At 49.1% G+C, this 121,373-nt stretch overlaps 1 protein-coding gene across 5 annotated transcripts; it reads right to left on the reverse strand.

The window, feature by feature from the left end:
• Positions 1 to 10,132: 10,132 nt before the first annotated feature.
• TET3 (tet methylcytosine dioxygenase 3) lies at positions 10,133 to 102,580 on the reverse strand. Of its 5 annotated transcripts, XM_032410663.1 has the most exons (12): positions 102,504 to 102,580; positions 100,128 to 100,844; positions 85,770 to 85,826; positions 49,844 to 51,977; positions 33,463 to 33,553; positions 27,117 to 27,210; positions 22,104 to 22,312; positions 20,628 to 20,778; positions 17,986 to 18,075; positions 17,359 to 17,496; positions 12,595 to 12,931; positions 10,133 to 12,075 (listed from the first exon to the last, which is right to left on the reverse strand). In XM_032410663.1, exons 2-12 carry the CDS (start codon positions 100,428 to 100,430, stop codon positions 10,298 to 10,300), a joined length of 5,382 nt encoding a protein of 1,793 aa, XP_032266554.1. In that variant the 5' UTR covers positions 100,431 to 100,844; positions 102,504 to 102,580; the 3' UTR covers positions 10,133 to 10,297. The 5 variants fall into 5 exon arrangements, with proteins under 5 accessions (XP_032266554.1, XP_032266557.1, XP_032266556.1 ...); XM_032410666.1 differs by lacking the exons at positions 100,128 to 100,844; positions 102,504 to 102,580 and adding an exon at positions 89,801 to 90,164; XM_032410665.1 differs by lacking the exons at positions 100,128 to 100,844; positions 102,504 to 102,580 and adding an exon at positions 86,792 to 86,867.
• Between the last annotated feature and the right edge of the window lie 18,793 nt (positions 102,581 to 121,373).

Genomic DNA, 121,373 nt, shown 5'->3' on the forward strand with positions numbered 1-121,373 from the left:
ATCCCAGGACCCTGAGATCATGACCTGAGCCGAAGGCAGATGCTTAACCAACTGAGCCACCCAGGCATCCCAAGATTTATTTATTTTTAGAGAGAGAGCGCATTAGCAGGGGGAAAGGGAGAGGGAGAGAATCTCAAGCAGACGTCCCCCTGAGCATGGATCCCAAGGCAGGGCTCAATCTCATGACTCTGAGATCATAAACTGAGCCGAAACCAGGAGTGGGGCATGCAACCAACTGAGCCACCCAGGTGCCCCTGTTTTATTTTAATTCCAATAAACATACAGCATTAAATTAGTTTCAAGTGTACAGTATAGTGATTCAGCAATTCTATGCATTACTCTGTGCTTATCAAGATAAATGTACTCTTAATCCCCTTCACCTATTTCAGCCATTCCTGCCCTCCTGCTCCCCCCATGGTAGACATCTCTTTGTTCTCTGTGGTTAAGAGTCATTTTGTTTTTGGCTTGTCTCTTTTTTATTCCTTTGTTTGTTTCTTGAATTTCACATATGAATGAAATCATATGGTATTTGTCTTTGTCTGATTTAATTTGCTTAGTATTATACTCTCTATATCTATCCCTGGTGTTGCAAATGACAAGATTTAATTCTTTTTAATGGCTGAATAATATTCCTGTGTGTGTATGTGTGTGTGTGTGTGTGTGTATGTGTGTGTGTAAAGAAGATCTGAGATATATATCAGATATATATTGTACAATTTCTTTATCCATTCTTCTATTGATGGACACTTAATCTACTTCTGTAATTTGGCTATTGTAAAAAATGCTGCAATAAACATTGTGGTGCCTGTATCCTTTCAGATTAGTGTTTTCCTTTTCTTTGGGTAAATACTCAGTAGTATGATTACTGGATTATATGGTAATTCTATTATTAATTTTTTGAGGAACCTCCATACTGTCTTCTACAGTGGCTGTCCCTGTTTGCATTCCCACCAACAGTGCACAAGGGTTCCTTTTTCTCCACATCCTTGTCAACACTTGTTTCTTGTGTTTTTTATTTTATCCATTCTGACAGGTATGAATGAGGTGATATCTCATTGTGGTTTTGATTTGCATTTCCCTGATGATAAATGATGAGCATCCGTTCATGTGTCTGTTGACCATCTGGATGTCTTCTTTGCAGATATGTCTGTTCATGTCTTCTGCCCATTCTTAATTGGATTATTTGTTTTCTTGGTGTTGAGTTGTATCAGTTCTTTGTCTGTTTTGGATACTAACCCCTTATGGGATATGTCATTTACAAATATCTTCTTCCATTCAGTAGGTTGTCTTTTTGTTTTGTCGATTGTTTCTTCTGTTGTCCGGAGGCTCTTTATTTTGATGTAGTTTGTTTTGCTTTTATTTCCCTTGCCTCAGGAGACCCATCTAGAAAAATGTTGCTATGGCCAATGTCAGAGAAATTACCACCTGTGGTCTCTTCTAGGATTTTTTTTTTTTTTTGGTTTCAGGTCTCGCATTTAGGTCCTTAATCCATTTTGAGTTTATTTTTGTGTATGGTGTAAGAAAGTGGTGGTCTGGTTTCATTCTTTTGCACGTAGCTGTCCAGTTTTCGCAACACCATTTGTTGAAGAGACTGCCTTTTTCCCACTATATATTCCTTTCTCCTTTATCAAAGGTTAATTGACCATGTAATTATGAGTTTATTTCTAGGTTTTCTATTCTATTCCATTGATTTATGGGTCCGTTTTTGTGCCAGTACCATACTGTTTTGATTACTGCCACTTTGTAATATAACTTCAAATCTGGGATTGCTATTCCTCCCGTTTTGTTTTTCTTTTTCAAGATTGCTTTGGTTATTCAGGGTCTTTTGTGGTCCCACACAAATTTTAGGATCGTTTGTTCTAGATCTGTGAAAAATGCTGTTGGTATTTTGATAGGGATTGCATTAAATCTGAAAATTGCTCTGGATAGTATAGACATTTTAACACTGTTTGTTCTCCCAGTCCATGAGCATGGAATATCTTTCCATTTCTTTGCATCATCTTCAGTTTCTCTCCTCAGTGTTTTATAATTTTCAAAGTATAGGTCTTTCACCTCCTTGGTTAAGTTTATTCCTAGGTACTTTATTGTTTTTGGTGCAATTGTAAATGGGATTGTTTTCTTATTTTCTCTTTCTGCTGCTCATTATTAGTGTATAGGAATGCAGCAGATTTCTGTACACTGTTTTTGTATCCCGTGACTTTACTGAATTCATTTATCAGTTCTATAGTTTTTTGATGGAGTCTTTAGGGTTTTCTAAATAGAGCATCATGTCATCTGTAAACAGTGAAAGTTTTACTTCTTCCTTACCAATTTGGATGCCTTTTATTTATGTTGTCTGATTGCTTGTGGCTAGGACTTCTAGTACTATGTTGAATAAAAATGGTGAGAGTGAACATCCTTGTCTTGTTTCTGACCTTAGGGGGAGAAGCTCTGGGTTTTTCACCATTGAGTATGATGTTTGCTGTGGGTTTGTCATATATGGCCTTTATTATGTTGAGGCATATTCCCTCTAGACCTACTTTGCAGAGGGCTTTTATCATGAATGGATGTTGTACTTTATCAAATGCTTTTTCAGCATTTGTTGAAATGATCTTATGGTTTTTATCCTTTTATTTTTTTTTAAGGTTTTATTTATTTGAGCGAGAGCACAAAGGGAAAATGAGAGGGAGAAGCAGACCCCCCGCTGAGCAGAGAGCCCAACGTGGGGCTTGGTCCCAGGACCTTGAGATCATGACCTGAACTGAAGGCAGACACTTAACTGAGTCACCCAGGAGCCCCTATCCTTTCTTTTATTGATGTGATGTATCATGTTGATTGTTTTGCAAATATTGAACAAACCTTGCATCCTGGGGGTAAATCCCACTTGATCGTGGTGTATACTTTTTTAAATGTATTGTTGGATTTGGTTTCCTAATATTTGGTGATGGTTTTTACATCTATATTCATGAGATATTGGCTTGTGTGTTTTTTTTGGTAGTGTCTATCTGGTGTTGGTATCAGGGTAATGCTGGCCTCATAGAATGAATTTGGAAGTTTTCATTCCTCTTCCATTTTTTTAAGAATAGTTTGAGGGGCGCCTGGGTGGCTCAGTCGTTAAGCGTCTGCCTTCGGCTCAGGTCATGATCCCGGGGTCCTGGGATCGAGCCCCGCATCGGGCTCCCTGCTCAGCCGGGAACCTGCTTCTCCCTCTCCCACTCCCCTTGCTTGTGTTCCCTCTCTCGCTGTGTCTCTCTGTCAAATAAATAAAAAATAAAATCTTAAAAAAAAAAATAGTTTGAGAAGAGTAAGTATTAACTCTTCTTTAAATGTTTGGTAGAATTCTCCTATGAAGCCATCTGGTCCTGGACTTTTGTTTGTTGGGAGTTTTTTGATTACTGATTCAATTTCATTTTTGGTAATTGCTCTGTTCAAATCTTCTATTTCTTCTTTAGTTTTGATAGGTTATATGTTTCCTGGAATTTACCCATTTCTTCTAAGTTGTCCAAATTGTTGGCATATGTTTTCATAATATTCTGTTACAAGTATATTTCTGTGATGTTGGTTGTTATTTCTCCTCTTTCACTAGTGATTTTGAGTCTTTTTTTAAATGAGTCTGGCTAGAGCTTTATCAATCTTGTTGATCTTTTCAAAGAATCAGCTCCTGGTTTCATTGATCTGTTCCTTTTGTTTGTTTCTACATAATTTCTTTCTGCTCTAATCTCTTATTTCCTTCCTTCTGCTGGTTTTGGGTTTTGTTTCTTTTTTTTTAGCTCCTTGATTTGTAAGGTTAGTTAGAGATTTTTGTTTCTTAAGGTAGGACTGTATTGCTATCAACTTCCCTCTTAGAACCACGTTTGCTGCAGCAGGCCTGGCAATCTGAATTATGGGAATGCTCCCCTCCCCAAGGTCTAGGGCTCCATATTTGGTCCTTCCTACTACACCTGGTATTCAGGTAATCAGAATGAAGATACATTCAGACGTTCTTTAGCAAATATTCCATCAGAAGTGAAAAATCTTAATCGTGGGGGGGTGTGTGTCTCCAAATTGAATGAAAAAAACGGGATAATAAGACAAAAGGGGGGGGAAGCAGAAACATAGATGAGAAAAAGGCCGTCTCCGTTTTGCCCCTGCATATGCAGCTCTAAAAGCTGATGGCCTTTGAACATTATGCAGGTGGCAGGAGGAGACCAGGCCAGGCTCTACTGTTGCTGTTAGGGCTTCAGTGGTGCGTCTACACGTACAGTGGGAGGGCGGGGTTATAGGGAACCTTAAATACCACAATCTGGGCCTGGCTTGGGGTGGGGGGGCAGGGGGGAAAAAAGGACCCACTCTGAATTTGAGTGCAAAAAATAAATATAAAATTTATTAAAACACCCACAATATTTTAAAGATACCAGGAGTAATACAGTTCACAAACCCAGTTGTTTGTGTAAATTATAATAAAATACAAATCAAAAAAGGATACATACTTGCAATTTCTAGGCACCCTAAATTAAATTTACTGAAACACTGGGGGAGAAGGGAGGGTAAGGAGGGGTAGCTCAGGAGGCAAACCAATAAAGTGGGAGGAAAAAATATTAACAAAAAGTTAAAAATTATACAAAATAAAATTATCAGCATAAATTTACTGTACTAAGAATATCTACAGTTTAATAATACACATCCTATTGCCTTGAGACATTGCAAAAATCTACCATTCATCCATCAACCCCAGATAAACTTCATTTCAAGTAGCCACAGTTACAAAGTCAAGACGGAATATTCAAGTATGGTTGTTAAGTTCACCTCCATTGGAAGCCAAGTAACCAAACAGGAATTCAAAGAGAGAAGAAATAAAACACATCAAAAAGCTACAGGGGTTCTAGATTAATTCTAATGCGTTAATATGCCACAGTATGACCTGCCCTTATTTCTTTTATAATTAGAATATGCGAAAAAGAAATGACATCACTCCTGTTTTTCTCCTCCTTTTTCCCCTCGAAAGAAAGAAAAAAAAAAAAGGTACTGGAATCAAGAAAATTTGGATGTTCAAATGAGCCCAATGGTATTTTTTTTTAATTCCCATGTGAATAGTGATGAGTTTTCCCTGAATGACGACGGGTAGTCAAAATGAGAAGAGCGCAAATGATACCGCTACAAAAAGCATCCCTGATATCAGAATAGAAGCGAATGAGGAAGTAGGCCAAATCACTCACTGATCCTTAGGCAGAAAGCAACTTCAGACCTCGCATTTCTGTGCTGCAGTCTCTGCTCAGGGGAGAAGCCTATTGCTTGGCTCTGTGGGAAGGGCCGGGAGCGCCAAGACAGGGTCTCAAGTGGAAACACTCTATGCACGCGTGGGTGTGGGGCTGGATAACCTACGCTGGGATACGCACCTCCCAACATTTTGGTCCAGGGTATGTCGAAGCTGGCCGTGTGCTATAGCAGATGCCGCTGGCTAATAAAGTAGGTTTTGAGGAAGTCATTTCAAATGACAGCAACGATGCCTGAAAAAGCTCAATGAGATGGGCATAGGAGATTCACATTTTATCCGAAAGCAAAACTTACAAAGAAAATAAAGTCAACCACACTCCTTCCTTTAGATGTTCTGCCATGATTAACTGCTGAAGAGTGAAAAATAAAATGACCCCAGAATCGTCAAGGTCAAGTCAGTCATCAGATGGACAACCTGCAGGTATCAGACCCTCATGGAATCTACTTTACTGAAGTTGTCACAATGTCCTGTTTTTGAGGTATTTAAAAAAAATTATTGTGACAGTGGATGACACAAAATGGAGCTTCCTGTTACGTTTCTCAAACATTAACTTTTGTGGACCCAAGAGGAAATGTAGAGTAGCACCAACTAAAAAGCAGCCTCAGTGGCATCAAGCGAGCAAAGCAAGCTCCTTCCTTCAGTTGGAACATGAGGAGGGACCGGCAGGAGCAACGCTGGGGCAAGGGCTGTGAGGAGCAAAGGAATGAGCCTGCTGCCCACCGCGGCCCTGGCCAGTGCCAGGGGAGGACCGAGGTCCAAGAGGAATGCCTTTGAGACCCTCAGAGGTGCCTACTTGGCACCCTGGGCTGCAGGAGGAAAACATGAGTCCTTGGCTACAAGAATGCCTGCCATGTTGGAAGGGGCAGGAGTACCAGACTCCCCTTCCTTTCTCATCAGGCCCGAGAGGACAGATGAGTCACCAGAGCACCTGCCAAGCCAGGCCGGCCCACTCCCGTCATGGTTAGGGAGCTAGCTGCCTTCAGAACTTGCCTTTCTGTGTTCGGCCACCAAGGGAAGAAGAATAAAACAAAACAGAAAAACTGCTCAGAGCAGGTTTTAGCACGGTAAACAGAGGTCTAAGGAGACAGCACCAAACGGGGGATGGGGGGAAGCCAAGAGAGACTGGAGCCCACCTTGTTTTTGGTTGGTTGTGGTTTCAGAACCTTGATAGCACCTCAGCAGGTCAGGATCAGGGACAGTCACATTGAAACACCATAGCACCATTTTATTTAGACTATTTCAATTCATAAAAATGCTTCCTAGTCCATAAAACACACTTCAGTAACAAAAGGAAAGAGATTGGTTGAGGCACGTCAGGGATATCACTTAAATATTCCACCAGCATCCCCTTGGTTTTGAGATCTGGCGGTGGTTCCACGTCACAAAGTCTGGCTGGATTTCTCTCCGTGAAATCAGGTTACCATCTCCTCCTCCTCAAGCATCCTCACACATCTAGCGCTGTTTGGTACAAAGCACTTGAGCTCTGCTCCTTTCCTGGCTTTAGCACTTTAAAAACCCCTTGCTCTGTAAACTACCGTTTCCAAAAGAGGCTGGCGGAAGGACCAAGACGGGGCAGGGTATGATCTCTTTCCACGCGCACCACGGCCACCCCGGCAAGCGGGCCAGCAGTAACCACGAAGCCGGCGTGTGGGAAACTTAGGCCCTGGCAAAAAAAAAAAAAAAAACCCAAAAACAAAACCCGAACGACAACAGAAACAACAAAACCTCAAAATCCATGAAACAACTTTAGTCAAGATTTCTGATGATGGGTTCTTGAGCTAGCACCAGTTATTTTGTGAGAACCTGCCACAAAGCGATTATTTTAAAAAATCTCTTAGCACAGAACTTTGCAAGCACTTCCCTTGCATGCAAAAGGCAGGGGAAACCAAACAAAGGGAGAACCAGACATTCGCACTGCATGTGGATGGCTGTGGACAGGGCACGCTGGGGAGAGGGCTCCAGGACTCCACCGTTTCTCCTTGCTATAATATTACTCTAAAACTTGGTCATGCTGTTAGGTTCTTTAGTTGCAATGGCTTTATTTTTCTTCTCATGATAAAAATGTCTGTTAATCATCTTTAGGACTTAAAAAATGATAGTACCAGTAAAAAATAAAAATTTGATTTTTCTCTTTAAGAAACCTTCAGCAGCAAGGGGGGGCAATAAGGAGCTGTGCATAGTTACTTTTTAAATCTACGTCTAAAGCATGCTAATTTTAATGACTGAGATTTGAGGTAGGTTATACATGTAGTGTGTAAAAATCAGCATGGACTCGAGCATGGCAACAGCACCACCTAATTTCTGAAACACCATTCTGAGGGGAATGGGAACATCCAATGGAGACTGCCTCTTGACTCACCTCTCAGCAGCCTATATGCGAGTCGAGAAAGTTACGGACCAAAGGCTGTTGGGGCTGCCGGGACAGACATCACATGCTTTGAGCTTGTTATTGGTTTCTCCTTTCATCTAATGGCTTTTGCTACCAAAGGGTGACGAGGGGAAGAGTATATTTAACAGACATCAGGAAGATTCACACATGCCAAGTATCCGAATCACCTGGGTTACACTCGGGACCTTCCAAACCAACAGCCAACCTGGGGTTTTCCCGGGTCATACAGACGGTCACATTCTCCAAATGTTTCGTAAAATATTGTATTTCTTGCTTAAGATCATTTAAAATGAAGTTTTCAAGGCACCCCCGCATCTACCTAAGCACGGAGTCAAATGAGACCTGCATAAAAGTACTGATGCGATAAGCAAAATAGCATTTAAAGGACCCAACTTTTCCTCAAAACTAGAAAATTAGCATGCTTATTAAAGACTCTGCTTCCTTTAGCTTGTCAAACTGAAGGTCAGAGGTTTTCCTATAAATCTGAGTTCTGAATAATTCTAAATCCTGATAAGCTCTTGGGTATTTATTTCAAAAGCAATAATATTTCATTTTTGTCCTGTAAAATAAATGCAACTTTACAGAATATGGTAAAAGTGAAGGATAGACAAAGCACGTTAAATATTGAGCTACTATTTACAATTTCTCCCACAATTACATGTTAAAACATACTTTTTTTTTTTTCAAGTTGCTGTTTAAATCTAGGCAAAAGTGCTTAAAAAAATCTTTCACTATGTACAGTTAAAACCAGACCACATAAATGCTCAGGACATCTTACAGCGACTCTCCGCCAGTGCTCCTGACCGGTTACGGCAGACACCCAGCGGGTCGGTTCTCAGCTCTTACACAAGGCACCTGGAAGCTCAGGAACTTGCCTTTAGCATCGTCATCTGATTGTTAAACTCGTTTTACGAAGACCCACATCTGAATAAAACTGCTCAATAAATATCTGACATGTATCTCAGGGCTTGGTTGTCACTCACTGTGTGGCCATATTCCCCTCTATGTGCCCTGCTGAAGCCTCCCACTCACCACACACATCCACACGGGCAACCTGATGGAAATGTCACTCACACCACGGGAAAAACAAACACGCCAGGAAGTCTGACTTGCTGTTCACGACTGTTGCTTCTACGAGTCAGGCCCAACTGCTCTCCACAATGTTGCAAAAATGAAGCACCACATTCTCATTTCGAAGAACTGAACGAATGCACCAGATTTTTAGAATGGGCAAGTTAAAGTGGGGGGAAGGGGAAAGGAGAAGATGATCAACTAGAGAAATGGCACCAATTAGGGAGGGAAATCATAGCTACCTGCTGAAAACGTTGGACTCCTGCATTTTAAGATTGCTGAGTGCGAGCCCACCCCCACCCGGGATAGCATGGAGGGGGTGGGCTTGGGTGGTGAGGCCTGCACCATTGTCCAATGTGGAAATCCAGGAAGAGAGATGCGTTAACTGCTGTTACACTGGTGTGCTGAGCTCCCACAGGACGCGACCCGCCCCAGGGTCGAGGAAGTCCCAGCACGATACTACAGCACCAGGCTCTGCACAGCGCCGAGCGACGGGGCGACACTGGCTTTTCACAGCTTGGGTTCAACTTCTTGTTTTTAGAGATACAGTAGCCCTTTTTCAATATCAGCATAAGCTTTGGGGCATTTTTTAAAAAATAAACTGCCACTAAGACAAATTCCTTCAGCCCAGTATTCATTGGTTTGTCAACCCGGTGGAAATGGCTCCTAAGAGCCTCTCAACTCCAGCTCCATCAAGGAGGTGCTGCCTAGGGAACCGTGACATCATGTGACTTGATCGATAACGGACAGAGAGGATTCAGTGTGGAGACTAGCAAGTTTGAAGCTGTCTACTTCCAACCTGGTTTCTGGGGGAAATCTACGCCAGCATCTCTGTTGCCTGGCCTGGGGGTGCACCTGCCTCCCCGGTCCCCGACTCCAAGCCGGTGACTGGAAAAGGGACCCCAGATGTTTTTCTACAGAGTCTCCCATCCTACTGGAGAGGACAGAAGCTGTCCTGAGGGCTCCCTCCCCTGAAGGGAAGGCGTATCTGTCAGAAGGGATGGACCAGGGCGGCTACAGTCTGCACTTGGCTCATGAGGGGCAGATGGCTGAGAGAACCTTGCCAGCTCCCAAGACGGCCAGGCTCGCTGGGCCCAGCAAGACTGGGCAGGAATGAGCGCTTTTGGCCTTTCCTGCCGCTCCTTTACCATTACTATTGTCGCTTTTTAAAAAACCCAATAAATACACATTTTTAAATGGAATTTAAAACTACTCCTTTGTGAAAGGACACTATAAACTTTCTTTCCATTATTGTGATATACAAGGATAGAGTTTTAAAAACAAGAGGAAATAAAAGCCCCCCCGACAAGGGGGGGGGGGGAGAAAAAAACCAACGTGGAGATATAAATATTAAGATCACGAAAAAAATCACCCGACAGCCGTAGTTTCTTCTTCAAAGTGCTGGGGAAGTGGGGGGGGGGGGAGGGGCGGGGCGGGTCAGTTCTGAGGTTTGGACCATAAATACATATATATGCACATCTATATATGTATATATAGATAAAAAGACTTCTGCACCCCCAACCCGCCCCCAGGCGTGAGGGCAAAAGCACCACAGAAGCAGCTCGGGCCGGGCCCGACGCTGAGGTACGCTGGCTCCCTGGCACCTAGATCCAGCGGCTGTAGGGGCCGGTGACCTTCGTGTAGGCGTAGGAGGACACGGTGACTGCTGAGTCTGTGGGTATGGCCAGCGCCTGCCGAGTGGGGACGAGCCCCTTCTTCTCCTTATGCTGGGGCTCGGCCACCATGGCACCCCCCCATTTGCGCTTCTTCCCATAGAGCTTGGCCTCCTGCTGGCCCAGGCCCAGCCGGGCGGCCTCTTCCTGTCGCGCCCGGGCCCTCTCCGCCAGTTGCTTCATCTTGGCCTCCCAGAGGGCCAGCCCGTGATTGGGCTGGTTGAGGTTCTTGTGCTGGTAGAAGACCAGCGAGATGCGGGTGGGGTGGCAGCGGTTGGGTTTCTTGAGGGGTGTGGTGGCATGCAGCTCCCGCCGGGCGCACTCGATGAGGATTGAGCCGTGAGCGGGGGCCACGGCCACGCCGCCGATGTTCTCGTCCAGGAAGTTGTGTTCACTGTCAGACCAGAGCTCCTCCTCCTCCTCCGCCCCACCACTCTTCTCCTCCTTCACCGCCCCCTTGTCGGGGGTGTCCTCGGCAGTCCCCTCCTCCAGGCTGAAGGGATCCCACAGCTTTTCCTCTGACTTCAGGGCCCCAAAGAGCTTCTCGCTGGAGCCCAGGGGCATGCTGAAGGACTGCCAGGCTTTGTCCAGCTGGCTTGCCCCCGGGGTTGGAAGCCGTCCCTCCTCTCCTTTCAGGGGGCTCCACAACTTGTCTTGGAACCCAGGACCGCTTTTCAGGGCAGAGTTGAAATCCCCGGCCCCAATCCCCCACGGCTTCTCAGTCAGGCTGGGCCCGGCCAAGGCCGAGGTGGTGTTCCCAAACTTGCAGGGGCTCCACGGTTTGCCTCGAAGCCGCCCTCCAGGCTGGGGGGCTGGCTGCTGCCCCTCACCAGGGAACAGCCCCCACTGGCCGTCCGAGAAGTGGGAAGGGGTCAGGCAGCTGGCCCCATAAGAACTGAGCTTGTCGGGGATGATGGCAGGGCTCTCCCCAGGATGGAACACACCCCAGCTGCCACCCACACTGTTAGTCCTCTTGGGGGACATGCTTGGGCCTCCTGAGTACTGCCCCCATAGGTGATTGGGTCCCCCATTCTGAGAAGCCTCGGGCAAAGGTGTTTTGCCCATCTTACCAGGGTCTCTGGGTATAGACTCAGCCTGGACAAGTGGGTCTAGTGGCTCTTGCTTGATGGATCTGTTGTAGCAGTTGGAGCTCGGTGCAAAGGGAGAGGGGTCCCTGGATGCTGGGTGGATCTGGGGAGCCTTGGGAAGCAGATACTCCTTGGGGCCTGGATAAGCAGGCTGCTGGTGGTGAGGAGTGGGGTGGTGGGTGTCCGTGGGAACAGCCTGGCCAGGCAGCTCGGCAAACTCAGCACCACCGTAGGCCGGGCTCAGGCTGCTGTGCAGAGCGTGGAGGTCTGGCTTCTTCTCAAAACTGCTGCCGCCGCCACCGTGTCCCCAGGTGCCAGGCCCCAGGAACTGTGAGGGGAAGACGGGGCTGCTGGATGGAAAGCCATAGTAGCCGAACGACGGAAGAGCGTACTTGGAGTGGAAGCCGTTGACGGAGGTCAGGCCGGGCTGTGCATAGTAGGAGTGGTAGGAGTACACGCTATTCATGCTGTAGGGGTCGGACGGCCGGCAGTTGCCCAGCACCGAGTAGCTCTCCACCACCGCGTTGCTGCTGTACTTGAAGGAGCTGAAGTGGTTCTGTGGCTCCACTTTGAGGGAGGGCTTCAGGCCTTGCTGGGGCAATCCACCCTTCAGAGCCAGGCCTGGGGAAGACAGGAGGCAAGACCAAGAAGGAGCAGAGAGAACCACAGCCCACAGGGGCCCAGAGCAAGAGGACTGGGCCTGGAACCTCCCTCTTCCCCTAAGGGGTTCCCAGCCCCACGGAAGCCCCGGGAGGAGCCCCCTGCAGCACTCCTCCTCCTCCCTTCCCTGGCGAACCCCACGGGTCCTCACGGGCTCAGGCGACGGGAGAGCGGCCCACGCGCCCCTGCAGACCATGCGCCTGAGGCCCTGGCACACTGTGCGGACGCTCAGGCAAGCTGGAGGAGAAGCCCAGCTCCTCTGTGGGAAGAGGGGACCCCCCAGCTCTGGTGTCCTAGGGCTGCCGCGGATACTGCGCTGACTGAAAGCTAAGATAATGTGGGGTTCAGAGGGCTGAGGGAGGCCCCAGGACTCTGGTCTGGAGTTCCATCTCGGGGCAGGGAGGGAGCTGTCCAGGGCCACAACCCCCTCCACCCCCACCCGACGGGGCCAGCTCTGGCGGGCACCCTCTCCCCACACACCTGGGTCGGTGGTGACACCGGCCAGCTCGAGAGCCTCCTGTTTGATCTTCTCGGGAGTGCTCAGCTTCTCCTTCTGAATCTTCTTCTTCTCCGCCGCCGCCTTTCTGGCTTCCAGCTGCCGCTGACGGCACGACTTGGCAGGCTCAGGCAGGCGCCGGACCTCGCGGGGGAAGGCGGTGAGCACCTGGATGGCCCCGCTGCCCACCTTGGCGTTCTGGCTCTCCTCACTGCCGAACTCGTCCGTGTTGGCCATCTTGTACAGGGGGAGCACGTGTAGCTGCTCGTCCTCGGGGACCTTGCCCACGCAGCGATTGTCTTCCTTGGTCAGCGTGCAGACCTGCCCCACGCAGAGAGGGGGTGCACGGGGTTGGGGGCGCCGAGCGCTGGGGCAAGGGGCTGGACATCCACAGACAAGACCTCCCCCCTCCGCACACAGTCCCAACACCAGCCAGCCACTCTTTCTAGAGTGTCCAAAAGCACGTTCTCCCTGGTTCACAGAGTAACAGTATCATCAGCATTTAGAATTTGCTCTATAGCTTTCAAAGCACATCCATTCACTTTGTCCCGTGCGACCCTTAGGGGGCTGGGAGGGGGCTGGGAGGGGGCCCGGTCGGGACTGGCAGCCATGCTCTGCCCTCCAGCGGGGCATTCTTGTCATTACGCCTCATCACCTCATCGAGCCTCAGACCCCACACCCTTATCCTCCACGCCCTGAACACGCAGCCTCCTTGTGCTCTTAAAATACCTTGTATTAAAAACTACATGTGCTGCTTATAGAAAATTTAGGCCAGCACAAAGGAAATAATAATTATCTCCATAATCCCACCATCTAGAAATAATCACTATAAACATGTTGATCATATTTGCATACACACATACCCAAACTCGCTTTTTGATAATGAAATAGGATCGCATTATGCATGTAACTTTATAATAACTTCTTTTTAAACACAGTATGAGTATTTTCTTATGCATTATTCTCCCCCAATGTGATTTAAAAACTTGCATCATATTATTCTACTGTATCAATGTATTCTTTTAAACCGTCATCACCATTAAAACTTGTTGCCAATTTTTTCCTATCATAAACAATACTTTTATACTTTCAGCTAGATTTTCTAAGATACATAATTCCTTAGAAGAAACTCTGTGAAGTAAAGGGCTACATGTTGCCAAACTGCCCTCCAAAATGATTCTCCTCAGTGTTTCACTCATACTGACAGAAGGGGAGTTTCCATTTTCCTACACTTTTGCTTGTAATTTTGCCATTCACTTCTGAAAAACATTTTGCTCATTATCGAAATGTATCTCACTGTTGGTCTGCAATTCTCTGATTACTAATGAGGTTTGATTTTTTTTTTTTTTTTCCCCTCTCAAGTTTACTCTTTACTCTTGTGTTGACTAGATTTTATTTTCTGTGTTCTTGATGTTTTGGCATTTGGGACCTTGACCCTGGAGGGGCTGTCCTTCCCCAAAGACTAGCTAATGCCTAGAGATAGCAAATGACCTCCTTTGGGTGCACTCTGATATACAAACCAACCAATCAAGAGCCCACACAGCCAACTCTCTCTTTTACCAAACTCTTGCACACTGAGCCAATATTCCCACTGCCCTATATCACCCAGGGCCAGGGAAGACAACTGCGGACCACCCCTATGGCCCAGAGCCCCCAGAAACTATCCAAACTCTCCAATCCTCAGCTTACTCAGCTTTCTACTTTGCCTTGCCCACTCCTTTCCACAGAATCTCCAATAAAGGCTCTGGGCCACACTCTCCCCTCTCCCCTCTCCCCCCTGCCTCCTGACCAATCCCAGTGCTTCCGCGTGGCCCAGCATGTGCTCCTGAAGGCTGAGGACAAACTTCTGTCCTCTTGACACTCATGTCTGTGTCTTTTTGTCTTATCAGACTTGAGTAAAACAAAGCCTGGGTATATTTTAATACCACTCTCTGTCTTCCTTTTTTCGTGACTTTTATGCCTTTTGCCCATTTTTATATTGGATTATCCATTTTAATCATTCATATAAAATAATCTTTGTGAAGATTATTCCCTTTGTCACTTGTTATAAATACTGTTTTCCAGTTTGGACTGGACTTTGTTTTGATCGTAGTGTTTTATTATTGAACAGAAACGGTTCATTTTTATGAAGTCAGCTGTGTTCATCTTCCCCTCTATAGCTTCTCCTTTGGTGTCATGCTCTACCAAGTATGTTTCTTCCCAGCGTATGTGTGGCTCTTCAGACTTAATCTGCTCTGACCAGACCCCCACATACCTTTTGGGTTGGACTGACCACAGCCCTGCTTCCAATCATTCCCTAAAACCCAATGTGATAGATAAAACAGCAAAGAATGAGAGATGACAGAAGTGGTGTTTCTCTCCCTAACACAGATAACTTACCAACGTCAACAGATGTGGTTATCCTTTTTTTTTTTTAAGGACATAAAGGATAGTCACAAAGATAAAATTTAAATGGGTAAGAAATATAGAAAAAGATGTTCAACGTCTCTCATAATAAAAGAAACAAATTGCAATGAGATCGTTATGTTTGCCACTCAGGCAGGTGAAGACTCAAGAAATTGAGAACGCCCTATGTTGCAAGTAAGCAGCACTCTAAGCCTCTAAATGTCCTTACCCTGGGATCTCAAGGAGATTATTCCACCACTGCACTGAGATGTGATAAGGCTGGACCCTCCCTCTGGTTTCTGGAGGGGGAGGCTGGACACACTCACTGTCCATACAGAGCGGGACAGTCAAACGACGGCAGAGGCATCCATGCAGCCTGACCACATGCTCAAGTAAGCCTACATCCGGGGACACAGAAGCTGTCCATCACGTAGTCTTGAGAAAGGCAGGGCACGGAGCAGCACATACACATAATGTGATCACGTTTGTGTAAAACATATATAGCTGTTCGCACGCACACATACAATCAGGTGCCCGAAAGGACAGTCATCCCAATGCTAACACTGGTTATGTCTATGAGATTTCACGCAATTTTTACTTTATACTTTCTTATATTCTTTACTTTTTTAAATAGTTTTTTAATTAGAAAAAATACTGTTCATTTTGAAAAAAGTTTGCTTTTTTTCACTCCAAACTCTACAAGCTCTGGGACTGGAATAACCTCACTGTGCTCCTATCTCCTGCTGTCTCCTCCTCCTTCCCTGACCCTCTCCTACATCCTGGAGTTCCCTCCCTTTCTCTCTGTTTCAGCTAGAAACCCTCACAGTGCAGTGTGGACAGGCGCCTGCCCCACCTTGCTTCGAGCCTTGGACATAAGGAAGGAGGACAAGGCAGAGAAATAAAATCTCAGGGCTGGTCCATCAATCCCTGTGTCAGACCCAAGCTACACCCAGACTCTGGGAGCCCCCTTTCAAATGAATCGCCAGGGCCTCTGCCTCTTCCATAGTTCCTCGGGGAGCCCTGCCTGCCCAGGACCCAGTTAAAAAGCAAAGAAGAGAGCTGGCATCATCCCTTCGAGGGGGTCCCCACTCAAGGCCAAACCTCCCCTCTTCTCCAACTGTACTCATTCCTCCGGTGACTGCATCCGGCCTTGTGGCTGTAACTGGGAGCCAAAGGCTCTCCAGATACCCCCCTCCCCTGCCTGCTCTGCGTGTCCACCTGGACATCTAGCAGGCCTCTCAAAACAGTTTCCCCCCAAACTGGCCTTCTCTGCTAGTCTACAGCTCAGCACATCACCCCAACACTTGCCCTGGTGCTCAAGCAAAACAACTTGGGTGGTTCTCTTGTCCTTCCCTCTCCTAGCCTGTATCTGTCCATCAGCAACCCTCCTTAGCTATACCTTCAAAATCACCCCAAGTCATCCAATTACCCCCCTCCCCACCCTCCCTCCTGCCCCAGCCCCATCACCTCTAGCCTGGACATTGTCCCAGCCTTCCAAGTGGCCTCCTCCTCCAGTTCTCTCCCATCCACCCCCTCCCCCCACCTCCACATACTTATTCTCCATCTGCAGGAGCAAGAGGGTGCTTCTGACTTCATAAATGAGATCCTACTACTCTAGGCTGAAGAGCCCTCCAGGGCTTCCCATCACACTTGGAGCAGAGCCCACAGCCTCGCCTGCCTTCCAGGCTCCCTGGGACCTGATCCCTGCCTGCCTCCGAGCCTTTGTGGGTGCTGGTCCTTCTGCCTGGAGCGCTCCACCCCCAGACATTCAATCCTTTACTCTCTCGCTTCATTCATGTCTCAGCTCAGCTGCCCCTTCTCAGAAAGGCCTCTCTGCCCACGGCGTTTCAAACAGCATCTGCTCTCACTTTCCCCCTTCCCCGACTCCATTTCCATCGCTACCAGATATGAATTGTGACTCCATTTCCATCGCTACCAGATATGAATTGTATCACATACTTGGACAGGACTTGGTCCATTTTATTCCCCAAGATCTAGACCAGCACCTGGGGCAAAATAAACATTTGCTCAATGGGTGAATCAAGAGATTGTTTGGATTTAAATCCAAGTGTTCACGGAGACCTGGAACCGTCTTTAGGTAACTGAGGGCCTCCAGGTGTCCAAGAGACTGCACTCTGCAGCATCCACCTGAGACACAGAGACAAGGCCGACCTGGCCCAAGCATTCTGGTCCGTGCATTTCTCAGAGAAGTGAGCAGGAGCAGTCTGGCAGGGCACCTCCCAGAGATCTGAGACTCTTGTCTCCAGGTCCCTCCCTACTCTGAGCCCACCTGTCTGCACAAACCAGTCCCCCTCCCAGGATCATCCCACAGGGGGCACTGTGACAGGCCCAGGGTTCCTTACCACGGTGCACCCGTTGTAGAGGTTATGCTGGTCCTTGTGGGCGTGGGCACAGAAGTCCATGCAGGCCGTGACCCCCGAGAAGGGCCGCCCTTCCTTCAGCCCCAGGCGGCAGTCAATCGCTATTTCCTCATTGGTCACCTGTGTGGACGGCCAAGGACAACTGCTTGTGTGACCTGAGGTCAGTGGCCTGGATTCTGCACTGGGGAGGTTAAGGACCACGGCTGCCTTGTGCATGGGCTGCAGAAGGTAGGCTTTCTGGCTGAAGCCTCTGTAGGAATGACTTCCTTCTGGGTTATCTCAAGTCCCTCTCACCTCATCTGGAAGATGCAGGGGTGACAGGACAGAGAAACTCGAGCCTCCCCCGGAGAAGCCAGACCAGAGGAGGTGGGAGATTACTAGGGGGGAGAGGCATGAAAGCAAGGGATAGAGGGCAGATAGTCTGGGAAGCAGTTAGCTCAGTGTAAAGAAAGGATCTTATTCAAGACCTACATCATTACTCTCTCTCTAGCTGAGCTTTTCCCATATGGAGCACAATGGGAGGAGCTCAGTCTCCCACTTCCTGACTTCAGGGAGCACGGGCAGAGATGTGGATGACATGTGGGCAGAGAAAGGCCCAAGACCCCTTACCTGGTTCTGATAGGCCTGGGGGGCCAGCCTCTTGTACAGGGGAGCGACTTCGGTGGCCAGGTCCTGGAAACTCTTCCGGAGCACTTCTTCCTGTGGAGAGAAGAGCAGTCACACGTATCCAGAGCATCCCCACCTGGCAAACTCTATACGCTGGAAGTTAACCTCCATCCTAGAACCATTGCAGGGCTGCTGGGAAGGTAGGAAGTAAGGTGCCATCAGGTGTCTTTACAGAGTTCCCTCTGGGAGGGGCATGGTACCATGTGCGTTTTAAAGTTGGAGACATGGAAGCTCGGGAAAAGTCTCGGCCTGAAGGCCCAGCCACCTGGACTGCTCAGCTACTGCTCTTCCAGGCTCTAGCTCAGTGCCGCTCACAACCCATACCGCAGGTTGTTGGTTTTAAGTGCTCAGCATCCTAGGGCAGAAGGGTGGTGTGGTAGGCATGTGAAAACAGGAGCAACACGTGTGGCTTTTTCTTCCAGTGTTACAGAGGAAGATGGAGAGGAGAGGGGTGGTGAAGGTCTGTGCTGGGAACTCCCCAGACCCGCACCATCGTATGTGGTAGTCACGAGCCACGTGCTGCTATTGAAATTTATATGAATTTTAATTAAAATGAATTCAGTCCCCCTGTTTTCCTAGTGACGTTTCAAATGCTTGGTGGTTCCGTGTGGCTCCCGTGCTGTGTTTTTACAGAGAACACCTGCCTGCTCACAGAAGGCCCACTGGCCAGTGCGCACCACTCAGAGCAGCACCCCAGCCACATTTGGTCAGGGTTTCAGGTAGCCACAGCCTGGCCCTCGGCGGTGGCAAGTAGAGCCGGCCGGGGTGGGACCGGGGGCCTCCTAGAAGGCCTTGAGCACAGACATGAAGAGTTTACACAGAAGAAAGAGGAAGACGACGGAAAAGAAAAAGAACCAAGCTTATAGAAGCAGAAATGTTAGATCGCGGCCAATGGCTCAGCTGTCCGTCCAGTCGGGCAGCTACCCCCAATCTCTGGCTGCAGTCCAAAGGCTGCCACCGACACAGTGGGCCCAAGGCCAGCACAGCACAGGGGTGAGGCTCGTGAGCTCTGGGGGAACCCAGGCCTGACTTCACCATTACTGCCATATGGCCTTGGGCAAGCCACTTGCCTCCTCCGTAAAGTGAGTAGCAGTAATGCCCAGAGCCTGGGGTATCATGAGCCTGGCTGAGAAGCACACCTGTGAGGCGCTGGCCCGAGTGCTCAGCCCTACGTAAGTTCATGGGAATGCTGGCTGAGGGAACAGGGCGAGTAAGTGACAGAAACTAAAGCAGTGCATTTTCACTCCTGGTAATTCTTACTTCCTGGGGCCCTGGGGCTCCTCTCTTATTGAAATAGCTGCATTCGCTGCTTCCAGGGGAGGGCAGATGCCACCATAAATAAAAGTCCAGTGTCAAATCACACTATTAGACTAGCTTGTGCAATAGTCTAAAAGCCAGACTTTGGGGGTGCCTGGGTGGCTCAGTCGGGCGTCTGACTCTTGATTTTAGCTTGGATCGTGATCTGGGGGTTGTGGGATTGAGCCACGCTCAGCGGGGAGCCTGCTTCTCCTCCCTCTGCTCTCGTTCTTTCTCCCACTCCTGCACTTTCTCTCTCTCTCATTCATAAATAAATAAATAAAATCTTAAAAAAATAAAAGCCAAGCTTTGAGGGAAAAAGTGTTCTGCATTTGAAAATGCTTCCTTTTACTTCTGAAAAGCAGGGCTGAGAACTCTGAGAAGTTTATTATATGTACAGTAGAAAAACATAGGCCCAAGGGGAGTCCCCAAGCCCCGTGGAAAAGGGGGAAACCCTCGGGACAAGGAGCTTAAGGAGATGTGGAAGGTAGAGCCAGGGACCAAGATGTTGCCTAGACCCCCACAAAAGGACCCAGTACCCTACCTCACAGGAGCTCAGGCAGGAGGGAGGGGGGAGGCTGAAGGGGAAATGATGGGGAGCCCAGACAGACCTGTACCTTCTCTGCATTTGGAACTCAGGGGGGAGCCCACCTCTCCGGATGGCCTTCACAAGCAGGACAACAGAGGGGAAGGGGCAAGGCAGAAGGCAGCCTGACCTGACGAGGAGGCTACCGCAAGGCCATACTATGTGGACAGCAGGCCAGTGCCTAAGGGCCAGGCCAGGCTCCCGGGAGGAGATAGCAAGGGCCTGGACAGGTGGACAACCTCACAAAGAGGTGACCTGGCAGCCAGGCAAGACGAGGGCCACTTTGGGAAGTCTAAACTTGCCCCAGAAAATGGCCCACGGCCTCAAGGCTCCTCTTCCTGCTAAACCTCCCAGCCCCTGAAAGACGTCTTGGGAAGAATGAAGGGAAGAAATGACCTATGAAGGAGGTCACATTCTGATGAGGAATTTGAACATTTACCATAAAGAGACTGTTTTAAAGCTGGAAGAGTCTGAGGTACCTGTCATTGATTACGTTTTTAACTCCCCACACCCCTTCACACCACACCCCACATACCTTACTTCACAGCAAGATAAGGTCAGTTAAAAAAAAATAAAGCAAGTTGCATTTTCCGCACAGCTGAGTCTCACGCGTGCTAATCCACCCTCCCCGCTGGACTATGAAAGGCATTAGGTGGAAGGGGACGAGCGGGAGGGCCCCGCTGCTCTGTGGAGCTCTGCTCACCTCCTTGGGATTGTCCCCTGCAAGGCGGAACTTGCGCGGCGTCTTGCTGCGAGCGTATTTGCAGCCGTTGAAGTACATGCTCCAGGAGCACCCGAAGGAGAAGGAGGCACCGCAGGTGCTGGGGTCTTTGCCTTGGCACGCGCAGGTCCGGCTGCAACACACGCCACATGGTAGGCATGCAGACACAGTTTTTGGTTCGGAGATCTTCCTCCCTCTCCAGGGGGAGGTCCTGCTGAGGCCTCGTATCCATGGCCTCCCAGTGACTGGGACCACATCCTTCCCTGCCTTCAACTCCTTTCCCAAATGTCCTGGGGTGGAGAATCAGCTCCCACCCCTGAGCCTGAAGGTCTAAGAATCTGTTGTTGGGAGAAGCTCATGGGTTGTTTGAGGTAAGTGGGAAGAATCTAATCAAAACCCCAGTAAGGTTTATCCTCTGCCTTAACTCTAATATCATGACAGCTTCCGAGACATTCGACACACACAGGGACGTATCGGAACACGCCCGCTTCCTTCAGGCCCAGGTGCTTCAGGCCTTTAAACAAATAAACACAGACATATAATCATAACTCAACAACTAATAAAATCTGGAAACAATCCAGAGGCCCCTCAGCTGGGGCATGGATAACGAGCGGTGATGCATCCAGCAGCGGCATACTACTCAGCAGCAACAAGGAGTGAGCTACTAGCCCACAAGCACAGGTGAAGCTCAGAAACACTGTGCTCAAGGAAAGAAGCCAGACCCAAAAGGCTACACTCGGTCTGGTTCCATTTATAGAACATTCTTGAAAAGGCAAACCTATGGGGACATGAAGCACGACAGGTGGTTGCCAAGGGCAGAAGGAAGGACTTGCTTCTAAAGGGGTGCGGGGGAACTGGGGGCAACGATGGAACCGTTCTGTATCTTGATGGTGGTGGTGGTGGCTACAGGACTGTAAACATTTGTCCCTCTTCAAACTTGTACACCTGAAACTACTACGCTGTGTGTTAACTGGAATTTAAATAAAAGCTTAAAAAAAACCCAAACTCTTCAAACCATATACCTAAAAGGATGAATTTTTACTTTTTTTTTTTTTTTTTTTTAGTAAAAATACCTTAATTTAAAAAATGGGAAGAGACCGTAGAAGGGCAGGTTTCATGACTACCACTGACACCTTACACTTGCGGGACACTCACATACTTTTTCACAGTTTCTCCACCATTTAGAGCCCCAGAGCCCACGTGAGGTTCAACAACAGCGAAGCCAAGGCAAGGCAAGAGACCCTCTCCCGCCAGCACCGGAAGAACCCAGGTCAGGATTGTGGGGCAGCTGCTTTCATCACAGTCCTGACTGCAGGACAGACAGGCCCCAGTGGAGGGGGGGGCAGAGTTCCCTGCATCTGCTGCCCAAGGCCCTGCCGATGGCCACCTGGCCCAGCCGCCCCCACCCTTGCACGTGGAGACCACCCCCCACCCCACAACCCCCCGCTCCCCACGTACTCATCGTTGAGGCCACATCTCCGGCTGGTGGGGTTCCCGTACTTCCGGAGGGTGTCGGTGAGCTCTTGGTAGAGGGTGTCTCCGAGGCTGCGGGGGATACCCTCCCAGGCCAGGATGAGGATGACAATCACCGCATTCTGGCAGTGGTGGCCCGCCCGGTGCCGCACCAGGCACAGCAGCTTCTCCTCCAGCGTGTGCCTGCGGATCACCTGCAAGGATGCGGGGCGGGGTGGCCACTGTTCACTGTCAGAGCCTGGACCCCACGCTCCTCTGCCTGGGACGCCACACCCCCCTCACCTCTGCCGACCAGACCAGGGGGTGCAGGTCTTTAGGGCAGTGTCGACAGCAATCATACAGACTAAGAGACCGTTATCATTAGGGAATAATGAACGCAAACGTTATTTTTTTAAGAGCAAAATAAAAAACAATTACTACAAAATCTAAGTTATTGATGAGCTGCACAGGCTTAGCACTAAATATAGAGAGATAAAATTGTGAGCCAAAATATATTGAGATTTTTTTTTTTTATGTAGTCCTAAAATATTTGCAGAGAAAATGCTGCTTATCTGTATGATTTTAGTTACAAAGCAAGGGCTTTGGTGCTGTGGAAGTTTTTGGCAGTTTCTCAAAACATGTCATTACCATATGACCAGGCAGTGCCAGTCCCAGGAATATACCCAAGGGGACCGAGAGCAGGGCCCGGGACAGGGGTTTGTACACTCGTGTTCAGAGTATCATGATTCACAGCAGCAAAACAGCGGAAACAACCCAAGTGTCCATCAACAGATACGGATCAACAAAATGTGGCCTCTCCATACAGTGGAGCAGTCGTCAACCTTAAAAAGGAAGGAACATCGGACACATGGCGACAACATGGATGAACCCAGAGAACATCATGTTAAGTGAGATAAGCCAGACACTAAAGAACAAATACCGTATAGGATCCCGCTTACAAAGAGTGCCTGGAACAGTTGGATTCACAGAGACAGCAAGGATGGTGGCTGCCAGGGGCTTGGGGGGGGGGCAGAGAACGGGGTACAGAGTTTCTGGATTCTAAAAGTTTTGAAAATAGAGAGTGTGGTGATGGCTGCATAAGAATGTGAATGTAGTTGGTACCACTGTGCACTTAAAAATGGTTAAAATGGCTAATTTTAGGTTATGTATAATTCAACACAATTTTTAAAAATTAGTAATATACCCCAAACCAGTGAGCTGTATACTTTGAATGGATGAATTGTATGGTATATGAATTGTATCTCAATAAAGCTCTTGAAGAACACAAAAAGCAAGGGCCTGGGGCTCCGCGCTGCATGGCTCCTCAGCCAGGCTCTCCCCCAACCCCACTCTCACTCACTCCCAGAACTCTGACCTGGCTCCCAAAAGGATATGGCACGGCGAAGGGCCCGGGAGCTGGGGGATGAGGTGGCTGACCTCCTCTAAGAACCCCAACTAATTCTGGGAGCTGATGAGGGCCCATGAAGAGGGGAAGGAGGAGGGCAGACTGGGAAGGGCTTTGAGGGGACAAGGACTCAAGGTGGGGGTTCCACAGAGGAGTCTACACAAGGGGCTTTCCTAAGTAGCTTCCTGCTCTAGAAGGGGAGCAGGTGGTTGGGGGTGGGGGAGAGTGACAGGGAGACCACTAACATAACACAAGCAAAAGTGGATAAAGTGCTGAACTAGGGCAGTGGGGAATGACACGGGAAAAGGAATGCATTCAGACACACTGAGGAGAAAGGTGGCTTTGGGACCATCTGACTAGGGGCTGAGGGAGAGGAGAAAGTCTTAAATGGATTTCCACTTTTGTGGCAGGGGAGAGTGGGTAGGTTGTGGGTTGTTTCGTGGCGAGTTAACTGGGAACGTGCCGGGGCTGAGAGTGGCCAGTTCTCGTAGACCCCAGTAGCCTGGGTCTGGGGGTCAGGAGGTGCCTGGGCTGCGGACACACTCGGTCCTGAGTATGTCAGTGCAGGGAGACATCCAAAGAGGCAGCCAGCCAGGCAGGACAAATAAGGAGAGTGGGCCAGCCGGACAACTGGGGAGCGGTGTGGACCATGGCCATGTGAAAAAAGCACTTGCCCCTTCAAAAGAAATAAGCCAGGCCTCCTCTCCATCAGCCACTGCCTGGGGAGAATTTCAGCCTCGTACAGCCACCTCTCCCCATTTTAACAAGAAAACAGAGATCCAGACTTTACATGCAACCTCTCCCTTTAAAGAGTTGAGCATCTAATTCAACGTTTTAAACCATGGTAAAACATACAGGACATAAAATTGACCTCGGTGGCCATCGTTCAGTGTAAAGTTCAGTGGCTAAGTACGCAGCCGCCACCAGAACTCCGTCCGCCTCTACGACGTCCTCTCGTCCCAAACAGAAACTCTGTACCCATGGAACACTCTCTCCCCTCTCTCCTGCCCCAGCCCATGGTGACAACCACTCTACTTGCTGACCCTCCGAGGAGTGTGACTACGCGCAGAACCTCATACACGTGGAATCACGCGGAACTTGTCCTTTTGGGACTGGCTTAGTTCACTTAGTGTAACAGCCTCAAGGTTCATCCATGTTGCAGCAGGTGTCAGAATTTCCTTCAAAAATTTAAGGGGCACCTTGCATGCTAAACAAAACACATCTCTGGCCCACGAGTTCCTACTTTGAGCCAACCTAGGGAAGCATCGGTGACATCATTATTTTTTAAATTTTTTTTTTTTGGGGGGGGAAGTAACCTATGACCACGTCACTAAGTCATGCCGTGAGAGGACTTGCTGTGTGACTGCCCGGCCTCCGCAGACTGAGCCGGCCGTACCGTGAGCAGCTGTGCATGGCCCAGGTACTGGTAAGACAGCAGTCCCTAGGGGCGCCTGGTGGCTCAGTCGTTAAGCGTCTGCCTTCGGCTCAGGTCATGGTCCCGGGGTCCTGGGATCGAGCCCCGTGTCGGGCTCCCTGCTCCGCGGGGAGTCTGCTTCTCTCTCTGCCTGCCGCTCTCCCTGCTTGTGTGTGCGTGCACTCTTTTTCTCTCTCTGACAAATAAATAAATAACACTCTTAAACACACACACACACACAAGACAGCAGTCCTGTCACCGGAGTTTCTGAGGCACCACTGTCAATGTCTGCTCAGCGCACAGGGCAGGGCACTGGCTCATGGCGCCCACGTGTGATGTGTGTTCAGAGCACGCAAACATTTGCCAGTCCAAGCGGACATTGAGGCCACATCCTTTTGGTTTCCCAAGTGGCAAACACATAAACACGACCAGCACAAGCAGACAGCTCTCTGTGGCCACACCCTCACAGGCCTATGGCTACACTCAAAAAAACCGTTAGAAAACTAACTAAAGTGGAGCTCCCTACCCGCACTATGAAGGAAGCCAGCAGGACTGAACGCACAAAATGCAAACGTGAAGGGCCCATGGAAGGGCAGGAGGACACCAACACCTGAGCATGCCAACACCAATGGCTCACCAGCCACCACAGAACCACAGACAGCCCGCTCAGATTCTGCGCAGGAACTCCCTGGTCACTGTACCCAACAGAAGCCCAAATCTGTCTTCCCGCAGCTCCCACTCTTGGTACTAAGTTTTGAGCCCTGGGTTTCCCCACGGGGTCTGTTCCACTGTGCCCTCAACGGGCCTTCAAATACCTGCCTTCTGCCCCCGGTCATCGGTACAGGCGGGCCCAAGCAGCATCTCCATGGGTCATAGTTCTACCGAAAGCCCACTTTTGCTGTCCTTGGTGTTTGCTTCTGGCGTGTCTCCATTTACACTGAGCCTTAGGAATGAGACCTGGGTCACTCCCTTAACTCCCACGCCTGGCGACTTCCATACCCTGTGCAGGCCACCTTGAAACTGACAATTACCAGTGGGCTCCCTGGGCCATCCCACTGCTTTCTTAGATCCTTCCCTCAACACACATTTACTAGGTACCCATGTGAGCCTCAACTCTGTCCCCAAGGTCCTGGCCAGTCAAGCCCCGAATTTGTCAGGCACACTACTTTTAGATGAACGTACTGGTTAGGGGTTCTGGCGGTAAGCAAAGACATGAACCTGGTTGGAAAGGAAAACCCAGGCTCTAGACATAAGACCAGAGGGGCCGGTGGGCAGGGAGCACCACGGGAAGTGTCCTCCACCACAGGCAGCTACATGCTGCCACTTGCCCGTAGCCATGCTGCCACCAAGAACAATCTGCCCTTCTTCGCATTTATGGGTCGCCTCTCCGTGGAGGGGGGCAGGGAAAGGGGACACCTGTCCCTTTGCCAACTTCCAGGGAGGTGTGGATGAGCTCTACCACCAAAACAGATAGGGTATTTGGTGGCTGTGTAGGCAAACCAGAGACGTCCACTGCACTAAGGGAGATGGCTAGAAAAGAACACCACACAACTCAGCACCACCCCTCTTCAAAATTTTAAGCTCACGGCTACCTGATGACCCCATGGCTGCTCTCAAGGACAGATTCTGCAGTGATGCTAAAGATCTCCTGGAGGACTAGAAAGGCAAGGTCAGAAAACTGTGTGTGTGGGGGGGGGTGGGGGAGTGGGGGTCTCCGTCACTGCCGTTCCCCCTGCTGAGACACTCAGGCTGCCTCACAGGCAACAGCGGCTCAGAAGTCACGCAGATGTACGACTGTCCCCGACCCTGCCTGGAGGCCTAGTTCTTCTGGACGGGAGATGGGAACGCCAGTAGCACGTGCAGGGGCAGAGGAGTTAAATGGTCCACAGTGGGGCCCAGCCTGGAGTGAGGGGACATCTCTATGCCTCCCCTCAACCACGTCCCTGAGCCACGGGGAGAGTATGAACTAAGCATATGGACTAGAGCATGTCTGAGGCCAGCCCAGGATTCCAGGGGCTGGCGTTTAAACAAAACGAGGACAGATAGATCAGGCTGGGGGAAAATGACCTTAACCGAGCGCAGGTGCCGGCTCCAAAGTTCCCCTGGACAGGAAGCGTGTCTACTTGCTCTACACAGCCCTGGCCTGGCCTGTGGCGAGGGCAGCAAGGCACAGCCCTAGCCGCAGGGGCTCGACACTCACCCACTTGGCGATGGGACAGCCGCGCGAGCTCTTGCCCTCCTTCCCAGTGTAGATGACCTTCTCGATCCGGATGGCTTTGCCCTTCTCTCCGTACCTGGAGACGGAGACAGAAGCCACCATCAGCACAGTGGAGCCCAGAGGAGAGCAGCTTATGGTAAGAAGGCAAGCCTCAGTGTGCTTCAGCGTGGGTTTTGTTACCGTGGGGTCGACAGAGAAGGAGAAGAGTTTAAATGTTTGTTGTGTGCTGAGAGCCTCTGGAGATGCAGCCGCCACGTACGGGTTCCCAGGGCCTCTGGCCCATCTGGCCCAGCTCTGTCCCAGGGCAGAGGGGGCCGTCAAGCACAGCGTCCCTGAGGATTACCTCCGAGCCTCCAGGAGGGTGCTCAAGCCAGCGGCTAAACATGGGCCTTGGTACCCAGTCCTGTTAGTTGAGTCACTCTGAGAGTTGGTGATTTGTAAATTCAGTAGGCAGAAGAAGGTGAACAGGGAAAGCCTTGTTTTCTTTCCACAATCCCCAGCGGACATCTGAGCATGAGGAGGACAGACAGCTGAGGCGGGGGAAGGGGCCCTCCCGAGCCCCAGCTGTGGTCGTGCCACAGCCCCGGACAGCACGCACATCCCGCACGCACATCCCGCACACACGCTTGTCCTGGTCTGCGCGCGCGCGCACACGCAAGGATCCCGAGGCCATCTCCTCCAGAGGTGATGAAACCACGGTCCCCGGAGCTGAGCGGCCCAGAGCAAGGCCACACAACTCCGGTGCCACGGGCAACGGCAACTGCAGTGCCGGCCGGCCACTTTCTGCCTACAGGACCGTAGCCACGTGACTGAACTTCTCTAGGCCTCCATTTCCTAACCTGTAAAATGGACTTTGAAAGTCCAAGTCTTAGATTTGGAAAGAGAACAAAAAAGATCGTCCCCAGGGGGTGCACGGTTTCAGGTGCTTTGAAGTTCTTGGCACGAGGGAAGGGCTCACTGAATATTAATTCTCAACAACGTAAGTAGCCATCTGACTGAACCGTCTTATTTGTAATAGCTTTTTAGTTTCGGGCACGAAGTCCTATCATCTGCAAGCAGGGTCCGTTGTCACCTCCTCCTGTCCACTCCTCACGCCCCGTTTCAGGCTCCTGTCTCTCTGTACCAGCCAGGGCTCCGGAAGTGCCAACAGGCACCTTTCCTTATTTCTTGTCTCCACTAACATGCTGCCGACTCTTCATCACTGAGTGTGAAGCCAGCTGACTTCGGGAAAGAGACAGAGACTGCCTTACTTTGAAGGCACTTACTAAGGGTCTCCTGTTCTAAGGATTTTTAATCAAGAATTATTACTTTTATCAAAAGCACTTCTAGCATCAAAGGACATAGATGCCTGAATGTTTTTTTTTTTCCTTTCATCAACTGATACGGTGCGGTATTTTAACAGACTGTCTAAATCAAACTATCCTTGTATTTCTGTAATGAATCCGAGTTGGCCATGCCCTATTATTTTTAATATACTATTTAATAGAGAGCAATGTTATCATGCCTGCTCCAGTTTACATATTCTCTACACACGCACACACACAGTTACACATACAGGTATCCCTCACTTTTCAGAAGTTCATGTTATACCACTTTGCTCTTACGAACACGTACATCAGCCCCTAGTTTTTGGTAACTGGAAGAAATCCAAAGAGAATTTCGCTTTTACAAAGAAAGGCAAAAAGCGAAAATTGCGTTCAGCGTTTGTTTCGCAATGAGCCATTATGGAGGCAGCGCGAGGCCCGAGCACCGGGGCAAGAGTGGCCCCATTGAGCTCCTTCCCCAGGAAATCCACTCAACATCCCAGTACCCAGTTGCCAGAGCTCTGAACTGTGTCTGTGAGCATCTATGCTTTGTCTTGATTTATTCTGTGCATCCATTAGCCAGATGTGTCTTAAGGTATCAGAAAAGCCTAAAAGAGGTTATTTTGGGGGGGTCCAGGAATGCTCAAACATTTTTCCATATAAGTTAAAGGTAACTGCTTCTTCACTTTACTGCCATTTTTGGTTTAGGAAAGTTTTCCAAGGGATGCTCTACTTCTGGATAGTGAGGGAGACCTGTATTCTTTATCTCATCTGCTCCGCTTCCAGGATTCTCTACACCTCTGAAATAACTGTACAAATACACCAAGACTTAGGAACAAGATAGTCATTGTTGCATCAACTGAAAAATTAGAAACAACTTCAATATCCAGTATAGGACTGGCTAAATAAAATATAATAAATTTCCATATAATGGAAAACCATGTAGCCATCAAAAAGGATTTGATATAATTATATGCACTAACATGGAAGAAATTAAAGCGATGGGGGGGGAAGCAGCTGCAAACAGTAATCCCATTTGGTTTAAAATTTATATACATATGTATAGCTATAAATGCTTAGAAAAAACTGAAGGGTAAGCATGTTTCTTCTGGATAATTGCTGGAGAGCTTTATTCATTCTTAGCTTTTTAAAGAAAGACTTTTATAGACAGGTTCTATTTTTGTAATTGGGAAAGAAAACAAATTATTTTTTAAAATACTGATGTACAGTTTCTTTGAGCTCATGGAGATCTTGAGTGAAACAGAGAAAGGGTTTCTGAGAATTAGCACGTGAAAATTCTATGGCTATGTGAGTCCCTTATAGAATGTGTTTGGGGACAGGACTCTGGGGAGTTGACATGGTATGGCCTGGCTCCAGAGGAAAAGACCAGATAGTGCCGCTTTTGTTCAGTTCCTGGAAAACTTTCAATTTCACAAACATTTATCAGGAAGTGGCCCCCAAGTGCAAAGCCTGGGTACTTGATGTGTCCTGGGGTCGCTGTGGGAAGAACAGCCCGAGGTGTCCATGCTGCTCTCACTGAAACAGACGGGATATCATGTTCCCCACAGGAGGGTGAGCTGAGGACACTGACGCGAGCTTTCTGACCAGTACCTTCCCCACCATCCCGCCCGTGTGAGAAACACTTCCTGCACTGAACTGAATATTCAAGAGCAAATAAAAGGGCCAAGCACTGTCTGAACAGCTAGACCTTTTTTTTTTTTTTTTTTAAATCAGAACTATGTCTGTGCTTAAAGACAACCAATCAACTCTGGATTTGGCTCTTTTTTTCTTAAATGTCTCACTCGATGGCCTATCCTTAAGATGATATTCTAGAACGTCTAGATGATGTTCATCCCCGTAGACAGATGAACTCCTAGACCCTAAGCAAAGTCTGAAAGGATAGGCTGAAACCTTATTCTGAGGGATAACTTGATCATCTTAGCAAGTGGTTCTCAAAGGGTGGTGCTGAGACCAGCATCACCTGGGAACTCGGGAGGAATGCAGACTCTCGGGTCCCATCCCAGACCTGCTGGGTCAGGAACTCTGGGGTGGGGCCAGGGATCTGTGCTTTCACGAGTCCTCCGGAAGACTATGAAGCATGCTCAAGTTTGAGAACCACTGATCTAAAGTTGGACTTCTTTGGGGTTACCTTTATCACACAATAATGAGACTAGTTCCCCTAAACTCAGAGGCTTTGCCAGCAAGTCCTGGTTCTCTGTTTTTCAGATAAACATTGAATGAACTCCTAGGCTACACAGAATCCCCTTCCAGTTAGAGGACACGGGGCTCTGCAGCACACCCTTCTCAGATATAAGGTTGAACTACTGACTACAATTACCTATGTCAATGGGGACCTGGGTTCCCCACGTGTGGAACCCATAAATAAATTGGGAAAATATTTTAGGATTTGGTTTTGACCTCCCCCTCCTTTTTCCAAATCTTTACCAGAGAAGCTAAAAGCACCAACGTCTCCTTGATTTCAGTTCGCTTCCCCTTCCTGACTTTGGCCAACTTCTGGTGGTAGAGTGGTCCTGCAGAGAGAGGGTCGGGGGAGAGGTCTAGGGAAAGAGACAGCCTGGACCATTCACAAACTAGACCCCCAGCCTGGTGGTGTTCACTGATCATTCATTCCTCTCCTTGTTCCACAAGAAAACTTTTTTAAAAAGAGGTCTATAAGATAAAAATAACAGGTGATGAAATCAGAGTAAAGGGGGAAAAGATGCACATCATGTTGGTATGCAAAATGCAAGCAGTAGGGTCTTGTGTGTATTCTGAGAGATGGGCCTAGAAAATTTCATTGTATGAGAAATCCAGCAAACTAATGAAGACTCCTTTGGGTCATATCAAAAGGACTCAGAAGTGAACCTGACTAGGTTCCCATGGGCCAAAGATGAGAAATTACATTCCTCCTAATAGGGGTACACAAATCTGGCTCTAAGCTTACCAGCAGCTAACGAAGATGGAAACGCAATCTGTTACATAATTTACAAGGTCCTTAAGATAAAAATAAACCAGCTGCTGAGGAAAAACACAAGTATTCCTGGTCTTGACAGGAATTCCTCCCTTGGATCAGTTTCTGAAGAATCTACAGTTGGCTGTTATTTTTAAAGCAATGAGGGAAAAAAAAAAAGGACAAATCTCAACTTTATCACTATCTCCTAATCCTTGTTTCAAAACACACTCTTCTGTAACTAAAAGTTATTTAGAGAGCTGTCTAGAAATTTTGTAAAATTGTTACCAAGAAACAAACACAAACAAAAACTGTCCCAGATCAATGTGCACATTGGACTCCCCTGCAGCCCTCAACCTGCAAACAATAATGTCAAGATTTCCTACAAGAAAAAAAAAATCACTGGCCAAAATGCTGGCTGCCCCAACCTTGGCGCTGCAACGCATATGTGTGTCGGCCCATGCAGGCGGTGCATGTACAAAACACACCCTGTCTTAAACGTTTCGTTCTCATGGACTCGGAGGTACCCTTTCAATCAGACTCAAATGTGCAGATCGGGTCTTTGATCAAATGCTTTTCTGATGGGCTACTTTGAATATAAATGTTTCCAGATGGTACAGGACAATTAAGAGTCATTACAGGAGATCACAGTCCTCCATCCATCTTACCATTTATTTATTCAGGGATGCCATTACAGTTTTTCAGTTCAAAATCACGTTCCCTGCTACATTAATGACAGGATTCTTTTGGCTCCCCTGATCAGACAAAATATGGTTCCCAAATCTGTGGGAACTCTGAGCCACTCAGCCTTCCACACATCTGTATGTATATGTACACACAAACATATTTGTCTACATAATCTTTGCCTTTACTATTAAAATACTAATGCTTGTTATAAAATTTCCACCAGTACATATGTGTTTGAGATAGACCCCCGGATGTGGTCCTTCCCTGTAAGCACTAAGTGCTTTCCAGACATCGATTCAGCTTCTCTTCATTATTCTCCTACAACACACGTGTACTTCTATCATCTCCATTTTGCAGATACAAAAACCGAGTCACAGAGAAGTAGAGCAACTTACACAAGGACTCAGCAGGAAGGGGCAGGGCCAGGATTAGACCTTGAAGTCTAGCTCCAGTGTCCACATGCTCTCAATCACCAAGCTATTTTACCCTTCTGTACACTGGAACTCGTGGCATTTAATATCTGCTGTGGACACGTACGTAGATTTTAAAGTCTCTATCTATACAAACTGCTTAAAAAAACAAAACAGGGCTGTTAAGGAAAAACCCTGTAGTCTTGAGTTTGAATTCTAAGTGTCAATGTAACCTCCGATGTATCTGATCACTAATCAATAACCAAAAATAAAAATCCGACCCATACATCTTAGCTCTTTCTACTGAAATGGCCTAGAAGTCACGGGCAAACCTAGTACCACAGTTTGTTTCCTAAATACTTCTTCCCCCAATAGAAAGGACCTGGACTTCTTGGGTAAATGCAGAATGCGCGCCCCAAGCATAATGCCGTACGAGGAATCGAGAAAGCTATCAAAGACTCCTGGGACAGCGTCAGAACGACTCAGGACACAACCTGAATAGACACCCACTGGCCAACGAGGAGATACTCTATTCCGCCTAGCGGAGGCACAAAATACCACCTATGAAGTCATTTTGAAAAAAAGAAAGAAAAAAAATTATCCGATTCCCATGACGTCTTTAGCTCTAGCTGCGAATTTATAGGCCATAGCGAGGGCAGAAGGACACAGTGAACGATACTGTAGAAAAGCCAGCAGCAAAATTCAGACCTCGGGAAACACTATGGGACACAGAGTCATTTCACCACATTTCATCAATAAAAAAATAGTTCAAGAGAGAGAGAAGAGCAGGGGAGGGGAAGACAGAGAGGGCAGACCTACGGAGAGAGAGAAACCCGTAGTCAACCTTCCACAGTCTGGGTATCATGACCTCCTTCCTGTACATCATCCGGTACGAGGCAATGACAATGAGAGGCGCTTCAATGCCATGCTCTCTTAACAACTGCCCACCTCTGCTTGGACACCTGGGCGTCACTCACCGCTCCTCCATGAGCTCCCGGATAGAGGCTACCGTGGGGCCAGATCCCAGGTGAGTATAATACGGACCTTCATCTTTCTCCACTATTTGTTCTGCAGAAACACAGAGTAAACATTATTTGGAGGCATCGGTTCATCAACATCAATTTAGAAAGGCAAACCACCAATAGGAACATTAATGGGCACATTACAAAACAGGAAATTCAAATGGCTAATAAACATGTGAAAATGTGTTCAACTCCTTCAGGAATCAGGAAATGCAAATTAAAATCACAGTGCAACACCATGGCACACCGGGCAGACTGGCAAAAACTGAAGAATCTGGTAAGATCAAGTGTTGTCAAGATTGCGGTAGAACCACTTTGGAATTCAGTTTACCACTGCACGCGTTCTAGACCGGGGTAGGCAAACCACTCTACTCCTAGGGATATACACAAAAGAATAAAAAATAACGACTCACTCAGATACTTGTAGGCCAATTTCACAGCAGCATTATTCACAAGAACCAAAGGGTGAAAACAACACAAATGTCCATCAACAGATGGACAAAATGTGGGGTAGCCGCACGATGGAATATTACCCAACCATAAAAAGGAATGAGGTTCTGACACCTGCTACAATGTGGATGAGCCTGGGAAAAATGATGCTGGGTGAAAGGAGCCAGACACAAAAGAATAACCATTGCATGATTCCATTTAGACGAGATGCCTAGAACAGGCAAATTCCTAGAGATAAAAATTAAACTAGAAGGTACCAGGGCTAGCAGGAGAGGAGAAAGGGGACTTACTGGGTACTGCCCTTCCGTGGGGTTGGGGGGGGGGGATGAAAACGTTTTGGAAATGGGTAGTGGGGATTGGTTGCATGATGTTATGAGTGTAGTTAATGCCACTAAATTGTACAGTTAAAAATGGTGAAAATGGCAAATGCTATATTATATATATTTTACCACAATTTAAACAAAAAAAAAGGGAGGGAAGTACTGACATGTGGTACAATGCGGATGAACCTCAAAACCAGGATGCGTGAAAGGAGCCAGACACAAACCATCGCGTACTGTGCGGTCCCACTCGCGGGAAATACCCAGAATGGTGAGAACGCAGACTGACAGCTGCCAGACGCTGGGTAACTGCTGAACGAGTACGGGGTTTTGTTCTGGGGCGAAGAGCACGTTTTGGAACCGGACAGAGGTGGTGGTTGTGCACTGTAAATGTACTAAATGCCACCACTCAAGTGCTTACTTTCCAATGGTTAATTTTATGTTATAGGACGTTTGCTGCATTTTTTTTTTTTACAAAAGGAACAAATTATTGATGCACACAACCTGGATGAATTTTAAATGAATTTTTCTCAGGGAAAGAAAGGAGACCCAAATGACTATGTAATAGTAGCTTTGGAAAACAGTTTTGACTGGCTATTATATAAGGCTGAAAACAAAAAGAACTTTACACGAATACTGTAGTGGAGCTTGTTTTATGTCTAAAGAAATGTGACAACTAAGTGCAATGTGGTATCCCGCACTGGTCCTAGAACAGAAAAAGGGCATTAGTGGAAACACTGATGAATTCCAAAGTCTGCAGTTCATAGTATTGTACCAACATTAATGTCTGATTTTTAAATGCTCCGTAACCATGTAAGATGTTTACATTAGGGGCAGCTTGATAAAGGGTATACAGACACTCTCTGTTCCAATTTTGCAACTCTTCTATAAATGTAAAATCATCTCAACATTAAAAGCTTTAAAAAAATAAAGAACTAGGCAGCGGGCCCTACTTTGCTGATTCTGTCCTAGAAGAAACCTTTGTTACATGCATCAAAACACATGTTCAAAGATTTTCATAGTAACCTTGTTTTCAATAGTCAAAACTGGAAACCTATAACCCAGCAACAGTGGGATGGATAAAGTGCAGCACAGTCGTATGATAGGATCTATCTAGCAGTGAGAACTGACAACCTTCCACAACATGGTTGAACACCACAACATCACAGTAAAGGAAAGAAGCATAGCAAAGAACAAATACAATAAGATTACATTTAAGTAATATTAAAAAAAAAAATAGGCTCCACTAAACTATACTGTTTAAAGACACATGCAGAGGTGGTAAAAATTACTAGGTTGAAATATGAAATTGCAGACATTCAATGGCTTTTTACCTACAAACAATGGTGATTTTGTATGGTCCAATCTTATGATAAAGAAAAACAAGAAAATCATTGTCACAAGTCAAGAGAGTGGTTGCCTCTGGGGGATGGAAGAGGAATGTGAATGGGACGGGTGCACAGGGGACTTCTGAGGAGCTGGAAATGGCCTATTTCTTGATCTAGGTTGTGGTTACCCAGGCATTCATTTTATAAATTTTCATTGAGTTGTATGTGAATGTTTTGCGTACTTTCCCCATATATATATAAGTCACAATTCTTTAAATGTAAAAACACTGTCATACCTCTTTTATACAGAACATTATGCTCAGCTTTATGGGGGTGAATTCAAGATAGGATAATATCTGATTGCTGCCTTTTAAAAGTTTATGGTCTACCTGGGTAGATAAGATCCACACATAAGAAGATACCTAATGGCATTTCAAATCAATGGGGAAAGATTAATTTTTCAATGCATGGTGTTGAGACAACGGGGGAAAAGTCTGATCCATACTTAATACCTTACCCCCAAATGTATTCCAAAGAGTTGGAAGATTTAAATACAAAAAAAGTTAAACTATACAAGTTCTGAGAGAAAAAAAATGGGAGAGTTTCAAAAATATTCATAAAAAGGGAAATCTTCTCTAAGTATAACATGAAATTCTAAAGCCCCCCGCACATACATACAAATCCTGATAAATTTAACTAAAAAAAAAAATTTATAGTAATAACTATCAAAAGACAAATAACACACTGGGGAGAAATATCTGGAATTCACACCAGACAAGAGGCTAATTTCCTTAAAATATCAAGAGCTCCTATAGCTAAATAAGGTCAATAATTCAAGAGAAAAATTTAAAAAGGATAAAAAGGATAATGCAAATGGCTCAAACATCTGTAAAGCTACAATAAGGTACAGTTTTCCCTTTCGGAGGAGTCACCATCAATGTCCTGTGTTGGTGAGGGTATAGGAAAACAGGCAGTATGGAAAGTAATTTAGCAATATGTTAAAATTACAAATGCACATGAGTCCATTTGACTCAGCAATTTCAAAGAATTTCAAATCTTATAAGAATTCATTTCTGGAAATTTGGATATGTGAAAATGATATATATATACAAGAACACTCACTGCATCATTTGGAATGGCAAAATATCAGAAACCTCAATGTCCATCACGATTCATTATGTATTCTAAAGACACTATGGCACATCCATATAATGAAATGCTAAGCAGTATCAAAAGGAATCAGGTAGCTCCAGATTTACTGACAAAAAATGACCTCCAAGATATTTTAAGTGGGGAAAAAAAAGCAAATTTCAATATCACATGTATAATACACTGTAGTCCGTGTATACGTGCAATCACACATACAGTAGTGTACATACGTCACACACACACTACAGGCGAGCAAAACGGTGTCTGGGTCACTGCCGACCCTGAGAATAAGAGCAAGTTTGTGAAAATGAGTTCAGTTGTGTTCCTGGCTTTAACAACAAACAAGAAGGGGTGCCTGTGTGGCTCAGTCGCTTAAGCATCCGGCTCTTGATTTTGGCTCAGGTCACGATCTCAGGGTCGTGAGATTGAGCCCCGTGTCTGGCTCCACATGGGGTGTGGAACCTGCTTAAGATTCTCCCTCTCCCTCTGTACCCCTCCCATTTCTCTCAAAATAAAATAAAATAAATAAAATAAAATAAAATAAAATAAAAAACAAACAAGAAAGGGTCTGCAGAGCTTTCAGGCCACTATGAAGCTGGGGAGGTCCCGACCAGGCTGAGGATGTTGATCTCACTGAACTCCCAGCCCTCTGACATTTCCCTGAAGCCCCTCAATAAAAGGTTTGCAATGGTGTGTTGCAGTTCAGCCGATGAACTGACGGGACGTGCCTGCCTCTTTTGGCTTCTGCTCCTGGAGGCTCTTCATCCCCCACTAATGTCCGGGGTCAGGCTCTTGCCTGAATTATGGGCATGATCTCACTGATCTCAGCCCTCCTAGGTTATCCTACCCAATTCCACCAGTTTATACACCCCTCCCCAAAAATCTGATCACACCACTTCGCACTGATGACCCCACATCAGACCAGAGAAAGAACCCAAATTCCGGGGCAGAGTCCACAAGGCCCCTGTGGAGCCCCCCCTGCACATGTCCCAGCCCCGTACGCGGCAGTGGCCAGCACAGCTCCTGTCACACAACCGGGCAAGCCCTCCGTGACTTCACACGGGCTTCCTCACTGACAACACTGCCTTCCCTCGTTCCGCTCTTTGGAAAAGCTCCTCTCTTAAGGTCTAGTTTAAATGGCACCTCTTCTCTGAAACGCCAGTGCACTTCTCAGGTCCACTTTCCCTCCGGATCCCCAGAGCACCTTGCAGACAACAGAAACATCAAGGCATGGATCACAGCACGCTTTTATTGTTAGCATGGCACAGCAGAAAGAACACGGAGTTTGCAGAGCCCTGGGGAACTGCGATGAGTTACCTTCCCAGCCTCCAATCCTCATGCCTTCCTGCGCAAACTACACACAGGGCTCCGTGCAGTCCTTGGCGCATCATACGAACTCAATAGGCAGCTGCTGTCCAGCCTCTGCCAAACAAACTGTGTGACTGTGGCCAAGTTACACAACCCTTACGAGCCTTAAAAGCAGTTAAAACAATGTTTCTACCTTACAGAATTGTTGAGGATGAGATGGGATGTCACCTAGCACCGTTCTCAACCTATCAATTGCTTAAATGTTTCATGAATGAATGAATATTTTCAACTGAAGGATTAAAAATGACTTGCTCCAAATATACACTATTTTGAACATAACACAGAGGGGATTGCAGAAAGAAGCATATGGAGTGGGGGTGGGAGGGAGGGGAGACCAGGGGAGGCTAGGGAAAGAAAATGTAAGAATGTGGGTGTTGGAAGTAGTGGTCTGAAAGCTCTTTATAGGCGCTGGGAGACTACATGGTATATAGAAAATAGAATACAAGAAGATGCCAGAACTTCTGGGCTCTATTCCAGCTTCTATTGTCTGGAGAAAAGTCAAAGTAATGGATTGACTGCAGGATCTTCCACTGGAACTGGAACATAATGTAGCTTTTAGTGACTACCTTCTGCCCCCAATCAGAAAAAGCTCAAAACTTACCCAGTTAAAGGCAGAGAAAGGAGATTTTCAAGGAGAAGATGCAAACCAAATCTTGGCCACTTCACCCCAGCAGCTAGGAAAAAAGATACAGATCCAAAACCACGCCAGGCTCCACAATGGACAGTCAGGTTTCTTGGGGAAGGCCGCTAAAACCAAAGGCAGACGGAGCTCCGAGAGCCAAACAAAAGCAAAGTCATTCTTTCCCTTTTGGCAGTTTACAAGGCAGCCTAAAGAGTCCTTCAGAAGCATTGTTTCCTTTAACTACATCCCTTTTCCTGATTCTACACCTATAAAAACATGTAAGATAGATAGATTTAAAATAATAGAGATTGATCCCTTTCCTTGATTATATGTCTGTATCCAGGAGAAGATATTCTATGGAACAAAATTAAACTTACAACCAAGTATGCTCAGTTATAAAACTAGTATACATTTACAAATTTAATTATTCTCATGTATATGTTTATATGTCCATAAGGTTATGTATCTCATATATATTTACATAGACGTGAGAAAATACATCTCATTATATATACATACACACACATACATATTTATATGTGTGTATACATGTGTACATGTATATATACACGTGTGTGTATACATACGTGTGTTTGTGTGTGTGTGTGTGTGTGTATCTTCTCTGTAGCAATGGGTTTGTACTTGGTTATGGTGCCAGACAAGTGACAATACTTTGCAAGGCTGGGGTAATGTTCTATAGAATGCAGTACATACTGTGAATCAGCGAGCAATACATGCTTCTGTTTTTTCGTAGTAAAATAGGGTTTATTAACCCTTTTTGGTGCTGTTTAATGCTATTCATCTTAAATTCAGTATGTGAGTTTACCCTATTTACATTTATTGCCATAACATATGTATGGTCTTCTGTCATTTTAGGACATGTTTTCCATGCTGTGTCTTTGTTTTTTTTCTTTCCTGTCTTTTGTTACAGGTTTTATATTTTCTTTTACTCCCCACCCCCCATCCCTGGTAATTTAGAAAAATCTATAGTATGTCTTTAGTAATGCTCATTGTACTTTTGCAGATAAAGAAGTTAGCACCCTTACAATTTCTCCCACCTCCTCCTTCACCTTGTCTCCTGCTTTTTGTGGGTATCCTCGTGAACATATTTTTTCCTCTCTGTTATCAAAGAGATATTTGATATAAAATCTCAAATATAAGTATATAAATTACTCTTGTTTTAGAAAAACAATTATCACAGTTATTTAAATGCAAACTTCACATTTGAATACATTTAGCATTCACTACCAGTCCCATCATATATATAACTTCCCCAATCCATTACTTATCTGATTCATCGCTAGAAAATTTGAGTTCTTGTATATTTGGAAATGTTTTAATGAAGCTTTTACATGTGAATGGCAACATAACTGGGTACAGAATTCTCAGGTCAAACTTCTAATATTCCGAGAACTGCAATACACATATCCAACAACAACAACAAAATCATATCCACCATAAATAAAGAACCCTTGCCAATCAGTAAGAAAAAGACAAACACACAGAGAAATGGGCAAATGGCTTGAATGGGCCCTCTATAGAAAAGTATGAACAGGTATGAAAAGGTGCTCAACCTCGTCAGTCATGAGGGAAATGCAAATTAAAGCCATGATGAGATACACCTGCCGCACCTACCACAACGGTAGGAAGACCGTTGATCCTATTTCCTGGTGAGGACGTGGAGCACCGCTGGTAGGAGTTTAAACTGTCACAACCACTTTGGAAAACGAATAGTAACAACTTAAGCTGAAATGTAAATATGTAAATCTATACATCCATGTTCCGAGAGACATATAGAAGAATATCTTCTATCGGCATGATTCATAATAACCCCCAGATTGGAAACAATCCAAACGATTACCAATGGTCAAATGGATAAACTGTGGTATATTCATAAAACAGAACACTATGTAGCAATGAGAATGAAGAAACTACAGGTACTGCTGCACACACACAGATGAACCTCACAAACACAACGCAGAACAAAAGAAGTCAGAATATAAAGGAACACATACGTATTTATGATAGGATACATATGCAATTCAGGCAAACGGATCAGTGTGGTTAGAAGTTAGAAAAGTAGTTACGTTAGGACAGGGGTTGGCAAACCTTCTATGTGAAGGGCCACATGGCATTTAAGGCTTTGCAAGGCATGTAGTCTCTGCGACGAGTACTCATCTTTGCTGATGTGGTGAAATGCAGCCACGGATAATACATAAACAAATGAGCATGGCTATGTTCCATGAAAACTTATGGACACTGAAATTTGGACTTCATCTAATCTCCATTGAGTCATGAAACCTTATTCTTCTTTTGATTTTTGGGGGGGACCATTTTACAACATAAAGATTGTTTTTAGCTCATAGATGAGAGCCAGATTTGGTCTGCAGGCTACAGTGCGCTTTAGCGACTCAGGTGTAGGTGAGCGGGCGTGGGGCTCCTGAGCGGCTGGAAAAGCTCTGTTTCTTGATTTAGATGTGGTTACAAAAGGATGTGACCTCTGTAAAACTTACTGAGCTGTACACTTCAGGTATATATACCTTCCTATATGTCTTTCAGTTAAAAGAATGTTTTTTAAAAGTATTTTTTTAAGTTTAAAAAAAATGAGCACAGGGGCGCCTGGGTGGCTCAGATGGTTGGGCGTCTGTCTTCGGCTCAGGTCATGATCCCAGGGTCCTGGGATCGAGCCCCATATCGGGCTCCTGGCTCAGCGGTGAGCCTGCTTCTCCCTCTCCCTCTGCCTCTGCCTCTCCCCCTGCTCATGCTCTCTGTGTCTCAAATGAATAAAATCTTTAAAAAAAAATTATAAAAAAAATGAATACGTGTGACTTAATTTTTCGGTTAATATATTTGTAGGTGATTCTTCATCCTTGAAATTCAGTAAGTTGGTTGGGATCATGATTGATCCATTTTTATTCATTTTCTTTCATTTCAGAAAAGTTTTCTATCCTTTGACTCTTGCCTTTGCTCAGTTTGTTCCAGGCTCTTCCCCAGTGAATGTTGCCAGCATCCCTGACAGTGAGTTTGCATCCAGGACCCCTCCTCCCGCCTCTCTTCGGGTCCCCTTATCTCCCCACTCTGGCTAGGACCATTTCTGTTTTCTTTTCCTGTTTTGCAGTGACCTCCAAGTCCCTCTTCCTCACTGATTTGCTTTTCCTGTAACTCCGATGCCGCCTCTTCCAGCTTCTGGTGCAGCTGTGTGTGCTTTGTGCAATGGCATGCTTCTGGAATTTAATCTGCACCTCGTGTGGCTTCTTTGTAACTTTATTCTAGCACCTCATCTTTCATTTCCTGTTTCAAAGGGAACCTTTTTTTTCCCCCACCTTCCTTGACAGCACCTATCAGTTCTTCAAATTTTCGTTTTTTTCTAATGTAAATTTTCATTCTAAATGTTGGACATCAATCCCTCTACTTTCCCCACAGAATCTGAATGGGTTGCATGTTGGATTCTTTATTAATTAATCTTTCCACGGAAAAGTTTATCTCTAGGGTTTCTACCCTCTGGTACTACATGTTGGACTGGACAACCCTGTGTTGTAATGTCCTGTGTATCACTGGAAATTAAGCTGAAGAACTGGATGGTGGAGAGGTTTCAACTATTAGTTCAAAAGTTCAGCAGCCTGAAGGGGGATGGGAGGAATTGGGGCTGGCTGTGGACTGTTACAACTAGGAAATTTCATCTTCAGGCATTGTCTGTCTGGGCCAACACCTCTAAATACGGATGTATGTTTGTGTGTTGAGGGTTGGGTTATGCTCTGTCCTGATGCTAGGATTTTGGTTTATTTCCTCATATGGGAGTGAGCTGGTCACTCTGATAAGTTAACATCAAGTTAAAATAAAGCCCCACAGATTGCAGGATTTTTGTTTGGTGGTTCAGCAAATATTTCTCTGTGCACAATGGCCTTTGTCTGGTGCTGCTGGCCCTCGGCTACAAAGCTGGCTCCTAGGATATGGTTTCCAGGCCCTCAGGCCAACCGTCCTCACCCTATACCTCACCCCCATCAGAAACTGGAATAGGGAGGGAAAGGGGGCCTGTCTGCATTCCCCACTTTCCAGAGAGCATGCAGCCCATCTCTCCAAGCTTCAGTGTCCCTCTGAGAGTCCACTATTGTTTCTCCCCACACTGCGATCTGTATACCCCATATCATCCTTTATTTTAATTCAACTGATCTTAAGCTAGTAGACAGCCCCTGGCATTCATGGTTTAAGAATGGGGCTATTTCCAAACTTAAGCAGATGAATTTTCTCTTCTGTTTGGTTGTTGTTCCCTTCACCAGGCTTCAGGAAAGGGTTCTTTTGCTATCTTGCTATTAAGTCACTGATTCTCCTGTTAGTCCCCGGTGGGGTGTGTCTTCCTCCTCTACAGAGGTAAAGTGACAGAGCAAGGGAATGGCTCAACTCTCCTTGAAGAAAAATCTGTTTTATGTCTCGCTTTGAGCAGCTGGAGCAGACAGAAGTGATTTTTTTCCCCCTAAAATAAGCTCTGGGGCAGAGCTCAGGAGAGAAAAATCCAATTTTTGAGAAAATGCTGGTTATGTGGCTCTAGGTGCTTTTCTTTGCCCTGTGCACTTAATTTTATGCTCATTAAGATAGAAAAATATGCTCTGTTCTACTTCTGCACTAGGCTAGGGAAAGAATAAAATGTATCCTTCCTGCTATCAGCAAGAGATACTAAACACAAGAAACTACTCATGACTGCCTAAGGGCAAGAAGGATCCTTAATTTCTAAGTGAACCTCCCATCTTCCCCCCCCCCCCTCTCTACACAGAGACTAAGGCACCCACACTTTCCCAGTGGGAAATATGATGACCAGCGGAAGACATGGGAGCACAAGCTGAGGCATTTCTCCTCGTTATGACATTGACAGAGACGATTGATAACTGGGATAATTAATGCATAGGTGTCAAGATCACACTAAGGTTTTATGTACCATACCTTCTTTGTCCAAACAATCCTATATAAATGCCTCAGTTTCCTGGTATCATTTCCGTGGACTTCAAGCTGAACAGCTTAAGCTTATATAACTAATTAGACTCTATTTCCATGACAGTCAATCACCAATTGCTAGCTCATTGCCTCCTGGCAGTCACAAATCCACACAGTGGGTAGGTAGATGGTTGGGCCCTACCCTGGATTAGGTGTAGATTAGATGAGTTTTTTTAAAACTAAAATCACAGGTCAGCTGCTTGTGAGTCCATGGGCAGCATGCCAGGCCTGCTGGTAGTAGACACAAATACCTTTATAACATAGGCACACTCACTGAGGACAAAGATTAAAGGGAAGGAGATCGTGCCTAAACTCATCCGACATCTTTGTAGAGTTGGAGGCAGAATAAGGTTGACCAGCTAACCAAAAAAAATATGAAGCGCACTTACCAGAGTGCTCAGCACCAGTCTAAATGTTTTAGAAATACAACATTCAGTCCCTGGGGTTTAATCGACAAGACTAGTGCACATATAATAACAAACCGTGTGAGACAAAGAAGAATCCAGCATTAAATCCGGACCCTTCTTCAGAACTGGGCTCTCAGCCTTCCCAACGTCCCAAACTCTCTGCTGGTTCTTTAGCCTTCCCACATCTCTTCCACACCCTCCTTCACAGTCTCCTGTTTGAGACCCTCTAAATGCTAGTATGCTCCCTTCTCGGGCCTCTTCTCGATCTACATGTTCAGCCTGGGGGAATGATCATAACTGAAACATCAACTACCATCATTTTGCTCTAGAACCCCCAACTCACAGACCCACCTGGATGCACACCTTCAGGTCCAACAGATATCTCAAAAGTTGGATGTCCAAACTTGCTCCCTTCCCAGGATTCTGAATCTAGGTGAATGGCACTACTGTCCACCCGGTCACCCAACCTGGAACCTCAGGAGCCACCTGACATGCTTCTTCCTTTATTCCTACAGCCAACAGTTAGTTCTTTTTCCTAATCTTTCTCTTATCCATCCACTTCTCTCCTTCCTCCCACTCAATGGGGTCATTCTCTGAGTTTAGGCACCCATTATTTCTCGCCTGAACCATGCCTGAGCTTGCAAACTGGCTTCTCTGCCTTCAATATCGTCCCCGTCTCCCCTGAAGCTCCCCTCTCTGGCCACTCCCAATCTTTCATCCAATACACCAGTCACACCAGAACTACTTGCATGTCTGGGGGCGCCTGGGTGGCTCAGTCGTTAAGCGGCTGCCTTCGGCTCAGGTCATGATCCCAGGGTCCTGGGATCGAGTCCCACATCGGGCTCCCTGCTCGGCAGGAAGCCTGCTTCTCCCTCTCCCACTCCCCCTGCTTGTGTTCCCTCTCGTGCTGTGTCTCTCTCTGTCAAATAAATAAAATCTTTAAAAAAAAAAAAAAAAAAAAAGAACTACTTGCATGTCTCCATGTTTTCTCACCTCTATGTCTTCATGTGGTTTTTCATGTATTTTTCATCTCCATAATCTTCATGTCATTTTGCCTGGAACACTCTATCTTCTTCCTATTAATCCATTAAACTTCTCACCTCAAACATCACCTCCTCCAGGAACTTCTGATACCCTCCCCAGAGTCAGATTCCCCACCTTTATGCTGGGATCCAAATATTCCATTGTCTAAAGAAAATATTTAAAACACATGAAGTTCCTCTTCATCTCAAACTGAATGAGAGGCGGGGGTGGGGGGGGGATACCTTCTCATAAAAACTACAGGAAATAGACTTCCCATGATTGTAAACAGAGGTAAGTCTCTGTGTCCCCCATTCAGAATTGTGGTCCGGACTGAAGTTACCCAGTGGACACTGCTACCGGCCACATTTGCTGGACAACACCTCTCTCACCCAGACTTTCACCATGCTCCAGGCAAAAGTACATGTTTTTTTCTTATACTGGCCTCTGGCTACTTCTTTAAGGCAAATGATCAACTGGATAAAAATACGTCATCTCTATGAAGGTGCCTCCTAAAATCTGTCTCTTCATCTGCTTTTCTTATGGTTTAATGTCCACAGCTGCCTGTGGGATGCTCCTCACAGACAGGGGGACAAGACTCAAAAGTTAACACAAACCTGTTTCCTTAACGATAAAGGGATGAGCAGATGACCTCCAAGGACGCTTTCCCACTAAAATGTCATCTGAACTCATTCTCTGTCCTAAACTGGCTCACTTGTGAATCTCCCCATTTCTAGGAATAGATAAAATACATAGAAGGCCTAGTCATAGCAGCTCACTGTCCAGTCTCTGACAATGGTATTACAGGACGGTTAAGGGGATCTCTAATGTGTGCCGCAAAATATTAGAAATATATCAATACTCTCTTCCTCCAATAATCTAAAATAAAACTTCCACTTGCGTTAAGTTTTCCCAAACCTGTACATATCATACTACCTTTTGGAGAAAGGCATTTCCTTTCATGTCTTCTAAATTTATTTCTTTGAAGCTTCAAGAGGTGCCTTTAATTCCAGGATTTCAAGATTTGGAGAATAAGTCCATATGAATGCCACCCATACCTTCAGAAACTCATAAGTCTTTATACAAGAGAAAAACAGTGCTCTTGGTGTACGGGTTTTTGGTTCCTCCGTGAAGCCCATATTGGCCAAAACTGCTGATTTGGCAAAAGTCACCATATTGAATATTAAGTTTCTTTTGCTATGCTATAAAACCTTTTTATGCTTTTATAAAGTTGTTTATTATTAGCGCATAATGGCATCTCCAAATCTCACTGTCACTTCAATGGAAAATTCTTCCTTAAACTGACCTGCAATCTGCACCTCTCTACCTGCCACTGTTGAGAGGGTGAGTTTCTGGAACATGAGACGGTCCCCATCTGACATTAATCCCAGAGTGAGCAGCCTTTACTCCTAACCCTTGTCCTGAGCCCGAGTTCACGGAGACAAATTCTGCCATACTGACTGATGGAAGCAACTGTCCAGAGGTGGGATCTGCAGATACTTCTGGAAAACAGGATGGCTCTCCCTAAAACAAACCCCAGCACCTCAAGAAGCTGTTGCCATGTGAATCCCTTCTTCCTTGGCCCTCTTCACTCTTAATACCACTGTTTTACTTAGGACTCCTTTCTCAACAATTTCAATCACAGTATCGTGTGCTGGTTAAGGGTCCAACTGCCTAGATTCAAATCTCACTTCTACGGTGTGCTAGATGTATGACCTGGGTAAATTACTGAATCTAGGTTTGCTTCCTTCATCATTAAGATGGAACTCCTGATAGTACTCCCCTCATGTAGATGTTATGAGGATTAAATGAGTTGGTAACTGTAGCGTACTTGGCACAGTGCCTGGAGCAGAGCAAGTGTTTCATAAATATTATTATTACTATGATTACAATTCTTCTTCTTCTTTTTCTTCTTCTTCTTCTCAATAGCTCCCTAACCAGTCTTCTGCCGCAAGGTCATCACCCTTCACCCATTTGTCTTCCAGGCTACTTCCAGGATACACTTTCAAAACATTTCTTGATTATAAAATACGTATTTCATTACAGGAAGTTCAGAAAACATATAAGAGAAAAGTCACCCACTGACCAGAGAGACAACCACTATTGACATATTTCCTTCCAGTCTTTTCCTTCCTTCCTTTCTTCCCTTCCTTCCCCTCCCCCTTTCTTTCTCTCCTTTCCTCTCCTTTCCTTCCCTTCCTTCCTTTCCTTCTGTAACATAGCTGAGATGATCATTTATGTACTGCTTGTGTCTACTGTCTCCCACTAAGCATGTCCCCATAAGTTAACATTTAACCACACGAGGTAGGGTCGGTTTGAATTCTCTGTTTAGGACCGGATACAGAGAAAACACAAACTGGAGCAATAAAGGACTGGCCCTTCCCTGGCTGAGGCGCACACTTCCCTGCTGCCGGGTTTGTGTGACGCCCACACTCCCCTGCCCGCTCCTCTCCTCTCCTCGCTAGTCCTCTCCGGGGGAATGCAGAGCGCTGAGGGCCCGGGCTGCCGGCCTCACCCCTGCCAGCTGGCCCCTGCTGCCACGAAGACGGCGCGCGTGCTCTTGGGGTTCACTGCTGTTTCAACACCCAGCTTGGAACAAGAGTTTCCAAAAGAAAACATTGCCCTCGGTAATGACAACCAGGCCTGGGGGTTCAGAGCACTCTTACCGTCCAGCCACATCCACGTGACCACACAGGGACTTGGGTGACACCTGCCGGAGGGCCGACTGAGTATCTTGTGGCTTCAGATGCCGCTTGGAGCGCACTGCAAGGTCCTTCAGAGATGAGCCATGTCTCCTAATTTTTATCCTTTACAGTACTTAATACAGAGCTGGTAATCAATAAATGACTGATGAATAAAGTAATAGCCAACACTTTTCTTCCTTTTTAATACGTATGTTTTTACTTCTTTCTCTTGCCTTACTGCACTCAATACGCGTCGGCACTGCCAGCACTCTTGGGGTGCTTACTGTGTGCTAGACACCAGTCTAAGGGCTGTACCCATGCTAGCTAATTTATTCCCTCCAACAGCCCTGGTGAGGGGATGTCATTATCATTTTCATTTTATGCATGAGGAAGTGATGGAATTAGAACTCAAATTTTAAAAACTAGTTTGATCAAATATCACCTCCAAATAGTTGAATTCAACAACTAAAATATTTAGTAAGGACCAACTATGGCCTAAGCACTATGTAAGGTTAGGTCTTACACTGCAGGGAGGAGAAATACCTGACAGTGTACTAAACACAAGGCAGATGGGACAGATTCATACTAATGCAAGGAGGGAAAGGGGCAAAGGGAAGGGCCCACTTCCTATGATCGGAACAAGCTTCTCCAAAATGCTGAGAAATAAGGAGGCCCTCAATGTCATCTCATTATTAAGATCCAAGAATGAACAGGGTTAGCCCTCAAAGGGAACCACAATCCCAGAACATGTCTGGGAGCATTTGGCAGGACCCTGCACCTCTGTTCACCCCCAGACAGAAACACTGGGGCCAACGTTTCCTTGTTCCCCAAGTGATTCCTTGTCTGGAGTACAGGAGTCTGGGGTAGCTGGAATGAGCGGGACAGCCCAGCTCCTCCTCACTGCAAGGACGCAGCATCCCAACGAATCACACCATTGACCCGACATTAATTTAACAAGCAGAGAACACAGCTTTTTTGTAAGGCCTGGTTTGTGTATCCTAAAATCGCAAGAATTTCAACATGCTCCTCACTAGCATCAATGTGCTTTCTGAGCAACACGTGAAACACGTCTTTAATGGAACACACCATACACAGCAGAGAACCACAGCTCTAGAGGAGACCTGGGGCTTCCCAACGCTTCAGTGACCTCCCAAGACAGGAGCCCCCAGGCGCAGTCCTCGCAGCCTTGCTCCTGATTATTCACAGGACGGCAAGGCTCCTCCGCTCTCTTACCCACACCACAGCCTCAGCCACGGCCTGGACGCCAACTGTGTCCAAACCCACAACTCAGAGCTCCAGGCTCTCGGCCCGTTCTCGGGGACCAGCACCACCCAGGCAGAGACCCCGGGCTGTCCGTACCCCATATGTCCTCCCAAGAGGTCCCTCCGCCCGCCCGCTCTCTCAGTCAGGCCTGCGCTCCTTCTTGCCTGGCTCATGACACCTTTCTTACAGGTTTCCCCACCACCAGCCAGAAAAGTCTTTCAGAAGCACAAGGTGACAGATCATTCCTTGCTTTACAACTCTCAGAGCTCACTTATACCGATAAGATCAAGTCAAACTCTTGACCCCAACTTGTTGGGCCCCTGCAAGATCTGGCCCCCGCCTGCCCCCCAGGCCACCTTGGGTTCATACCCACATGCACTCCACCCCTTCTGCTCCCCCTAGACCAAGAGCAGTCCAAATAAGCCCTGCCCTCTCACAGCCACCCAGCTCAGGCCTCAACACCAGAACCATCTGGCACAGGCAGGCCTCCACGGGCCTTCACCTCCCTGTGTGTGACAAAGCACCAGCGCCTACCTCCACCGACGTGCTACACACCACGTAGCATCACTATCTGCTTCCTTCGCGGGCTCTTCCACTAGCTTGTGAGAACTTTTCAGTGTCCCCAGGCCCCCCGGGGGGGGGGCGTTGGCACACAGTAAATGTTTGCCAGACAAGAGACTGAGCCTAGACACCCAAGCCCACCAGGCCTCCGCTTTCCCTGACCCCTGGGCGGACTTACCAACACAATCGCAGGTGGGGAACTCGGCCTGGGCTCTCTTTGCAGGTGTGTCCAGCAGACTCTTGGTGGGTGTGTCCAGGTACTTAAGAGGTGACTCCAGGAAGCCACTGAGGGTGGGTGTGAGGGGGTTCTCGGCCTTGGTGGGTGTGGCCTCCTGGCCCCCCTCCTCTGAATGGAAGCAGGTGGTTGAGAGCACAGTCACAGCCCCCGAAGACTCAATCTTGATTTGCTTGGGGGAGCGGGTAGAAAAAGGGCTCTCGGGGGCTGGGAGACACGTTGGCTGGTTCTCGGGGTCCTGAATGGGCACAGATGGGGGGCCAGGAAGCCCAAAGCTATCCCCAAATTCAGCTTCAAACTGCCGGATGAGCTCTTCTAGCTTGTCATCGGCAGGGGGAAGAGGGCCGGCGGAGCCCGGCTGCAGGGTCGCCATGGGGCTAGGGGATCTCATTTCCTGAGTAGGGGGCAGCAGGCTGTCCCCAGAGGGACTAGGTGCAAATAGCGCAAGAGAAGGTTCTGGGGGCGGGGGGACAGCAGAGCCCTGTGAGGCGGGGACGGGGGCAGGTGGAGGTGCCTGTGCATCCTCAGAGGCTGGGGACCTCCGCCCTTCCAGGACGATCTGCCGCAGAGGCAGGAAGAGAGGCTGCGTTTCCCGTGGCCTGGACTTCTTGATCTGGATGGGCTTCCGGACGCTGGGCTTGAACCCAGGAGCGGCCTTCTCGGTTCCCGCGGGACCTCCAGCTGGTGTCAGGGGCTTCTTCTTCTTCTCCTTGGGTGGTCTGTCCGGAGGCCGTGGGGCAGGTGAGCTTGGTGGGGCCCACCAGCCCGGAGCAGGAGGCTCCGTGGGAGCGGGGAAGGCGGCATCGTGGGCCTGGTCCAGGAAGAGACTGCGCTTATGGTGAAGGTGCTGCTGCAGGGCGGTCTGGGCCTTCTGGTGGGTGTCGGGCTCTGCGGATGGTGCGGGAGCCTCCCTCTGGAGCATGGGGGATGGGGACGGGGCTGGGGAGGAAGAGGGCGCCTCCACCTTGACCTTGGGCTTGGTGGGCAGGGCCTCGGGCCGCTTGAATACTGACTGGATGTAATCACTGGCACTGCCCAATAGCTGCTCCAGTTCGGCCATGGGGTCAGGGCTCGGGCGGGGCATGGGCCAAGAGCTCCGGGGAGTTGCTGGTGGGGTGTCGGTGCCCCAGGCTTCAGGAAACTCTGTTCTAGGAGTTGCTGGCGGGAAGGCAGGGCCATCAGGAGCAAAGGACGCATGCTCTTCAGCCGGGACCACAGGCCACGAGGGGGCCCGGAGGTAGGACTGGGCAGACCGGAAAGGGGCAGGAGGGGACAAGGCCTCGGGAAGGGGGCAAGAAGCCTGGGAGGTGGAGTGGGAAGGCTGAGGGAGGGCAGAGGAGAGCTGTGTGAGGGCCTCGATGGCGATGGCCGTCTGCAGGCTGATGTTCTTTTCCTTGGCGATGCTCAGGGCACTCTGGGACAGAGGCAGGCCCTCGGGGGGAGGTATCTGGGGGACCTCAGAGCTGAGAACTGGCCGGGTGCTTGGCGCTGGGAGGCCAGCCTCAGCAGAAGGCAGAGTCCCTGGGAGCCTGGGCCGCTCCTCCCTGCCGTCCACGACCACAGACTTGATCTTCCCCTCCAGCCACTCGAGGTAGTCAGGGCACTCCGGGCCATCGCAGTTGCAGTTGGGTGGCTTCATGCCATGCCGAGCGAGGGCCAGGGCCGTCTGCAGCGTGTCCAGGTCTTCGCTGCCAGCAGAGCAGCCCTCGGGCCCTGACCGGGCTCCCCTGCTGTTGTTCCCAGCCTCGCGACTCATCTCACGGTTGAAGGTTTCATAGAGCCGGGTGCTAAGGGCCCCGTAAGAGGACACGGCTTCGGCCACAGCCGAAAAGGCCACCAGATCGTGGGCATCTTCCAGGCGAGCAGTGTGAGCTGGGCCCGGGGCACCGTCCCAGTTGGGCTTCTGGTCTACTCGCCAAGGACCCCCAGCCCCCAGCAGACTGGGTCCAGCGGGTTCTCTAGCACCATTGACCGGCGCCCCTGAGGCGCTTAGCTGCCGTGAGTCCCCATGGTACACTGGCCCTGAGTCCATCTGACCTGGAACAGGTCCATCAACTGGGCTGAGCTCTGAGCCTGTCTGAAGAAAGAAAGAGAGAAAAAAGGAAAAAGATGAGCCATGATAGTAGAGAAGCACTGTCCTGCTTCACACCACGCAGATGCATACCTAAACCCTGCATTTCTTGCACACTCTGCCCTGACACAGCTCGAGCCTGAACTCATCTTCATCTTCAGGTCTCCTTGCCCAGCTAGCTGCACCAACAGAAAGGAAAGGCAGATCGTTAAGATGTCCTAATCCAGAATTCTGAATGTTCTCAGATCCTTTTAGAGCCTAAGATCGATCATACGGACGAGGCTCCCCAGACACCAAGCATTTATTAAGGACTCACAAAAAAGATCTTTAACTCGCAATGACCAAAGTGACACCGGGACCATGCTGATTTTGGTGTTTGTCGGGAGAAAGCTAACCAAACACCCCAAGAAGCAATATGCCGTTAAGTGTGTGGTATATGTGGAGGGGGCGAGCAGCTTTGAGGGACATATGCAGCCTGGACCAGAGGTCAGCCAGAGCTCTTCAGTGGGAAGGAACCCACAGTTTTTTTCTCTGCCTGTTACTGTCCTCACTTAAGCCCTGGCCGAGCTCTGAGAGCTGGTGACAAGATGACATTCCCACTCCCAGCCCCAGCCAGGCTGGAGAGAAACCCTGATGATCGGACACCACGTGCGTTCAGCCCCCTGCCGAGCCAGTCATGCCAGTCACAAGCAAGCTGCTAGTTGGACCAAGATCCAGGCCTCTTCTCAAGCCCAAGAACCACCACTATACACCTGATGTCCAGCAAAGCACACAGATGGGGGAGGGCAAAAAAAGGAAGGAGCCAGGGCGTTCAGCCCAGCAAGTTAAAAACTAATACGAAGATGCGAAATTCAGTTTGCAGAATTCATCCCTCTAGAAAGGAAAGCTCTTCCTTACAGTAGACTGCCAACAAAAAAATATAGAAGGGACAATAGATTTGGAAAGTCATCAGTGGATGCCACAACTAGGAGGTGAAAGCTTAATGGGGCACAGGATATAGACATGGTCTCAAAATATCTCCTCGAAAATCACCGAGTTAAAACAGCAAAGAGAAATCTGGCAGATACCACCTGAACCAAATGATCAGAGTACTCCTCATCACCAATACTGTGGCCAACATCATGAGACTCTTGATATGATACACTGAGGATATAACATCACTCACACAGAACTCCAGCCAAAATGTACAACCCAAATGTAATTATGAGGAAACATCAGATAAACCCAAACTGGAGGGCATGTTAGAAAGCACCTGGATTGTTGTCTTCAAAAATTTCAAAGACAAGAAAGACAAACATCTCTGCAAACATCTTGGGCTTACTGAAGAGACAAGACAGAGAAATGCACGTTCATGCGTTAGATCACGGACTGGGGACAACAGCTGGAAGGTACACCATGGGACATCTGATGCAATTTGAATATGGACGCGGATAAGATCACACTGTGTCAATCTCAGTCTTCTTGGCTTGAATCATTTTACTCTGATTATGTAAAAGAATGTCTTTGTCCTCAGGACACACACACACACACACACACACACGCACACACACACACTGAAGTATTCAGGATAAAGGAACATAGTATTTCTAATTTAACCTCAAGTGGTTCAGAAAAATATGATATGCATATAAAAAATATACATACAGAGAGAAAATGATAAAGCAAATAAAGCAAAATGTGAACAATTTTAGTATGTGGGAGTCCCAAGTACTCTTTTTGTAACTTTTCTATAAGGTGTAGCATAGAGTGGATTAAACAGATGGTTAAATTGATACTAGTCCCCAGACTGTGGAAGGTGCCCATCATGCATGGGCTCCAAAGCAGCGGTGGGAAGGTGGGATTTGGGATCAGCCCAGTGGAAGGTGAGCAGAGACCCTAGCCTAGGGTTCCCACCTCATCTTCATCGCTGCCCCATTCTGGCCACAAAGGACCCTTGTGCTTTTCCAACATGCTTTTCTGAGCTTTGCACATGCAGTGCTCACTGCCTGGGATGCCCTTCCCAGCCTCTGTGGGGCCACCTTGGCTTATCCTTCAAGTACCAGCTCAATGGCACCTCCTCCCTGACCTGGCTGGCAGACTGCCCTGTGGCTCCTGTCCCCTGGGCTCCTGCAGCACCTTGTACATGCCTTAGCAGCACTTTCCACAGGCCCCTGCTATCATTCAAGCAGCTGCCTCCCCGAGCAGATGGGAGCTTCTTCATGACAAGGTCCGTATCTTAACCGCTTCGGCGTCTCCTGCCCACAGCTGCTGCACGAACACTCTCTCAGCCCGGTGAAAGGCCTCCCATCCCCCACCGGCCACAGACGAGGCTGCCTTTCCCTGACTGTCTCTCCGAACGTGGAACTAGGAACGAAACCTTTCCTCTAGGAATGTGGTTGATCACCCAGTCGTCCCTTCCTTCCTTCTCAGAAACCTAAACCACGGTGACAGCAAAGGCAACGAAGTCTGAAGTGGCCAAATTTTACATGCTTATGTGTAAAAGACAGAAGGAGCATGCATAACCCTGAAGAAACATGAGGGAGTAGCGTGGATTTACAAAAACAGTGTCAGGAAGACTAATGCTGCGGGAGCTGAGGCTTCCCCAAAATGGTCAAGACAACTAAAAGGATTTAAAAAGTTATTTTTGGTTTGTGAACAAGAACAAGGAAGGGCTAGGCTGGCGCTTGGGCCTCTGAGTTCCCTGGGAAAGAAAATGCTCTTTAGACCAAAAAGAGAAGAAAGGGAAGAGTGGACACAAAAACGAGGGAAGTGAAGCCAGGATGGGTGCGGGGAGATTTTAAGAAATGCTAAATTCCAGTTTCTCGGCCAGGGGATCCCACTGATGCATTCCTCAACATGTGCCAGGGATCCTGGAAGAAAAACGCCATCCAGAGAAGGTGCCACCAGCAAGAAAAGAGCAAGCATCATTCCCAACTCTGGTGCACCGAGCAAGACCAGCCCCAGTAAGATTCCTGAGAGGGTAACTAAAGGAACCACAAGGAGCCAGGTTCAACAAAGGCCATCAACCCATCAACATCCAACTAACCTCACTGTTTTGTGTCGTATGGTTTTTGGACCAGGAGACTGGGAGACGTCCTGTCTGATAGATCACAAACTCAAGGGCTGTAAGCCAAATCAGCCACAGATCTGTTTTGTTTGGCCTACATAGTGTTAGATTCTTGTTTGTCTTGCCAATATTAAAAAACCAAATTTTACATGAAACCGAGATTGTCTTGAAGGTCCACACTTCTACCTGGCTGACGAGCCGTGGCTACTGCTCGGGCCTGTCCCCAGCCTCACCATTCCATGCTGCTTTCTTGACACCAAGGCCAGGGGTCAGAGATTACTTATTAATTGCCTGAATTAGTTATCACTTCATTCATTTGTGTCACTTGCCAAGCCCTTGTAGGCATTTGCATTTGCGACTTGGGCTATGGATGTTTACGTTTCCTAAGGCCTGCCATGACCCCTTTGAGGGCCAGCAGTAGAGAATTACAGGCCAGGCAGGCTGGCTCACCACTGGCAGAATGACCATGCTCAAACTCAAGTGGTGTAGCAACCCGGGTGCGGGGAAGGGAGGAGTTTTTTTTTTTAAACGAATTTTTTATTTATTCATTTGAGACAGAGAGATACAGAGAGAGAGAGAGAGAGAGAGAGAGCAGGAGCAGTGCGGAGAGGCAGCGTAAGAGGGAGAAGCAGACTCCTTGCTGAGCAGGGAGCCCAACATGGGGCTCGATCCCAAGACCTGGAGATCATGACCTGGGCCAAAGGCAGACGCTTAACCATCTGAGCCATCCAGGCGCCCCTGGGGGGGGGGGGGTCTTTAGTGGTCTGCCATAGGGCTCTGTCCTCAGAATTGTCCTGTTATTATTTACCAATAATGATAGACAAGGCACACTTATTAAATAGGCAGATGTTGAAAATAAGAGGGATAAAGCCATGTTGAATGAAAGGACCAGGTGCCAAAAGGTCAACAGCTGGAGAGAAAAAAATCTAACAAGATAAATAGGGTCTTATACCTAGTCCCCAAACCATATATGTGCAAATCAAAGATGGCAGTAGTGCACATAAAAATGTCTTAGGGATCAGGAGAGGTGAAAGACTAGCTGATGATACACACAATATGATGATCTGGCAGCTTCAAAGGGTCCTATAACCCAGGGTTTTTTGCAACTTCTTTACTATAATCCACAGTAAGAAATATATCTTACAACATGATCCGTTATGTATTTATATATATGACAAGTTGGCAAAATACTATTTCCCCTTACTAGATACACAAATCCCTCCCTCCCTCTGTTTCTTGTAAGTTGCAACTTTGTAAGCTGATTTCATAGTCTGCTAACGGGTCCCAAGCCATAGCTGGACACACACACAGCCATGACCTGACTGGAACAGGACCCGTAGCACAGGCAGCGACGGCCCCTCTCTGCCCAGACAGACCATACCTGAACCCGGGCTTCCCTCGGGGCTGCCCCTGAGGGGACACAGAGCAAGCAAGACAGTGCAAAACCATAGAGGAACAGGTCCCTTTAGGTTCTGAAGAAGACAAAACTCGTGAAAGTCTTTACACACCTGAAGTTTGTCAGTCTGGCACAGAATTAGACTCGTTTCAAGGGATGGAATTGGAAAATGGGTAAAGCTTTAGAGAGGGACACGTGGGCTCAATTTAGGGAAGACTTTTAACACTTAGAAATGCTAACGCACCAACCCTTGTCCCCCTAAAAAGCAGGAGGCAGCAAGTTCTTACGAAGGGAGACTTTGAAAAAGGAACAAGGTAGGGGCGCCTGGGTGGCTCAGTCGTTAAGTGTCTGCCTTCAGCTCAGGTCATGATCCCAGGGTCCTAGGATCGAGCCCCGCATCGGGCTCCCTGCTCGGTGGGAAGCCTGCTTCTCCCTCTCCCACTCCCCCTGCCTGTGTTCCCTCTCTCACTGTGTCTCTCTCTGTCAAATAAATAAATAAAATCTTTAAAAAAAAAAAAAAAAAAGAAAGAAAAAGGAACAAGGTAGTTATCAGGTGATTACTGGCAATGCTACAGGATGGAGGCTAGTTGAGGGAGGCCCTTTCAAAGTCTCAGTTCAGAAATGCCCCAGCTCTAAACCCCTCCATGCCATCTCCCTCAATCCTCGATCCCCTCTGGGCTCCAGCAAATGCCATCCAAGGATGTTCCCCAATGTTTGCATTTTGTCTGGACCTCTCAGCTGACCTCCAGCTAGCTCCACCCCCAGGGACACGCTACAAGCCCACTGAGGAGCAGGGTGTCTCAAACAGACGTGAAGTCCCCTCCCCACCTGCAACAGCCCCCTTTCCAATTTCCTATTCTGGACAGCGTTCTTACACTCGCCAATGTTCCCGACCCCAGCATCACCTGTGTTCTTCCAATGCGCCTGACTACCAGACCCAAACAGGTGACCCCAAACAATTCTAGATGAGAACACCTCTGCTCTATCTCCTCCCTCTCCATGCCTGCCCCCCTAATTTGAGTCTTGGTGTGTGTGCACACTTTCTAATTGTCAATTTGCCAAGGGCTTCTTCAAGCAACTCCATGTGCCCCCAGCCCCACCCCACCCACTACCTCTGTTGATGATGCCTCACCTTCCCTCAAGGCTCCCAGCACCACTTCATAACTCCTCCTCCCATTCCACCCACGCTCAGCCTCCAGAATTGAAGAATGTCATTTGCACACACAAAGTGCTTAGCGCGTGTGGCAGACTATATTATACCCCTCCATCCCACATGTACTTCTCCCATGGAGAGGTGGGGTCTATGCTCCCTCTCCTGAACCTGGCTGGGCTTGGGAGAGTGATGGAAGTGACCCTACATGGCTTTCAAAGCTGAACATTCTTGGGGCTCAGCCACCATGCTGTGAGGAAGCCCAGACTACATACAAAAGCCACATGTAGGTGTCTGAGCTGACATTCCCAATGGAAGTCCCAGCCAACAGCTGCCATCACCTGCCCAATGTGTGTGTGAAAGAGCCCTTCAAGGATTCAAGCCCAGTGGTCGAGTTACCTCCAGGTTTTGAGCCTCCCCAGCTGAGGCCCTAAACATCAAGGCCCAGAGAAAAGTGTCCCATGCTGTGTCCTTCCTGACTTCTGAATCCAAAGGCTCCATGAGCATAATAAAATGACTGCTTTATGCCACTAAATTTTGGGGTGGCATAAAGACCAGACTCTATTTCAGGAACATCAAGACGTTAATAAAAGAAAAGAGACAGACTATAAACAAATGCCCTAAAGCCTATCAGTGCTGTGAAAGCAGTCTACACAAGGGCGTAGGGTGAGGGTCATTTCTATTTGGGCAGGTGGACATGTGTGTCAAGAAAGATCTCACTTTGGGGTGCCTGGCTGGCTCAGTTGGTAGAGCAAGAGACTCTTCATCTCGTGAGGTCGAGTCCCACATTGGGGTAGTTTACTTAACAAAACAAAACAAAACAAGTCTCACTTCAAAGTAACCTTGGGGACAAGGCTTGAAAGATGGGCAGGTATTTGGGAGGGGGGAGGGGTGGAGGAATTCCAGATGGAGGGAGGAGCATATGCAAAAGCATCCAATCATGAGAAGGCGTGGAGGCCCAGGGAAAGGTAAGCTGTTGAGCACGGCTTGAGTATAAAGTATGGGAGGACAGGTGTGTGGCTCACAGCATGAACAAAACGGAGCAGATTTACCTTTTAGGAGGGGCAATCAGGTGTCCCTGTAGAATTCAGACTGCAGACTACAAGGCTGGTGGCCTAAAGACCAGTTAGGAGACGGATGTCCAAATCAGTGATAAGGGCCTGAACTAAGGCAACAGCCGAGAGATGAGAATGAGCCATGGTTATGGAAGCAGATGATTAAATGTAGGGGCTGAGACAAGAAACGGAATCAACTGCCTCCTGATAAAGTCCTCCCTCACCAGACCTGCTGACCACAGGGTCTGAGCCAGATCCTACAGTCACCACACACAGCCCCCTTCTGGTGGGGGATCTTTTCCTGTGAGTATGACCAACTACACTGTAAGCTCCTACACTAAAGCTTCCATCACACCTTCAGGACCTAGCAGCAAGTACTCAGTATATGTTCAAAAAGATCTGCTGCTTCTTCCTCCCAGGACCTGGCTGGTACCCGCCTCTTCAGCCCTGTCCCTGGAGAGCAGGGCCCGAGAAATTCTGGGCAGAGCTGGTGGCTGCTACTCTGCTCTGGCCCCGTCACAAAGCATGCGCCGCAGAGGTCTGCAAGGCTGCCGGCGCCATGGCGAATACCTCTGCCATACGTGACTGGAGAACCTCACAACTGATCCCCAGATCAGCCTGCCCCGAATGCCCCCTCCATGCACAGGCTCACCGAAAGTGGGTCCCTTTTTACAGCCACTTTCCAGGTACAAAACCGCACCTTGGCCTCACTGGGATCCACACTCCCAACCTTACCCAGTCGGTTCCCTGCCTCATAGTGTCACCAGGAAGGCTCTGACCCATCCCAGGCTGAGCCTTGTCCAAGCTGGGGGTGCTCTCCCCTCAATGGGGGGCCAACAGGGGCTTGTTACTGGAAGACAGGCAGAGTAAATGCCCTTCTCGGATCCAAGCAGAGACTCCATGTCTCACCCCACTTCATGAAGAGCTGACACGTGCATACAGCACACCAATCCCAGTCATGATTCTCACCCTAAGGGGACTCCAGGTCTTCCTCTGAGGGTCCAGGAACCTCTAATGGGATTGGTCCCTGCACCCTGCCTGCTCAGGACTCCCAAGGTCCCACGCATCTCTTCTTCTACAGCCAACTCCCTTCTTCTGCTCCCACTCCCCCACAGCTGGGGTATTCAACAACAGCAGTCCACCCTCCCCACCTGAGGGGCTCCAGAGAAGTGTGGAACTCCACCACCAAACATCTCATTTTTGTCTAGAACACAGGGAGCGGGGCAGAAAAGACACCAGATTTCCCAAGTCCTTCCTGGCTCTCAGAGTATCAGCACACTGAAACCAAATCAGCAATCCCCTATCAAAGGGAGACAGAAGGAAGGAGGTTAAAGACTACTATCTTGAGAGATCAAAGTCCTCGCTGGCCACACCGTCTTAGGGCCTCTAGGAAAGGGGAAGTCAGAAGAGGCAGAGTCCAGGGGGCTGTTCTGCGGACCGGTCACCATGTTGGAAGAAACGTGTCTGGGAAGGTGTTTCCAGCCAGGACGGATGAGTCTGCAGTCAACCTCCACTGAAGGCCAGTGGCTGGGAGGCAGGGCTGGTCGAGGGTGCATCCTCTACAGTGGAATCTCCAAGAATGAATTCTTCTGGGATTCCAAGATAGTAGCGGCTGCTCCCCACCGAGCTGGCCAGCAGATCCCACCCAGCGCTTTCCCAGCAGCCCGCACCAGCAGCTCAGCTCCTCTGCCCTCCAGCAGCTGTTCCAGGGGTTGGACCTCCCAGCTAAGCCCTTCCCCCCCAGTCCTAGAGAGCAGCTGCCAAGTCCTTCCTCCCCTCCCCCTCCCCCAACTGATGGCCCCACCGCCTCTCAACACAGGGGCTGTATTTATGGCACCTTCTGTCTAGAGGTGATCAATTATTCATCTCTTAAGAGGATTCTCCTCTCCTGGGATTTACTGATGAAACAAATCTGTGAGAGGGGAAAGAGACTCTTAGGGGAGCCCTTTCAGGGGATGTGCTCATTTGCCTGCATGTGTCTGAGTGTGGGGGTGTGTACGCTGGCTAGCCCTGTCCCAGGTCTACACTCTGCACACCCACGCTCTCTGCAGACAGCAAATCCTGGGGGGCTATGTCTAAGTTCTAGAGACTGTCATGTATTGGCGAAGAGCGTTCTTGTGTGAGGTGGGGGGAGGTAGCGGCTCTTGTGGTTAGTATGTACATATCAATAAAACACTTTAAAATCTAATTTTTTTTCTACTACAAATTGGATACAGATGTAGCAGATCTCTCAATGGCTGGGGTGATGCTTGGGAAAAAGCTGAATTAGACCCAATGACCTCAGGGAATTCCTGAGGTCACCATATCTGGCAGAAGCACAGGGCTGTGACTGTTCATGCCTTCTGACCCAACAGTAACCGATGTGGTTTCAAGGAAGAAAGGAAAAGAAGAGGAACTAGGAAAAGTCTAGTAACTTTGATGGAACACTCCTAGAGTATCATGCTAATAACTGCACACTCACTTATCTCCTCCAATCATCATAAACTCCTACAGGGTAGAGATATACCTCCACAGATGAGGACCCTGAACACAGAGAGGCTAAGTAACTTTCCCAGGATCACACAGCAATCCAGAAGAGCACAGTGATTTTTAACCATTAAGTATTCCTAATCTCACTTCAGGAAATGTAAACAAAATAAATAAGACAACATAAGAAATTAAAAAGTTACATGTGCTAAAGATTTCCCCTGAAGCATTAATAATAAAGAATTCAAATAACCTAAGTGCCCCAACAATAGGGAAATGGTTTTAAAATGTTATGTTGGTTTTTCTTCATGAAAAGAAAATGGGAATAAACATATGAAAAAGTACTCAACTTCTTAAGAAAATGGGGAATAAACATATGAAAAAATACTCAACTTCTTAGTAATCAGAGAAATACAAAATAAGATCACCGTGAGATTTCTTTTTATATCCACTATATATAATTTAAGAGCAAGAATGTTTAGTTCGATTCTCCTGGTATACACTAGAGCAAAATCATCAATGTTCAATTGTTCCTGGTCTAACTGGCTATTTTTGAAATAAGTACTGGTATGATGTCCATAGCATATATTGTTGCTTCTCTTATGAATACTTGTCTCAGGCCTTTTCTTCCATGGGCAACCTTTCCTTGGAAAATAAAGCATATAAATATGCATTCTTTCATTCTAAGTGTTATTTTGTACATGTATTAACATACCTCTTTATTTTACTCATGGTATAGCAGGACGCTAAGATATCATTTGAAATACAATCTTGGTTAACTGGATTCTAGCTTACTCTATTTATTTTAATAACTTAATTTTAATAAAACGAACAAGATCTCAAAATGAAGAAAAAAAGAATGTTTAGCTCATATCCTGCCCTTACCACTTACTAGTTGTGTGGCCTTGCACAAGTTAGTTAACCTCTCTGTGTCTCATTTCTTTATCTGTAAATCTGGGGTTAAAAATTAACCTCTCTGTGCTTCTGTTTCCTCATCTGTATATCCGGGGTTAATAATAGTACCTAACCTCACAAGGTTGTCATGATTAAACAAATTAACATATGAAGAACACTTTTAATAGTACCAGGTACACAGTAAGGGGTGAAAACTTTAGTTTCATACCAAGTGCTGGTGGAGGTTAGCAGGAATTTTTTTCTCATATACCATTGGTAGAGGGCAAAACAGAAGAAATATTTTTGAAAGGTGTGTGGTGCTTTCTTTTAATGTTAAACATACATTTACCCTATGGTCTTGCAATTCCACTCCCAGAGAAACTCTGCAAATGTGCATGAGATATGTACACAAATGTTCACTGCAGCATTACTCATAAAAGCCAAATCGTGGAAATATTCTAAGTGCCCACCAACCACAGAGGGACAATGGAATATTATATATCAGTGCAAACAAATGAACCACAGGAACACAAACAAATCTCAGACTAAACTGAGCTAAAAAAAAAAAAAAAAAAAAAGCAAGCCTTGAAAGTCTACCAATTCAAAAAAGATCAAAAAATAAAATTAAATGTACTGTAAAAGATTTAACTAAATGTAAGTAATTAAAACTTTTTTTCTTTAAAGCAAGGGAATGATAAACACAAAATTCAAGGGAGTGGTAACCTCTGGAGGTGAAGAAAGGGTATAGGGTTAGGGGAAACACCCAGATAATTTCAATGATATTGGCCATGTTCTAATTTTTATCTTGGGTAGGTACTTCACGTGTGCATTATCATGCTTTATCTGTTTAATGTACATAAAACACTAGGTCAAATATGCATTTCAAATAATACATAAGAAAAATTACAATACATACTACTTTATCAGTAGATGTATAACTGCTTAAAATGATAAAATGTCTTAAACGAAAAAAGAAACTCAAGAATGTACTCATAAATAGATGCTTTCTGAGGGTTTTTATGACAGGGGAAGTGTTTATACACTATTTGAAGTGGAGAAAAGAAACAAGATTAAAAATATTGCCCAATTTAAGAATTCAATTCCATCCACAACACACGCTTGTACACACAAAACACCAAAGGAAAATATGCAGAAATGTTAACAATGCTCATCTCGGGGTGGTACAGAATGGGAATATTTCCTTGTTCCTAGTCTCCAGACTTCATTGTAGGCATCAGATTTTTACTTAAGGGGAAGGTGTAAGAACATGGTACAGACAACACACCTGAAACTTTGCATACACTATGCAGGCCTCGGAACAAGACTAGACGGGGAGCTTCCCGGAGAGGAATTTGTGGGTGAAGTTTCTTTTTGCTATTTCTGTTGCTGGAGAGTTGTTTGTGTTACCCATCCCCCCAACACACACACACACACACACACACACACACACACACGGAGAGAGTAGGAAAAATCCTACGAGATGAGCGGCACTGTGGGAGGGGGAGGGGTTAGACAGGGTTTGGTTGAAGTGGGGTGCAGAGGCTGAAGTTCCCCACCCAGTAAAAGTTCTCTACGGCTCGCTGTGCTCCCACCCGAAGTCCAAGGTAAAGCCCTGCAAGGCGCACGGTGCGGAAGCCGCCTCTCCCGGCAGCGCGATCCTCCCCCCTCCCGTCCCCCCAGCGACCCCGGCAGGCAGCCGGAGGGGGTGCGCGCTGGTGGCGTGGTGGGGAGCCTAGGCCGGGCGCCGTCTCCTGATCTTCGGCCAAGGCGGCCAGCTCTCCCGACGGAAGCCCCCGCCTCGAGCAGCCGGTGGCGGCCGGCCGGGGTCAGCCGGGAGGAAACTGAGCCGCCTGGCCAAAGGCGCAGCAGCTGCCTCGAAGCCGCCAGCGCACGAGAACCAGGTCAGGACGCAGAGGCGGCTCCTTGGCCAGACAGCAAGACACACACACGCGCACACACACACACACACACACACGCACGAAAGCGCGCGCGCGCACCCCTCCAGCAGCCGCTGGGGCCATCGCCCGAGCCACGCAGTGCACGTCCCGAAGAGCCCCCATCACCCCCCAGCGAGGCCGGGCACTCCCACGGCTCCACCCACCCGACTGCCCACACCCGCTTCTCACCACCCACCTCCCACCCCCGAGTCTGACCGTGAAGCAAATGAGAAAGCAAACCCGCCACCACCGCAGCCCACTGAGCACCACCCCTGACCAATGGCCCCACGCACGTTCCCTAAAGGTGCCCAAAGCCCACAAAACCTCCTGGCCCCTCGGGAGGGCCAGAGGACAACCCTGAGGAGGAGAGCAGCTAACAGTTTTGAGAGGCCGGGGCGAAATCCTGGATTAAACAAGCAATGTCATGTTCAAATGTAACCTTTTCGAGTCTTCCAACATCCATTTTAGTGGATGGGCAAATAAATGAGGGACAGTTAACCAGACTCCAAGGCTCAACACTGGTGAGTGGCAAAAGCCAATGGAACATGGGAGGGGAGTGTGGATGCCCACGGCCTCCCAGCGGCCAAGCTTCTCATCTTTTGGAGAATGAGCTCCCACACGTGCAGGCGAGTCTCACAAACCATGGATTTCAGCCTCTCCCTTGGACGCCCGTCAGGTGAGTTTACCCCCGTCCCTTCCTCCTTTCTCAAGGACTCAAGAGGACTTACCCTTTTTTTCATTCAAAGAAATGAATCTTTAAGCCAGCACCCAAAAATCTGGAGGAAAAGTAATTTGTGGCAGAGGGGCCTCCAACATCAGTCATAAGACTGACTTCACACCGTGGGCTAGGAACTGGAAATGGGGGAGAAACTGCCATTTGGGAAGCCTGGTGACAGGAAATTAGGGAGTGCGAATAAATCGAATAAATTCTATTTATCCTAAACTCCTAGGGAAAAAAACAATCACACATCTCAGTATAGTCTCATTATCCACAGGCACTACTGGTCTGTTAGCCCAGATAACTGAAAGATGCCAGTATCTGGGTTCTTGTACATGTTCATCCGGAAGTCCTATCTGCAGTGTTAGAGAAAAGGGCATAGAAACCCTGGCCCTCCGCATCCGTGATCTGCTCTCTGAGGATCAGGGGTGATGAGGAAGACCGTGGGAGTCCTCCTCCCTCTGGCCTTCCTGTGGCACACCCCCACTTACTTCCCTCCCAGTTTCTGTGACGCTGCTAGATCTTGGTCCTCCATTCTCCATTTCCTCCTTTATCCCCTCAACAGAGCTACTCTCCACCCTTCCACCCTCTGTTCTCCTGGAAACCTCCCCTCCGCCTAAGGCTCCACAGCTCAGCCTACACCAATAACCCTAAAGCTTCCTTTTTCCTGGACTGTTCCTCAAGCTCCCAGCCTGCTCTCCAACTCCAAGAAACATTTCTACCTGGATGCAATGTAAGCTCAACACATTTAAAACCTAACTTGGTGGGCAGGTTGCAGGGGGAGGGGGCACCCAGCTGGCTCCGTCTGAAGAGCATGTGACTCTTGATCTTGGGGTCTTGAGTGAGAGCTCCGCATTGGATGTAGAGATTACTTAAAAATAAAGTCATAAAAAAAAAAAAAACTAACAGCACCTGTCCCCTTTTTCCCAGCAACTCCTACTCTGAATACTGATTTTTAAAAATTCATGTGAAAAGTTATTCTCCTGGATATCCTGGCTCAAACCTCCCATCACCTTTGATGTCATCCCCTTTATGCTTCCATATGCAAGCAGACCCTAGTCCTGTCAACGGCTCCTCCTGACAGTAGTTCAGATATGCCTTCTTTCCATTTTGTCCTCACTTCTCTCTTGGGATAACTGCAGTACAAGGCTCCTTGAGTGGCCAGCACACCTCTGCCTTCACCCCAGCCCACACTGTCAGTCATATTCAATCCACTGAGCCTTGAACCCACGGCCCCCAGCTCCCAGGCCAGCATGCCTAATTCACTACTTCAATCTTTTCTTTTGGCTCAAATGGTAAAAATAAGCAAGTAAGTAGGTAGGTAGGTAGGTAGGTAGGTAGACCGATACATGTATCAAAGGCAATATAGATCCTGCCATCTTGCTCCGAGGAACTTAGGTTTATAAATTGGCATTTTTTTCAAAAAATCTTTTCTACACATTAGTGAAAACTGAAAACTCTGGATGAGGGGAACAGTTGGGTAAATTATACTACAACTCATCGGAATATTAGATAGTCCTCAAAAACCATAAATTATGAATGCCAAGGAAATATGTTTGATAAAATGAGCAGTAGAAACAGCAGAATACCATGCTGTATGAAAGTCATGACTACAAATACATAAAACAATGCAGGCAAAGGACAAAAGATGGAAGCTAGTTTTTTTAAAAAGCAGGTTCTAGCTAGAGTGGCCCCCTAGAATACTAAAATCTCACCTAATGATGCTATCAGCACATCATAACCATCATGCCTTTCATATGTAGCGTACATATGTATGTACAGGTATGCTTCCAGCAAACATGTATTGAGAACTTACTACATGAATGTTACTTTTAGGCACTGGGGAGGCCACAGTGAATGAGCAATCTCTGCCTCACGAGCAAAGACTTTACTACAGATGTTTGGATTCATCCTAGATCTCATTCAAAGGAAAGTTCCTTTCGGACAGACCCATACCACTATCTCTAAAATGTGTACGGCAGCATAAATCTATGTTATAGACTCTGTGGCTTTGAGAATGTGATGAAAGCAATGAAAACTGATATTAATTACGAGTTTATCTCTGAGTGAAGCTGCCTTTGTGCAGCTACTGATAGAATTATCCCAGGCACACTAAAAGTCATTACAGAGCCAAGGAAAACTCTGGTGGATGACCCAAAAGAATAAAGCAAGGTCCTAAGAATAGAATGACAAGAAAGGCAAAGAAGAGTTTCCATAGGAGAGGCCGCGAGAGATGGAAGAACAGGAGGCTCTCTCCCTGCGAAGTGGAAAATAAAGAAGTAAAAACAAGGAGCTTCCACTTCCCAGAGAGGACTACAGTTTACATGTGGTGCCTTTTCTCCCCCACGCAATATGCATATAGTTTATAAAACTGGGGTCACTGAGTATATTCGGGGTTTTTTTTTTTTTAAAGACTTTTTAATTTTATTTATTTGAGGGAGGGAGAGAGAGAGCATAAGCTGGGGGAAAGGCAGGGGGAGAGAGAGAAGCAGGCCCCCCGCTGAGCAAGGAGCCCACTGTGGGGCTCCATCCCAGGACCCTGGGATCATGACCTGAGTTGAAGGCAGACGCCTAACTGACTGAGCGGCCCAGGCACCCCTATTCGGGGTTTTTAAATGCTCATTTCTTCCCTGACTGTATCCTAGGTATTTTCCCATAGTGTTTCCCATACACTTTACATGGGTGAATAGTATGTGATGTGAATTACATTGCAATAAAATTGTAATTTAAAAAAATCCTTTAGAGAAAACCTGTATCTCCATCTGTGTAAGAAGCTTTAGGACAAAAGCAGAAACAAGAGAACATAGCTGCGCGGGGCGCCTGGGTGGCTCAGTCGTTAAGCGTCTGCCTTCGGCTCAGGTCATGATCCCAGGGTCCTGGGATCGAGCCCCGCATCAGGCTCCCTGCTCAGCAGGAAGCCTGCTTCTCCCTCTCCCACTCCTCCTGCTTGTGTTCCCTCTCTCACTGTGTCTCTCTCTATCAAATAAATAAAATCTTTAATAAATTAAATAAATACATACATACATACATAAAGGAGACTAAGAAACCTGAGCAATGAATATGTGTAACTTGGTGGGGTTTTTTTTCCCCTTCCAAAATGGGTTGTGACAATGGGCAAAATCTGAATAACACCTGTACATTAATAATGTTAGTGTTCGTGAAGTCTATAGATCAGGTTTGTAGCAATATTGTATGTATGTTAATTTTCCAAGTTTGGTCGTGGCCCTGTAGTTATTTACGTGATTTTAGAAAATCCACACTCAGGGCACCTGGCTGGCTCAGTCAGTAGAGCATGCGACTCTTGATGTCGGGGCTGTAAGTTCAAGCCCCACATTGGGTGTAGAGATTACTTAAAAGATAAAATCTTTAAAAATTTTTAAAAAAGAGAAAATTCACACTCAAGTGGTTAGAAGGAAAAGGCATGTCTGCTACTTACTTTCAAATGGTTCAAATAAAAATTAGAAAAAGAAAACAAAGCACATGTAGTAAAATGTTAACATTTGGAAATCTGAGTGAAGAGAATTCCTTGTACTATTCTTGCAAATTTTCTGAAACTCTGAAAGTATGCCAAAAATAAAATAGTTTTTAAAAGAATTATGTTACTAGATGATTGCTAAGACTCTCCTAGTCTCTGTAAGAAGATAACATTCTCCACATTTTACAGAAAAGGAACAGGAAACAGGAAGAGGACAGCTCCTCGGCAGCAGCAGGAGGGCTCTGGAACTCAGGGTCTCTGACTCAAGTCCTCCCTCCACCCAGACCCCAGATCTTCCAAACAGCAAGGGACAGTGAGCCCCAGACACCACCCCAGATACCGGACAAGAACCTCAGAGCAGAAGGCAAGAAAGAAAGGGGCCACCTGGACAGTGTCCGGGAGGTTGTCAGGAGAAATGGAAAGCTTCAGAAAACAGACCACCCTGTTCTCCTCTTCCCAAGTCCCCTTCCCTCCACATGCACAGGGCACAGATGGTTTCTCTCCTGCACACCCCAGAGGCTAACCAGAAGCTTCAGCAACACGCGTGCATGAACTCCACCAGAACACGCAGCCCCACAAGGAACAAAGAACACAGCCTAGACACACAGTACAGCCCTGGGAGGGCAGCCTTCAGCCCTCTCTGACCAAAAGGAACACGACATCTGGAAATCCTAAGTCAGTCTCCCAAATAACTCTAGGGTCAAGGGGGAAAATAGAAATCAAAATCACAACTACATTTATTTCCAATTTATGTATGCTACTTGTCCGTGTCAGGGTAAGTATGTACTTGAAATATCATTAATATGTAAACTGATTTGAGTATAAAAATAGAGTTGTTTCTGTGGAAAAAAGTCACACTTAACAGATTTGAAGTGTGGAGTAATGTCCATATGAAAATAATAGCTATTAACAGAGGAAAAATTCTTTTATATTCTTCTAAAGCTGCTTCTATAAATACTTTTAACTAAATATGAAGGAAAATAAATTAAGTCTCCATCCAAGAAGCTGGAAAATAAAATACTTTAAAAATGTAGGAAAGGGATGCCTGGCTGGCTCAGTCGGAGGAACATGTGACTCTTGATCTCAGGGTTGTGAGTTCAAGCCCCATGTGGGGTGTAGAGATGACTTAAATAAAACTTTTTAAAAAAATAAAAAGTAAATAAAAATGTAGGAAAAAGGAATCAGTAAAGACAGAAATAGTTGATTAGAAAACAAAATGTAGTGGTATTTATAATTGGATTCTAAGAGATGGCTCTCCAAAAGACCAATAGAATAAACAAACTTCTGGCAAGGCTGATCATTTGAAAAAGAAAAACATAAATAAACAATATTAGAAATGTGAAAAGGAATATAACTATTATCAGTGAATAAGGCATGAAGTGCATTACTAAAACTTTGAAAATATTAACGAAAGGACAATTTTCTAGGAAGGGGTAGAAATATTAAAAATATCAATCACTAGACAAGCAGAAATGTATCAGAGAACTACCCTCCCCCCAAAAAGGGCACCAGGCCCAAAAGTTATTACATTATTTTTCTAGCTCATAAAAATGATTGGTTTTATTCTTTTATTTAATTCTCCCAGATCCCTATGAGGTAAGCACTATCTCTCTGTTTCACAGACAAGGAATCCAAGGGCTCAGAGGGGCTCAAGCAGTGTCTCTAAGTCACCCAGCCACACGTGGCCAACCTGGGACTCAGTCCTACAGCCTGACATTTCTGGGGTGAGGCCCAGAGAATTCTGTATTCCAAAATGCTCAAGTACTTCTGTGATCAGCCAGGGTTAGAAACTTCTGGGCCCTTGATACTTAAAGTCTGGTCCCATAACCAGCAGCAGCAGCATCACCTGAGAGCTTGTGAGGAATGCAGAATCTCAGGCCCCACCCCAGACCTGCTGAATCAGAAAATGCATCGTAAAAAGATCCCCAGGTGATGTGGATGAACATTAAAATATTCTGGTCTGTCCTGTACCTATCTGCCCCATCTCCTTCAATTCCTTTTAAAATTTGCAAAAGCAGTGCCTGTTCTGTCTAGTACAACCAAAACAAATGAACCGATGAACTGGAATGAGATTTGATCACATAACCATGTACAAAAAAAGTGTAGCAAAATAAAACATTAAAAAATTAAAAGAAATTTGTAATATTTATCAAGGTCTGATAAAGAATACCCCTAATATATGAACCTTTTACAAATTCATAAAAACACACAAATAGGCAAAGGAAATAAAAATATATTCACACAGAAGTACAGATCCAACTAAACATAGCAATAAGAGATTTGCAAATCAAATGTTACGCCAATTTTTATACCAATTAAAAATAAAGATTTTATAATAAATATATATTATTTTGTTGATAATCGGGGGAAAATCAATAAAGACATTTAACATGAAAAAAACCCATATATATATATATATATATATATATATATATATATATATATATATGAATGATTGTTCTAGAAAGACCCAAATATTTAACAAGAGTTCTAAAGTGGTGAAATTCTAGATGTTTTATTCTATGTGCTTATGTGAACTTCCTAGTTTTTCAGCAATGAATTTGCATTCTTTGTAACAGACAACAACAAAAAAGTTTTTAACTATCTCCAGGTTTGACCTTATCTGAAATTTAACAGCTTTGATGCTTAGTCTCTCCTGGATTTTCAAAAGCCCTCGCATAATATTTGGCCTTTCCACAAATCACAGTCTTAAAGGCATGTCCTTTCAATCCTCGTCAAAAGTACTGGAGCCCCAAATAAACAGAGCCCCTTTACCTTACTCTGCAGCCTGGCAGTTCTCAAACTCCAGCTGGCACAGGAATCACCTGGAGGAAGCTGGCTGCAGATGCAGACCCCCAGGTCCTACCCTCAGAGATCAACTCTGTGTGGCTACAGAGGGGATCTGGAACCAGGTGGTCCCCGAACTACCTTTTGAGAAGCCTCCACCCCACCGATAACCCTATGGGAGTGAGAGTCAGTGCAGAAAAAGGGAAGTCTTGACTGGTTTAGAAACTGGGTGAACTGGGGGTCTTACAGGTTGGCAGGGGGACAGCCGTCTGTTTCTACCCACCCCCCACTACGTGCACGTGCAGGCTCAACCAGTCAGTGGTCAGTGCTTCTGCTCTTTAAAGAGGGCAACAGGTGGGCAGGGGAGGCAGGGGTAGGAAAAGGCTTTCTCCAACAGGGGAGCTGAAGTCCCGAGCAGCCCTGTGTCCTAGCCTCCCTGCCAGAATGCGCTCTGCTCCAGGAGAAGGCATTTGGAAGCGCTCCGAAGGTTCATGGAGGTCCATCTGTCAGAGTTTCTGCTCGGCACCTTGAGAGGGTAGCTCCTCCAGAGCGGGCAGAGATGCAGCGCGGCTGCCACCAGGGGCCCAAGGACTTGGTCTGGTACTGGCGGGGCCCACGGGGATGTCCTTCGGCCCTGGGGCTGTTCCCCTCCCCCAGGTGGGCAGGGGCAGAGGGAGTACGGTGCGGGTGGGGTAGGGATCCAGAGCAGAACTTCCCCTCCCTCCTCGACCTCTTGGTTCCCAGGGGACTTGGATACACTAGCAGAGGAGCGGGAGAAAGCCCTCGCGTCTGCTATGCCACCTGAACGTGAAAGCGGAGAAGGAGCACAGACCGCCAGCTCAATGAGAACTGTTCACTGCTGCTGCAAATACAACCTGGTGACACACTGAAACAGATGCGGGACGACCTCACGGTGACTGGGAAGCGGATCCCAGCCCACCTCTAACCCAAGCCAAGTTGACCCCTCTCCCCACCTTCTTTTCAGGGAGGGCAAAAGGCAGGCATCTGGCCCCTGCTTAACAGCAGCAGGGGTTCCCACATCTCCCAGGGAAGCGTCGGTGGGGGGTCTTGTTCATGGGTCCCAGCAGACACAGCCTTCCTAGGCAGGCAGGCAGCTCCAACTCCATCCCAGCTCTTGGGGCAGCAGAGACCGGGAACCTGCAGTTATGGGGCGAGGGGCAGGGGGGCAGGACAGAGGGGCTTGCACTGGACAGCTCCATCGAGAACTAGTGCCTCCCGATCCCCAATTACAAGTTTAAAATGCAGGGGCACCTGGGTGGCTCAGTTGGTTAAGCGCCCAACTCTCGATCTCAGCTCAGGTCTTGATCTCGGGGTCATGAGTTCAAGCCCCGAGCTGGGCTCCACACTGGGCATGGAGCCTACTTAGAAAATAAATAAATAAAAATAAAATGCAAACACAACAGGGAGGATTAGCGCGTTGATAGGCTCTACCTAAGAAGACACTTGTGGGAGTCTTAGACTCCGGAGAATAGCCAGGCAACGAACAAAGATGCTGCCTCAAGAAAGGAAACCGGGCACACAGAAGTGGAACCAATTTCGCCAGTGGCCTTTGTAAGCTCTACTTCCAGCCTCCATGAATCCTCATCCCCAAAGAGCAGCTGCAGGTAAGTTTGTGTTTTAGGCCACCTTCAGGTGTCTGGGAACTGAGAAGGCAACGCTCCCTACTAGTTAGTACTAATGAGAGTTAATGACAAGTGGGCTGTTAGTCCCCAGGTAATGACAGGGTGTGGGTTCACAGGGCTCCTCCCGGATGTCTGCCTGTGGGAAAACAGCCCAGGACCTTCTTTCTACGGTGGGGATCAGGCCAGTGCCCCATGTCTGTTATCCGGCTCACAGCCTCCAGGCTCGCAGCCAGGCCTGCTTTAGATTCTGCTCCTCAGACTGGCCTAGGCTGTCACACTTTGAGGAGGTGAAGCTCATTGTCTCTCTCATCAGGTGGATTCTACAGCATTTATTAAAAGGATTTACTGCATGCCGGGCCTTGTGCCAGCTACTGGGAAACGAAATGGAGTACGAGGAGCAAGCACCTCCCCATAGGAACTCATACCAGGCCCTAAAGTACTGCTGTGGAAGTGCAGACTTCATGCACAGGGATGAGGGAAGGAGGGGCTGCTGGGGCCTAGTGCCAGGGACAAAACCCAGAGCATTTCCAATACACCTGCAGGAACAGGTTAAAGAGTGTAACACAAGGGCGCCTGGCTGGCTCAGTCAGGGGAGCGCATGACTCTTGATCTTGGGGGTTGTGAGTTTGAGCCCCAAGTTGGGTGTCGAGATTACTTAAGTAAATAAAACTTAAAAAAAGTGTAACAGAAAAAGATCCCATTCACCGCAGTAATAACAAGACCTACAACATCTTAGAAATGAACCTAATGAGAAATGTGTAAGAGCCAAAACTTTAAAACTCTGGTGGACACACAAAGAAGACTAGAAGAGATGGAAAGATATACTTCCCATTTCCTGGATAGGAAGACTCCCTGTAAAGCTCTCATTCTCCCCCAAATAATCTATAAATTCCATGTGATTCCAATTGAAAAATCACAATATTTTTCACAGAATTTGACAAGTTGTTTATAAGCTTATTTGGAAAAGGAAATATAAAAGAAAAGCCAAAAAAAAAAAAAAAAGTGGAAAAAATGAGTTTTGGGTTTTTTTAACCCAACTGTTATATAAAAACTGCTGTAATTAAAACAATAAAGTACTGGGGCGCCTGGGTGGCTCAGCTGGTTAAGCTTCTGCCTTCAGCTCAGGTCATGATCCCAGGGTCCTGGGATTGAGCCCCGTGTAAGGCTCCCTGCTCAGTGGGGAGTCCTCTTCTCCCTCAGCCCCTCCCCCCACCATGCTCCGTGCACATTCTCTCTCTCTCAAATAAATAAAATCTTAAAAAGAAAACCATAAAATACTGACACAGAATCAGACAATTCAATGGAACTGAAGAGAGGCTCTAGGATGCCCATGAATATGTATTTATAAAATGCTTAAGGTAGAATTATAAACCATTTGGGAAACTATAAATAGTTGATAAACAGACTGGAAATAATAGGCTTTCTATCCAGGAAAAACTCAATCCCTATCAAATCGTATACAAATATAAATCTTGAACAAATAGCCAAAAAATATATGTACAAATATGTCAATTACCACATCATTTATAATTACACAAAAATTGGAACTGTACATGTCCATCAATGGGAATCAGTTTAATTACAATAAACCTATAAAATGCAAGACTCTATAGCCCTTAAAAGGCTAAGACAGATGTGCTGACATGGAAAGATGCCCTCAACACATTAATGAGCAAATCAAAGAATACCCAAAATAAAGGATTGTACAAACACATTACTGCAGGAAAAGTAAGTTCATATACTCACTTTAAAGTCTGCAAAGAGGGGCGCCTGGGTGGCACAGTCGCTGGGGTCCTGGGATCGAGCCCCGCATCGGACTCCCTGCTCAGCAGGAAGCCTGCTTCTCCCTCTCCCACTCCCCCTGCTTGTGTTCCCTCTCTCGCTGTGTCTCTCTGTCAAATAAATAAATAAAATCTTTAAAAAAAAAGTACATGCATGCGTGTGTGTATGTGTGAATATTAAAAAAAAAAAAAGTCTGCAAAGATATGTATAAATTGGTAATAGAGATTACACCAGGATGGAGAAGAAATAGCAATTTTCAGTTTCTAATTTATATACTTTTATATTTTTTGAGTTCGTGAAATGGGCATGTATTATTTTTATTTTTATTTAAAGTCCAAAAATGTATTGCCCATTTGGGGAAAAGAAAGAATAATATTGCTAGTGGTTTCTAGGTTGAACTCAAAATCCACCATCTCTCTGTCCCTGGCCTTTACTACTGCTCTCCATGGAGTCAAGGTAAAGGGTAAGAAAATCTATCCCCCGATGTGCAGCACCTTCTCCCTCCAGTGTGACCCCTGGGCCAAATAATTTCTCTGCTGGCTTCAACAAGTTCAGGCTGGAATGCAGAGGGCTCCCCACCACACCAGACTCTGCTGGACCTGCAGAGGGGAAACTGTGCCTTCCCCGTTGGGATCATTGTTGCCCTATACCCTGAGTTCTGGGGGAATAAAGAAATGGATTTGCAGGGGAGCACTGGAGACTGTCTCCCAGAGATGCCCATGCTGTTTTTCCTGGTGCTATGAATCCCTCGCTCTTACCCTACTGTCCTGTCCATCCTAGCACACTCTTCACAGCCTCAGGGCACCAGCTGGGCCTTATCTTCCAGAACTGCATCAAAGAAGCACAGAGCAAGACTTGAACCTGCAGCCTTGACCAGCTCAGCTAGGCCATGAGCTCTGGGTCAAAATTTTATCTCCCTCCCCCCCTGCCCCTTCCCCTTCACTGTCCTTAGCTTGTCATTTCCTCTGCTGCTAATGCATGAGGCTTTTCTCAATACTACTAAAACTTCTATATGGGCCTAGGATATTCTCTGGTCCTAGGCAGTAAATTCAAACTGATCTTGTTTAGGTTAAAAAAAAAATTTTCCCCCCACAGGTCTGGCTGCTAAGCTGGTAAGCTATTACTAGGTCCCTGCCCAGCGGTTTGGAGACAAAGCCCCTAAAAGTAATCAAGTGCCTTCTCTGGCCCCGCCATTCTTTCACAGCTAGTGATTCCCCCTTGTTGGGAGGAGAGGGAGCTGGGCTGCACCAGGACATGGTACTCTCATATTGGGTGTGCCATCAGCATCTCCTCAAGAGCACGAGCCCACATCAAATAGCAAAACCTGCAAAAGAGGCCACAGGAGAACTTAGAGAAAAAGTCATATTTTTAAATGTGTCTGTGATGATAAAAAAAAAAAAAAGTAGAAAAAGAAAAAATAGAGTGTCTTACAGATCCAACAGAGAATCTAGAAAAAGCACATACCAAATAAACCTAAGGAAAAGAAGACAATAAAGACTAAAGCAGAAATTCATGCTTTAGAAAACAGAAAGCTGGGGCTCCTGGCTGGCTCAGTCGGTTGAGTATGTGACTCTTGATCTCAGGGTCGTGAGTTCAAGCCCCACGTTGGGCATGGGGGAAAGAAAAAAGAAAAGAAAAGAAAACAGAAAGCACAACTGACAAATCTATGTGCTTTTAAGTTACATAAAAAAAGAAATTAATGTATGATGTTAGAAATTAAGAAAGTGAAAAGAAATCACAGCTACTGAGGGAACTTAAGGGCAATAACCCTATACCCATGATGCTATTAAATTTGAAAAGAGATCACTTTCATAGAAAACACAAAGTAAATGTTTTGTAACAACAGCCACAGAAATTATAGGTCAATCTCCTTCACAAAAATAAATGCAAAACTCCCACGCTGACAAATCAAACAGCATGCTAAAAAAAAAAAAAAAAAAAACCCATTACCAAGTATGGAATATTCAAGGAATGTAAAGATAGTGCAATATTAAGAAATGCATTAACACAATTCATCCTATTAACAGGCAAAGGAGAAATATTTCACCTTCAAACCATGTTAAATAGATGTGACAAAATGAAGCATCCACTACTAATAGGGAAAAACTTCTTAATAAAATGAAGCAAGAGGTGAATTCCCTAACATGACATAAAGACCCCAAACAATCAGCAATACCATGCTTATGGGTAAAACACTAGAGACATTCATATTAGAGTGAAAGGGGGGGGGGGCATCACTAAGGAGAACAATGGCCCCTGCTCACTAAATATTTGCCAAATGAATTTAACATGGAAGGACAGTCCTAGGAGAGAGGCGGTAGTCAACTGACAAGGGGATTGGCTCTGAAGTCAGCTCCACCTCCTGGAGAAGTATCAGTCACACCACTGGCCTGAATCTCAGTTTTCTTATCTGAAAGGTGGGGGCTACTACCACCTGCCTTGAAGTTGTCACAAGAACTATGGAAACTTGGCCCCACGCACCACACACACGTTAAGTGCTCGAGCAACAACACTACAGCTAGTAATATGGAGGGTAAAGCGGGCTATACCGCAGCAGGACTCCGTTTTTATAAACAACAGAAAATTAGTAGTTCACTCTGGAACAACCTGAGGTTAGGGGCCCTGACCCCCATGCAGTTGAAAATCTGCATAGAGCTTCTGACTCCCCAAAAAGTGAACTACTAATAGCCTACCGTTGGCAGGAAGCCTTACTGATAACAGAAACAGCTGATGACCACATATTTGATACATTATATGTATGACCTACTGTATCCTTACAAGACAGCTGAGAAAATGTTAAGAAAATCATAAGAAAAACACATGGACAGTACCATAATGTATTTACTGAAAAAAAAAATCCACATATAAGTGGACCCACACAGTTCAAACCCATGTTGTTCAAGGGTCAACTGTGTGCACAGAGTCAAGTCTGGAGGAACACTACTGAACAGTGGTTAACTGGGTTGTGAAATTATGGGCAAATTCCTCCCCTTCTGTCTATTTCTATTTTCTAATTTTTCCAGAGAACATGTATTATCTGTAAAATACAAAAAGAGACTAAAAAGCCAAAAAATGGTAACAGAGTTCTGGATTCAGCCAAGATCGAGGACTGGGCAAGGCTCACGGCCAAGGTGGCGGAGGAACTTTACAGGTGAGGGGGAGCTGGTTACCCAGGGGAGGGGCTTGCGGGCCTCCTGGGCCCTGTGTCCTCTCGGCAGTGAAACCCACTCAGCTTCAGGCACCCCCACACAGCGCGTAGCCCAGCTCCTGGCGGAGGATGAGCTGAAGCCCTCTGGGGCCGAAGCCAGCACACAGTGCTGTACTATTGCATATCCTGACCTGACTTTGTGCAAATGACACAGAAATCCTGGATGATGGCAATGGGGTGAGAGTCCTCATTTCCTGAGCCAGGGGCTCGTTATGCAGGTGTGTTTACTCTGTGAAAACTCACCCAGCTGCATACAGTATGTACCCTTTTGTGTGTATGCTGTATATCAATAAAAAAATTTTTTTAATAATTAAAAACTCAGAGGAGAACACTCAGTTTCTATCCTCTGCCACAGAGCTTCCCTCTTAAACTCTGGTTTTGATAAATATGAACTCATGGACCAGTTTCATGGAACAGAACATTCAATCCGGTATTTTGCCTGACATGTCTTGCTGTCTTCATTTTTCCCGACTCTTTACGATTACTACTAAAATTATCAATGGACAAGAAAAAAATTCTGGGGCAGTCAGGGAGACACAGGAAAGCCAAACTGGATGAAGCAGCACACACCTGCATCACCTGAGTAGTCCTGAAAAATGCTAGCACTCGGGCTCTACTCCAGACAAATTACATCAGCCTCTCAGGGGCTGGGCCCCGGCACTGATATTTTCTTTTTTAAAAGCTGCCCAGATGATTCTAGTATGCAGCGGCACGGAGAACCACTGAACTAGCTGAACCGGAGGGACTGGCCCCAGGCACTCTCTCAAGCAAGCTTCAGCGTGCTTGTCCAGGTGGAGGCTGTGGGGGTGGCAGCGAGCGTTTAGGGCCAAAGTGCCCTGGCACCCTCCCAGGTCCTCCTCCACGTCCCATGACCCCCAGACCCCAGGCAGAGACCAGGGGGGACCCATGCCCCCACAGGAAGGAGGCAGCCTCTGGAAGGGTGGGAGAGGAGCTTCCCAAGGGGTGGACACAGAGCCCTGGGCGCTGGCTCCCAGCCGAGTGTTCAGAGTGCTCTGGACCACTTGCCAGTACAGCCCCAAAACATGTACCACTCCAACCACACAACCCCAGAGCTAAGCCCTAACTACTACTCAGGGTCCAAATGACACCACCGGGAACCCACAGCTGGAAACCAGGAAACCGAGGAAAAATAACAGTGAGAAGAAAGGCCACAGGGCAGAGGTCAGCGTATAGCTCAACCATCACATCAGGGAGAAGTGGCAGGGCCAGTGAGGTAGGGATGCCACACGGACCACCTGCCCAGAGTTTCCAACACTCATCTCTGGGACCCCATACCACCCTCATCTTGCATCCACTCTACCTAAATGTGTGAGAGGAACCCACAGGTCTGACCAAAGCAGATGGCTATCGTGGCCCAGCAGCCAGCCCCACAGCATCTTATAAGCTCCTAGATAACTGACATAAGGAGTCCCTGGCCTATACCCCACAAAGCAGTCCCCTCAAAGGCCCCCTCTGCTCAGTCTAGAACTTAGGGCTAAGCTCAAAGCACAAGGGGGTGAGAGTGGGCATAGGCTGAGGCCATGAACAGTGTTCTAGGATGGAGAACACAGCAGGAGAAGAGAAAGGGATGTGTTGCACCAGGAAAAACAGAATGGACATCTCTGGGGCACAGCCTCCCCCACTCCACTGAAAATCCACCTCTGTGTGCCCCCCACACAGCTCAGGGTGTAGGGTAACAACGATCCCACTTGGAAAGGCAGCCTCCCCTCTCTGGGTCCAGCAGAGCCTGGGGGTCAGAGGGTGCTCCCTGTACCCAGCTTGAACTTGTTCAAGCCAGTAGAGAAATGATTTGGCCCAGGGGACTTGGGCCTTGGCCCACACTCAAGGGAGAAGGTGGTGCAGAGAGAATCTGTCTGGGGATGCAGACAGGACTCTCAGCCCAGAACCCTTCCAGGGTCTCTGCCTCTGCTCTAGTTACTGGTCTCCCTATACCCTCCACCTTATGCAGAGGAACCAGCAGGAATCAGGGATGAAAACTTCCTAAGATAAAGGACGGTGGATGGGCAGAAATAGCTCCTTCAGTAAACTCCATCTGTGTAGCAGGGCTGGGAACCAAGGCCCACAGGCTAAAAGAGCAGACTCTGGGGGAGGAGAACACTGAGGGGGAGGGGACGTGGGTGCCTGCTGCGGAAGAGGCAAAGCAGGAAAACTCAGTCAATAGGGCAGGGAGTTTAGGAGCTCACTGTCAGGGACAAGTTGCAAACCCTTTCAATGTCTTTGTTTCCTTCGCAAAGCCCATGAGGTTAGGATTACATGTGAAAAATGCTTGGAGGCGGGGTTGAGAAATCCAATTACTTAAGCACCAAGGGCACAAGAGTTGCAGGCCACAGAGGTAACCAGGATTTGCTCAGACCCTAATCTTACCGTCCTTGGGATGTTTGCCTCCTAAGGAATATTTCTGCGGCAGGACAGTGTTACCTATGCCTTAGCCCCTGCCCTACTCTCCTCAAGGATGAGGCAGCTGCGGTAGTAGGAAATTGGTATTTTTATTTTTATTTTTTGTCTAGTCTTTAGCATCCTACATGAAAAGACCAAAGATCCTCAACAGAAAAAAACAAGTTTTACAGAGTGTGTAGGGGGAAAGCGGGATAAAGTAGGAAGGAAAATGTCCAAACTATAGCCATCAAAAATACTGGGATGTTTGTCCTCACAGAAACTAGCGCAGTCTGTGATCAGCCCCCAGACGAGAAGAGCTAGATCTCTGAAGACTGAGAGCCGCCACATGGAAAAAGCTCAAAAGTCAAGGTACCCTGCCTGAGACAATGGAGCTTTAGCATCTTGTAGGGCCCAAGTCCACTCTGGCATCTACAGGAGACCTGGCCTCTCCTTAACTGTTCTCTTCCTCTAAGCCCGCGGTACACATGCGCGCACGCGCACACACACACACACACACACTCCTGCCCCTTCAGGGGGCTCCCCAGGCTCTGACTCCTCTCCATCAGAATCTGAGACTCGCAGAGAAGAAAGGGCAAACTGCAGGCATCCTTATCTACAGAAGCTGAGAGGCAGGTAAGTCTTTCGAGGTCCTTGGAAAGAATCTCTGGGATAGTAAGATCTCTACTCTTCCACGCGTCCTCCAGATGGACGGTACAGAAGAGAGGGGAAGTCCTGTCCAGAAAGGGGCAGGAGGAGGGGGTCAAAACAGAGACCCTCTGCTTTCCCAGAAGCAAAGTTCAGAAATAATGCAGTTGAAGACATGGCCCGTAAACTGTGGATCACCAGTCCACCGCAACTTCTAAAGCCATCCCAGCTATTTGCACCTGCCACAACAAGCAAGAGCGTGTTCGCCGGACACGCCTCACCCAGGGGCTCCCAGACCGGTCTGGATGGTGTTGAGCTCCCAAGGTGAGCCATGCCTGGCACAAGCCGCAAACTCCTTGTACAAACAAAGTAAGGCTATGCTTCCATCTGCAACATTTTGGGAATGAAGGAAAAAAAAAAAAAAGAAAACTGGCACTTTGCCACATTTCGGTTGAGAAAAACTAACTTTGGTAACCCCTTCATTTCACAAAGAAAACTAAAGTCCTGGAACATTAAGTGCCCCCACACCTAATGCACAGGAGCAGAGTGGGGAACAGAGAGGAGAAGAAACTAGACAATTGCACTTCCCAGCTTCCTCCTTTTAGCCAGTGGTCTCCATGGGAACCCCGAGGCAGGCCGGGCTGCAGGACCCACACACTCGCACTGAGTAGAAGGTGATTCAGGATTCAAGGTGGGCCGCCAGGGCATGGTGTTTCCGTCCTGCTTTACCTGAATCTCAGACACACCACATCTATAACCAACAATTTTTCCTTTCAAAACTAAACTTTCTTCCCAACTATTTCATTCCTGACCCCACTACCCTAATCTGCAAGCACCAGATTCCAGAAACACTTACTCAAAACAAGGCTGGCATGTGGATTCTTCCTGCAAAGTCCCTTGAGGTCTACTGAGCCAGTGATGAAAGCAAATATAAAGAGCTAGAAGCTAGGCACAGCTGGGGGCAAAGGGTTTGGTCCGCCACGTGCAAGTTCACAGCCCCAAACACAAAGATCAAAAGCCTTCGCTGCATAAAAAACAAAACTTGCCAGTGCTGGTTTTCCCAGTCTGAGTTAGGATTTTTGCTAATTTTGTCAATGTCTCTTGCTTTCTGTGGTACTGTGAAGAACAAATAAGGACTTATTTTTCAGGATCTAGTACTGTACCTGGAACATGGTAAATGCTCATAAATGTTGAAAGACAAAGGGAGAGGAAAAGGGGAGATAAAACAAGTAGGATCACAGTCCTGGATAGCATGATAATCAATAGATTTTTTTTTAAAGATTTTATTTATTTATTCGACAGAGAGAGTGAGAGAGTACAAGCAGGGAGGAGTAGTAGAGGGAGAGAGAGAAGCAGGCTTCCTGCTGAGTAGGGAGCCTGATGCGGGGCTGATCCCAAGACCCTGAGATCATGACCTGAGCCGAAGGCAGACACTTAACCATCTGAGCCACCCAGGCGCCCGATAATCAATAGATTTTCACCATCTGGGCCATGCTGGTCCCCTATTTGTCCCAAGGCTTCCTAAACTAACCCCCAAGGAAGCCACCTCCTTCTCAGAAGCTGCACACATGCTGGGAACAAGGGGGAGTCCTCAGCTGACTGCCAGATGCAAGAGTGCGAGAGGAAATGAGGCCAAAGGCCCAAGAGGTCAGGGTGGGAAAGAGAGCTGGGAGACCCGGAAGCTGAGCCAAACCAAAGCCCCTCCCCATGCTCCCTGCCCCCACCTCCACTGAGCCAAACCCCTTGCTACAGCCTCAGGGGTATGGGAGGGGACTTGGCAGGACCACAAAGATCATTTCTAGCAGCTGGGGGGAGCCCGGAGCCTAGGCCCCTCCCCAGCAAACCCAGCAAGTGAGCCACTGGAGCCCTCACTGTGATCCCTGCGGGCGGCTCCCGGGCCCCTGCACTGTGGCAGGCAGGAAGGCTCTCTCCCTTTGGCTCGCTCACATATCTATCGTGCACTGTCCTCTCAATGGTTCAGAAGGCACTGGGGTCACTAAGGAGGTGGGGCTGAACTCTGGGACTCTAACTACTGTCCTTATCACGCATGGAGGGGGGGAAGCGCGAGCGAGCTCTCGCTCTCTCTCTCTCTTCTCTCTCTCAGCATTCCCAAAGTCAACTCTGTGTTTGGTTCCCTTCCTGCTCTAGCCTGACACGCTCACCTGCATCCTTATCTCCCCAAGTTCACTGCTGCTTGAAAACTTACCTCAGAGAAAAAGAGTTTCTGCTAGACCCTCACCAAGGGCTGGAGAGTAGGAAGAACAGGCAAGGAAGAACTAGTAGGAGTCACCCACGGTGTGTGGATCACAGATCCTCGACAAAGGGGCATTTCTGCAGTGGTCCAAAGGAGAGACAGGAGGCAGAGATCCCGGGCACAGTCCCAAAATAGTTTCCAGACATCCTCAGCCAGTCAAGGATTCCCATGGGGCAGAGCGTGGGAGCAGCGTGGGAGCCCGAAAGCAGGGGTGGCCTGGAGCTCTCGGCACTGGGCACTCACTCCTGTCCAGGCTGCCAAGAAGGAGGCGGTGGCAACAGTGTGTGCTATGGCATGTTCCTTGGGCTATCATGGGTAGACACATAACACACTAGCCAGCAAAATGACAAATTGCGTTTATCAAGCTCAGCTCTGTGCCTGTGCTAGGCATTACACAAACCCTATGGCACGGATGTGCCTGAAACTCCGGCTGGACTGCACACAGCAGACGAGCGTATTCCCACTGCGTGCTGCACACCACTCACCCATGAGGTTTACCCATCTTGCACCCATCCTGTGGGAACACAGACTGGGACAAGTGACGCCCCCTTGTCCCGTGTCCCAGAGTCTTGGCCTGATCTCAGAATGAGCTCACGCACCAGACACATCTTCCTACACCACGACTTGCTGAGGGAAGAGGATCTGGTAACACTGCCTCATCGGGGTATGTGGGACACGACACCCGATTGGCCACCTAAGGAAACTCCATGTGAGGGAAAGGTGGCACCAGGAATGGGGGGGGCAGGCGGGGGCGGGGGAGTGTCAGATCTGAGCGCTTGTTGGCAATGCCCAAGCCAGGCCAAGAGGAGGCTAGGATTCTCAGACAGACAACTCAACAATAAAAACAAGCACAGACACAATCTCAGAACTTCAAAAACACAGCCGGCTCAGGCCCTACGCTGAGAAGGGGGAAGGAGGAAGATGTGCTTAGAAGGCTTCCTCTGCTTTTTCAAGGAGCCTCTGCCGCATGCCCACAGCACCAAAGGTTGAGGCATCAGGCTGAGAGCTTCCGGCAGCACTGCAGGGCCAGCAGGACACAGGCAGGGAGAGATGGAGAACGGGCTTGGACAGAACTGAAGAGAAGCCATCGCTAGGCAGGAGGGGGTGCTTTGGGGAGTAAACAAACCTGCCAGCAGGCCTTCCTCCAGCAGAGAGGGAAGCTCTGGCTGACAAGGCCGGAAACACAGAGAGGGAGGGAGCTGCCTCCGCCCTGAGCCCATCTGTCCTCATCCCCTTGTCCTGTTCTCCCCAGGGTGGGGGGCAGAACAGGTGCACGGCATGATCTCCGTGCCCACAGCCCTCAACAGCACACACACTGCTTACAGCTCCCCCAGGCAGCAGTGGGAGGCCAGGGAAGGAAGTGGAGGTGGAACCGGGGGCTCTGCTCTGGAGAAGGGAGCGAGTGAGCTCACAGCTCTCTCCTTCCCACCCACAGCACCGCCAGTACCAACCACCCTCTGCTTCCCTCAGGGGCCGCCCACTGCTCCCAGCCTCACCAAGGCCTGCCCAGCTCCCCAGGGGAGCTAATGCCACCTGGCTCTTCTTCCCCCAGAACGGGGCTTCAGAAGCAAAATTCATGCCCTCCGCCAAGCACTTCCTTGCCTCAAGTTCCTTGGGAGGAGGCCAGGGAACCACCCCGGCTCCTGATCCACCCAGCAGCCGCCTCGCCCAGGAGCCCCCATCCCACGTGGGGAAGCAGAGCCCCTCCCCGCCAGCGTCCCCACCCAGTCAGTGAGGCGGCAGGGTGCTACTTCCAGCACCTCCACAGAGCTTCCCACAGCTTTCCCAGGAAGCGGCAGGAGGACTGCCAAGGACCAAAGTCTAAAAGCCTCCGGGGACTTCAGCAGCTTGCCCACCTGCTACCCAAGCCACCTGATTCCCACAGCTCCGGAGGGCTCCGAGGGCCAAAGGGGAAAGTAGGGCTGAGGCAGGGGCAGGGACAGGCTCCCTCCCCCCATCCTGCCCCTGCCCTGATAGTCCCCACACTCCTTCTCCAGCCTCTCTGCTCTCAACTTGAGAGGCAGCCACATGAAGCTGCCTCCCGCTCTGTTTTCCCCACCCTGGGCCAGCAGAGGATACTGCTGAGTAATCCCAAACACTCAGCGGGTCCCCAGCCCTGAAAAGAGGGGCAAAGCCCAAGGAAACCTGGTCCTTGCCAAGGCGAGAGGAACATCTGTATTCCCTAGTAATGGCTGAGACCCCACCAGATTCTGCCCTGCTCTGCCCCAAATACCCCAGTCCCGGCCCTCAGACGATCACAGTGCCCCCTTCTCTGCTTCCCACGCACCTGGTAACATTCCCTTCCCAATCCCCCAGACACCAAGCTGCACAGAGTAACAACAGCCGCCCGACGGATTCCCAGTCATGATGTTGCATCAGCCCCCACCCTACCCAAAATATCCTCACCCCCACCACCTCCTCTCCTCTCCAGCCATCTCCATGGTGACAGCAGCATGACTAATGACACCCTATCAGCTTCAGACTCAGGAGCACAATCCCCCCTCACCCCCCCCCCCAGGGCACCCCGGGATTTCTGCAGGTTGGATGCAAACCAACAGCACCAGGGACATTCTCTAGAGATTTCCAGAGGCAAGGGGTGGGGAGTGGGTTGCATGTATTAAAAAAAAAAAAACAGTTCAACAAACCCAATCCCAACAGCACCCAAACCATCCAGCTGAGAAAGCAAAAAGAATCCAAACAAAACCCACACAGGCCTGAGAATTCATTGGTCGCCCACACCCCCGCCACCCCTCCCCCTCAGCTGCTGCTACACACACAGTGGGAGATTAAGGGATCACCAGAGGAGACCCTTTATTTTTATCCAATCCAGTCAAACACTTCACCCCCACCACACACGCGCACACACACACATGCGCGCGCGCAGACACACAAGCGCGCGCGCGCGCGCACACACACACACACACACACACACACACACAAGGTACCTTGACAGCAGCCCCTTGTCCCCACGGCCCGGCTCCTTCACCAGCCTTTATTTCCACCTGCAAAAGAAGCCAGAAAGACTGATGAGCCAGGCAGACACCAGGAAAGAAGCAAAGTCCTTCGGCTGCACAGCCCCAGCACCGCTGCAGGGGAAGGAGGAGAACGGGAGGGAGGGGGCCGCGGAAAGAAAGGATAGCAGGGACCATCTTCCTGGCTCCAGCTGCCGCCCAGACTCTTGGTGGATGGGCTCATTCGCCTTCCCGTGTTTTTGTTTTCATTTCTCCTTTTTCCACCCTCCCGAGATCCAGGAGGGCACTGGCCCTCCTCCTGCGTCCTGTCTGGCCTCGTCCCTCCCCGCCCTGCCCGCTCTACCTCGGCCGGCCTCCTCTGGTGCATCGGCCGGCGGGCCTCCCATTATCCCCGCCGGAGCACACGGAGGGAGGCACTGCAGAGGAGGCGGCGGCCAGCTGCCGGCTTGGCTCCTCTCCCCGCCGCCGGCGAGGCTGGTGTGGAGGGGGCGGCGCGCTCGCCAGCCAATCCCCGTGGCCCGCCGGGCGGCGGGGGCAGGGCCGCCGGGGGGTGCTGGACCTGCCCAGCCGGGAGGCGGGGGCGCCGCCAAGGGTGCCGCGGTGCTGCGCTGGCTGCAGCCCAGGTCTGCCGCCGCTCCCTGGCAGGCCGGGGATCCCGGGGCACCCCGCTTCCTCCTGAGCAGGGGACCCTGAAGGTAATACCCAGGGCGTCCTCTGCATCTCCAGGGTCAAAGAGGGCAGACGGCGCCCGGGGTCGAGCTGGGGTGGACTGGTGGGATTCCCCCTCCAGCCCCTCTGTCACCCTAGGACACCAGCATACTGCCTCATCCTAGCAGCAGCGAAAACAGTGCCAGGTGCTAGGATAAGAGCAGGAGGAGTTGACAACCTCCGTCATCTTCCAGGAAGGAGAAACAGAAAAAAAAGTCTTGGCAGTATGAACCTTTACCCCATTTTTGCAGATGAGGAAACAAGGCGAGACAAGTAAAGGAACTTACCCAAGGTGACAACAGCTAGAACACAGCAGGGCTGGGACTCCAAGCCAGATCCATCTGGCTCTACAGACCAGACTCTTAACCATGACACACAGTCCTGCTCCTCCCTCCCTCTAGCGCCCACCTCGGAAAACAGACTGCTTGAAGCCCACACTGCTGTGGCTCAAAGCCTCACCAAGTCAGCCTTGCCCTCCCCATACACACAAACACCCACACCTCACCCTAGATCCCTCATCGCTCATGCCTGAACACACCCCACCCTATCCAGACAGCCTCTGCCACCACCACTAGGATGTTTCCTCCTCTCTCAGAAAGGCCATAGAAGGTGGCCCTCCAGGTCCTCAGCGCCCCCCAGACCTCAGGGCTTCCCATCCCTGGGAAAGGCTGAAGAGAAGAGGTGACCCAGACCCCAAGAGGTCTGGCTTCCACTTCCCAGACTCTGAGCCTTTGAACGCTACAACACCCAGGAGAAGAGAAGAATGGCAAGAGGAGAAAGAATTGAATGGGGAGAGGAAGGTCTTAACAAACCACTCCTCGATTTCATTTCCTGGGCATTCCTGGGCACACCCTGCTGCACCCTATCCACTCCCTGTAGCTGAATACCCCCGAAGTTACCACCTCCTGGGAAGGGGACAGCCACAGACTCTGGTGCTCGCACGTCTGGTTGAGTTCCTGGCTCCATCACCAGCCAGCTGCAGCACCATGGTCGTGTTACTTTACCTCTCTTAGCCTCACTTGGCTCTTCTGTAGAATGGAACTACAAACACCAGCTAAGCCCTGCACAGTCAGGAGGATTCTACAAAGAAAGGTAGCACGGCGCCCGCCACATGACCGAGCAGAGCGAGCCACCATCACTCTGAATTTCGGGGGGGAGCTCACCGTGTGCTACTTCTCATCTCACAGATGAAGGTGCTGAGGCCACAGAGAAGAGGTAACTGGTAGAACTGGTTAGGATGTGTGGGAGCCTCTGTTTCAGTGACCTGCCCAGTTGCTGCCCCCTCCATGGGGTCCCAAGCTGATACTCAGAATGGGAGGAGCTGCCTTGGCCTCTGGTGAGGAGACTCCAAGAAGCACTAGGGCCCACACCTGCCTCACCCCTGGGGACAAAGGGCAGCCCTGCTGGCTCCTCTCCAGGGTAGGCAACAAGGCGAGGCAAGGAGCAGGGTCCTACACCACGGCTCGAGATGGGAAACGGCTTCTGCACCCCCAAAGCTCTTACCTTGGCCAGGCCAAGAGAAGTCCCCTCTTTACTCTGGTCCCCAGCACCCCTGCCCCCCCGCCCCAGACACACACACGGTCGGCTGCTGGATAAGAGTGACTAACACTGCTTGGACAGTAACAGTTAACACTGTTGCCGCTGCGGCTGCCACAGTTTATCAAGCCCCTGCTGCGTCCCAGGCCCTGTGCCAGTTACGCTGTAGGAGCATCTGACTGAGCGTCTGACTTACTCCACACACAACCTTGCCTCTCATGGGGAAGCGGACGAGAGATGTTAAGTCACTTGCCCAGCAACACACAGCTGGTGAGGAGTGAGCTAGAATTCCAATCTAGGCCTTGCTCATTCTAGTTCTCTCACCCCCCTCGCTCTCTGCCAACCCCAGGGAAATGCAAAAAGGGATAGGGTCATTTGAACCTAACCACTTCCCTTCAAGCTATGGGTCTGAGAATAGTAACGTTTTTCATGCCTCAGAGACTTCGGGAAGCTGCTCCTTGACTGGATTCCCCTCCTCCTTCCCCTCCCCCGCCCGGTGCTAGGCTTCCTCCGCCTGTTCCCTCCCTCTGCCTCTCTCCCAGCTCCTCTAGCCCCCACGGGCATCCCCCGCTCCTCCGGGGCCTCACAGCGCAGCTCACAGCCTCTCCCAGAGCACCGGTCACAACCAGGCGCAGTTATTTATTTACACGGCGGTCTTCCCCATGTGGGCGGGGGCCCCATCTTCCCCACTTTACTAGGCTGTGCTAAGTTTCTAGGCAAGGCGGGTGGGGAGACAGGGGGTTGGGCACTGAAATGTGGAGGCCAATCTCCTGGTTGACCTTCTCTTTGAGGTCCCTAAGGATCAGAGGGACACCTGCTCTCTGGAGAGGGCAGACCTGTTCGAACTGAACTACAGCTGAGCCTTAGCCTCATTCAACCAGCACGTCTTCCTCCCCAGCCTGCAGGAGCCACCCTGACTGACTGACCGACCCCCCCAACTCCACTGCTAACTCAGTCCTACCCTACCCACAGGTCCTGGCTCCCCCCGCTCCGCCAAGCAGCCCAGGGATATCCTAGAAGAGCCTATGGTCCCCAGGGCAGTCTACCTGCCCCCGTCTCTGTCCCACACGGGCCTCCTGCCCTTTCCTGAGGAACCTGGAATGTCAGGGCTCCAAGGAGTCACAGAGGTGCATGCTCCTAGCAGAGACACTCTCCACACCCCACAACAAACCCTCTCCCTCTCTACCGGCCTCTCTTTCGACATTTTGGACTTCTCAGTGACTGACCCAGAGGTACTTGGGACCTCTGGGGGCTGAGGGGCCCCTCCCTACTTTCTGTCATGACCCCAGTCCCACCGTACTCCCAAAAGAGGAATAGGGCCACAGCCATCCCCACTGAGGAGAGGCAGATGGATTCACTCACTCTCAGAACACACAAATTACCCCAACACTGAGAACTTCAGTAACACGGGTACCCACAGGCCAGAAACCACACAGATATACAAAGACTGGGGGGTGGGGACACATCCAGACATAGATTCAGGAGCATGTGCGGGAACACAACCAAACATCAACCCCATGTAGGGCCCCACACTTGGAGCATGACGTAGCATATCTTATTTAATCCTCAAAACAAACCAGTGAAATAGGAATTATTCACACCTATTCTACAGATAGAGAAATCCATTTACAGGGAGACTAAGCACCTTGCCTAAGGTCACACGACGAGAAAACGACTGAGCAGGGCTCTTGCCGTCCCCTCACTTGCACTGATACAGTCGGACTGCTCTGTGTAGTTCTAGGATTTTCATGTCAACCTACCTCTTCTAACGTTGGCAGAAGATAGACAAACTTCTCTTCTCCGGCACAGCTGTGTCCTGAATGAGGTCACTCCCCACAAAGCTTTACTTTAAAGCTCAGTTCAAGACCCGATTCCTCCAGGAAGCCTTCTAGGGTTACCCCAGTCCTCTGTCAGCCGACAGCACTTCTAACGTTTCTCATCTGACACTCGGTACTGCTATTTGTCTGTCTGGGTGTCCTGCCTCCCCCACCAGAACGGCTGGAGTCATGCCTTCCCAAAGCCCCTTCGGGGTTTTGCCCAACATACCACACACAGAAGGCCCCTGAAATCAACTGGGGGGGAAGTCATACCCTCCTCTCCTTTCCTCTCCATCACACAAAGGATCCTGCCAAAGAAACCCAATACCTCCTCCACCTTCAGAGCCTATGTTTGAAGTCCCCGGTGTCCACGCATCAATTTCCACCCAAGTAATTGCAGCCCATCACACACATCATCCCCTATATTTGAAACTCTTTGCGGTTGTCATGGGAACTGCCTTTGCCTTCATTCACTGATCAGGCCTCACAATTAGCTTTGGCAGCGGAAGTCTGTGTCAACAGCAATCACAAGGAGGAGGAGGAAGAGGAGGAGGAGAAGGAGGAGGAGGAGAAAAGGTGCTTCTCCTGGAGACGCAGCAGAGATGGACTGAACCCAGGCACCCAGCAATGTCCGAGGGAATGTAGTCAGAGGCTGCCAACAACTCGGCCGGCCCCCTGCTTCCGAACTCACCAACAGAATGCACCTGGGCTCCCCAGGCTACCCGGCAGCAGCTGGAGCTCTGCCCATACCCCGCATGCCGTCCTCGAAGCTAGTGAGAAAGTCTTACAGTCTATCTCCCCACCCCAAATTCAACAGCCTTGGGCCACCAAATGTCCCAGGATCCAAGCAAACAACACGGGACCTTAAGAGGTCGTTGAGAAGTGGGACAGGAATGCTGAGTGGTTTAGAGACCTGGGGACAGCGCCCGTGGAAGACTTCCAAGAGGAATTCACACAAAGTGTCTTCCCCACCAGCTGGAGGATCTGGGCGTACCCTCGGGTGGCCCCCTGCAGTCTGTCCATGTCCTTCCACATCCTGCCACCAGCCCTGAGCGTTCGAGAAGCGTCTCCACACACCTCAGACTCAGGGCAGATGCCCCCTTCCTCCTGGAAGCCCCCTCATCCTTCACCTATGGCTACACTGAAACTCTCAGAGTACGTCCCCTCCCTTCCCCACTGGGTCCAAAGGTGAGTAAGGCTGGTCTCTGCCCTCGAGGCGTCCCTCCCTTACAGACCTGACAGACTGTACTGTAATTATTTGTTTCCATGCTCGTCTCCCTCCCCAGACTGCGAGCTCATTAAGGACCGAGTAAGCGCCGCCTCCGCTTTCCCCGCCGCTGAGGCTCGGAGCGCGCCTTGCGCACAGCCAGTCCCAGGCGAGATTCGCTGAATGAGGCTGGGAAGGCGACTCGCGGGTCTCCAAGTCAAAGCAGATGACGTCCTGCTCGGGGACACTGAAGCCAAAGCCCTCCCCCAGCACCGGGGACGCTGCCGGTCCCAGCACCAAAGAAACACTCCGGGAAGGTGCCTCTCCTCCTCATCCTAGCACCAGGACTTCCCACCGCCCCGCACCTTGCTGGGGGCATGGATGCATACCCTTAACGAGCAGAGCAACCCATAAAGAGAGGAAAAGGAGACAAGAGCGAGCCCCTCCGTGTGCAGCTCCCCTTCCGTTTGGACGATCCCGAGGTGCTGCCCTGCCGGCAGCGGCAGGTACACCCTCCGTCCGCAGGCTCCCCGGCTGGGTGTGCGGAGGTGGGCACACTGGACTGGGGACTTCACGGGTCAGAGCCGGCGGCGGAGGAAGAGCCAGCGAGCAATCCCCAGACCTGTGGTCACCCGCAGGCCAGCCAGTCACCCCACAACTGAGCTGCCAGCTTTCTCTTCTCCCTCAAACACTAAGAAAAACTTAGGTTATCGGATTTCTTATGCAAACGACGGGAGACAGGGCCCCAGAGGGTGTGTCCACCGTGGGTGTGGCAGCAGCCTCTGCCCTGCTCGGCCACCCTCAGGTAGAGGCCCCTGCAGCCCTCAACGACTCCCCCAGGAGCGCCTGGCCAGGCCCGAGTAGGGCTCAAGGGAGATGAAGGGGTGCCTCTCTTCCTGAGCATGCTGCCTTCGATCCACAAGGGAGCTGTGAAGAAGTGATGGGGACGGGCTTAGTGACAACTCCTGAGACCCCTGATGTGGTCTTTCAACCGGTCGGTCCCCACAATGCCTTCTCCAGAATGAGAGGCCCAAGGCAAAGAGGAGACAACAGGGCTAGATGCAAACACAGGCAGGGCTCCCCAAGGCCACTGGTCAAGACTGGGGGTGGGAGAGGCCACTTCCCTCTAGCGAGCTTCAGAGATAGCCTTTGGGTGGGGAGCCAGGCCTCATTCCTGTTGTTATTCCTTCTCCATAGCAGGTAATTAGAACACAGCCCATGCCTTCAAGGGGAGGCAAGGAGCTTCAGGGTGTGTTAGAGCCTAGGAAAGCACCGGCCCCCTCCAAACCCCTCCCCGCTTACCGTGGGGGTGGGGTGGGGACAGGGATCCCCGTCCAAAATATTCTTCTGAGAGCAGCCAACAGAAACAACTATTTCCCCAACCCAGATACAGGTTTCAGTGAGGGTTCAGAGATCACACAGGGAAGCTCCATATTCACCAGAACTTTTCATAGTAACGGAAACATTCTATATCTGCACTGTCCCATGCACAAGGCGCCGGCCACATGTGGGTATGGAGCAACTGAAAGGTAGCCGGTGCAACTGAGGTACTGAATTTGGTTTTATTTCATTTTAATTAATTTAAACTTAAACAGCCACACAGGGCTAATGGCTACCATACTGGACAGCTCAGATAGAGAACATTTCTTAAATTTGGGGAGGCCGCGAATACTATAGAGAATCTGCTGAAAACCATGGGCCCTCTCCCCTGAGAAAACACACCCCTGAACCTTCACATATCATTTGGCAGAAATTTTCAGAAAATTCACACTCTATTCCAACGTAGGTCTGAGATTAGGTCTAGGTCTAAGATCATCTAGAACTTGACCAAAAACTTTTATGCCCTAAGAGAGAGGTTTCTGCGGCAATGTAATTGTCTAAGTAACATGAAAACAGACCTGATGTTATACTTTACAGTCTCAGCAGAAGACACCACGCGTGGAAGCCCCCACCTGATAGAGGATGTCCTCGTAACATCCCTACCAGTCAACACCCAGCCTCTCCCAGACACGCGCAGGCACAGGAGGCACACGCCCTCTCAGGGCTGGCTCTTCATTTTTGGAACAGCTGTAAATGTTAGACAATTGTTTTTTCTTTTCTTTTTTTAAAGTAAGCTTTATACCCAAAGTGGGGCTTGAACTCACAATCCCGAGATCAAGAGTCGCATGCTCACCGACTGAGCCAGCCAGGCGCCCCTAGACGATTCTTTTTTCTAACATAGGTTCAATCTCCCTGCTTATAACTTCCACCCACTACTAAAGGTTCTGCACACTCCTGTACACATGGAAACTGACTCCCTCTTTCACATAAGACTCACCTTAGCATTCTTCACTTCAAAGTTGAACAGCCCTGTTTCCTTCAATTATCCTTCATGTGACCATTCTGACGGATCTCGAGATAGGCTGTCAACAACCCTTTTAAGAGTTTCAGCTCTTCCTACTTGCTAGGAAACCAGGGTTCCTTACTTGTGCATTAGTTTTTCTTTTTTTAAACAAGTACAAGACTCTGGATTTACTGATTAAATTCCATCAAGTTTGGCTGGGGCCCAATGCTCCAGACCACCCCAATCTCCTTAGCCCCTTGTTCTATCATTCAACCTAATACCTGCACCACCACCATCACCACCCCACCCCACCCACAGATCTGACACACCTACTCCCTACCTACAGCTTAGGAAGATGGTACACATGCATTCTGCTCCGTAAGTCTCCAAACCCTCCCATAAGACCCAAGGTTCTACAAACATATACCACTCCTCTTCACAACCACCACCAATTACTTCGCTCATGGGCTCCGAGATCCTGAGTCAGGCTACTTACCAGCAAACATCTTCTGAGAGCCCTTTCCTGACTACTCTCAAAACACACACACAAGTTCCACAAGTTCTTAAGAGATTTTATTGATAACTCACTAGACTAGAAGCTAATGGGCTCCAGAAGAACAAGAATAAACCTGAAGCAAATCTCAAGAGGTTATTGTCTCCCTGACCTGCAGGGTAAAGAAATGGGTTGGGGTGGGGCCACCTGAGTAGCTCAATTGGTGAAGCGTCTGACTCTTGGTTTCCACTCGGGTCGTGATCTCAGGGTCGTGAGATCGAGCCCCGTGTCCGTGGGGCTCCACGCTCAGCTCGGAGTCTGCTTAAGTTTCTCTTTCCTTCTCCCTCTGTCCCTCCCCCAACCCTGTGTATGTGCATGCGCATGCACGCTCTCTAAAATAAATAAATAAATCTTAAAAAAAAAGAAAGAAAGAAAGAAAAGAAATGGATTGGGTTATCTTCTTTATTCTTGTTGGCAACTGGAATTCTCTACCTGTTCATCCAGACTTACTTCTGTCCCCTTCTCCAAGCTCCACCCCCTTTTCCCAGTCACACAAGTGCTGTAGATCAGCTCTTCACACTCTCATGGACATACAAATCACTTGGGAATCTGGTTGAAGTACAGATTCTGATTCAGTATGTCCTAGGTAGGGCCCAAGATTCTGCAGTTCTAACAAGCTCCCAGGTAATGCCGATGCTGCTGGTCCACGGATAGGCAAGAAGGATGCATGGTCATGAACCATTCAGATACTCTGAGACTCAGGGCGAGCAAGCAACCTGACTAGAAGAGCCCAGGTCGGCACTCATCACCTCGGTCTCTCATCTGCATCAAATTTCCACCCTAACTACACATTAGATACACCTGGGGAGCCCCAGCCCAATTGGGTTCATCACAGACCAATTAAATCAGAATCCCTGGGAGTGGAACCCAGGGGATCGCAATGTGGAATCCCTGATCCACATGGTTGATAAAAAGATTGAACCAGGCAGTTACACCAGTGACCTCTCTTCAGGATGACTTTAAATAAAAAGCTGGCCCTCTGATCTGTCCAAGAAGCTGCAGGAGATGCCATCGTTTATCTGCAGAAACCCACATCTATTCACTTGGCCGGGCTGCTTTATAAAGAGTCACAAGGACCACCCCCCTCACCAGAGCTCACCACTTGCCTTTCTAGTCTCACAAACTACCTTTTTAACAACCTGCTCTAGAGCGATGGAAAACTGATGTCAAGCTTATGTGCTTAAATTTTCCAAAATCTCTCTGAAAAATTGGGACTTTTTGCCTGTCTCCGATCTTTTAGCCCTCTTTCAACCACCATAACTGCATAAAGATTGTCACTCTGCGAGCGTGGGTGACGGGGTTCCGTACATTGGGAGCGAAGGGCTCACGCTCAGGTTGAGGCAGCTGAAGGGCCCTCCTTTCCTAAGCACACCCACTGGGGTCCTCCCCAAGCTCACTCCTCCCAACAACACAGGGTCCAGGGGCTGTTCTCTGTCCCCAGTTATGCGCCCAAAGTTGTAAGCCTACTCTTCCCTTCTCATTCTTGCCCTGGGAATACATAAAAGACATTTATTGTCTTGAGTATTTTCCACCAGCCTCAGCACATTCTGGCCACTGGACTTCCTGACACTCCTCTTCAGGGGTCAGGCCACTCCTGAATCTGCCTTCGGCGACACGCACCCCCTTTCCACATATGGAGCGTGGCCTTCCACCATCTGCGCTCACTGAACAGAGCTCATGTAGCCACACAGACGGCTCAGTTCTCCCTGAGTCCCACCACCTCCCTCCTTGGGGCACCATTCCGGGCTGTACTGTCAGCATTTCCTTTTCAGAGAGCAGTCCTATCCCTCCTGCTAACTTCCCTTTTAGAGTCTGTGGCCATGGGGTTAAAAACCGTTTGCATTTGAAAAACAATTTCTAAAGTCTGTGGCAAATGCCTGTTCTTGCCCAGCCTTCACTCTGGCTTCCCAAACGCTAAGATGGGGTTCCTTTCTCTATGAAGGATCTGATCACCTCTCTTCTACCATTTCTCCCTTTGCTGGTGCAAACTGGTGCCAGCCTGAAAGCACCCCTCCTCACAGCCTCTGTCTTCAGAAACACAGAACTACCGACAGGCAAGGCAAGAATTCATAGGTATTCTGATACTGTGGAGGGATCCCCAATTCTGAGGTATCTTGTCTCAAAACTGGCAGAGAGAGCCACTGAATCCACTTGGCTGAGGGCTAGACAGTGTTCTCACACTATATATATATTCCCATTTCTCTTCATTTTTCACCCACAATGTTCTCAGTCAAGCTTCCCACCTTACACGTATGTTTTTCTAAGCAGGATTTGTTTGTTTTTTTCCATTAAGAGTTATTCTCCTACCCTTCCTATCAGGTGTTTACTGCCTTCACCCACGAGCAACTTCTCAGTCAGGCCCAAGACCTCAGCAGCGCCTGGCCCCTGGGTGTCTAGCCTCCTCCCCCAGCAGAGAGGCTGCAAACTCCTCCTTCCTTCTGCCTGGCTCCATGGTTCTTCTGTGAGCAAGCTAGAAGATGTCTTGAGATAAACATTTAATTTTTATTATATCTCTACAATTACGACTCAGAGACTAATACACAATTGTTAATGCATGAAGATACCACGCTGTCTCCGTTTCTTTCACCCATCGCCATCCCTCAGAGTTGGGGTTCACTCCCAGGCATCTTCTCTAGGTGTTCTAGAAATGTTTTGTCACTGTCTATTGATTACCTACTATGTGCCAGACATTATGCATATTTTAATCTCCATTAATCCTCACAACAACCCCGCAGAGAAGGGTCACTCCATCTGACAAATGAGAAACAGATGCTCCATCTGACAAATGAGAAACTGGGTGGCTCAGTCAGTTAAGTGTCGACTCTTGATCTCAACTCAGATCTTGATCTCAGAGTTTTGAGTTCAAGCCCTGCATTGGGCTCCATGCTGGGCATGGAGCATACTTTAAAAAAAAAAAAAAAGGAGAGAACGAGAGAAAGAGAAACCAATGCTCAAGACAGTAAGCAGTACAGTGCTTGCTTTGGGGTCTGAGGCCTACTTTGTCTCCACACCCACCAAACCCTACTTTTCTAATTAGGCATCTCCTTTGTGCTACAAGTCACCACTCAGGTAAAAAGAATGTGAAGACTAACAGCTTCAGACATCAACCTAGGATCGAAATCCTTCCTGCCATTAGGAAGGAAGACCACAGTCCAGGAATGAACCACATCAAGGTGGATGGCCTCACTTTCAGTCCCAGAGAGGCAGTCACCTGGCTCTGGCGGGAGGACCCGTCCCTGGGAGCTATCTCTAGTCTTAAAACGCTGAACTTCTTCTCTGAGTGAAGGGGCTCCATGGCACCTCCCCTTCCACAAACACACACACACACACACACACACACACACACACACACAGCAATAAAGAGTGAGGAGCAGGGAAGAAAGATGGGAAACCCAAGATAACGTTCCCCGCTTACAGAATGATACAAGGCAGCTGTCAGCAGACAACTCAAAGGAGGCAGGGGGAGGTGGAGACGGGTAGAAGGAAAAGGTGCCTAGAAGAAGAAATGCCAGGGAGCAGGGATACAAGGAGACGGACTGGTTCTCAAGAGACTCCTGGATGCTGGGTCTTGCCCCACCTGAAGAATCAGGACCCAACTCTAAAGTTCTATTCCTGAGCCAAAACCAAAAACCACCCTCAGATGCCAGTAACATGTCTCCCCCTTTCCCAACCTCCCCAATCCCAGGACACATTCCCTCTGCTACAAGGCTGCTCACATCTGATGCATAAGGTCCCAGCAGTGCCGCTGGGGCTGGTAAATGCTGGGCTGGCTCTCGGGCTCCATCACTCAAGCGGAGCCTCTCGGGGCGTTTCTCAGCTCCGTGACCACGCGAGAGATGCGTTCATTAAATGCAGCATGGCCTGGACAGTGGTTCCCATGCTTTCAGCTTTCACAAACCAATAAAAAAAAAAAAGTCGTAGATCTAGAGCTAGTAGCTACCATCTTGTATTTTACCAAGTAAAGACTTTTTTAAAAAAATAGATCTACTTTCTACCAGCACCTTCATTTCGTAAAAGAAAGCACCTTTTGAACATCAAATAGAAAGGACCTATCCTTAAAACAGGTCAAAAAAGTTAGCTCACTCCATTGTCCCCTTTCCATTGTTTCTCTAGAAACTGGGAAAACTCTGTTGTGGGCCAGCACTGGTCTACACGCCAGTATGCGGACCTTCTGTCCTGGGACACCTCGGGCCACCAGCCATAGACCCTGGGGGCCTAGAGGGACAGCTGGCCACGGCGACGTCCCCAGGGATACAGATCTCTCAGCAGGGCTGTCTGTAAGCCTCAGCCAAGCCAGATCCCTGTATCTTACCCATGATCACCGGGCAGCCCAGGCCAGCAGCTTATGCACAAGGAAGACAGGACCCTGGCCTCATTCTCTGCCCCTTTCACTCAGGTAGGCCGCACTGGTGCCGCTCTAAGAAAAGCTCAAACACGGTTCACCAGGGCCTCTGGTTCCAGGAACATCCAGCTTAGAAAGATCAACCCCCCTACTCAGGTTTGATCACGGGAGAAGTGGAGTGAAACATAAGGGGTGGGAGGCGGCAGGGTGGGGCGGTGAACGCCTGAAAGAAGCAAGCAATGGAACCTAGCTTTAAAAGTAGACTGAGCAGGTCTTCCTTACACCAAAACACCAATCTCATGCCCAGGAGTGAAGCCTACCCCTGCTCTTTTCCCTGCTTTCAGAAATGACCCACAGGGCCCTGGGCCAGCAGGATGCCAACTCCCCACAACACCAGCAACACACAGGGGCTGAACACTGTCTCCCAGGCTGGGGTGGGGAGCTGCCTGCTTTAACCAGAAACCGGGGAAATAGAGCACAGTCTGTGGTCCTGGGCCATGACATGCAGCTTCCACAGGGAGTGGACAAGAGAAGGTGAAAAGGAGTAAAAAACATCCCAGCAACACCCACTTCCCTGCCCCCAACACTTGGAGCTTTCTTCCCAGCCACGGGACCACAGCCCCACCAAGCTCACGGCACAGCTGGGCGCTCAGCGGTCAGGGAAATCCCGACCGCCAGCCGCCAGCCCATGGAAGCCACAGGTGCCCTAGCCCTCAGAAGCGCAGCAGCTCCCAGCCCAGCTGGAAAGGGCTTCAAAGGCCATCAAGCACAACCCCTCCATTTCCCCAGGGAGAAGACAGGCCCGGAGAGGGGGCCCGAGGCGCCTGAGCCCTTGGACAAATCAGTGGCAGAGCAGAGGAGCCCCGCAGACCGCGCAGGCCGCCGGCTCTGTCCAGCGCCAGTTCCGCTGCCTGCAGCGACCTCAGCTGCTCCACGCTCCTCCCGAGCTGCTCAGCTTCGCTCGTCCCTACTTCTGCCAACTCTCCGCTATCCAGGCTGCCGCCAACCTCGTGCTGGCAGCCCGCCACCAGAATAGAAGGGAAAGATGGCCAGTACAGGGTCACTACCTCTCCACTTCCCCCTTTCATCTCATCCCCGCTCCTCCTTTCCTCCCTCCATCCCCCTATTCCAAATAAAGGGAGTACTCTTTCCTGGGCTTGACAGTGTCTCGAAAGCACATCATTCATTCATTCATTCATTCATTCATTCATTCAGTTAGTCTCTGAGTGCCAACTACACGTCAAGGAACTGAGCCAGGTCCTGAGAACACAAGAGATAAGGAAAAGTCTTTGACCTCCAGAAGTACCTCAGTCCAGTAGGGGAACCCAAATCGTGGGTTGTCATCAAATTCCCAGTTCCAACTGGCGCTCCTGCTGTCTTTCTGAGAAGAATGATGGTGCCCAAGAAAAAGCTTAGGAAAAGACACATCCCATTCCATCAGGGCAGCATAAAACCGCCCTGTCACCCCAAATCTTTCTTTCCAAATCCCTCAGTCTCCACCCCTTACTTGACACCATCACTCCCCCACGTCACCCAAGCATTGGTGTGACCTGGAAGTACATCTGAGGCTTCACGCAGGACAAAAAACTTCTAGAAATAAGGCTGGATGCATCAAACGCAAACATCGGAGATGAGAGTGCTAGCCGGAGACCCCTGCTACCCGGTTTCTCTCCTACCAACTGTCAGCCCGGCAAAGGAGAGCAAGCCAGCTCCGACCCACGGCCCCATTCAAAGTTAGACCGAAAGGATGAGAATGGAAGAACGGGCCCACCGGCGTCTGACCAGACCCTGAGAGTACATCAGCTTCGTGGAAAGGGCAGGGCAGCCAAGCAAGGGCCAGCTTACCTCCTTGAGAAGCCCCACTTTCTTCTTGAGCACCTCACACTTGCGCAGCTTGCAGATCTGGTGTGTGCGGCGGTTGGTGCAGCTGGTGCAGGCCCCACAGTTTTCCAGCCGCCGGCACGGCTCACAGGTCCCACACCGTTTTCGTTTCTTTCGCCCATCTCCACCCCCTCGGAGTTGGGGTTCGCTCCCAGCCATCGGGAGCCCAGGCCCCTGGAAACCCCCTACCATCACCTGGCCCTGAGGGGAGTCATACAGGCCTGGCAGGTCCGGCTGGACCGCCAGGGGCACCTGAAACTGGCTCATGCTGCTGCCAGAGGTAGGGGCATAGGTGCCGGAGGAGAGCCACGGTCCAGCTTCCCGCCTGCCTGCCGAGGCCCCCACCAGGTCCTTCTCTCCTAAAACAGTCGAGAGTGCACAAGGGTGAAGGCAAGTAGCTCCAGTCTCCAGGATAGGCGCCTCTTCACCTCCTCTGCAGCAGTCTGATAGGGCTCAGTTGGGGGCCACTCTCCCATCTGCTGGGGCCCAGGATCTGGGGCAGGACACCAGCAGCGGTCCCCAGAGAAAGGATCATCTTGGCTGGGTGGGTTCTTCACCCTCACCCACCCTGGACCCAGGCATGAGGTGAGCAGGTGGGTGTGTGATGGGGGCTGGGCAGGGTGAGGAGTTTCTCCTGGTACTTGTCCTCCGGGGGCAGGATGATGGAGGAGGCAGCGCTGCCTAAAACAGAGACAGAAAGGGGAAGCGCATCACTCGAAGCTCAGGGACAACTTTCACATGTTACCTCTTCCTGCTTCTGGAAAAAGAGAAAATGGGGGAAGAGAAAGGGCTTGCTCAAACAAAGTCCTGCCCAGAACCTCTGGCAGGGGCGCACCAGCACCCCCCTCCCCGCCCGCGGGAGGAGGCCTAGCGCCCGATGGGGGTGCTGAGGGAACCTGCCCGACGAATTTAAAGGGGTGATCAAGGTGAGATTTCTAAGAAAGTTGTCCTCTGCCCCACCCCCACGGGCTTGGGAGAGTTTCACCAAAATTCCCACACACACCCCTCACCGGAGGTCGCTGGGCCCTCCCCGAGGGAGCAGAGCTTTCAAAATAAAGTTTGCTGAGAGCTTCACTCGGCGGGGCTGCCCGAGCGCCCCCGGCACGGAAGCGGCCTGGACGGGGGCGCGCCCGGGGTAGCCCGCGCCGGCCGCCCCGCCGCGCCCCCCCTCCCGCCCGCCGGCCAGACGGGGGAGGGCGGCCCGCTCCGCCGAGGGGGCGCGGGGAGGGGGGGCGCGCTCCAGCTCGGGCCGGGCCGCGCGCGCGCCGCCGCTCAGGCTCCTTTGTTCTGGGGCCTCGGCCGCTCGGCTCCGGCGGCTCCGCAGCCCCCGCCCCGCCCCGCCGCCCCCGCCCGGCTCCGCTACACTGTGACCCGTAGCACCCCCGCCCCGTCCCCCGCAACAAAGTAGCGGCCCCCCCGGCCGGCCCCCGGGCCGTCCCCTCCTCCCCCCTCCCCGGGCCGGGGGCCCCCCCCTCACGCCTCCCCGCCGCCCCTCCCCCACCCCGGAGCCGGAAAGGCACCGACTGCACCGACCTGCCCGCCGCCTCCGGGGCGGAGCGCACAAAGGGGCAAAGTTTCCCGGCCCGCGCTGCCGCCGCCACCACCGTCGCGGCCGCCGCCGCCGCCTGGGGCGCCCGCCTCACGGAGCGCCTGGCCGGGCCGAGCTCGGCGCGCGGAGCCCCCCGCCCGGGCCGAGGAGGGGACGGCGCAGGAGGAAGGAAGAGGCAGCGGCGGCCGCGGCGGCAGCAGCAGCAGCAATGAAGGCGTCCGCGGGACTCCCCGCCCCCCGCGCGCCGCGGCACGTGCTCGCCCGGGGACTCCCCCGCCCGGGAGGGCGCGCACGTGCGGCCCCGCCGAGCCCCGCCGGCCTCGCCGGCCCCGCCGCCCCCTCCGCCCGGCCCGGGGCTGCTCGAATGGGGGGGGGGGGTTTGTTCCCGCGGAGGGGGAGGGGACGGAGCGGGCAGCCCGCGAGCGGGTGGCGGCAGGGCCCGGCTCCGCCACCGCGCTTTTGCACCTGCAGTACCTCCCCGCCCCCGCGTCGGCCCTCCCAGGACCCGGCTGCCCCCTTCGGGCTAGCGGCCCCCGCCCTCCGGCGCTTCTGCAGCCCGGGCGGGCGAGGCGGGCCGCGCGGGGTGGGGCACGCGGACCTCCCAGCCTAGGCCCTCGGCCGAGCCGGCCCCGGTGTCCCCACTTCCTGCCGCTCCCTGCGGGCCCGAGCGGTCTGGGACGGCCCCGGAGCCCCCGGGAGCACTGAGCTCCGGGCCTGACTGACCCCCCTCTCCCGGCTGCCGCTCGCTCATTCCGAGGCAGGACAATGGGGGACATCGCGCGTTTGCGTACCGAGTCAGCCTGGCCGGCAAGGAGGGGTTACCCGGGGACAGAGGCTGCGGGCCGGCTGCGGGGCACCCTCGCAGGGGTCACGGCCGAGCGCCGTACTCAGGCGGACCCCAGGGCCCTGCCATCGCGAGCCTCCCCCGCGCCGCGCTCGGCTCTTTCGCGTCGAAAACAAAGACTAATCCGATACCCCCGCCCTGCCTCCCAGAGGAGGGGGAACGGGCGCGTCGCGGAGGGTAACGGAGGAGGACAGCGTTCAGGAGGGGCTCAGAGAACCTCCGACGGGGCCGTGGCGCAACCAAGCCCCATTAGCGGGTGCACACACTTTGAAAAGTCACCCTGGGCTATTTTCCAGACAGAGGACAAGGAGCAAGGCACAAGAATATTTCCAAGTTGCCAAACTGCCCGTTCTCTCTGCTGCTTTTTTTTTTTCCCTCACCTGTTGTGCAGGCCAAGTTGAAATTCCAGGTTAGATTAATTCAGCTCCACCCATCTGGCCTGACTGCCAGGCTGCTGTCCGCAGCTGCCTTCCACCTACCTGGGTTGCTGGGGAGAAGGGTGGGTCTCTAACACACACACACACACACACACACACACACACACACGCTCGCGCGCGGGCAAGTCCTGGCAGAAACAACCTTGGGGCGGACTGGCCTGACCAGTTTGGGCGGTGCTCGGGGAGCCAGGTACCTGGCAGGCATCCCCGCCCGGCTGAAGCTAACAACTCAGCCAGAACTGGAAAAAGAGCATTCGGCCGGCTATTTAGAAGAAACAAAAAAAGTAACTGATCTCAAGTAGCGCTGTCCAGAAAGCCCTAGGCGGCAGGAGAAGCCGGGGTTCTGCCTGGAACTTCCCTCCTCGCAGGCCTTTTTTTGACAGCGTGCGCCAGTGGCCAGGTTGTCAGCCGCGGGTGGGTGGGGAACATGGCTGCAATACTTACTTCCTACCTTGGTGTGTGAGAGGACTAAAGAGTTTCTGTTCGGGGAAGTAAGTCTAGAACTGAGAAGAGATACTTAGTGTAATTTTCAACCAAATATGAGAACAGGTTGTGGACTTGAAATTGTTGTCAATGTAATAAATGTTTAATGTTTTAAGTAATTTTATTTTAATAAAAATTATATAAAAGAAAATGTAGAACATATAGAGAATTCGAAGACAAACATCACCCAAATACAACCACATTTAACCATGTGTATATTTCCTTCTAGCCTTTTCTATTTGTAGATTAGTTCCTTGTTTTTAAATAACATGGCTGTACGCACTCTGATTACACAATTTGCTTGCCTTCTTTTCACTTACCATTATACCATAAGCATTTCCCTATTTGTTACACAATCTCCAGATAGCGTGACAATGGGGTGAGGCAGGTGGCTTAGGGACAGCAAATTCTGGGTTCTAGACCTGGCTGTGTCATTTGCTAGCAGAGTGACCTTGGACAAGGTACTCACCATCTCTGAGAGAATCCAAGTACTTGGCCTACCACTCTCTGGACAGCGCTACTTGAAATCAGTTACTTCTTTTTTTTCTTCATAGGGCATAATAAATGAGAACAGTTACTGTCTCATCCATAGAACAACCTTGTGAACTAGGTACTATCATGAAACTCATTTTACAGATAAAGAAACAGAAAGATTAAGTAACTAGCCCAAGGTCACTCAGCTAGTAAATGGTAGGTTCAGAATTTGAGCCTGGCATCTTTCCTCCCGTATTCTGAGCAATTTCCTGTGCCAAAGTACTCTCCACCAGCTATCTATGAGGGGGTTGTTTCACAAAACCTCCTGGCTTAGCTAGCTAGGTGGATGCTGGTGCCATTCGCCAAGACAGAGTACCGGAGGAGAGATACCTGGAGGCGTCCGTGTGGAGCTGAGGGATGGGGCCTGGGCTGGAAACACACACGTGGGCCCCATTGCTGAGCACCGTGTAAGTGAGGCCTCAGATGTGGAGGGGCTCACGGGTAGTGGACACGGAGTGTGAGAGGAGAAGGCAGCCAGGACAGAGCCTCAGGGAACGCCAGCTCCCAACGAACAGCGGCTGACAAGGGGCCAGCCAGAGAGACTGAGAAGAAGCCACCAGAGAGGTGGGAGGGAAACGGGGCCCAGACCGACACCTGCCTGTGCTTTCCCAGCGGCTTCTCCCTCTGGAACCCTGCACTTGGACAAGTCTCATTTGCTCATTCCCTGTGCCTAGGGAAACCCCTTCGTCCCTCACCACCAACCCCCTTCCAGCTACTCCTTCTACTTGCCAAATTTCCACTCATCCTGCAAGTCTCCGCATAAATGCCGGTTCTCCCGCGAAACTTCTTCCAGCTCCTGGGATTCCAGAGCCCCACCCACCCCCACCCCTACCCCAGAAGTTTGAAGCTCCCTCCCTTTGCCACAGTTATCTTATCAGCATTGTAATTGTTTGCACATTTCCCTCCCAGTTACTATGAGCTCCTGGAGGGCTGGGACCTCGTCTTTCCACCTTTGTAACCCTAGACCTAGCGCTGGATCAATATGTGTTGAATGAAGAAACGAGGTCAGTAGAACCTGATTAATGACATATCCCAGTGACACGGAAGACCCACAGGCCTCCAAGGGGTTTTTTCCAGCGGGCCTTCTGGGCTCTGCAGCCTCGCGCGCAGCCGGCTTACTCCTTCCTCGCACTCAGGGCGGCAGAGCAGCTGGGACGGCGCGGAGCCTCTCTGTCCCGCGGCCGCATTAAGCTAGAGGCAGTGAGTGGTTCGCTAACCGTGGTCCCCAGACGCAGCGTCACCAGCACCTGGGAACTTGTTAGAAATGCCAGCTCTCGGGCCCCACCCGAAACCTACTCGAGCAGAAACTGGAGGTGGGGCCCAGCGCTGTGTTTTAACAAGCCCTTCGGGAGATGCCCGCCGAAGTTGAGGAAGCACTGGACTCGTGGAAGCCAGCGGTTGAGAAGAAGCCAGTTCAGCACCCCGGCGGCGGCCGGGATCAGGCCCGAGGCGCTTAGAGGAGGGAGACCGAGAGAGGCTCCCTTTATTAAGCAGCGGGGCGGGCCCCACCCCCCAGCGACCGAAGACTGAGCCTTTTTAGGCCAGGGCTCCGATGAGGTCAGGACCTGGCTGCCGCAGCTGCCCCAAGGGTTAGAAAGGGAAATCCCGTCGCGAAGGAAACAAGCCCAGTGGGCTGCCCGCTCTGCAGGGTGGGCAGGGGGCGTTGCCCTGCTTGGGGATGGAGGTGGGGCTGGGAAATAATGAGGACTTCCAGCTCCACGGAGGAACTGCGGTGGCTTCAGCACCCGGCGAAAGAGCACAGGAAGTTGAGTTGGATGTGCCCGCGTGGTTCTTCTGGAAGTCACTTGGTGGAATCAGCACTGCTGCTTGTTTGCGGAACCTGCAAATGATCATGCGTCCCTCACCTCTGAGATGCTTGACCCTGCTCCTTCTCTTTAGCTAATAAGCAATTTGTTCTGTTTGAAGAAGGAGCTTTGTCCTATGGAACTTTTTGCAGAAATGTAAATAGACAGCCAGGTCCACGCCTGGGCTTCGTGTTCAAGATTGAAGGCATTGGGAGGTTTATTTGGGGACGTGTTTCTTCTTTGATCATGTATTGGTTTAAAATGTTATCAGCTACTGTTCGCATAGAGCTTTCCCTTTGCAAAGCACTTCCACATACATTATCATTCTGTCTGCATAGTGGCTAATAACACCAAGGGCAAGTGTTACTTTCCTTTTCTTTCTGTGACATAGCTTTTCTTCTTATTATCACCATTTTACAGATAAAGGAACTGGGACTCAGAGAGGTAATTTGTCCGAGGTCATTCACTACCAGGTGGCACAATTGGGCCTATAATCCGGGACCTCTGTGATTCTCCTATCAGGGCCAGGGCTGATATGGGGCAGAAGCTGGCCTTTTGCTCCTGGGAGAAGGGAGATTCATCAGTGGATTCCTTTTGGACATGCATTGGTTAGTGTGACATGTGTAGGGTATCTAGACTATGTTTTTGAGTAGCTTAGCAAATGCTTTTGTGTTTTATTTCTGTGACTTCATTTTGAATTTAGGCTGAATCAAATAGACTATATAACTTGCAAGGAGAATGCGAGGCCCCCACCATAATAGGAAAAAGATGAAATAACCTGGAAATCTTCTAACCTTCTAACCTAAGGGGGCTGGGCAGGAGGGTGGGAACTTTGATGGACTCTGAGACTCAGGCTGCTGAATACCCAACAGGGATAAAGGCCTTGGTACACCTCCCCCCAAACCTTGATTTGACCGGATGTAACAGGACCTGTTAGGTTTCGCTATAATAACAAACAATCCCCACGTCTCAGTGTTTGACATAAACGTTTATTTCTCAATCATGAAATCTGTCCACTGGGGGTCAATAGGAGCTCCGTTTCCCATAGCTACTCGGGGACACGGGCAACTACAACTGGACATGTTGCCTCCTCGACCCTGAAGGCAGGAAATGAGGATGGGGCAAATCAAGCACTAATTTCCAAAGTGTTTGCCTGGAAGCAATTCACATCATTTCTGCTCTCATTTCACTGGCCAAAGCAAGTCACAAGGTGGCGAGGAAGCACAGTAGGTGCGATGCTCCCATGTGCCTGGAAGGAGAAGCAAACATTTGGTTAACAGCACTAGTAACACACAGGGAATAGTATCTGCAGGGGAGGTGGATGTGGATATCTGAGGGGTGCAATCAGTTCTGCCCATTTCATGAGTGCTTCCGCCTCCTGGGGATGTGTATCTGAGATTCCCATTCTATTGGGTTGTCACTTCTCCCACTAGAGAGGATTCAGACACTCAGACCCGGGACAAAGAAATCTGAGCGGAGGGAAGCATGTGGAAGAGATGAGTGGCAGTGGGACAAACTCAGTAGAAATGAATGTGTGACTTGAGAAAGAATCCAGCAGAGGAAAGGACTCAGGGTATATGTGTCACCAGGGGCCTGCCTGCTAAAGGAAAATTCTAAAACAGCAGAATGATGGCAGAAGCATTTCCTGCCTTCTCGCCATTCACTCCCACTCATCCTTCCTGGCTAAACTCAGGTGACACTCCAGGAAGCCTTTGATGGTCTCTCGAGACTGCACCTGCCATCACGTTGTTGTCTGTCAGGGACAGACACCAGGTCTGTCCCGTGTACCGTGCTGTGGAGAGACCACATCTTGGTCAGTGCTGGCTGAGCTATGGGGGGTGTATTAGAGTCTCAGCAGGAAGGCAGAGAACCCAGCGGGAAGGCTGTTGCCAGAACCCAGGTGAGAAAAAAGTGGTGGTGGCCTCTATGAGGGTTGTGAGGTGGGGTAGAGAGAAGTACTGAAGAGAGTGGGGCGCCTGGGTGGCTCAGTCGTTAAGCGCCTGCCTTCGGCTCAGGTCATGATCCCGGGGTCCTGGGATCGAGCCCCGCCTCGGGCTCCCTGCTCAGCGGGGAGCCTGCTTCTCCCTCTCCCACTCCCCCTGCTTGTGTTCCCTCTCTCGCTGTGTCTCTCTCTGTCAAATAAATAAATAAAATCTTAAAAAAAAAAAAAAAAAAAGAAGTACTGAAGAGAGATTTAGGGAGTCACGTCAACAGGGTAGGGATCGATTACATGGGGGCTTACAGAGGAGGTTTTCAGAAGAGCAAGGTCAGCCTTTCTAAAAGGAACTTGTAAAAAAAAAAAAAGTGGAGAGTTGGGGAGAGGAAAGCATAGAAAATGTGTAGTATAAAAATCATGAAATTCCTGAGCTACAAATCTTAAGAATCCAGCCAGAGCGCTGCAAAGCCTTCTTAGGAAGAGTTGAGCATCCTTACAAGACGGCTTCAACTTCAACCTGTTTGTCCCATTGCCTTGTTTCCATATGCAGCCCATTCCATCTCCGCTGAGCAGGAGCCTGTCCCATCTGAGACCTGAACTTGATATCAACTCCTTTCATTCTCGAGGCTCCCCTTCCCTGTATCCCTCATGGGTGAGGGTCCAGCCCCCATTTGCAGGAACTGTGCAGTGCAGGCAAACCCATCCTCAGAGCCCCTACCAAACCCGATCATTCCACTTGGCCCTTGTGTGCCCCTCCCCCACACCTTCCCTTTCCCCAAACCCTGAGATGCTCCCTCTGGGTGCCTGGGCTCCATTTCCAGCTCCTCTGTGTACTGGTTTGTGACTGTGGGCGAGGTAATTCCCCTCTCCCAGCCTCCTTCCCATCTGTCGAAATGCTACTTATACTCCTTCCTTTGCAGAGTCCTTGGCAGGGGGTCAAAGGAGCCACGCTATGGCAATGTCCTGTCTCGGACCTTGGCGTGTCGTAGGCGCTCAGATGGTCCCCTCCTTCCATCCCGTCCCATCCCCTGCCTCCTCTTCTCCCTTCACAGAGAAAGGGTCTTACAATATTTTAACCACATGTAGCCATGACAACCAGAGTTAAAATTTATACAATAATCAGGGAGGATATTATGTATTACCTAAGAGAATGGAGGTAATGATGTGCAGGTGCCCAGGATGAGACTTGGCACTGAGTGGGAGCCCCTCCGCAGCCTCCCAGCTGGAGACGGGAGCCCTCCAAACTCGTCCTTCCCTACATATTCAAGCAGCCCTAGCGCCTGCCACCTCCACTCTAAACGGTCCTGAGCTTGTCCCCTCTCTCAGCCTTCGGGTGGCGACCCAGCTCTCACCCCTGCTGCCCTCCTTGCCCTCACCCCGCGGGCTCCTTCCTCACAGACATGGACCGCATTGCCTTGGATTCGGACCTCCTGAGCCTGGTAGTTTCACCAGAGCCCTGGACTTGAAAAGACCAGGCACCTGGGCCATCCTGCGGCTGCGGGAGAAGAAGCTTCAAACTCTTGCCACTCCAAGTGTGGTCTTGGGTCCATAGCAGCAGCAGCACGGAGGCTTGGTAGGAGGGCAGATCTCAGGAGGCCCCAGAGCTGCTGAATCAGTCTCTGTGTTCTAACAAGACTTCTAGGTGATTCCTGGGCGCCCTACAAATTGAGAAGCTCTGCTTTAGAAGTCTTCAGGGATAAATGGGCTAGAGATAAAAAGGCTGCCGCGGTTCCCCACGGAGCAGGAGAGGCGTTCTTGGGAACACCTGCACTAATGCACTGAGTCATTCAAGGTCACTCTGGCATCGTTCCTGCTAAGCCAGGGAGGCGGGGTATGAGCTGATGCCTCCCTCTTCTTGCCATTCTGTAGGGTTGTCCTAACGGAGACAGGACTAGACCATGACCCACATCCCCCTGTCATTTGGCCATTTCAAACCACAATAAAGCATGAATTTGAACATCTAGCTTTTGGAAAACAATCCAATTATTTATAGTGAATCAAAGCCTTTCAGACAGAAAAGGGGTGTGAAGGCAGAGAGAGGCCACAGGGAACAGATTAGCCCCTCAAACAGGAAGGTGCAGTGGGCAAAGGGCGCCTGAGTGAGGGGATGATGGGCACTCAGTGGGGCCTGCCCAGATCCACCAGCCCCAGGAGAACCTCACAGCTGCTAGAAAAAGGAGGGAGAAGAACAATGATGCACAGGAAGCTGGAAGCAACCCACAGGGCCTGGGGGAAGAGCTGAGGTTTATAAGTACGTGCCAATGGGTGGAGAACAGTTGATGCAGTGGGTTTTTTGGAAAATATCCCTGGGGCCCAGAGAGGAGGCTGCCCCTTGGCCATGAGAGCCTCCTTGGAGGCAGGCAGGTAAATTCCTTACGTGATATGCCAGAGATGCAGGGTCTGTGTCCTGCTTCCTCGGGGCACATCTGGGACGTAGGGCCCGATATCAACGCTGAACGAAAACCTCAGGATTAGGGTTGTCAGATTTAGCAAATATAAGTACAGGACATCAGGTTAAATTTGAATGTCAGAGAAACAACATATTATTTTTTAGCATATGTATATACCAAATGCTACATTCTGGAGCAACCCTACTCAGGATTAGAGTCTGTCCCCAAGGCCTGCGACCAGGGGAGTTTGGGAGTTAGGCAGCCACCTAAGGCCCAGTGGTACCTTCCTAAGACCTACCCTATTTCTGAAATCTGAGAGAAAATGGGCTTTGTTAATTTTGGGGTGAGGCAGTCTTTTTATGAGAGGCTATGCCATATTGTTTGCTTTTAAATGTTTTGTCCTATGAAGGTGGGGCCTACCAACGTATTTCTCATATTATCATGTATCAGGTAGGGCAATTCAAGGAATGTGTACTAAGAAGTATTATAGTTTTGATCATTTCAAGTCAGGTTCCTGTAGGAGATGATAAATGATAAATTAAATGATAAATTTAGGGAAAATATTTACAAAACAAATGAACAGGAAAAGTGTTACATACTTAGTATTCTTTTTTTTTAAGATCTTTATTTACTTGACAGAAAGAGAGCACAAACAGGGGGAGCAGCAGGCAGAGGGAGGGGAAGAGGCAGGCTCCCCACTGAGCAGGAAGCCAGATGCGGGGCTCGATCCCAGGACCCTGGGATCAGGACCCGAGCCGAAGGCAGATGCTCATCCGACTGAGTCACCCAGGCGCCCCTATACTTAGTATTCTTAATGTGTAAGGAAAAAGATGAATATCCAAAAGGAGGGGGAAAGGCAAAGGATGTGAACATTCACAAAAGAAGAAATACAAATGGCCAATAAAGATATAAAAAGCCCAACCTCATTAATAATCATAGCAAACTGATAAATCACAAAATGAAAATACTCAATTTTGCAAAGACTGTAACAATTCTCTTTCCCAACGTATGCCACTGAGGGGACCATCACCTTGTGTACCCTTCTGGGAAGCAATTTAGCAATGTTTATCAATAACTTTCAAAATGTTTATACCCTTTGGCTCAATAATTTCACTTTTAAGAAAGTGGTGCACAAAAATCTAGGTACAAGGATCGTCATGTAAGACTTACTTATAAGAACAGAAAATGAGAAACAACCTAAATGTCCAACATTAAAGAATGATTAAGGTATAGGATGTGAGCACATTAAATCATGATGCAGCCATTATAATGATTTTATTAATTTAAAAGTTAAACAAACATAGGTTATAGGTTATAGAAAAATAGGAAGACACAAATGAGCAAAAAGAAAATCTGAAAAGAACCCGCAGTCCAATGTTAATCATTATTAATGTCATGGACCATATCTTTAAAAATCTCCTATGTTTTAGGGCACCTGGGTGGCGCAGTTGGTTAAGTGACCTACTCTTGGTTTCAGCTCAGGTCCTGAGCTCAGGGTCATGAGATCAAGCCCTGCATCAGGCTCCGAGCTCAGTGCAGAGTCTGCTTAAGACTCTCTCTCCCTCAGTCCCTGCCCCCACTAAAATAAATAAATAAATCTTAAAAACATCTTTTATGTTTTAATGTTAAAATAGTGTTTTTGAAAAATATTTGGCAACATTGGAAAACATTTACGAAATATATGAAATCATATACATTTGTAAGTAGATATGCACAAAGATCGGAAGAGAATACATTGCCGTATTAACAATGGATCTCTTGATGCTTTTTGTTTTCCTCTTCATACCTTTCTTCTAAAATTTCTACAAAAAGTATTATTCCTATAATCAAGAAATAGAAAATTATTTTTGAAAAAAGACAAACACAAAGCAGTTTCTTTGGAAAGAAGGAAGCCAATTCTGATTACTAACAGAATGATTGCGGCTTTGCACACTGCAGCGACCCGGAGAACTCCAGGACTCCTGGTGCCCAGGCCCCATACCCAGAGATTCTGGTTGAATGGAGCTGGGTGGGGGCCCCAAGCCTCATGTGCTTGGCAACATCTAACCACACCTGGGTGTGGTCTAACGTGCAGCCAGGCGGGGAACCACCACTTGTCCAAGCCATCTCACTTTTAGGCAGAAGTTTAGGCCTCTGTCTGGTTGTGGAGGAACTGTAAGACCTGATTTCAAGCCCCATCAATGGCCCTCTGTAGCTGTGTGCTTTAGGCAAACCGTCTAACCAAAGCTTAGTTTGTCTATCTGTAAAATGGGGATGTTTGGTGCCTACCGCAAGAGTTGGGGTATGGCTTCCAGGAGAGGGCAAATGAGAAAGGTCGGTGTGAAATAGAAAGCATATAGAATGAGCTCTTTGTTAGAACCTGGAAACTCAGATGATAACAATTATCTTTGATCAATGAAATATCCTTGGCAACATGGGAACCCATGCAAATAAGCAGGTTTGTTTCTAAGCTCTGTCAGTCTTGTAATTTGACTTGATTTGGAGATTCTGGAGGCAGGTGCTGTCAGATGTGGGTGCCCAGGACAGTCCTAGCCTAAGGGCTCATGGCCAGTGGACGGCAGCCAATAAATCTGAGTTGGTTCAGACCATTTGGTCATCTTGCTTTGAGAGGTGGCTGGCTTCCAGAAGCCCAAACCTTGTTCTCACGAAAATGTACCTTTGCATTTTAAATACATACCGCTTCCAAATACGTGCTCCTATTTAACCGTCTCCTTGGGAGGTTGCGTGGCCACTGCTTAAAATGTCTTGGGAATTCCTCTTTTGAGATTGCCTTTGCCTAAGCTACATTTTTTTTTTTTCTGGGTAGTTTCGTTTCAATCAGTGAATTCATTCTGTATCCTTTGAAGAGGAGCTTAATTTTAGAAAACAGTCAAAAATATCTTTCAGAACCAAACCTGATGATTAAGATGGTATTCAAGCCTAGATAAGACCTTTTTTTTTTAAGTGAAGAGGTCACTCGTGAAATACGTGTGTGCCTGTCTTCCTACCCAGTGTATTCCCAGCACCCTGCCCAGTGCCTGGGACCCAGATGTTCAACATATTCCTGTTGAATGGTGAACACAGCCTGGCTCTCTACTGGGACCTATAAACTGGCTGCAAAGGTAAGTCTGAAAAGGCTTTGGACCAAAGCAGTCTATTTGGGATTAATAAATTCTAGTTTGTATGCTGATTAGAAATTAGTCCCTTTCTTTGCTAAGTATGCTCTCTCTCTCTTATATATACACCTTATGCATTTGACTAAAGAGAAAATTTTGCGGTTCCTTCCCCTTAGTGGGGCTAATACTGGATTTAGTTTCCTAAGGCAACACTAATCAGTGACACTGGACAAATCCAAACATTTCTGGAATTATTTTTTATGCCAACCCAATTCACAAAACAACCAACCAGGTATTGTTAACAAGGACAATGCCTGAAACAAAACTCGCTTTTTCACACAAGGATTTCGAGACACCGACGTTAATCTGGATTTGCACATTAGCTGAGGTCCACACCTCCTGCCTTAATGAATTTGAGGAGTATGGAGTTATGCAGCTCACAGCCCGGACGGAGAGACTGGCCCGAGTCAGAACTCCAGGCGGTCCCGGCTCCGCCCTAGTAACTGTAGTAACTCGCAACTCGCCCGAGGAGCCTGGGGAAGACATTTCACACTTCCCCCTTGGTCTTTATGTCCTTATCTATGCAGTGATCTCACACTCTTAAAGTCGCGGATGCAAAAGGGAGAACCATGCCGGCTGACAGGAGGCAGGGAGGGCAGGTTGGGAGGCAGGAGACGGAGAGGAAAGCAAGGTCCTGCTCAGGTAACGAGGAGGCTTCCACAGCCCAGCCCGTCCCGGCTGAGGCAAAGTCTCTGCTCCGAAGGAGAAAGCAAGCCAAAGCCAAAGCCGAAGCTCCACTGCTTCTGGCCATGGAACCGTTTCCAGGAAGGGAACACACAGGTCGTCTGAGGTCAAGTTCAGGGCACGCAGCCAGCCGCCAGGCGGGAAGGAAGCTGCAGTGAATGCCTGCTTGCTTGCTCTCCAAGCCCTTCACCTTCTGAACACAAGTCCTCTATCAGCCCCTTTGCCGGGTCTCCCGGGGGACCTGAGAGGCTCGGTCCAGCCCCAGGAGTCCTGGCTCGGCCTCACAGACGCAGCCCACACAGCGGTGCTGAGGGCAAGCAGGTAGGAGACAGCGTGAGCATCGGAGGCTCGCCGGCCTGCCGTGGCCTTGCAGAGAAGAGGGGCCCAAGTGCTCCATTTAAAGCCTTTGAGCATTCCTCATCCGCCGTTGCCCTCCCCGCCCCCAGAACGCACCGGACACGTTCCTAGCTCCCTGCCTTTGTCCATGGCCTTAACTCCACAGCCACTGTCATCCCGGCTTCTGCTCTACAGCTCCTCCTCCCGTGTGGTGCCCAGCTCACATGCCATGGGACCCATGCAGCGCCCTTTGCTGGAAGCAGCTCCGGGTACGGTCTGTCTGGCATCACACGTAGGCACACATCGTCTCTCCCCGCTTGGGACCACACTGTAGCCCCTCTTCACCATCACATCATACGTATTCCTTCCTTTGCCCACACTGCTTACCTGCCTGGTCTGTCCTCGCCATCCTGCCTCCCATCACGTTCCTCGCCTCACCGCCGCGGCTCAGCTCAGCTAGCCGCTCTGAAAGACTCTCCACCCACACAGACCTACCAGCTCCGCTTACTGAGTGGCTACTCTGTGCCCAGAAGTTTGTCTACAGTATTTCTAATCCTGGAACGGCCCTGCAAAGTGGGAGCAAAGATAGTTTCACTTTCAGACTTAAGGAAAACAGAGGCTCAGAGAGGTTCCTGAACTGGTCAAAGTTGCACAAACGGTTAGCGGCCCCGCCGGGATTGGAGCCCAGGTGTGACGCCTAAACCCAAGCCCTCCATCTCTTCTGTACTACTTTTTCCTTCGGAAGGCAAAAATTTTGAACTTGAGGCTATAAGAATTTTGAAGAACATCGTTCTTCTTTTCAAAGCAAGGAACCAAAGAGTAACTAGGCCTGATGACTTGCCCAGGGTGACATGGCTTCTCTCCACCCTCTTTCCTCATTCCTCCCACGTTCTGGCACCGGGGACCCTGGAACCATCTATCCACTGCAGGGGGTCTCCAGTGCCAGGTAACATTCTCCAGGGTTTCTAGTTGCAAGGCCTCTGACACACATCTGTCCTGCAAGCAGGGCCCCAGAGGGAGGCAAGAGAGAATGTCACAGCAAGCTTAGAGCCCCCGGATTATTAGTTGAGCTATATACAATGATAAAACCCCAAACCACAGTGACTTAGGTTTAAATCTTTCTTGTGTAGAAGAAGTCTGAGGAGGGCAATCTGGGGCTAATGTTGCAGTTTTACCCAGTCAGGGCCTGGGGCCTCTTCTGCCTCCTGCAATTCTTTCCTCATGAGGCCCTACCTGGTGCCCAGCAGCCCCAGGATCACCTGGCTCGGGGGAGTCCGAGAGCAGACTCAAAGGGCTCCCTGCCTGTCTTCTACTTGTACCCTTCACACTGGAGAGGCTGCTCAGCGCCTGGCTGGGAGCTGGCCTGGGACCTGGCGAGCATGTAGCATGGTGCTTGCAGCATAAAGGGGTAGGAGTGGCGGGGACATTTCATTGCTTAGTCCAGGGACCCTCCTCAAGCTCAGCCTACTCTTCTCCCATCTTCCTTCTTTCTTTTTGTCTAATAGTTATTGAGCTGCCCATTCCTATGTGCCAGGCACTGGAGATACAAAGATGCATGACGTATCCAGTGATCTACTGAAGAGACGGGGAAATAGACTATTTTGATGCTTTGGTGGCAAGGGCAACCATGAGATACACGCGAAGGGCCCTCAGGAGGAGCGCAAGGGCGCCTGGCCCAGCTGGGGAGGAGGTCAGCCACTGAAGGTGGCGCTTGCTGGTGACACAGAGCTGAGAAAGAGTAGGGGGCAATTGCTAGCCCCAGATGATCAGCCAGCTGTTAGGGATGAGTGAGAGGGAGGAGTCAGGTGCCCCCAGTTTTCTAGCTGCGGTGGCCGGAGGGGGGACGGGGCCACCAGGGAGACAGAGAACACAGGTGTTCTCCTGCCTTGGGGAAGGCCCCCAGCTTCGGAGGAGGCTGTACCTCCCCAGTGCTGCTCTCTTCCATTGCTGCTCCCGAAGTTGTGCACAGGGACCCTTTCCACTGTAAGGGTTTCAATTCAAGTGCTCTCAGGAGATGAAGTCCCCTTGACCCTGGCCTCATGAATCAAATGCAGGAGTGTAGTGTGGACCATGCAGCCTCCGGGCCAAACTAAGCTGGTTTCACAAGTGTCAGCTGGGCCCACTGTCCCTAGTGTAGAGCTCTAGAAAACCCACCTGTAGTGAACATCTGCCACTTTGTGGCGAATCAGTGAATGAATCCCCTTCCTGTGCTCGGGGACTTTCCCACTGTGGTTGGAGGGAGAGCCAGCCTGGGCACGGTGAAGATGAAAAGTCAGATACTGACTTTCTCAGATTCCCATGCAGCTGCCGGGTGCGTCAAGGGCATGTGGCTGAGACTGCAACTAAGATATACCTACCAGAGTCTCAGGTCCGTGAGGAACTTTGTGTGGCAGGAGCAGTTATGGGAGATCACGTTCTCCTAACAGCCACGCTGGACACTCCGGGACCTTGCAAATGACAGCCTTGAAGATTGAGCTTCATTAGATCCATCGTAACCAGCTTCTGTTTGCAATTAAGGACCATGACGACTCCTTGGCAGTTTATCAGTCCAGCAGGGTGCATGGTTAGGGCCAACGCACGGGTGAGGGGAGCACAAACTGTGCAGAGGACAGTGAGTAAAACCATTTAGCTAGAACAGAGGATTCTTTCACAGAGTAGGGTAAGATTAAGGTTGGAGGATCCCAAAAGCTCAGTTCAGGAGCCTGGTCATCACCTTGTAAGAGGCACCAACACTTTTTTAAATAAATTTTTATTTTGGAATAATTTTTTTAAGTAAGCTCTATGCCCAACGTGGGGCTTGACCCCATAGCCCCGAGATCAAGAGTCACATGCTCTACTGACTGAACCAGCCAGGTGCCCCAGTTTTAGAATAATTTTAGATTGAGAGAAAAGTTGCAAAGATAGTACAGAGAGTTTCCATATACCCCTCACCCAGTTTCCCCTGATGCTAACATCTTGCATTGTATGCTACATTTGTCAAAACTAAGAAGCCGACACTGGGATATTACTATTTACTAAACTCCAGGTTTGATTTGGATTCCGCTAGTTTTTCTACTAATGTCCTTTTTCTATTCCAGATTCCAATCCAGGATACCACTTTGCATTTAGATGCCAATCTTTTTAAAGGGGAAGATTGAACATGATTAAAGCTGTTTTAGAATTGTCTGATAGCAACATCCAGGTTGGACCAGGAAGTTGGGTACAATGGCATTTGTAAAGGCATCCCAGAATCTTCACCGAGTTTCCAAATGCACCTCAATGCCTGCTGCCTGAAGGGACTCAGCACCTTGAAGGTGCGGTTGCCAGGAAGAGGAGATCTGGGCCACTGGAAGCATGTCTGCCTGCTCAGGACCCGCGGGGCCAAAGGCTTATTTAGGATGCACCTGGGGGGCCCCACCTAGCAGTGCTAGCAAGCTAGAAGTTCTGCCTGCCTGAGCAACCCAAGTGGACTGATAAATCTAAATAGGGGGCCAAAGAAATGCATGCTGGCCTTCTTTTCTGAAAGTCTAGCTTTGTCTCCCTTAACAAGCAGTTTGTTGTGGGAACAGAACAGACTCTGGAATCAGGGTGGACCTGGGTTTGAGCTCCAGCTCCACCACTTAGTTCAGGAGCCCCAGGTGAGTTCTCTAACTTCCCTGAGCTATCTCCTCACTGGTAAAAACTGGCATCTTAAACCTCCTTCCTAAGATTACTGAGCGGATGAAATCCCATTTAGAAAGTGTTCGGCAGGGTATCTGCACACAGTAGGCATTCAGTCATCATCGGCTCCCTTGACAACTTGAGGATGGGGTCTGGCCTCGTAGTTTTTTTGCACATCCTTGTAGTGCTCAGCACGCAGAAGGCACTTCGTAACTTGGTGATTATAACATGGAGCTCATGAACCCAGTGACCCCAGAAAGGGCAGGTCATGTCTCCAGTTACCTCACTCATTTATTTAGCAAGTCTATATTAGGCACTCGCCAAATAGCAGTAAATAGATAAATGCCAGGCACTGTGCTAAAGCCACCAAGACAGGGTCTGTGTCAAAAATGGCAAAGCCCAGGAGGGAAGAGAGGTCTCCAGACAACTTTCATTCAGGTCCGATACAGAGTCGGACACAGCTGAGTCAGCAGTGTGTCCAAGAGCACAAACACTGGCTCCTGTGTGGGGCCAGGGTAGAGCCTCAGAGAGAGAGGAGTAGACTGGGGGCTGACACAATCAGTAGTTCTTTCAGTAAAAAAGAGTGGGAGAAGAGGAGAGAGAAGCATTTCATTATGTGGGGAACACAAGATGTCTTCTGGAAGCATAGGTAGTCTTGTGGGGTTTATGGGAGGAGGGGTGGCAGGTGAGGTTATAACAGGGCAGCTCCCACACCTCTCCACAGAAAGGGCTGAGGGGCGGTCATCGGGTGGCAGGGGCCGGCCGAACACCTGACTGGAAGCTGCGCTTTTATAGAGAAACCACAGTTTTCTTTGTACAGTAGTCTCCCCCTTGTCTGACGGGGATACGTTCCAAGACCCCCGGTGGAAACCTGAAACCACAGGTAGTACCAAACCCTACATACACTATTTTTACTCCTACATGTACGTACCTCTGATAAAGTTTAATTTATAAATTAGGCACAGTAAGAGATTAACAACAAATTCATCGTGAGTAACAACATTGAACAATTATAACCGTGTGAGTTTTGTGAATGCACTCTCGCTCACAATACCTTATTGTGCTGTGCTCACCCTTCTCGTGGTGACACTGAGATGAGAAAATGCCCACGCGATGCGGTGAAGTGAGGGCAATGACGTAGGCGCTGTGACGCAGCGTCAGGCTACTGTGGACTTTCCCAGAGCTCGTCAGGAAGATCGTGTGCTTCCAGAAAACGGCTGACGGCTGGTAACCGAGACTGCGGGGAAGTGAAACCGCGGATAAGGGGGGATGACTGCACATGGCTGAGTTGAGGCGGCTTGCCGGTGGTAGTACGGGGCGGGCACGGCCGTGCTAGGGACGGAGCCCTACGACTGCTATGGAAGAGGACGTGGAGTCGAGGAATTCGGGGGACTGGACTGCAACGTCCACTACACACCTGCAGCCAGAGAAGCAGACGTTGAGGTGCAGGGAAGATTCGGGAGCTTTCAGAGAGGAACAAGCAGAATTTGGCGAGAAAGAGTGTAGGAAGAGAGCTGGAGGGTGAAGAGGACTCCTCACGTGAATGGAGAAGCCAGAGAAACAGGTTTTGTTGCGGGGGTGGGGGGGTGGGGGAGGGGGGTGGAGGCGGGAACTGTTCTGCACATGCTGAGCAGAAGGAATAGCCAGGTAATGATGCCCAGAGGTCCAGACGGAGCTGGCTTTCAAAGTCATCCTCCTGTCTGGGATTTGCTTCAAAACAATCTGAGAGGGGTGAGGTGGCCCTAGGTGACACAAAATTGGCTCTGAATAGATAACTGAAGTGGGTGAGAAAGTAAAATTTAGCTCAGACTAGGAAAACCAAAGCTGGGAGGGCAGACCCTAGGTAAGGCCAGCTACAAAGTTACCGCGGAACAATACTCCTCCCAAGGGCTAGTGTCATAACCACCCCCTTCTTTGCGAAACTACTGCTTTCTGACTCACTGAGAAACCTTGTTCTCTAAAATGATGGACCATCAGAAACTTCGCTGTTTGAAGTTTTATCAGTAAAAATGAAACCAACCCCCTCTGTTGCCAGGAGGATCTAAGTCACTTTGACACAGAGAAGCGGTCTTGATTTGCAATTCCGGTTCAGAGCTTCAGATAAGGGGCTTCTGAACACAACAGTCCACATTTACCTTAAGTTTGTATTTCTGCCGGAAATGAACCTGGGTCTACTGTGCAGTTCAGACCGGTGTTGACTCCTGTACACAGACCTGCTTTGCTTTGAGCCTATCAAAGCACTGCTTCATTTACATTTTGACCTAAACTCTATCCTTCCCCCAAATCCTGTAATTCTCGCTTTTCCTGTTTGGTCAGACACCCCTAGTTCCTCTGGTGTGGTCTCCTTCATCGTAATGAATTAGTGAATCGGATTTTGTCAAACTACAGGTTTGTTCCTGGTGATCTTAGGCTGATTGGGCCAGGCAGGGTATGGGTAATAGGGTTACAGGGGTTCCTTGTACTATTCCCTCCACTATTACAAATGACTCACATTTCCCATGTTTGCAAGTGCTTCAGAAGTCTTCACCCCATGATAATAGTAGGAGCCATGACATTGAGATCTCTGCAAGTGTGAATAACAGCCCTCCAAAGACATCCACATCCTGATCCCCGACACCTGTACATATGTTATCTTCGCAGATGGATTAAGGCTAAAGATCCTGAGATGCGGACAGTATTCTGCCCCAGTATAATCACATGTCCTTAAAAGCAGAGAACCTTTCCTGGCTGTGGTCAGAGAAAACTGTGACCACAGAAGAAGCGTCAGAGACTTTGCTGATCTTGAAGACGGAAGAAAGGGGCCACAAGCCAAGGAACGTGGGCAGCCTCGAGAAGAAAGGCAAGGAAACAGGTTCTCCTCCAGAACTCCAGAAAGGAACGCAGCCCTGCTGATAATCTGATTCTAGCTCAGGAGATTCAGGCAGCGTGCTGACCTATAGAACTAGAAGTTAAATTTGTGCTGCGTTAAGCCACATTGTGGCAACTTGATATGGCAGCAAAAAAAAATGAGTAAGAGATCACTCAGAACAGTGGGTAAAGACAGAAATGAACCAAGGGAGACACCACATAATGGAACAGCCAGAAGAGACCAACAAAGGAGAATGGTCCAGATGTAAGCTGCCCACTCCTTAAAGTGACAGCTGAAAGTTGAGTAGTTTTGCAGTTTGAAGTGCCTGTTCTTCCCTTGCTTCAGTGTCTGCATTCAACAGAGAGCCTTTTTTTTTTTTAAAGATTTTATTCATTTATTTAATTGACACAGAGAGAGAGACAGCGAGAGAGGGAACACAGCAGGGGGAGTGGGAGAGGGAGAAGCAGGCTTCCCGCGGAGCAGGGAGCCTGATGCGGGGCTCGATCCCAGGACTCTGGGATCATGACCTGAGCTGAAGGCAGTCGCTTAACCGACTGAGCCACCCAGGCG

The sequence above is a fragment of the Phoca vitulina genome, unplaced genomic scaffold (genome assembly GCF_004348235.1).
Source record: "Phoca vitulina isolate PV1807 unplaced genomic scaffold, GSC_HSeal_1.0 scaffold12, whole genome shotgun sequence".
NCBI lineage: Eukaryota > Metazoa > Chordata > Mammalia > Carnivora > Phocidae > Phoca > Phoca vitulina.

Bases quoted from the DNA above. Each gene is read 5' to 3' on its own strand.
- TET3 (XM_032410663.1), bottom strand. From the start codon at position 100,430: ATGAGCCAGTTTCAGGTGCCCCTGGCGGTCCAGCCGGACCTGCCAGGC. The intron at 20,779-22,103 runs GTACGTGGGGAG...CGTGTGTTGCAG, and splicing joins AGATGTGGCCTCAACGATGA to CCGGACCTGCGCGTGCCAAG. The intron at 12,076-12,594 runs GTGTGTGGGGAG...TGTCTTCCCCAG, and splicing joins CGGTGTCACCACCGACCCAG to GCCTGGCTCTGAAGGGTGGA.